Here is a 106241-nt window from a genome sequence, read left to right as displayed (position 1 = left end):
TGACTCCTGTTGACATTGTCTTCAAGTTTATATATTTAGCATTTTTCGGTGCTTATGTGTAAATGTCTGCACGATTTTATACTACAGAAGAGTAATTCAAATGAGATGTGTTTATAATAGTATGTTTTATTGCATTTTATGTTTGGAAGGTTAGAATTCTTAGTAGTAGTTTTCATCACAAATAGATTTTGCCCAGACTGGTATGTGTCGATAAAGTGTCCCTAATGTCTCTTTTTCAACATATTTTATAGTGGCGATTTTGGAAAGGAGACTCATACGGCATGTACAAACACATAAGACAACATATCTGTTGAGACTCATACAAGATGTACAAACATATAAAAAAACAACATAAAACATTACAGACTAAAAGCAAGCCAAGCATGACATAATATGAAACACATTTTTAGTTCTTGTTCTGAGATCTTGCGATAGTTTTTATAAAGGCTCCTATTGATTTCTATTGTACAATTTGCGGTTATCTATATAGTTTGGAAAACACGGATCAAACCACATTTTTTTTATTCCGGAATGAACACAAACTGATCGAAACAGCTGAAAACTACAAAACTGTCTTTAAACGGTCAAAGCTCAATTCGAAATCAAGATTTTAAAGACTATTAGAACGCTCAGTTATTATATTCCTGACTTTGTAATGGGGTTGGCTTAAATATGTTTGCGAGAGCCCAACCCTCACTTGACCAGTAACAGCACAACACATAAAACAAACTGGTAAACAAAATCAATTGGAAAGAGGATGACTCATCAGGTGCTAAAGTTTTTCAATTGCTATTGGCAGTGATACATTTACTTGATGAGTAAAACGGGGAAATACAAAACTATATTATTATGTTTGACTTACCGTGTTTAAGCTGTCAAACGATGTTTGGGTAACGTAATATGTAGCTACGTAGCTTTAGAAGTTATTTTGTAATGTGCGTGACATATATTTACATTTTGTACAAAGTCAGTCATCTTGCCATTTATATAATATTACTTTCAAATTGTCATTATTCTGTAGATAACAATGATGTGATAATAAGAGTTTTTGAGGCCAGATATTTTCCGTTTTACAGAGAAATACCACATCAAGAGTATACAGTTTATTAGAAAAAAATGTACTGAATTAAGTCAAAATGTGTTTGTTGGTTTCCATTTTTTTGGTGATATGATTACCAATGAGACAACACTTCACAAGAGACCAATCGACACAGAAAATTATACAATTATAAGTCACCGTACGGCTGTCAACAATGAGCAAACCCATGCCACACAGTCAGCTATAAAAAAGGCACTGAAATTACAAATGTAAAATAATTCGACCGAAATAACTAATAGCATAATTTATGTACAAAATAATGAACAAAAAAAAAACAAATATGTGACACAGCAACAAACGACAACCACTGAATTACAAACTACTGACTTTGAACAGGCACATACAAAAAGTGGGGGGGGGTTAAACATGGTAGCAGTGACAAAACCTTCTCCTAACCTGAGACAGAGGTGTATTACACAATAACATATGTTAACAGGAGTGTCGTTTGTATTGCTAATATTCTTTGTCTATATGCCTTTTCGTTTTCTTTGTTGACATATTTCATTGTTTTAGCAGTGATTAAGACTGTAACAGAATGTTGACTGCTGTACCCCTATTTTTGACATTTTCACCTATTATGTCTTTTTTTATGTCCACACATTGTTGTTCATGGAATTGAATTGTATGCTACTGTCATACAAGTAAAGTGGCATACAAGAAATTTAGCTAGCTATAAACCCAGGTTGAATACACAATTTTCTACACAAGAAAATGCCTGTACCAAGTCAGGAATATGACAGTTGTTATCCATTCGTCTGTTGTGTTTAAGATTTTTATTTATCCATTTTTAGGAACTTTCCGTTTAGAATTTTCCCCAGTTTCGATATTTTTGTTATTTTACTTTTGACTCCTGAAATGCATCTATCTTCACAAAACAGGTGTTCCATAACCGTCTTCATCATGTGTTTTACCACAAATAACATGCACTGTGGATTTACACTGAGATTATCTTTTATCATAAATGATTTTGGTAAACCATGATGGACTTAAAATTGAAAAACAACTAAATCAATTTGTCCACGTGGATGAGATTATTTGCTTAAAATAGGGTTAACAGCAACTTCAAAACCTGATCAAACAATTATGTATTAATGTCAGAGACGCCTATCGTAGAAATTTGTCTATGATAAATAATACGTTTATTTCTGTATATCTAGTTTTAATTACTTTTGCTATTCACAAATTTTGTTGTTTTCGTCAGATATTTATTTGTTATTTTTTTTTAAAGATTAATTACCACTATCCCCATCCTATGTTAATGTTAAAGATGGTAGGAGCCTTTAAACAATTTAAAAACGTACTGTTTACTTGAACTTTCAAGGAATAACAAAAAACAAATGATAAATAAGTTTTTCTGCATTTAATTTTTATCAAACAAAGAATCTTTGAATTATTCATAATCCCTGAAATCATATAAAGGGAATTTTTAGAATAATAATTGAAATGATCAGTGATTATGTAGAATCACTGGTCATTTTCAGGAATTATATATAATCACTGGTCATTTTCAGGGGTTATATATAATCACTGGTCATTTTCAGGGATTATATATAATCACTAATGATTTTAAAGATTCTACATAATCTCTAAAAATCAGGGATTCTACATATTCCCTAAAAATCAGAAATTCTACATAATCCCTGATTATACAAATTCTCTGTAACACACATACTCTTCAAAGGGCAGGAAATGTCAATAAAAAAGAAATACTCCTGTTTTTTTCAACAACATCAATATTTTTCTCTATTTGACTTTCCTGAGTTGAATCATCTTCTGCTACTTAGTTTGACTCACACTGTAAGTAGTTAAGATCAAATTAAATCAAAATTTAAACATTTTCTGATCTGATTTTCTAGTTTATTATAATTTCATAGTCGAATGCAGTAGATTTCTTATACTAATGACCATAAAAAAAGTAATAAATATAGATCCTACCACACCATCTGCTAAATAACGATAAATATTTGTATAGTCAACGGGATAAAGTTGTAGAATCTGTTTCTCTAAGAATGGAAAACGCCCAATTGATACGACGCAAAATATCACGCGAAATAACACGCGACGAATGCATACAACATGCGGTTTTTAACTAGTAATAACGAGTTACTTATCCTACGGACTTGTATGACATTATTAAGCTTTGAAGTTACGACTGTTCTTGTGGTTTCACTCTTATATTTTTTCCTTATATGTTTGTCAACAAAGTCAATAAATGAAGTCATCACTGAATAATATCTTGTTATTATTGGGTAATAACCTATATACATTGTGTTTTAAACATCACCTTTTACTTAACAATTTAGACAACAAACAGGTTAAACAATTATAACCAATTTATAACCTTCTAAAAAAGATGTAGAACATGGCGAACGTACAAGTAGATTGTACTGGTCATGATATATAAACTCAAATAACTCGTAGTATCGTAGTATTGAGGTTCATTCAAATACAAAAGGTAAGTGTTCATAAATTGTTCAAAGTCAATTTCAAATTTCTTGTTTAATAGATGTAAAAACAATATTGCAAATAGAAAACAAAAACGCTCAAAAATCTAAATATAAATAAGATTATAACTGTCAATCAGTTTCAAATCCGGTAAAACATCATTGGCTACACGTCGTGTTACTGATGAAGGTAAATCAAGACGCATAAAAAAAGTGTTTATCTTCATTTTTCAAGTTGTCAAAGACACTCTCCTAAAATAAGGGATAATAATAATTAGTCGTTTTAACATAGTTTCTACGACTGTCAATGTGTCAGAATATATACATTCGGTGTAATTCTTGGTTTCAAAATCGTCCCATCAAGTACTGGGAGTATTTGTGTTTGTATTTCAAATACATAGTAACACAAAATTTAAAATGTACTGATACTAGTAATTTTGGGCCGTTTATAGCTTGCTGTTCGGTGTGAACCAAGGCTCCATGTTGAAGGCCGTACCTTGACCTATAATTGTTTACTTTTATAAATTGTTATTTGGGTTGAGAGTTGTCTCATTGGCACTCATACCACATCTTCCTATATCTATGAAACAAATAAAACTCAAAGTGTACATCACTGAACTAGTATATTTGTTTAGGGGCTAGCTGAAGGACGCCTCCGGGTGCGTGAATTTCTCGCTGCATTGAAGACCTGTTGGTGACCTTCTGCTCTGTTCTATGGTCGGGTTGTTGTCTCTTTGACACATTCCCCATTTCCACTCTCAATTTTATTCCTGATACAATATAAAGATTAATATATTTAGTTGGTTCAACGTTTTATTAAATTTTACCAATAAAGGTCAAATGAATCAACGAGCTGTCTCATCGTGGTCTTCTTTGATGTGTAGGCTTCCACCATAAACAAAAATCATTCAACTGTATCAAATATATTAGTATAATTGCTTTTATCAACTTTTTTTTATTCTCTTTTGGATAGTTGTCTCATTGCAATCTTACCAAATATCCCTTTTTATACTAATAATCGGGCAATTTGAAAGTTCTTAAAACAACAATGGCAAAAAAAAAATTTCAAAAACATATAGAGATTACTAGTATTATGCAGTCTTTTACAATACCCATGTGTCTACACTATGATAGGTTCTAAAAGACACAAAGTCGATGATACTTGTTAAACAGTCACAACTTTCCTGTTAGGTTGTTGTCTCTGTTAGTCACCACTTCGGTGTTGACATGATCATCAATTATATGGTCAATTTTTTAAATTCAATGTTTGCAAAAGTACGAATTATTCTAGATACTAAGTATTTTGTTATTCCGGGCATAGATAACCTTTTCCGTATTTGTACAGCTTTTTTTGAATTTTGGGTCATCAATGCTCTTCAACTTTGTTCTTGTTTGGCTTTTTTTACAATTTTGATCTGAGCGCCACTGGTGAGTCTTATGTAGACGAAACGCACGTATGGTTTAATAAATTATAAGTCTGGTACCTTTAATAACTATTAGCATGTGTGTATTGCCATAAAAGCACGAGGTTTGGCTGACCACAAAACCAGGTTCAACCCACACTTTTTTCTTGAAATGTCCTGTATTAAGTCAGGAAAGTGGCAGTTGTTATCTTATAGTTTGTTTCTGTGTGTGTTGTATTGTCGTTTTTTTTTTTTTGGTTGGACTTCAGTGTTTCTGCTGTTTAGTTGTTTTAATTTCCTCTTATAGTTGATGTGTTTACCTGAGTTTTAGTTTATAACCCGGATATGTTTTCTCTCATTCGATTGATAACTTTCGATCAGCGGTATACTATTGTTGTCTTTATTCTACAGATCTTTCATCAATAATCCCCGAAATTTACAGATATGACAAAGGTGTATGTGTGTACTATGATGTTCGCAAAATTATGTTTTTTATATGTTAATATTTGCATTTAATAATGTTAAATATTCATCAATTTCTTGTCAATTTCAGATGTTGAAGTTGTTTATTTTTGCATTGCTAGTTGGAGTAGCAATGGCTAACTACTGGGGTGGTAAGTTTACATATATTTTTCTTCCATGACCTTAGATACTAGGATGGTAAGTTCATACATCTTTTTCTGCTAATAGGCTACATAATGTTGTGACTCTCTTTACACTCACTTTTTCTACCATGAATCAATATACTAGGGTGGTAAAAAGTAAAATCACAAAATTAATGAAATCCGGGAAAATTCAAAAACAGAAAAACCCTAATCAAATGGAAAATAAAAAGCGCAAACATATAACGGACTTAGTACACGCATTTTCTTAAGTAGAAAATGGTGGATTGGACCTGGTTTCATAGCTAGCTAAATCTCTCACTTGTATGACAGCCGCATCAAATTCAATTATATTGGCATCGATGCCTAAATAAGATAAACAGTCATAATTGGTAAAGTTTTCTTACACGAGGCGACATAATGTTGGGGTTAGTGCACAATTACCTTTTCTACCATAAGGCCACCTACTGGAGTGGGATATTTACATGTTTTTTTTCTTACATGAGGTAGCATACTGGGGTTGTAATTCTAACTTCTTTTTCTGCATGTGTCTACATACTGCAGTGGTAGGTTAACAAATTGTTTTCTTCCATGAGGTTACGTGTACATATCTCTTCCTCCATGTGGTTGCAAATGGTGTGATCATTTTTTTCACAATATTTTTCTCATTAGACAAGATACTAAGGTTTTAAATTTTAGATTTGTTTTTTTTTTTCCAAGTGTTTACAACCAGCTGGGTTCATATGCTTCTTCAGTGTGGCAAAATACTATTTATGTTTATTTAGTTTCATATCTTTTTTCACACACATTAAAAAATACTTGGTGGTAAGTTTCCCACATATTAACATTCTTGCTGGTAAGTTGTCACATCTTTTCTTCCATATGGTTACAAGAAGCTGGAAAAGGCATGTTTTCACATCGATTCCGTCCTTTTGCATACAAGTATTTAGTAAAAATGAACCTGTATTTCTTACAGTTCTTTATACATTGGTCGGTGTAAGTTTTTTTTTTCTTTTTCGTTTGTTTTCTTTATTCACCAACCATTATGCTGTGTGTGTGAGGAAGGGTTTGCATGGGTTAATTAATTTTCTTTTAAAAGTATTAAATCCATCTTGGTATCTACAGCCTCTCTTCTTTTTGACAGCTTTCGGAGGATATAAAAATAACAAGTACCGTGCTAAATCCACAATTATCTTGCTTTATAATATTTGAAGTCATGCGACGGACGTACATGTAAGAGTAGGATATAAAATAATATACATAAGAAACGGTTAAGAAACAACCAACATCGCACTACTTGCTATAAAAGGATAATATTTTAAGATATCTATATTACAGGAGGTGGTGATCATGACGATGGAGGATGGGGAGGAGGTGGAGGAGGATGGGGCGGTGGCGGACGCTGGGGTGGAGGTGGTGGACGTTGGGGAGGAGGTGGCGGTCGTTGGGGTGGCGGACGTTGGGGAGGTGGCGGAGGACACTGGGGTGGTGGCAGAATAGGTAAAAACGTAATACAAATTCATGTAAAGATGCAATTATACTGCTCATGAGACAATTAAACTCAACACTATTTGAAGCATATATAAATATCTACATCGACAACATCTCATGAAATTTTCTCATGCAAAACTAGAAATAACAAATACTTACATACTAATATATTGACAATAGAACAGAACAGTAGTGAATAACAAATTAACATTTAAACAATTGCTGAATGAAAATATTCGATAGTCTCAAATCAAAAGGTAGAAAATCGATCGTAAATTTCAAGACGGATCAAGCATAAAATGTTTTAAAACAGGTATACTAACCGAAAGAGAAACTTGTAAAAAAAGTGTATCATTAGGTACTAAGTAAATCCGGTGGATCGAGTATACATGTATCTGGTTTTACACCAATTTCCCAGTCACATGCAACTACATGTTTTCTTGTATGCATCGCGTTTGTAAATATGTAATGATTAAATATGAACAAAACTGTTTTGGTTTCAACGGAATGTGTATGACGGGAAACGATGTGATATAGTTGTTAATTTGTGTGTCATTTAGTCTCTTGTGAAGAGCTGCCTCATTGGCAATCACCTCCAATCTTCTTGTTTATATAAATAAATAGAAAACGTGATGATATATGTCTTTCTATTTTTGATCGTTTCAGGATACTAAGCAGTGTGGAATCAGAATGTCTTTCTAACATCCATTCATGTCATAATATAATTGAATAAATTTGAAGCATTGTGTCAATATTTGTTTTTACTTTGCAATCAAATGAAGAAACTAATCTTTTTTTTGTTTTGTTAAACTAATCCTACCTCAAATACATTTCTATAAATATGATTGGGTAAAAACAACCGCGTGGATACCGTGTACGTTTCATGTTAAGTAAGTAAACAGGGCTTATTTCAGTACACTGTTAGTAGAAGTGTGACATCATTTTATCAAAACAACATAGTGTTGAGGAAAAATATAAAAAGGTTTTGACAGACGAAGAAATTGACGATAAACGATTAAAACAAATTCTTAAAACAAATTTAAAGCTAACGAGTTGTTACTGTTGGCATAGGTGTCAGTTTTCCTAAACACCCAATATGGAATATACACGTTCTCCACGCGGTTGCTTTTAACTAATCATATTCATAGAAATGTATAGGAGGTAAGATAAATTAAAATATTATTTCTCACCAGTAAATCTTGTGTGGACAAAATGCACTTCTGGCGTATTAAATTTTAAACCTGTTGCCTTTTGTTAGCTAATATTCGTGTGTTTCTTTGTCAATTGTGTTCTTCTATTTATTTGTATTGTAGTCCTGTAATGTTGTGTTGTAATTTTAATGTTAAATTTCACATGGCCATAAAAGAGGGAGGTCTGGCATGCCACAAAACCAGGTTCAACCCACCATTTTTTTCTTTAAAAAATGTCCTGTACCAAGTCAGGAATATGGTCATTGTTATATTATAGTTCGTTTCTGTGTGTGTTACATTTTTACGTTGTGTTTCTTTTGTGTCGTTTGTTTCCTCTTATATTTGAGTTTGAATTCACATTATTATAAGACGTGTCACGGTACTTTTCTATCCCAAATTCATGTATTTAGTTTTGATGTTATATTTGTTATTCGCATCGGATTTTGTCTAATGCTTAGTTCGTTTCTGTGTGTGTTACATTTTAATGTTGTGTCGTCATTTTCTTGCATTTAATGCGTTTCACTCGGTTTTGGTTTATGACCCGGATTTGTTTTTGTCTATCGATTTATGAGTTTTGAACATCGGTATACTACTGTTGCCTTTATTCATTCAGCATACATATTACGATATCAATGTGTAGAAACCCGATAGTCTCATCGATTATTATTGAATAGACAGAATGTTATTTTATCGATTGTTATTTATGGATTTCATTTATAAATGGATAAATCTGATGACAGAATAGAGTTATATTGGTTGTAAAAAAAACAGCGAATTCAAATACTGTGAATAAATTTATACCTATTTTTCTGGATTGAGGTAAACTACATTTGAGGATATTTAATTTCGAGGTTTCGCTATTAGTTGTAAGCAATCCTACAAACAATATGTTGAATATTTATATTTGGGATTCACCTTTATCTATGAAATCCACACAAAATATTATCCCACGAATAATAATGAATCCACAGTTTGAACAGTTTTTAATTATCTGGAGATAGAATTTTATGTTGTGTTATTTACAACTGATTGTTTTCCACACAAAGTACTTAATCTGGATACTTTTTTTGTTTGAAAATTTAATGTATTCACAGATATACCGTTATAGTTGTTGTTAAACAAATAGTTGATAGAGGTTGTCAGTCAAAGTAATCACCGACAGACACCCTGCTTTATCACGATTGTCTTTTAACATATTCACATATAAACCCTTTTTCCTGGAGGCAGTAATCATCTACCATCCCATCATGTCTCATTTTCAGCACGCCACAATTAGCATCTTCCCCAGGGTAGTGCATATCATAATTGTTAGGATTAATCCCATGGAACTTCATGTATGTTGCTGATCCAATGCTTTGTTCGTCTACCCAGCGCCAACTAGCCTCACTACCTATATCTGTAGCGCCGACAAAATATTGGCCAGTGTATGGATTGGGAGCTTTAATGTATAAAAAAGATGGATGTTTACTTCGATAAAAGAAAAAAATCGAAGACACATATAGAAGTCAACATTAGTCTTTGTTTTAACAAAATATATTAAACATTAACCTCAGTTGTGTATGCAAGTTGTTCATTAATTAAAAAATTTGGGAAAATATAATGTCCTCACAATATTTTCTAAAATACTAAAACGCATGCAGTTATAGTTTAAGGTTGCTATAATATCAACATAAGAACATCAATTAATGTATCTTCGTAAGGTTGTACTCTTGAATTAACATAATGCAAATTTGGACTAAGAATTTTTAATCGGTATGTAGTTGAGAGTAATAACACAATCACAAAAATAATAAACTCAGAGGAAAATTCAAAACGGTAAGTCCATACTCAAATGAGAAAATCAACAGCTCAAACAACTGTCATATGCCTGATTTGGTACACGTATTTTCTTATGTAGAATTAGTGGATTAAACATGAAATTATAGCTATCTTAACATCTCACTTGTACGACAGTCGCATACAATTGCATTATATTGACATCGTTGTGTAAACAATACAAACAGATATAAATTAAAGGTATTATATAAAGGCTATCGTAGTATTCCGCTGTTCGAAAGTCCTAAATCGATTGAGGGAAACAAGTATAAATGTCGTCCAGATGCTACTGCTAGTTTTGTCGTAAAATATCACGAGTTCCAACAAATGAGAGGAACTTTGTAACTGTTTATTCCTTTATATAAAGATTAGTGTACATGTCATATTTGTCAGTAAACTGCAAATGTTGTAATCGCACGGCCTACAACAGTTTTTTGATAAAGTCTTTATTAATTTTTTTATTATCTAGTTCTATACTTACAAAAATTCTGTAATGCTTCCACAGTAGTGTTATGTTTGTATTCTGAATTTAATACAATTAATCGTCCTCCCAAGAGCTCACATTCCTGCTTGGCATCACCCCATGTTTTAGTGTTTTCTTCAAATATTTTAAAACATACCTCTTTGTAATAAATAAACCCTGGCACATCACAAACTGAAACAAGATTATCTATTCTTTTCTTACTGGGCAATTATACTAAAAAAAAATTGTTTTTTTAATTTGACTTTATAATTTAAAGGTGTGGTAGATAATAATATGAAGACTTTTAAAAATCAATCAAAATCATGATTCGATTACATTAAGTACTTAAGTATAGATAATTGAATCAATTTTAAATATTAACCTGTGTTCCATAACAAAACAAGGACAAGTCTGATTAATTTAAATCAGGCAAATGACGAATTACAGATAACGATTCATTCACATGTAGAAATGAGGTTGATCATATTGAATGTGATTTGCGCGAGGTTATAACTGTAGTAGAGTTATGACCAAGACTGACATCTGTTTAGGGTTTTATCAACTTTGTTGTTCCCGGAATCTTGTCATCATTATCTTATTATACAAAATCCTTTCTTTTTTAGTCTAATGTACCAAGTCTCACACTTAAAATTGTTTTCTATCAATAAAGACCGTGCATAAAAATAAAAAGATGCTGTATTATAACCAACTAGACAAGTATCCAATGAAAACGAAAGAGCAAGGATGTTAACAAATGCATGTTACCATATGGTCTTCACTGATGTACTATAGCTGTTCTCGGGATAATTATATCATCATCGGCACCAATATTATTGCTCCGGATGCGCATTTTGAAAATTATTGTAGCACAGAAGCTGCACCAAAATATCCAAATTTTAAGTTCAAGTAAATGCTTCACTGCTACTCAACTTACAAAAACCCAGCCCTGACAATACTTATCGCAGACATGTGATTCGTTTATACCCCCACCAATCCAACCGACAACAACGGCATAGTTTCACAAACAAAATTACACTTTGTACAGTTGAATTCCGAGCCAACCAATAACTTGCATTGTTAATTCTGTTGTTTTTCTCTCCTTGCTTCCATCCTATTTTAGAATACTTGATTGTACTCCATTCCTCGTGTATCATGTATATACATTATTGTATATACTAAGAACTTGCCTAAATATGTATGACAAAGATTCATACAGAAAATATATTCTTTCCATGCATTTATCCCCATTACAGCATTGCAATTCTGATTTTTATAGCTTCTCCTTAAATAACCATTTTTACTTTTTAACCCTATGAATATTGCATGAACACATTTGTGTATGTATTTTTATTATATGACATACCGTGAACTGGACGTTTTAACCATACTTTATTTTGGTTGCTGCTGCTCATTGTGAAATAATAAGTGTCGGTTGTTGGAAAGTCACTGGCATAACAACAGCATTCGGATTCGATTATCATATTGCATTGTTCAGTAAAATAGCAGAATTCAAAACAACTGTTTGTATCGCCTTTAGTGGTTCCGAACATGAACTGTTGAGGTGAATTTGGCTCAAGACTTAGTAAATGGTCCCATTGTACCACGTAATACAACCACTCGAGACCATTAGCTGGAACATTTAAAACAAAATACGTTCATGAGAAGAGTTGTATGAATATCTTTAACATGTTTCGGAAAATACCAATATTTTTTTAACAACTTCATAGCTTGTTGCATAAGCTTTCTTGTACTCTTATCGTCTGCTTTTTAAGGTGTTACATTGTAACTCCGATACAGGGAAATAAATCTGTAAAATCAACTAAACGTTTTATTGACATTGTATTCATAAGGAAATATTAAGCTTCTCAATTATCAAAACTAGTGTTTGTCAAACTGCTATGTAGCCAATGGAATTTTTCCGAGAAAGTGTGTAGTTCAATGTTTTTGAAAGTTCAATATTTTTGTCAAACGGTCAAAGTAAATATTTTGTCAAAATTTTATGAAAGTTAAACGAATCAAATTTATTATAGCCAAGGTGGTACTTAAGCTTCCGTTATGGTCGTTATGTGTGACGTCATAAATCTAAATTTTGCATGATTTTTTTTAAATATGATTGACCACCAATATACAAATAAATAGAAACAACACTACAGATACGTAAAATAACCTTTGAAGCACGTAGTCGTAATACCCAATGAAAACAGTAGAATGCTACATTATATATGTAGTATAGAAGATGATGGCGTCAACTATTTTTCATTGATCTCATCACGTAAAATCAAAGAAACTGTCTGTTAGTTTTAAGTTATCGTTTGGCAACTTTGCAGAGAAACTGTTTTGTAAACTCTCTGTTTTTCTCACCATAAAGTCCCAACGGTTTCGGTAACAGGTAGTCATAAACTTAAAATGAAAACTGTTTATATGAATAGCCTTACGGAACTCTTTATTTAATGCCTGATGTATAGATAATTTATATTAGTAAATTGTGTTTATTATAATTTTTTACCATATAGTTTCTTTTCCAGTCGTACAAAAAGATGCAATACAATCCGAATTTTTATAAAAGAATAAATAGTTTGTTTTATGTTGTATTATAATTTGTGTACACGTCTCTCGGGTACCTATAGTTATGGACATTTTGATTCATGAGAATATGTATTTATTAGAATTTTGAGTTCTTTGTGGTAGGAATGAGGATTCTTTCAATTCCAATTCTTTCTAAAACATGATAATACAAAAAGGATAGCTGGAATAACAAAAATACCGAAAAGTACAACAGAGCACGTCAACCACCTACATTCGACTCCTCCAAACAAAAATGATATCTGAACAAATCCAATCAACAACGAACATCACTAAAAAATCTGAACAAATTCCAATAAAATGAAAAAAATCTTTCATTGATCCATTAAAATAAATACTTGCCTGCGTTTGACAAAAATACAATCCACAATAATATTAACAATCTCATGTTTGAAGGAGACAAGAAAGACTTGAGTCGCCAATGGTTATCTCTGTATTGTTTCTTCTTCTCAAAAGGGTTATAAACTAACATGTGCAATGTTGTGTATTCATTTTTAATATATTCACAGTTGTGAAGTCACATCAACACAATACAAGCTGCTTATAATAATATTGCGATTGAAACTGGCTCTAGATTTGGCCCTAGTCGTTTTCTGTAAACTCATGTTGGTCTAACCACCATGAGATTGAAAGATTGAACATTATGCATTGATACAATATTGACCTTGAGTAATGTGTGGTTTTCTTTACCCAATTTAAACAAGAGTATTCAAAAGCATTATTTCAAAATATTATTACTAAATATCAATAAAAATTGATTTTTAAATTGATCTTTTTTAAATTCTATAATTACATCTATCATAACATTTCAATGTCATACATACAAACGTGTTAACAAACACATATTGTTTTCTCATATCTTGAATGACCGATTTGATTTTGTTTGAACAACGTCTTTCAATATTAATTCAAGAGATTCTGATTTTGTAATAGCTTAACTGACATTGTTTATTTTGGACTTATGAGTTTGAATGTCCCTTTCAAATTGGTATATGTTCTTCAATTTGATTTGGCTTAAAACTGTTTTAATTCGAGCACAACTGACGGGTCTGATGTAAACGTAACGTGTGTTATCCTCTTATGCGTACCAAACTATAATCCTGGTATCTTTGATGATTTTGTTTTATCTCCAACTCTAACCTCTACTTTTTTCCATTGCGCTAACCACAACCCAAGCTCTGATGTCAAAAACTGAGTACGCATGCACCGCAACATATTGAAATCAAGGGTTAACCAAAAACAGTATATATCTTGGATTGCTGAAAATAGTTGGTGAAACTCGGAATATCAATATGAGGACATTTTTATTATTGAGCTCAACTGCTTACTTTTGAAATGTATTTTAGGCAACAGGGGAGTTGTCGCAATGGTATCCGTAAATATGGTAAAGCTAAAAATAATACAGGACACAATAATACAATAATACAATGCGTTCAATGGTATGACCTACAAACCCACTCACAACCTATGGTTGAGAAATGACACAGTACAATAATACAATGCGTTCAATGGTATGACCTACAAACCCACTCACAACCTATGGTTGAGAAATGACACAGTACAATAATACAATGCGTTCAATGGTATGACCTACAAACCCACTCACAACCTATGGTTGAGAAATGACACAGTACAATAATACAATGCGTTCAATGGTATGACCTACAAACCCACTCACAACCTATGGTTGAGAAATGACACAGTACAATAATACAATGCGTTCAATGGTATGACCTACAAACCCACTCACAACCTATGGTTGAGAAATGACACAGTACAATAATACAATGCGTTCAATGGTATGACCTACAAACCCACTCACAACCTATGGTTAAGAAATGACACAGTATTACCTACAAAAGACAATGATATGATAGAACCGGAAATGGAGGACATTTTGAACTACTCTGACAATTATTAGTACACGAGGGAATTAAACTTTGAGTAAGTACAGGAACTCACCGATGTCCATAGCAGCATTGAGCTCAACGTGTTGCATTCATTAATACATTCTCTTTACAACTGCACCTAGTAAGGTATCTACTGCAAAAATCTCCATGATTGGGTAAACTCTGGTCAGGGTACATCATTTGATTTGAGTGTTCTCCATTACTTAGATAGTATATTTTGCTTTAAACACCATTCTACTAGCGAAAAACACGATCGACTTTGCGAAAAAAAATGTCATACTATTTTACAATCTCCCACTTCGAACATATACTCCTTTTGTGTAAGCTTCTAAAAAGTGCCAGAAGTAACATAACTTATATATTTAATGTATACATATGTATTCTCGTTTGAATTGTTTTACATGGTCATTTCGGGACCTTTTATAGCTGACTATGTGGTATGGGCTTTGCTCATTGTTGAAGGCAGTACGGTGAAATATTGTAGTTGTTAATTTCTGTGTCATTTTGGTGTCTTGTGGAGAGTTGTCTATTGGCAATCATACCACATTTTCTTTTATATATATACCTATATATACTGGTTTACGTTTTTTTCAGTTGTATTTCTATTTTTTATTTTCTTGTGTATTGTCTATTGCAATTCTGTGAGAATCAATGTACTGATTATGCCTTTAATGGGTCCTCTAATGGAAATAAAAAAAATATTTATCTATCAGCTATCTAGAGTGCATTTATGATGGGCATAGCAAAAATGAGTTATCTCCCGTTCACTAAGAAATAAGTCATTTACACTAAAACATTAAATATACTATTATATATCTTTTTTGTTGTTGGTATATAAAAATACCTGGCCACGTCCACTCTGTTTGTTAGATGTATTTCTATGGAACGCCATGACTGTCTTCTGATGTTGATTTTTAATATGTTCGGTGCTTTATGCATTATATTCAGTAGTATTTATATTATGTTCAGTAGTTTTCATATTATGTTCAGTAGTTTTGACATTATGTTCAGTGCTTTGGTTATTATGTTCAGTAGTTTCGTTATTATATGTAGTGGTAGTTAAATTTATCTTCGGTACTTCTGACGTTATATTCAGTGCATTTTTCATTATGTTCAGTACTTTCGACATTATGTTCAGTAGATTCAATATTATTTGCAGTACATTATGTATTACCTTCAGTGGGACCCGGTTTCTTTGTATTCGGTGGATTATTCATTATGTTCAGTAAAAGATTCAGTATTATTCTCTGTTCAATGAACTATATGTTCAGTGGTTGTATTATTATGATGATGCAGTTAAAGTCGTGAAATCAATAACGGAAATTGTCGGAAAAAAAGAGCGCAAATATTTTCGACAGACTTATCCTTTTGGAAACCTTTACAGGATGGAATAAAAATAGAAGAAATGGAAGCAGTATTAAATCGGTTTGGTTTACGTTCACAATGTTGCCAATTTTCACAAGGAAAACAATACTCCTGACTTAATTTGTAAGATGTCATGATTGATTGATTGATTGTTGTTTTCTGAACTACAGTGGCAAATATTTCACGCATAGTTATGACAGAGATCGAGAAGAGTTTCTAAACAAGAAATACGAAGTTGCGTGTGTTGTAGCTGATACACCATGACCATAGTCGACAACATGACAAACAGCAAAAACAAAAAATAAAAAAAACATATTCTATAGCTTTTGTATTCCTAGTAGGTAACCCTTTTGTTGGTTTGTTGTGGCATATTAATCTCAGGCACCGACTTTTAACAGACCAGCAACAATCTCCTTGTAGATATTCGCATAGCATTCTGCATCTTACATCTCTAATAGGCGCTTTGATATAAAATATTTATTTGAAATAACCCAAGAAATATGAGGTTGTGGAAGAATTTTACAGAATAGAAAATAATGTCCGTCCCCAAAAAAGAAGGTGGACAAAAAAATAGAGAATAGAGAATAACATGGTGTATCAACTACAACGCATGCAACTTCTTATTTCTTGTTTAAAAAATTCTTCTCTCTGTCATAAATATGCGTGAAATATTTGCCACTGTACATTAAGAAAAGTAACAATCATTCAATCAGGACATCTAAAAGATTAAGTCAGGTATTTTTTTCCTTGTGGAAATTGTCAACGTGTGAAAGTAAACCAAATGTATTTAATTACTGCTTCCATTTCTTCTACTTTCATTCCATCCCGTAAAGGTTTCCACAAAGAAAACGTTCGTCGAAAATATATATATCATTATAATACAACCACTGAACATATAGTTCATTGAACAGAGAATAATACTGAATCTTTACTGAACATAATAAATAATCCACCGAATATAAAGAAACCGGGTCCCACTGAAGATAATACATAATGTACTGCAAATAATATTGATTCTACTGAACATAATGTCGAAAGTACTGAACATAATGAAAAATGCACTGAATATAACGTCAGAAGTACCGAAGATAATTTAACTACCACTGCATATAATAATGAAACTACTGAACATAATAACCAAAGCACTGAACATAATGCAAAAACTACTGAACATAATATGAAAACTACTGGACATAATATAAATACTACTGAACATAATATGAAAACTACTGGACATAATATACATACTACTGAACATAATGCACAAAGCACCGAACATATTAAAAATCAACATCAGAAGACAGTCATGGCGTTCCATATATTTCTATTTGTATCCATCTGATGCGTTAAGCCATTTCCAACTGATTTTCATAGTTCGTTAAAATGTTGTACTGTTACACCACTGTCCCAGGTTAGGGCGAGGTTTGTGATCTAGCTAATATGTTTAAGCCCGCCGCATTCTAATATTTTGTTCCTGTCTCAAGTCAGGTGCCTGTAATGCAGTGCATGTCGTTTGTTGATGTGTTACATATTTGTTTTTCGTTCATTTTTTTAAACATAAATCAGGCTGTTAGTTTTCTCGTTTGGATTGTTTTGCATTTGTCATATCGAGGTCTTTTATAGCTGACTATGCGGTATGGGCTTTGGTCATTGTTGACGGCTGTTAATTTCTGTGTCATTTGGTCTCTTGTGGAGAGTTGTCTCATTGGCAATCATACCACACCTTCTTTTTTTATATTTGCAATGGTCTGGCACTTAAGTATAAGGTAAGTCACATTATATCATTCATGCCCTGTCCAGATCAATAGATGACCAGGTTTGTTATAGATCCATTGCAACACCACGTAATTCATATCCTGCCAATTGCAATAGATAATTAGGTTTGCTAGAAACGAAAATTCTTGAGTAGTTGTTAACGTTTTTTAATCATTTAAATTAAAGGATAATAACAACACGAAGTCTATTCACAAGTGAAAATACGATAAAAAAAAAATCAATGATGTTCGTGATATAAAACGGAACTTTATGCCTCTAAACTAGCAAAAAATGTCATTCAATGGAGAAGATTTAAGTTTTAAACTCCGAGGATTTCTACATGATGAAATAATCATTTATTTCAGACAATACATGTAATATACCAAACAGTTATTCTGACAAAACTATATTAAATCGAACAAGACAAGTGGATAGAGTGCACTGCCGTCAAGTTCGACTTAGCTAATGGGGTATACGTATTGTTTTTAGAGCACACTTTGCCATCTGCTATGGTTATTTCCAATTTATACAATGCATTATACATATGATAGGCAAGTCACCTTAAGTATAAATCAGATTTGATGATAACACAGAAATGACTTTACAGACAATATGAATATAAATCATACTTCTCCATAATCAAATTTAAATAACCAATAATGTCATTATCTAATAAAAGTACAATTTCGCCAAAGTTAAGTTAATAAAATATTTTCAGACTTCCATTTGTGTAAAGAAAATTAGACTTGATGCATTTGTATATGCCAAGATGAAAAGATGCACTATGCGCTGAAGATAGGAAAAATCGATAAACTCTCAAATAGCTGTACAAGTTCACATCACGATACCAGTAAAGCATTTTAAAGGAAATGTCTTTTTCCACATGTTTCAATACTTTATTGACTATTTCGATTCACATTGCTTGCATGTTTGTTTCTCTTCCTTTGAATCATTTTATTTTATCTTTGTTTATTTAGAACTGTTTTCGTATGTTGTGTTTGTGTTTTTTCCAAACATTAACCGCTTATAAGAGACAATGTAACAAGAAGGGAACAGCAAAGTTGTTTTTTGACGTGTAAGGGATACAAACAACATAAAAAAATTTATTGATCATTTTAGCAATATTTACCTCTTGTTAGCTAAACGATTTCAAATTTTATGAGTCTGTCCGGGTCCAGCTGAAGCCCAACTCTGGGTGCATGACTATCTATCTGTATCGGAGACCCAAGTTGCAACGGTGGCCTCGGGCTGTCTCTGCTCTTTGTTCTGGTTATTGCCTCTTTGATTCATTCCCTGTTTCCATCCAAATAATAAAAGTAAAAATAAATGAATATACGGTCTAAACTTTATTAATCTTCACATTGTTCTTTATAAGGACCGAGTAATAATCAAAGAACAAAGGTCGACAAAGATTTCATATCAGCAGGTATTTTGTGCATTCTTTCAGTATAGTAGCTAAATATTATTGAATAGAATGTACGTATTAATATTCTTTTTGTTGTTCTGGTTGTACTAGTGTGCTTAATATCTATTAGATCGGCGTTTTGTATAGATTTTACCAAACACATAGTTTTACCCCGCTACATTGTTATGTTATTGAAATATAATTAAAAGTATGGTTATTGTTTCGTTAAGTTGCTATCTCATTGGCGTTCATGTGATCTATAAAATAGAAAATATATCAACATTTGTATATCAAACGTATCCTTAGTTAAAAATTACATGGTACTCATTTCACCTTGACATATCAAAATTCTTCCCACAAGTAGTTTTTAGAAATGCTTAAATCATGAATATATTACCGCAAACAATGAACAATGTAACATTTTGCAGATTATAAATAAAAGTAATAATGCGTGTCAAGAAATGAAAACGATTCAGTTTATGAAACTTTCTGAATTTTGATATCGATATAATAGCCTGATTCGGCAGCAATATTGTTCTACTTCGACAAGACATCATTTGTAAAACAGAGGAAATAAATTTTGAAATAACGTTGGTGTTCAAATGGAAATTTTGTTTATGATTAATTCAGACGCATGCATATTTATTTGTCAAAACCTGTCAGCGTGAGAGTAAGATGGAAAAGTGCTATTTGATTACTGTAATTGAATAAACTTTTAGTAATCGTTTTTTTTTCAATTCAGATGACAAATTATAAAATGATATACATAACCACAATTACACGACTGAAAAAAATCTACATATATGTTGGTGCCACCTTTCTGAGAATGTTTAGTTACGACTCTTTTATCTCTAAAAATTCTTAGTTTTTTCAAAGGACTAAACATGAAAGTTTATTACGGTACAAAAAGGGCATTTTCATGATGAGTGAACTACTCTTGGGACAGTTGTATTGACTTCCGCTTTCATATTGCCCATATCTGCGAATCTGGTATTACATGTACCAATGATTCTGCCAGTGCAGCATTAAACTATTATTATATAGTACATTAGTCAGTCTATATATCTATATCACGATAATTCCTTCTTCATAAGAGCCAATTTTTACAGAATAGATTCTTCCGTGACAATGTATAATGTAAGTTAGACAAATTATAGTTAATAGAGTGTTATGACTATGATAATTTCTGATAGTTTGTAGTCTCATTATATAAGTAATTTCAATTCCGAATTTGTCTACACCTACTGAACGGAAGCTATAAACAGACAATATTATTTCTTATTTATTATCTTATTATCATCACAAGACATGAAAACATACTGTAAATCAAAGAAAATTGCTTTTTTTATGTTGAAACCATTTATTGCTGAACCAGATTCTTTCATGTTACAAAGAATAGACCAGTAAAAATAGGAGTCAGAGAATTAGGACAAAAATCTGTTATTGTCTTCTTTTTATCGAAATTGGTAATCATTCTTCCGGTATCCGATATATTTTCTCTTATCATACTTTAAGGTCTACCGAGTCATTTAACATAACACATTTTCTTTAATTTGTTAAGTTGGAATACCAAAGCTGTACACAAATGAAGATTGTAGTCAAACAAACTACAGTTTCATTATAAGAAATATTGTCGTGACTTTTTATTGTGATTCATGCAAATTACACTATGCTTACTATTGTTAGAACACCTGATAAGCCGTTCTTTACATAAAAAAAACCATAACTGTTGTTATTTAGATAGATATTAGTACGGATGTGGTATGAGTGCCAATGAGACAACTCTCCGTCCAAGTCACTATTTCTAAAAATTAAACCATCATATGCCTTCAACACGGAGCCTTGGCTCACGACGAACAGGAAGCTATAAAAGGCCACACCAATCACGTTTGTAATACCATTCAAACAGGACAACAGTTTAATCTATATAAAAAACGAGAAGCAAGACTCACTTTTGAAACACATTATTTGTCTCTTACATTACGACTGTCTGATTTCTTCCGTTTTCTGTCTACTTAAAATGCAGTAGTTGTTCATTTTTATACCTTATAAGTAAAGTTTTATTTACTCTTCAATCTATTTAAGAATAATTACTATATTCCACGTAATACGTAGCATTAATCATATCTGTGAAAAAAATGTAATATTTAACACGCATAGTTACATTCTATAGCTGTATCTAGTCTTATACTCCACGTTATAGGTTACATTTTTTAACTATGTTTTATTTTATTTGGTGCATGTATCGTTCTGTTCTACATAATATTTAAAATTTAACGATCTTTGTTCTACGTAATACATACCATATATCACCTTTTATTTACGCCTTATGTAACATTTTCTAATATTATATATACATTTATTTCTATATTCTGCGTAATATGTAACATTTATCGCCATTCTCTAAGTAATAAGTTACATTTATCGCTCTACTATGTGTAATATGTATCATTTATCGCTTTACTCCACGTAATAAGTTACATGTATCGCTTTACTCTGTGTAATATGTAACATTTATCGCTATACTCTGTAATATGTAACATTTATCGCTATACTCTGTGTAATATGTAACATATATCGCTTTACTCTGTGTAATATGTATCATTTATCGCTTTACTCTATGTAATATGTATCACTTATCGCTTTACTCTGTGTAATATGTAACATTTATCGCCATACTCTACGTAATATGTATCACTTATCGCTATACTCTGTGGTATACGTTACATGTATAACTCTGTGTTCAACGTGATGTAAAGCATTTAGCAATGTGTGTTCAACGTAATAATTATATGTTCCATTTATGTTTTGTGATCTACGTAATCTGTAACAAGTATCGCTATATTCTACAAACTATTTATCTTACATCGCTATTTTCCATCTTTTATTATATAACATAATACATCCCTCAGGTATTAAAACAAAAATAACTCTTTATAAATGTGGCGCGTCAGATTATTATATTTTAAATATTTAATGCAGAATTTGCACGCTTCTAAGATTGAACATTCTTCATCTATTTATTACAACTAAAAAAATCATAATCATATCACAATCTATATTAGTATCTGTTGATTCAATTTGTGGTTATTATACATATCTATGTATTACCAGAAACACACAAGCTTATTGGTGGAACCTCTAGTTACTATCATACATAGTTCACATTACAGTTAGTAAATAAGTAAGTAAAAAACAAAATAAAGTTGGCATATAAATTACACATATAATATCAAATAAAACATGAGCTCTGGTTAGCTCTTTAACCGACTATCATATAAAATTATGCAGCTTCATGCAACATACTGAAATTAAATGAGACTTGTATTGGAAAAAACTTAAATAGCAGAACTTATAATCGACAAATAAAGCATACTTATATTCCTCATTACAATACCAAGAGACACAGGGCTATAACCCTAGCTGGTCCACGTTCTAAGTTAAAATGACAATGTAGAACTTGAAGGTCATGTCATAAAGTAGTAACATGGAGAAAAAAACCATTGTGATGCAATACATATCCAATATACTATCATGTTAAGAAATGAATTATAATTGTGTGCTCTTTTATGTTCCCATCAACTAATGTGTTTCATGGGATTACACGAAATGTGGAATGTAAAGTTTTTACTCATCGATACTTTATATTTGTACTTTGCTTTGTATACTGCTGTTTGTCTCTTTGTCTTTTTATTTTTTAGCCATGGCCTTGTCAGTATAATTTCGACTTGTGAGTTTGTATGTCCTGTTTGTATCTGTGGACCCTCTTTTAAATGTCCTTCATAGTAAATAAAGGCAACGGTATTATACCCTGTTCAAAAGTGAAAAATCGATTGAGAGAAAACAAATCCGGGTTACAAACTAAAACCGAGGGAACCACATCAACTATAATAGGAAACAAATTAACAACAGGAACACTGAAGTACAACAAAAACAAACGCCAACATACATTACAAACGAACTATTTGATAACAACTGTCATATTCCTGGATTGGTACAGGACATTTTAAGAAAAGAATGGTGGGTTAAACCTGGTTTTATGATAAGCCAAACCTACCGCTTATATTGCAATGTTAATCAAACATACAATCTATACTATTCAATATAAAATTTTATCAAATGAGGAGACCTCATTTTGTTTGTCGCTTCTCTTCTTTCCACAATAAATTATCACCATGCCTTTGTGTCCTATAGGTACCATGCATAGTCGCATTTGTCATCCTCGCTTATGATTATTCTGTTTGGGTTATTTTAGGAGGAGAACGAAAAAAAAAAAGCGTCCGGATAATGTTCCCGTCATCGGACGGACTTTACAGTCATCAACAAGACTTCCGTTTAAGGCTGTTTAAAATTGCACATAATTTAGGTAATAAGGTACTTGGGGGGAAAGGTATTTTTTTCGCTTTTTTTCTGTATACTATGAACATATATTATATACTATAAATAAAGTGAACATTGTTTTTGCTATTTACTATCAATTCCAAGTTTACTGTCAACGGCGGTCATATATTGTTATAGAGATTATCAGAGTATATGTCTGTTCACAGTACACCGTGAGAACAGTTTACATCACGTCATCCACGCTCTGAATGTCCGCGATTTACTACGTGACAGAAATATAACTCAAACACACGCAAGAAAACTCGTCACTGACAATGAAACGCTCAAACAAATGATATAATAGTCGATACAACATGTAACCGGCAGAACTGCGTTACTTGTTTAGCGAATATTTAATCTTGAACTACATACAATATTTAATCTTGAACTACATAAAATCATTTTAACAATACCAGTCCAAACAATTATCATGACAATGACGGTACTGAAAGGCTATTTTATAATTATTTGGACTATACACGAGAAAACATAACACTTTATCTAACCGAAACCACATCAGAAACATCAAAAACAAATACATGAATGTTGGAAGTTTATATTACTGAAACACTTCGTATAGCAATGCAAATTCACACACGGTTAAACAGTCATATTCGGGAAAAGTCACGTTTTTTACTTAGAAGACAGACGACATAGATATCAAACCACAATCTGTGACGCAGAAAAATTACAATAGTTAGTTTAGACATAGACACATCGTTTAGACCAACCAATTCGTGATGGTGTCCATAAAATTTACGGAGTGTCATTTTAAGCTTTCCTCCTCGTAACTCTGTTGGAGCAGTTTTTGCACAAGGAGCACACTCCTGTGTATGAACTCCGTATAGTGTAAACATGCACGAGCATAACGTATCAATTAAAACATGTAAGCACCATATGACGGAGCAGAGGGTATATGTTACTGCCGAGAAATGGGAAAGTGATAATTGGGGAACTGATATCATCCCGTTTGTCATAAAATTGAGAATGGAAATGGGGAATGTGCCAAAGAGACAACAACCCGACCATAGAGCAGACAACAGCAGAAGGTCACCAACAGGTCTTCAATGCAACGCACCCGGAGGCGTCCTTCAGCTGGCCCCTAAACAAATATATACTGGTTCAGTGATAATGAACACCATACTAAACTCCAAATTGTACACAAGAAACTAAAAGTTATAGACTTGATCAGACTTTAGTGTGAAGTTCTTCTGTGTCAATATTGAGGAAAAGATCCAGGTATGAAGCAATCCTTCTAGTGCCAATAGTATATTTAATTTCAAGTTCACTGGGATATATGCGATTCAAGTTCTGACTAGAATATGGACCATTCAGTGATAGGAAAACATCCTCAATATATCTGAAAGTAAAATAAAACTGAAATAAAAATGTAATGATAAAAAAAAACTAAAACTAGTGCCAGCTCTGTCACAAGCAAAAAAACATAACTCTTAACAATAAGAGCATACAAGTTACAAGCATGGGGACATATTCTAATGTATCCACACAGCACGAGCAACAAATCCTGCAATCAATATAAAAAATGTATAATACACTTTTCGAAAAACCTCATTTTAATGTGACGTTACCATTTCATTATAGCGGTCAAATGGGCTGTAAAGCAATTCATTGGGTCATAATCTCATGCTAACTGACGAATTAAATCTAAACGAATGATAAGTAAATCTAATATTTAGTACTATTGACATTCCTTATAGCATAAATGAAAGCATAATTGTATCACTTAATTCAGAATGAAATATGCAAATACCAACACAAAATTAAACTGTTACATCATAATTTTTAAGTGCTAGTCTGGGGCACGGTGATCTATATCTAAAGAATAATTAACGATTTTAAGCCTTGCTTGTTGACATGGATTTCGCCATGTGAGAACACAATTAATGATTTAATAAAGTTTTATTCACGGCATGATATGAATTTAATAAATTAGTGCTAATTTGAATAAGATCGTCTACTTTGATTATATCTGAAAAGAAACATACAGATTTGTATTGTTAATCTATATTAGGGCTTGATGGCGACTTGCGGCTTATTCATTTATATTGTTGAGAATAATGTGAGAAGGTTTAGAAGGGTTTTGTAAGTACTCAGTATTTCATAAACGAGAATGCTACTTATAGATCTAGAGCGTCCCTTTGGTAGAACAGCATTAGATATATCTTAAGTGTTCTCTATGCACACATGACAAAATAATGTTTCTGTTTTTGTACATGTATGGTAGTTGATCTCAATATTTTTTCTATTTTTATTAACCCTTACACTGACATAGGACAGACACTTGATCGTGGTTCATCATCCTATGGTTCTGACCTGGGATGGGCACTTGATCGTAGTTCATCATCATATGGTCCTCCCTTACCGAAAAAAGCCCTGCGGCAAACATTTGCCGCAAGTTTGCAACAAACATTGCTGCAACCTTGCAGCAAACATTTGCTGCAAACATGCAGAAACCATTTTACCATGCAAATGAAGTTTGCGGCAAGCTTCGTGCAAACATAATTATGCAAATTAGATTTGCCGCAAGCTTGCGGCAATTGTTTGCTGCAAGCTTGCAGCAATGGTTTGTTGCAAACTTGCGGCAAACTTGCAGGAACTACACATATACTTATGTCATGTGTGAAGACACATTCAATTTATCTCTTCCAAATTACACAGCAACATTTTTTAAAAGTCAATTCCTGTCTTTATTAAAACAGTCATTGAAAGAAATGAACAAGGTAAAATCTCAATGTGTATTGAGACTTAAATAAAGCTAGGTAATAATTGCATTACAGTATTTAACTTAATCTTAATAAACATAATCATGATGGTGCAGTACATCAGTTACAAATTCAAACTTATACTACATGTATATATAGTTGCTTACTTAATTATGTATGATGATAACATTTATTATTTCATTAAAACATGAAGTTCTATAAATCATTTGTACTTACAAAATTACATACTGATTATTCCATATTATTGAACCAAAATGCCTCATTGATCTCTTATATGTGAAATGCATTTCCAAACACAACCAACATGACCTAGCCACAATTTATTTGTTAGCATCCAGGAAGTGCCAACTAGGAATGCCCAGTCAATATTGTGTAATTCCTGCAATGTTCTGGCAAACATATATATAGAATGGTCAAAGTTTTCTGCAAACTTACGGCAAACATATAGAATGGTCAAAGTTTTCTGCAAACTTACGGCAAACATAGAGAATGGTCAAAGTTTTCTTATTTTAAACTTTCTGGCAATCTTATGACAAACATTGATGTTTCTGCAAACTTGCCGCAAGCTTGCAGCAATGTTTGCCAGAAGTTTGCAGCTAGCAAACATCTGCAAACACTATTTTTGTGTTCCTGCAAACTTTTTGTTTGCCACAAGCTTGCAGCAAGTCTGCTGCAAGTTTGCGGCAAACAATTCAGTTTCATTAGGGATCTGACATAGGACAGACACTTCATCGTGGTTCATCATCATATGGTCCTGACATAGGACAGACACTTGATCGGGGTTCATCACCATATGGTTCTAACCTGGGATGGACACTTAATCGTAGTTCATCATCATATGGTCCTGACATAGGACAGACACTTGATCGTGGTTCATCATCATATGGTTCTGACCTGGGAGAGACACTTGATCGTGGTTTATCATCATATGGTCCTGGCATAGGACAGACACTTGATTGTGGTTCATCATCATATGGTTCTGACCTGGGATGGACTGCACGAGGTATAGGGGGAGGGTTGAGATCTCACAAACATGTTTAACCCCGCCGCATTTTTGCGCCTGTCTCAAGTCAGGAGCCTCTGGCCTTTGTTAGTCTTGTATTATTTTAACTTTTAGTTTCTTGTGTACAATTTGGACTTTAGTCTGGCGTTCATTATCACTGAACTAGTATATATTTGTTTAGGGGCCAGCTGAAGGACGCCTCCGGTTGCGGGAATTTCTCGTTGCATTGAAGACCTATTGGTGACCTTCTGCTGTTGTCTGCTCTATGGTCGGACTGTTGTCTCTTTGGCACATTCCCCATTTCCATTCTCAATTTTACTTAATCGTTGTTCATCATCATATGGATCTGACCTGGGACGGACACTTAATCGTAGTTCATCATCATATGGTTCTGACCTGAGACGGACACTCAATCGTAGTTCATCATCATATGGTTCTGACCTGGGACGGACACTTAATCGTTGTTCATCATCATATGGTTCTGACCTGGGACGGACACTTAATCGTAGTTCATCATCATATGGTTCTGACCTGGGACGGACACTCAATCGTAGTTCATCATCATATGGTTCTGACCTGGGACGGACACTTAATCGTTGTTCATCATCATATGGATCTGACCTGGGACGGACACTTAATCGTAGTTCATCATCATATGGTTCTGACCTGGGACGGACACTTAATCGTTGTTCATCATCATATGGTTCTGACCTGGGACGGACACTTAATCGTTGTTCATCATCATATGGTTCTGACCTGGGACGGACACTTAATCGTTGTTCATCATCATATGGTTCTGACCTGGGACGGACACTTAATCGTTGTTCATCATCATATGGTTCTGACCTGGGACGGACACTTAATCGTTGTTCATCATCATATGGTTCTGACCTGGGACGGACACTTAATCGTTGTTCATCATCATATGGTTCTGACCTGGGACGGACACTTAATCGTTGTTCATCATCATATGGTTCTGACCTGGGACGGACACTTAATCGTAGTTCATCATCATATGGTTCTGACCTGGGACGGACACTCAATCGTAGTTCATCATCATATGGTTCTGACCTGGGACGGACACTTAATCGTTGTTCATCATCATATGGTTCTGACCTGGGACGGACACTTAATCGTAGTTCATCATCATATGGTTCTGACCTGGGACGGACACTTAATCGTAGTTCATCATCATATGGTTCTGACCTGGGACGGACACTTAATCGTTGTTCATCATCATATGGTTCTGACCTGGGACGGACACTTAATCGTTGTTCATCATCATATGGTTCTGACCTGGGACGGACACTTAATCGTAGTTCATCATCATATGGTTCTGACCTGGGACGGACACTTAATCGTTGTTCATCATCATATGGTTCTGACCTGGGACGGACACTTAATCGTTGTTCATCATCATATGGTTCTGACCTGGGACGGACACTTAATCGTTGTTCATCATCATATGGTTCTGACCTGGGACGGACACTTAATCGTTGTTCATCATCATATGGTTCTGACCTGGGACGGACACTTAATCGTTTTTCATCATCATATGGTTCTGACCTGGGACGGACACTTAATCGTTGTTCATCATCATATGGTTCTGACCTGGGACGGACACTTAATCGTAGTTCAACTTTGTCAACCTACGCTTCTATCAATCATATCTTCTTTATGTCCGTTCAGGACAGAATTATTGAATACAAATACAATATACTGAAAAAACAACACTTTCGTGCGAGTCAAACTGAAAGAAAAATACCATTTATAAAAACAAGAAGATGTGGTAAGATTGCCTATGAGAAAACTGTTCACCAGACAGAATTAATATAACATAGATGTACCTTAGTTAACGACCGTTTGGTATTCGAGGGAGGGGGGCAGGAGGATATTGAAAATAAAGAACTCAGCCTTGATAATCACAAAAATAAATGGTTTGTTCTGTGGAAGATTGAAAATAATAACTGACTTGCATTGTATTGAAAATAAATAACTCAGTAGGTCTAATCAAAAGTATGTGATGGCACCAGATTCTTCATAAATTCATCTTTTTTTCCCCAAAAAATCGGGAAACACTTCCAAAATCTTTTAGTAATAAAAATATAAATATTATTTAGATATACTTGAAATGTCAAATTGGTTTCATTTAACTTGAGGTATATTGTCTCAGGAACACTAACCTCACTATTATACAGCGACGTAACTATATTGAGGCAGATGCCTCATGTAGGAAATTTCAAAACCAAACGCTTGTTTCCATATCAAATTGTGTTCACGGCGAGTTCCTTGCAAGAAGCAAGTTCTGTTCTCCCTCAGACGTAGCCCCTTATTTTTCGGGATCAATGTTTTTTATTTATTTGTCTTTTGTTCATTGATTGCCCTTATGTATTCTGTAAGGGTTGCATTCCTTTTGTATAAATTTAGTAATTTTGTTATTAAATTGATCATGAGTTTAAAAAAAACAGCAGCCACAGACTTAACTATGTGAATTACATTTTTGCTTTATCATGCATAGTGGTCTTTGATGTTGTCTCTAGAAACTTAAGTCTTACACTGAATCTATACATTTTGCTTTGAGACCAAAATATTGTTTAACAATTATTAAAACAGAACTTACATTTTCTGATTAAGAAAGGGTCTGGGGAACACTTAGAAAGCATGATTTTGCATCATTTGTTCTATAGCTTCTTGGGCCTTCAGCGGCTCCAAAACCCTTCAAAACATGTTTCCAAATACTTTTAAAAGAGGATAGTTACAACCAAAATACTGTGTATGTATGCAATACATGTATATCCAGTTTGGGATATAGAAGATTTATTTCTGCAGAGGATGATGATTAATTCTGATTAAATGGTTCATAATGACTTGACTATACATGTATTATTTATAATAAACAAATAATTTAGAAATTGTATGTTTTCGAATATTATAAATATAGTTGTGAAAAATAATAATCAGTCCCTTGCTTTAATGAAAATGAAAAATCTTGCTTCAATAGTGAAGAAAATAAATAATCTGTCCTCTTAGTTTACAAAAAAAAAAAATAACCGATCCAAAACAAATCCTCCCCCCCCTTTCAGAATATCAAATGGTCGTCCCCTAAGTCTATATGAACATAAGACAAATGTGATGTTGATGGATGGCTTCTTAACTTCCAGCGGCAAATAGATATGCATATTCAGGATGAGAACTTTTTAATTATTAAAATTATCCTGCTTAGTACTAGACCGACACGCTGAACCGGATTTTAACGTGCTAGTTCACATGTAACAGTCCGCAAGTAGACATGTCACTTAAACCGGACACATTATTCTGCCTCTGAGCTGACCAGACTTTTCAATTACTCCTTAATGCCGCGTGCTTAGCAGAGAAGCAGCAGATATTAATTTTAATGTCTTTTGTTTAACACGGCTGGGGTTCGAACCCACGACCACCCGCACTCGAGGCGAACACGCTACCATGAAAACACTGAGATGGTTTAGTTATAATGGTATATGTATTACAGACGGTTAGAGGTTATTGGAAGACACGTCAAGGTTAATGAAATCACGCTGTTTACAATCATAATTATACTAATTGCAAAACTTTAGAAAGCATTTACAAATTCAGGACGAAATGTTTGTGTATTATTTCATGCCCAATAAAATCGACTTATTTCCTTTGATGAATTTAGTTACTATCTATCCATTAAATATCATAATTGATGCAAGCTGTAGTGTTGTACAATAACTTTTATTTCTTTGTTTTCTTCTTTTTTTTTTTTGTCTTGCATAAACGTTTCAAATATATATATATATATATACGAAAAGATGTAAGTCTACTACTTATTTCGGATGAATACATGTAGCCATTTCTAATCTAAAGAATGAAGTAAGACTCAAATGTTCCGCATTGTTTCTCTCCTTTAAAGTGTGTATATGTGGGTTTTGAGAAGTTTATTTCTTACTATTTATATCGTTGCTGTATAAAATAGCGTCGCTAACATGGTTTAATTTAAGTAGATTACCTTCTTTTGCCTAGCTATCAATAACTGGAAGCAGTATTTGCTACGTCAGGAATATTTCAGTTGTTGTCTCATTTGTCAGAATTTAGTGGTTTTTTTTTTATTATTGGAGAATTTATTTTTGATCCAGGTTTTTATCATAATTATGCTAAATTATCATGAAATATTTCAAATTCGGAGCTTGATTGATTAAAAAAGCTATTACTTTCAAAAGGATTTGCGTGACACGACCGCTGTTTACTTTCTTATTACATTGAAAATACCTTCTGTGACAATACTATAACCCCTTTGTTATATATTCCAGTAGATCATGTTGACAGACCACTGAAAGCGCCAAGATGTTGGAGTCTGTATCACAAGGTGTACTGTAAGTTATTACAAGATGTAATTTTAGTTCTGTTACTCTGAAACCAAATCCTTAAACTTTTAAAACTGACCAAAGTGTTTCAATTATTTGCAGTGTTAATTGTTCATGTCGTTAATAACCTGTTTATAATTAAAATTCACAATACCTTCAAATTCTGTTTCAGTAGTTATTATCTGCAGTTACTAACATCAGAAATGAATGTAAAGAGCCTTCTTTAATTCGTACTTAAGTGACACTGTATTACACAAAAAATGAACTAGATAAAAGACACAATGCCATGTTTCGTTATCCAGGCCCTAAATAAAAAAAAGGTTTGACACAGCAATGAGCATATGATGTATGTTTAGGCTTCTGTTACTTTACAAACTAGTGTGAGATATTAATTACCAAATAACTTTTAATCAACAAATTTCATAACCATTCGTCAGAGTAAATCATTTTTGATATACTATATGTTTTCTTGTTTTTGATATAATATATGTATTTCTGAACCGAATTGGAAACAAAAATGTATATTTAAAAGCGACATAACGTGCTTTCCCTGCCAGAGGTGTCGACGTAAGAAAGTGGCGTAATGTCATGCCTCATTAGGATATCTCACATCAGACATAATTTGTAACAACTTCCTGGTATTAGATTAACATCCACTTTACGCTACTGTATAAATATTTTTCATCTTCATTTTGCTAACTATTTTAAATGAATTTATCAGCAGGTAGTAGAAAGTTTTTACACTGAGATTGATGACGATGAAGTTTATGTATCCCCTATGTTAAACTTTACTTATCTACTCAGCATCTCATATCTAAAGAAATAGAAATAAATTGTACAGTGATTTAGAACGTAATCTTTAAGACTATTGCAAACAAAGAATGCAAGGATAAAGCGAACGAAAACATAAAACTAAATGTTTCACAAAAGTTTAATGCAAAACCGTTTTCTGTAGAGAATATAAAATTAATACCGGCTTAAAGTAATGCTTTTTCCTACGGCAACGTAAAAGTAATACCAACTCTTTTGCAAACCTATAAGTAATAATGTTTCTTCATAAGTATCAAAGATAAAAAAAAAAAAAAGGCAAAAAGTAAAATAACAAAAATACCGAGGAAAATTCAAAACGGAAAGGTCCTAATCAAATGGAAAAATCCAAAGCTCATACACATTAAAGGAATGGATAACAACTGTCATATTGCTGACTAAGATTGGGGTACAACTGCCATATTCTTGACTAAGATTGGGGTACAACTGTCATATTCCTGACTAAGATTGGGGTACAACTGCCATATTCTTGACTAAGATTGGAGTACAACTGTTATATTCCTGACTAAGATTGGGTACAACTGTCATATTCCTGACTAAGATTGGGGTACAACTGTCATATTCTTGACTAAGATTGGGGTACAACTGTCATATTCTTGACTAAGATTGGGGTACAACTGTCATATTCCTGACTAAGATTGGGGTACAACTGCCATATTCCTGACTAAGATTGGGTACAACTGTCATATTCCTGACTAAGATTGGGTACAACTGTCATATTCCTGACTAAGATTGGGTACAACTGTCATTATTGCTGACTAAGATTGGGGTACAACTGTCATATTCCTGACTAAGATTGGGTACAACTGTCATATTCCTGACTAAGATTGGGGTACAACTGTCATATTCCTGACTAAGATTGGGGTACAACTGTCATATTGCTGACTAAGATTGGGGTACAACTGCCATATTCTTGACTAAGATTGGGTACAACTGTCATTATTGCTGACTAAGATTGAGTACAACTGCCATATTCCTGACTAAGATTGGGGTACAACTGTCATATTCCTGACTAAGATTGGGGTACAACTGTCATATTCCTGACTAAGATTGGGTACAACTGTCATTATTGCTGACTAAGATTGGGGTACAACTGTCATATTCCTGACTAAGATTGGGTACAACTGTCATATTCCTGACTAAGATTGGGGTACAACTGTCATATTCCTGACTAAGATTGGGGTACAACTGCCATATTCCTGACTAAGATTGAGTACAACTGCCATATTCCTGACTAAGATTGGGGTACAACTGTCATATTCCTGACTAAGATTGGGGTACAACTGTCATATTCCTGACAAAGATTGGGTACAACTGTCATTATTGCTGACTAAGATTGGGGTACAACTGTCATATTCCTGACTAAGATTGGGTACAACTGTCATATTCCTGACTAAGATTGGGGTACAACTGTCATATTCTTGACTAAGATTGGGGTACAACTGTCATATTCCTGACTAAGATTGGGGTACAACTGCCATATTCCTGACTAAGATTGGGTACAACTGTCATATTCCTGACTAAGATTGGGTACAACTGTCATATTCTTGACTAAGATTGGGGTACAACTGTCATATTCTTTATTCCTGACTAAGATTGGGTACAACTGTCATATTCCTGACTAAGATTGGGGTACAACTGTCATATTCTTGACTAAGATTGGGGTACAACTGTCATATTCCTGACTAAGATTGGGGTACAACTGCCATATTCCTGACTAAGATTGGGTACAACTGTCATATTCCTGACTAAGATTGGGTACAACTGTCATATTCTTGACTAAGATTGGGGTACAACTGTCATATTCTTGACTAAGATTGGGGTACAACTGTCATATTCCTGACTAAGATTGGGTACAACTGTCATATTCCTGACTAAGATTGGGTACAACTGTCATATTCTTGACTAAGATTGGGGTACAACTGTCATATTCTTGACTAAGATTGGGGTACAACTGTCATATTCCTGACTAAGATTGGGTACAACTGTCATATTCTTGACTAAGATTGGGGTACAACTGCGATATTCTTGACTAAGATTGGGGTATAACTGTCATATTGCTGACTAAGATTGGGGTACAACTGTCATATTCCTGACTAAGATTGGGTACAACTGTCATATTCCTGACTAAGATTTGGTACAACTGTCATATTCCTGACTAAGATTGGGGTACAACTGTCATATTCCTGACTAAGATTGGGTACAACTGTCATATTCCTGACTAAGATTGGGGTACAACTGTCATATTCCTGACTAAGATTGGGGTACAACTGCCATATTCCTGACTAAGATTGAGTACAACTGCCATATTCCTGACTAAGATTGGGTACAACTGTCATATTCTTGACTAAGATTGGGGTACAACTGTCATATTGCTGACTAAGATTGGGGTACAACTGTCATATTGCTGACTAAGATTGGGGTACAACTGTCATTATTGCTGACTAAGATTGGGGTACAACTGTCATATTCCTGACTAAGATTGGGTACAACTGTCATATTCTTGACTAAGATTGGGTACAACTGCCATATTCCTGACTAAGATTGGGTACAACTGCCATATTCTTGACTAAGATTGGGTACAACTGTCATATTCTTGACTAAGATTGGGGTACAACTGTCATATTCCTGACTAAGATTGGGTACAACTGCCATATTCTTGACTAAGATTGGGGTACAACTGTCATATTCCTGACTAAGATTGGGTACAACTGTCATATTCCTGACTAAGATTTGGGTACAACTGCCATATTCCTGACTAAGATTGGGTACAACTGTCATATTCCTGACTAAGATTGGGGTACAACTGCCATATTCTTGACTAAGATTGGGTACAACTGTCATATTCCTGACTAAGATTGGGGTACAACTGCCATATTCCTGACTAAGATTGGGTACAACTGTCATATTCCTGACTAAGATTGGGGTACAACTGCCATATTCTTGACTAAGATTGGGTACAACTGTCATATTCCTGACTAAGATTGGGGTACAACTGCCATATTCCTGACTAAGATTGGGTACAACTGCCATATTCTTGACTAAGATTGGGTACAACTGCCATATTCTTGACTAAGATTGGGATACAACTGCCATATTCCTGACTAAGATTGGGGTACAACTGCCATATTCTTGACTAAGATTGGGGTACAACTGTCATATTCTTGACTAAGATTGGGGTACAACTGTCATTATTGCTGACTAAGATTGGGGTACAACTGTCATATTCTTGACTAAGATTGGGGTACAACTGTCATTATTGCTGACTAAGATTGGGGTACAACTGTCATATTCTTGACTAAGATTGGGGTACAACTGTCATTATTGCTGACTAAGATTGGGGTACAACTGTCATATTCTTGACTAAGATTGGGGTACAACTGTCATATTCCTGACTAAGATTGGGGTACAACTGCCATATTCTTGACTAAGATTGGGTACAACTGTCATATTGCTGACTAAGATTGGGGTACAACTGTCATATTCCTGACTAAGATTGGGGTACAACTGTCATATTCCTGACAAAGATTGAGGTAATATCGAATCTTACAAAGAGCATCAACATTTATCTGATATCTTTTGTTAAAACAGGAATTAAATTAATTTTTACAATGATTGAAAATATAACAGAAGCAATGAAATATTGTTCCCTCAGATGATCAAACACACGTATAAATTTATTGTCGCAAAAAAAGATATTCTAACGAATATCTGAAAAGAACGCGTTGTGATTCGAATCGTCACAGATATCTAAAAATCATGGTTTATAGGATAAATAGTCAAGATACAATATATAAAAGAATGACATCTGCACGTCAATGTAAATTCAGAAATTGAAATCCAAAGTAATAAGTGTGTTTGATTTTGATTTATGAATTAAAAAAAAAATATGTAAGGTATTTATTCTTCAGTGCTGTAGTTAGGATCAGGATCAATAAGAGTCTAACGTCTGAATTTGATGGAGGTTCATCCCCTAAAGTTCACGAGGAACACTCTGAGTTAAGTCTGGATTCGTCTGAGATACTTGGAGCATAAAGACAAAAACTTTGAGGCAAATATTATATATATGTATGTGGATGAAAAGTCAAAAGCGTAAATTGATTGTTTGAACTGGAAATTCATTAACTGATTACTTATAAATCATAAAGGTCAAAATTCTATACCTTTTGGACTTCCCAGTCAAATGCAGTTTCAATTTTCACCAACAATAGACCGTAGTTCAATGCGTATAATCCAAGTTTACCTCAATGAATATTGTAGGTGGAGGAAAATACATTATAGCACCAAAAACAAACCGGTCACATACCGGTTTTGTTGGGGTTCGTGTTGCTGTCTTTAGTTTCCTATGATGAGTTTTGGATATTTCCTTTACTTATTATGGCGTTGTCAGTTTATTTTCAATTTATAAATTAGAATGTCTCTTTAGTATCTTTCGTCTCTCTTATAAAGATGTGATTATCAAAAATAGTTTATGGATTGTTATAATCAGAAAAGGCACATGAATTATATTTTAGCCAATATAAATAATAAAAGTAGAACGTAAAAAAACACACATTTTGAAATCTCTCTTTAAAATGCAAAAGCTAATTGATACATGGATATAGTATGTGGAACAAGAATACATGTCATATGGAGACGGACAAAATAGGTCAATGAAGCTTCGATCCTTTACTGATTTCTTTTTAACTAGTACCTAACTAAAAACGTAAATTAACTTGATTTATAGTAGACCAGCTATAATTACAAAAATACAAAAAAGGGGGAGGGATATTGCATGAAAGGGATATTGCATGGAAGGGATATTGCATGACAAATGACTATATATTAGAAAATGAAGAACAAAATATCATAAAATGTCTAGATTCGTCAAGGACACTCAGAACATAAAGTCTGGATTTGTTGAATCATGATACTACAAAATGAGATCATAGAAAACTGATTTTTTTCACATATTTCAAATATAAATAGATGAACCGTCGACAACATAACTGTTACCTTAATTTGCTCATTCGTGAAAATCTAAAGCATAAATTCTGCCATGCGTGATTACAGTGACTACTTGACCACTCCTTTGAGAGTAATGAAAAGGAATTGTTACCCTGATGAAAAAGTAGCGAATGCAGGGCTTTGTTATCGTTTTAAAACATAATGTTCTGTACGATTAAGATATAAAATACTTAACTGGTCCATTGATATAAATATTCCAAGCATCAAAAGACATTCATTTAAAATTATAAATTTGGCAACCTACCACTCATCTCAACTTTAAAAATAGAGCCATGAATTTGGAGGAAACATCAATAATTAACAGATAGTCAAGTAACGAATTTGTTAACAAAAAGTGTATTGTCATGGATAACATAAAACACTGTTACTAATATCAATTAAAGGTTGTTGCCATCTTGGGAACTATAAATTCTCTTTATCTAATCTTTCGCCTTGTAAATATAATAGTTTTATGTTTATATTCGTCCATATAAATCTTAATTATGCATTAAGATTATTAAGTTGCACTGGGCTATTTACATCGTTTTGTAAAGGTTCGTGGTAGAAAGACATCATGGACAACGTAAGGAAATGTCATCAACAGTTCAGTTCAAGTTGAACCAAATCCCACAATGACACAGACATAATAAAAAAAAAGAATACAACTTTTCAAAGTGATTTAAGATTGCAAGTGGTACGGATCCATGCTGGTCTTTACTTGTAAAAGAGAAATGGTTTGACAGCATTTAGAGATGTAAGTGAATTAAAAAGACATGTTAAGTTAAAATGACAGTGGACACAAGATAAATAAATAGCAGTTCAGAAAAAATAAAAGAAAACTTACTAGCTGTAGAACAATTTATTGATATAGATGAATTGGAATGATCTCACCAACAGCGTATTAAAACTTGGAATTATTTCGTAAAATGTCATTACAAGTGTTTATATTCGAGTGTTTTTTTCTCTTGAGATCTTATTTCCGTCTCACTTAACCTTTCGTCAATGTTAATTTAAGGACATCTATTATCAGGCAAATTGACGAATTCCTATCAAAAAAGTTAGAAAAAAAAAAGCAATTGCATTTATTATTTAACATGATAGAGGTTAAATCGATGGCATTTATTGTTACCCAAACAACGAATAAATGTATTATACATGTGTAGGTGACGGTGAATTCTTTTTAAATCTTGGTATTAGCTGAACCGTTTTTGTTTTGTTTTCTTTTCGCCTATTTATATAAGCTTGAAAGAGGGGCGAAAGATACCAGAAGAACAGCTAAACTCATAAATCGAAAATAAACTGACAACCATGGCTAAAAATAAAAACAGACAAACAGACAAATAATAGTATACAAGAAACAACATAGAGAACCAAAGACTGAGCAACACGAAACCCACCAAAAACTAGTTTGTACCAGGAATAGACAAAACGCCGATTTCATCAACTGTTTTGGGATGCAAGTTCTACAGCTTAACACCAAACATGACCACTCAAAAACGTCATATATCTCTGGCCTTTGATAAATTGGAAGGTTTGTACTTCTGAAATATTTATCCGTTCCCCAATTACCAGAACTCAAGAAGAAATGATGCAGTTAGTATATTTCTACTAAAAAGAGAAGTGAAAAATACCCAACAGGTAATTAAACGCTAAAGCGGAAGACAAACTGCTAACACTTTGTCAAATCACGAAAACACGAAAACATGAAAAGACAAATTACAGTCTACAAAGCACAAGATAGAAAATGAAAGGCTGAGTTACATGAACATCCAAAATACACGGAAGGTTATCTCGGGTACTCCGGTGGATAAAACTGTTCTTGCATGACCTCATATTACTCTCACTGTTTCGTGGAACCCGTTTTGATGCATATGTAAGTATAAATTTTTATGATAAGTGCCATCTAATTTTGTCCCAATAAAGAAAAAATGTGGGAATTGTGGTTAGGAAGAATGGAACACCATATCAGTTTATTCATCTGTAAAACAAATATTCCATAATGATCAACCCACTCGCATTATGAAGCAAATAAATAATATATCAGAGAATTTTCATAAACTTATTTCGTTTATATTGTTTTAAATCATGTTTCATAGCAAATAGCTTTATAGTTACTGCTGTTCGCGCAATCTAATCTAATCTAACATTGTAATGTTATAACTTAATGAAAAACAGTATAATCAAAACTAATCTGAATGCATAATTCTTATGTTATAAGTTCAGCCTAATATTCTTACTTACATCTACGTCAAATGGTAAATGACAGACCAGCGAGAACATAAAATGATTAAAAAAAAAGTATCTAATACTCAGTACACTGGTAACGTATAACGTAATGGGCTACACGGTATCGGCACTATATTCAAAGCACAATGACAATCAATTCTCTAAAACATTCCAAATATTATTCAATAGCAAAAGATCGCTGCATCAAACATATATATGTTTGATAACATGCAATAATTGACTATTGTAAAGCTATTTTGTTATAGAATAAAGCAAACATCAAGAGAATAATAAAAATCTGTTTCATGTCATATATAATTGTATTAGAACTCCGGAGATTGCTTTTAAACCAGATAAATATAACGAATTTCCTTGACAAATATTGTGGTGTGTTTTCTTTTAGACATTATTATAATTTGTGGACTTCTGCTTTGGTGTACCATGACCATGATCCCGGTTGTTTGATTTTACTGTCTGTATAACGTCTCGTGTAAGTCTTGACAAGACTGCAGTCGGACAGCTGATTTCGGTCTCAATATTTCTAAAACCAACACTGCGAAAATATTTGGATTACGAAGCATACCAACTCAAATCAAAAGATGTACGTTATATATGACAAATGTACCTGTATATATGTTCATTAGCGTTCTAAATTAGAATGAAGTATATTATAACATGTAACTATAATGCGGGATTTTCACAAAATATATGGCCTTAAATTCCCTGTAAGTGTTTAATATTCCATAGCTGTTGCAACACCTACTGGGAATATGAGACTATATCCCCTGCTAAACACGAATAACAAATATATCATTCTGGGGTGTCCTGAGTTCAACATCAATTACCATCATAATTTCCATTTTTGATCACAGTTTATTTGGGATCATATCGCAAGTCACGGTAAAAAAAAGGCAACAATAGTATACATTCTTGTGACAGACTGTTCGTAATTTTATTAGGCTGTAATTTATGTACTGTGTTGCATTATTTAACGTAGTCGTATTTATTCTGTGGTCGATATGTCTAAATGTACTATTGTATTGTTTATTTATGTATTTCTCTACCTGAATGTTCTTGCGTTTGTTTGTACTGTGTTCCTTTCATATGATGTCACTTTAGCGGTATATTTAACATTGCAATAAAAGAGCGAGGTTTGGCTAGCCACAAAACCAGTTTAACTCAACTATTTTTCTTAAAATGAGATGCAGGAAAATGGCAGTTGTTATCTAATAGTTTGTTTTTATGTATGTTGCATTGTCGTTTGTTTTTGTATACATAAAGACAAATACAGGAGTATATAAAAAAGTAAAATCACAAACATACTGAACTCAGAGGAAAATCTTATCGGAAAGTCTATAATCACATGGCAAAATCAAAAGACAAAACACATAAAAAACGAATGGACAAGAGCTGTCATATTCCTGATTTGGTTCAGGCATTTTCAAATTTTCAAATGTAGAAAACGGTGGATTAAACCTGGGTTTAAAGCGCTAACCCTCTCACTTTGATGACAGTCTCATCAAATTCCGTTATATTTACAATGGAATATTATGAAGATAATTAATTAAGATAATTAACAACGTCAGTACTAACAATATATAATCCAAGACAATCGTGTATTATTTGTGGATTTGATACAGAATATTTATCAACAAAGTCTTGGTACCTTCCGATGAAATGTGTCAAAGAGACAACAACCCGACCAAATAACAGAAAACACAGTCACAATTGCACAAGGTGAAATGAATCGAATAATCACTCATTTAAATCATAAGCTTATCATTCTATTTTATACTTGACCACAGCATGTTATGAAACAAATACACAATTGTTTGATGCTGGATGACCTTTATACTTTATTCAAGGATTTTTTAAAAAGTGTGTAATTCGTTTACTAGAAAGTTTTTAGCAATTTTACTTAGGTGATTTGAAAATGTCAGGAGTTATACTGAAATACCAAAATCAGTTTTCTTCCAAACCAAAAAAATAAAACGTTTCTAAAATTTCACATGAGTAATATGTCAATACTAGAACAATCCCAATTATTTCTATTCTGGAATTGTGGTCATAAATGTTGACGAACTTATCCCGAGCGTAATAAATGATATATTATATTTGTTTTAAGGAACAAGCATTTAAGCATTGTATAAAACGATGATCAAATCAAAGCAGCAATATTGTATTAACTGTCACATAAATGAAATCATAGTTTCAATCAAAGATTTAATATTGCATTAACTACTATCAGACTGAACACAGGGTTTTATATCACAGTATCAATCAAAGAATTGCTATTGTATTCAGTTAAAATTATAGCATAATAATTCATGCAACAACATTCGTCTCACAAGTAGTCAGAAATTCAATGATTCATTTTCTATAAATTGTCATTTCAAATGTTTCATCAATGGCAAAGATTCCTAATGAGCCTTGTACAGATAAAAGCAATATTCATTAATTTTCTCGATTAAATATTTATGTAACACGTTTAGAAATCGTTCGTTAACATTGGGAGATTTTCTGTAAATACAGTTATTGCGTCCACTTTTGTCAACCATTAGTATGACTTTTTTACTGATAAAAGATCCCAATACAGTTAAGTTATCAAAAATTTCAAAAAACAAGAATTAAACATCAGAGTGCATTGTTTACATCTTATATTCTAGTTCGCAAGTAAAATGTTTATATAATCAGGTGTGTGGTTATTCCCGTGACTTGTTATATAATCAGATGTATGGTCAATCATGAAGACCGGTTATATGATCAGGTATGTAATAAGTATTCTTTATGGTTTAACAGTCTGTTTTGCGGTTATTCCTGGTTATATGATCAGGGATGTGGTTATTCCTTATTATATGGTCAAGTGTGTTTTCAGTCCTGTCTACTGGTTATATAGTAAGTATTTGGTCAATTTTATTTACTGGTAGGTATATGGTCAGAAAAAAAGTAAAATAACAAAAATACCAAACTCGAAAGGAAATTTAAAACGGAAAGTCCTTTATAAATGCCAAAACCAAAAGCTCAAACACATCTAATGCATGGCAGGAGTTTTAATTTTCGCTGATTACTGTTTACAGTCATTTGTGCAGTTATGTCTGTTAACTATTTATATCTACAGGTTTGTTTTTATTCCTGTTTAGCGTTTTTATAATCTAGGTGTGGTTATTCCTGTTTTACTGCGTTACTGCTTTGAAGATCAGGTGTGATTTTAGTCCTGTATATTTTTTATGCCTGGTGTCTTATTGTTATTGTTTACTGGCTATCGAGTAAGGTATGCGTTTATTCCTGTTTTACTGCTTTTATGATCGGGTTTGTAATTATTTCTGTATAATTAATAAGTGGCCGGGTGTATTATTGGTACTGTTGACTGCTTATCTAGTCAGGTATGCATTTATTCCTGTTATTCCTGTTAATGTTTATATGTTAATATGTTTTCCTTTTCAAGTTTAATGGTTTTATGGTCTGGTGTAGTTATTTCTATTTAACGGTTACATTTCAAATATGTAGTAGTTTTCTGTTTTCTGGCCATATGGTCAATTGTTTGGTTGTGTCTTTTACTAACTGTGTTTTTTTTTTTTTTTTTTTTTTTTTTTGCTGTCATACCGATATTTGTTTGGTTATTCCTTCTTATTGATGATATGGACAGGTGTGTGGATATTCTCGTTTACTTGTTGTTCGATCAGGTTATTCGTTTTTTCTGCTTACTGGTCATAAGGCAAGTGCGACGTTATTTGTGTTAATAGTGTTAAGGTCATTTGTTCGGATGTTCCTGTAAATGGTTGTAGCGGTGGGTGTTTGGTTATTTCTGTTTACATGTTATATGGTCGAGTATGGCGTTATTCCTGTAAATGGATATATGGTCGGGTGTGTAAATATATTCCTGCAGTTACTTTCTATTTCTTTTTAACTGGTTACAATTTCAATCCCGACTTTACTTTCAATAACTGCTTATATTGTCAAATTTGACGTTACTTTTGTTTACTGGTAATATGGTCAAGTGTGACATTATTCCTTTTTACTGGTTAAATGGTAGAGTAAGACACTACTCAGTTAAATGGTCAAATGAGACATTACTGAACAGGGCTTAAGGATTATGTACCCTTGAGTTGATTCAATGCTAAACATATGGAAATTTTATAGAAAATCCACAGCCTTTGTTTTGGTGACTGAAAGATATAGGATTATTACATGCAGTGCTAGTATGGATTTCCTGAAAACAAGTTTATTAATGTAGTTTTCGGTTAAAACAAATTTAAATATGGACCAAATCAAGTACACCTTTTAGGGTGCGCTCGACTTTAGTGACTCAGCACGAAGTGTGTTGGAATTTACAGGTTTGCTGAGAACTTTTTGTAAACAATAAACGCTAGCACATCATAGAAAAGCAAGTAAATAATCTATGTTTCAAATTTTATAACAAAAATCTCTGTATTAAAAGCTGTGGATTTTTTTTTTAAATCTTGGTTTATTTGCCACAAAGTCATCTTTTTCTATCAAATGCAATGAAACAGTAAATAATAATGCTTTGCATCAAGTTTCCCCTTGGTATATGTACAAAATGGCCTATCTCTATTATTCATTATATCTGTAGTGTTGATATTATTGAAGTTTATGAAAGACAAAGCGTTTTATGAAATAATGAGTACGTTTAATATGGTTAGAAACATGGTCTTTCGTTTTTTTTTTTTTAGAGTACATTTAAGTGTTATGATTTTCCTGATGTACTGGTTTGAAAAGTAGTGACGTGTGACTTTATTCCTGGCCATGGTTTACTGGTTAGGAAGTCAAGTGTGACATTATTCGTGTTTTTTTGGGTTATGCATTCAAGTGCGACGTTATTCCTGTTAACTGGTTATAAAGTCAAGTGTGATGTTATTCCATTTTTATTGGTTATGCATTCAAGTGTGACGTTTTTCCTGTTAGCTGGTTATAAAGTCAAGTGTGACGTTATACCATTTGTATTAGTAATGCAGGAAAATTTGACGTTATTCAGGTTATACTGGTTATACAGTTAAGTGTGTCATTATTCCAGTTTTATTGGATATGCAGGGAAGTGTGACGTTATCCATATTATACTGGTTAGAAAGCCAAGTGTGTCATTATTCCAGTTTTATTGGCTATGTAGGGAAGTGTGAAAAGTAAAATCACAAAAATACTGAACTCCGAGGAAAATAAAAGTCCCTAATTGAATGGTAAAATCAAATGACAAAACACATCAAACGAATAGACAACAACTGTCATATTCCTGACTTGGTACAGGCATTTTCAAATGTAGAGAATGGTGGATTGAACCTGGTTTTTATAGCGCTAAACCTCTCATTTGTATGACAGTCGAATGAAATTTCGTTATATTTACAATGGTATTCCAATTTACTGGTTAAAAAGTCAAATGTAACGTTATTCCTGTTTTCTGGTTTTCTATTCAAGTGTGGCGTTTTACATTTTACCTGGTTATCAAGTCAAATAAGGCGTTATTCCTGTTTACTGGTCATATTGTTGTATACTTGTATTATGGTCACTATGACAGTTGAAAAATTAAGGAAAAAGTAGTCAATGCATGATATAGATATTCCTTAAAGACCAACTTAGTCATGAGGGCGTCTGTAAAATGTTTAAAAAGATGAATTAATGTTATTATTAACATCAAAACACTTTGTTTTGTGGGAACAAATTACATAATTTTCAAAAAACAGGTTTGAAAGCTCTACCTCATTGGCTACTTGTTTGATTTCGACTTTGACTTTTATACTGTTACAAATCATTACTGAAGTGACTTTTCAAATACTTTATATATCTGTAAATAAGTTGTTTAATAATATATGTGTATTTAAATAAGTCGACCTGTATAAAGAGCAAGATTACAACAATGCAGGGGATTATAGTTTAATTGCTCTGTAATCTCCTATGGCTAATTAATTTCAAATCAGATTTGCGTTTATTTTACTTAAATCACTAAGTAAATATTTGAATAACGATACATTCCCTGGTTTAAAGGAAACACACCATCACATCTTGACAAAAAATCCATTAGGCATTTTCTTTTATACGTTTTTAAAATCGGTCCTAACTTGTATTAATCAGTGTGTTTAACTTTACAAGCAAAATCATCAATTATGTAAATGCATATACGACAGGAGTTAAATGATAAAAAATCTCTTTACCCAAGAGATGAGATATACAATGTACGCTATTTAATAAATCACGTTCAATGCTAATATAGAAAAGGAATCCCTACGATATAATACAGTGGTATGTCCCAAATCAAATACTATTTTTCCTATAGTCGCATATTTGATAACTGCTCTGTACTTTGAGGACATTATAACCGTTTATTGGCTGTTTGTGTGGGTAATTAATTATGTTACCATTATTTTCATTGGATTAATTAATTGCAATTTTATATAGAGTGTTAGTTCTAAAATGACGGGAAAGACATGTGGTTCAAATTGAGAGTAAATAATGGATTTGTAGATAATTTTACTGGTAAATTAATCTGTTTATGGATATTAATCTGTTCAGCTTTAGGTAAGTGCATCTTTCATTTACTGGTATATTTTTTTGTTTTGTTTAATTAATCGTTTGTTTTGTGGTAATTCATTATTTATTCATTTGTTTATTTTATGTGATACATATTTCATTTTATTCATAATCATGATACAAATCTGTTTTAAAACAAACGCAAAAAGTAGAAAACATATCTAGTTTAGTTGGATACGAAAGATGTTGTTTTACACTCATCTTGGATAATATCATAGATTGGGAAAATATGTATGATGTACAAGTTGTGTAATTTAAAGTTTTTGAAAGATTGTTATACACAAGTATTACCAATTTGAGTTTACACTATTTTCTTCCGGTTTACCTAGATGTTCTTGCAAATCCACGAATGCAATATAATTATTAACTCATATAGTTGTAGCATATTCAAGATAACAAATGTGACCCTAAATGAACGTTTTTTTTCAACATAACCGGCACATTGTATATTGTTAAAAACTATACACATTTTGATATACAGAGGATTCGACCATTTCAAGGGATATTCAATGATAAAATTGAAAGTAAATTAAATAACATATATTTCCCACAAAGGAAACATATTGAAGTTCGGAACATTGATAAATTATGAAGTTCGGATCTTTCATGAATTAATGATGATACTGAACTTGATAACTTGTTTAAAGTATTTTAGCAGATATTAACGATCAAAAGTGTTTTATGGGGTAGTAATACCGGCTAGATGTATAACATGTTGTGTAAATATTTCATTAGTTCATTAATTACATATAGAAATAAGTCAACTGGAACATCCAAAAGAACACATAAGTACTAAACGCCTTTGTATAATAATTTACGAAACTTAAGTACTGAAACAGTCGGACCACATTCAAATAATAGCATGTATTTGATATTTTTTTTTTATAATTGGCATTCTAGACTTTATTCTTTGAAAACATTATCAAACTATCAGATTGTGTTGGATACATAAGTTTTCTTTTAATCACTATAAACGTTTTAATTTTATCAGTGGCTTCAATGTTTTGATCTAAATTATAGTTCATTACGTAAACCTGTATCACTATAGGATTCATGGCAAGAATAATATGTAAAATGTCGTAGTTAAGTCCGATTGCATTTAAGTAACATTTGCATTGATCTGGTATATTTTTGCTTAAACAACAAACTTCTATGTAATACTCCGAGATACCTTATATTAGAGGGTTACTATTATCAGTCTTTCATTAATCCACTTCAGATGAAAAAATACGTCCGGGGTTTTATTGAATGCTTATTCGTGACAATTATTCTATCGTTCTTTTTATGATATATACAACTATACGTGTCGCAGATGGTATAATCTTATCATAATTAATTATAATGGTATTCGCTGTTTAGTATTACATCTTATATGACACAAAAGTTATAGAAAATACCTAGAAAGAAAGGATTAAAATTTAAAAGACAATACATGTGAACGCTATAAGTACAAAAGTACGTGACAAGGGTGCTTACCAACGAACACATCCAAAGACGATAGGGGCCAGCTGAAGTACGCCTCCGGGTCCGCGAGTTTATCGCTACATTGAAGACCCATTGTAGTCGTCGGTTGTTGTCTGTTCTATGGTCGGGTTGTTGTCTCTTGACACGTTCCAAATTTCCTTTCTCATTTTTACGAATAGCGAAAATTAACAAAAACTAAGGACAACAAAAAATTGTGGAAAATTTGAATTATAATAGGGCTTTCATAAGGGTAAGTCTATCATACTTTTCATGTGACACCCGTCGCCTTGTCACTTGCATGTGACGATCAGTATGAAGTAGACTGACAGTCGAACAATTCACCTGGTTCATTGTAAAAATCATTTCATATTTCCATTTAAGTAAAGTCATTCAACTTAATTTCATTACTAATATTGATAAAGAGTTCTCAGTCGTAACCCTAGCTATTAAACGAAAGAACATAACTTCTACTAATAAACAATACATCACTATCAGACGATTTAAACTTCATAATGGAGACCATAATACTGCCCTGAGAACTCTCTGTCTACCAGTTAGTTTCAGTTCTCCTGTTTAAGAATTGGTGTATATTTTACAATTACGATATTGTTCGCTTAATGAAGACAATACATAATTGATTATTTTCAAGATCCAATATCCTTATAACGAAGCATCTTGCTTTATTGACGATACCCATTATGAAATAGTATGTAAATATTAACTGATCATGACATACGGAAAATTCTGAAAATGAAGATCAGCAACCATAATAATTCAAATTCTGTATCCGATATTTAAGAGCCTTTTTTCATCTTTTTGTGAAATCGATATTTTTATTTTATTTTGAGTCATAACAACTGTTCTGTTGCTTTGTTGTTAGTTTTTTTTTCTGTGTTATAATTGGTATTTAGCGAACATTAGAGAATGTTATACCTATTAGAAGGTTTGGAATCTCACTAACTATGTCAAGATTGACAGACAGCAGATATCACAAAATCATGTAGTTTACATCATCACACTATGATGCTTCCAAATGATATAGATACAACATCAGTGTCTTAATAATATTTTGTAAATAGTTGTAACAAATATATTTTAAGATCATCTTTGATTTAACGATAACAGCTATAACAGACACTCCATCAAACAGAAAATAAGGAGAAACAAAGAAAATAACTCTAATAAACTTTACTTGTTAAACTCAATATAACTGAAACAAATATCAATATCGGGATATGCATTTTTTTTAAAATTATATGATAATAGTAATTCAAAATTAGTTTTCATTTTTGTGAGTTTGTTCAATGAATCTTAAAATTGAGCAGTGAAAATATAACTATTGAAGTATTTACATTATAGATGGCACTTCATTTAATGCTTGTGATTTCTCTAGTCCCAAAGGGTTGAATTGGGGCTGATGGTATCTTTAAATTAGTTCAGCAATTGTAAATGAGAATGATCATAGTCTAAAAAATCAACAGTTGTGAAAGGTCTTTTTTACTGTAGAATAAACTAAACATTTGATAAATCTCTCAGCTAAAATATATATCTGTTGTTTTTGTTATTAGACTGACTATCTCAGTTCTATTATTCAAACGATCGTAAACTGATTGTGAATGATTTTTAAGTAGAATTGCACACACAGTCATTTGACAATCTTATTTTTAAAAACACTCTTCAAGAGGAAGATATGTCTTAATCAATAATTTGAATACCAATATTCTGGCCTGATATTGTTTAAGATACTATTTATTGCATAAAACATAATATGTTGTTGTTGAATAAGGGACAATGTCCACAGCCTCCCCCCCCCCAAAAAAAAAGAAGGACGAAGAGTTTTGACTTTGTTTAAAAATAAAAGTGCAACAACACCAACATAACTGGAACACGAAGACATGTTGTACAGTAGATAATCGTGGTATGACTTATCTATTGTATCTACATGTAGAATATATTTTATTGTTTTCTTTCTCCTATGAAATGACGTAACAGTACACTAATTAAAGTCAGTCATGTCATGTTTCATTAAGACATTTAACAACATATTTGTACCTGAAATTCAGATATGTGTAATACGTAAAACTCATCTAATGAAGACAATAACAATCAAAACCAAGGAGTAAACAAAGACTCAAAAAACCAAAGGACATTTACATCAACAGTTATAAATAATAAATAAGAAACAACACGAACTCCACTAAAACCGGGAGCGAAATCAGGTGCTACGGAAGGGTAAGCATTTCCTGCACCTTATACGGAACCCGTCGTGTAATTTCGTCGTGGCCAATCCGATTATGATGGCGACCGTAAAATTTCTTGAGTGATGACCTTAATTTGATTGATTCATAGCCCTGTCTTAGCAACTTTGAGAAAGCAGTATTCCGCGTTCAACAAAATCAACGTACTTTGAGCTAGCTTTAGAGTAACGTATCAATAAAGACACATCTACTACATATGCTGGTGCCGCTGGGATGTTGCTACACAGAAATTGAAAGTTGTCAATAGGAAAATTAATCAATATTATCAGGATACCAGAAATAATTCAAAATATACAATCAGTGAAGTTTTATTCTCATTACTCATATCACATAATTCTTTAACGAGATAAATATTTAATGATAAGAGATGAGACAAACATTAATAATTTTTTGGATTATCTTAACATCGAAAAAAGAAAAGGTGTTACTCGTAAAAACTGTGTGATCATGAGAAAAGAGGAAAACTGGCATAACACAGCTGCAGTGTAACTCAAAAGGCAAGTCTAAGGCTGAATGATTCCGAAATGTTTTTGTTAAAACTAATTATTTGAAGGTTGAAGTTTTATAAGTGGCCTTCGGCTGTTATCTGCTTTTTGGTCGGGTTGTTGCATTGTCTCTTTGACATATTCCATATCCATATCACAAGGGATAACCGTTGTAGGTGATTTCGTCGGATTTTGATAACAATTAAGCTTTTTGAACTGACTATAATGAATTGAAACTTTTTTATATATCAAATATAAAAGCACTGTATAGGTTCCATCGTTCTTTTTATGATATATACGACTATAAGTCGCAGATGGTTTATTCGTATCAAAAATAATTATAGTTGTATTTGCTGTTTAGTCCTTTATCTTATACGACACAAACGTTGTAAAAAATACTAAATCTTCTAGATAGAAGGGATTAAAACTTGAAAGACAATACGGTAACGATATAAGTAAGAAGTATATTATACGTGACAACAAAAACATTCAAAGACGAACAACGATCATCAAAAATTGATTCAAAAGCTAAAGACATCAAAATGTATGAGAACTTTGGTATATAGTAGGGGTTTCATGAGCGTAAGTCGGAATTTCATGTCGCACCCGTTGTCTTGGCCTGCCTGTTACGATCAGTATACAACCAGACTGACAGTTACTTTTAGTAAACAATCTATTTTTTTTAATCATATCAGATAAGTTTATTTTAGATTTTCAGTTTAGCCACGTCAACTAACTTAATTTCATGACTTATATTGATAAACTGTACTAAGATTTATACCTAGCTATTAAACTTAAGTACAGAACTTCTATTGATTAACAATACATCACTATCAGACGATTTAAACTTCCTAATGGAGACCAGAATCCTGCCCTAAGAACTTTCTGTCTACCAGTTAGTAAGTCGGAATGTCAGAATTACTCGGTATAAATAAGGACTCCGTCAACCTAGTAAACAGTCAGAAATAGGTCAACATATTGATAGAGTGAGTCTAACTTGGGACATAGATAGATAGACATATCAACCAGATATTCGAATGTCTATCCAAGTTGGGACACTATCAGAATTTCATTTCACCCTGTGTCATTCCAACTTTAAAGACTCTGTGAATATTTCGTGTCAACAAATATTTATAACCTTTGTTAAATTAAGGTGAGAAGATAACATTTTGGTTACATATTCTAATATAGATTATTGTTGGAGTATAACGTTTAGCTGTTTATGAATAATGTTCACACCAGCCCTCTCAGGTATTATATTGAAGAATTGGTGCAGTTTTCAAATCAAATACGATATTTTTCGCTCAATAATGGAGACAAGATTCATTATCCTTATAACCATGCATCTTGTTTTATTGACGATACCCTATATTCAAACAATATGAAATAGTATGTAAATATTAACTGATCATGACATACGGATAATTCTGAAAATTAAGATCAGCAAGCATCCCAGTTCTGTATCCGATATTTAAACGAGCCTTTTTAAACGACCGCAAAAATTGAAAATTTCTTGGTCGTATATTGGTATCACGTTGGCGTCAGCGTCGTCGTCGTCGTCGTCCGAATACTTTTGGTTTTCGCACTATAACTTTAGTTTAAGTAAATAGAAATCTATGAAATTTACAAAAGGTTTATTACCACAAAAAGAAGGTTGGGATTGATTTTGGAAGTGTTGGTCCCAACAGTTTAGGTATTAGGGGTCAAAAAGGGCCCAAATAAGCATTTTCTTGGTTTTCGCACTATAACTTTAGTTTAAGTAAATAGAAATCTATGAAATTTTGACACAAGGTTTATGCTCACAAAAGGAAGTTGGGATTGATTTTGGGAGTTTTGGTTCCAACTGTTTAGGAATTAGGGGCCATAAAAGGGCCCAAATAAGCATTATTCTTGGTTTTCGCTCAATAACTTTAGTATAAGTAAATAGAAATCACAAGGTTTATGAACACAAAAGGAAGGTTGGGATTGATTTTGGGAGTTGAGATCCCAACCGTTTAGGAATTAGGGGCCAAAAAGGGGCCCAAATAAGCATTTTTCTTGGTTTTCGCACCATAACTTTAGTATAAGTAAATAGAAATCTATGAAATTTAAACACAAGGTTTATGACCATAAAAGGAAAGTTGGGATTGATTTTGGGAGTTTTAGTCCCAACAGTTTAGGGATAAGGGACCCAAAGGGTCCAAAATTAAACTTTGTTTGATTTCATCAAAAATTGAATAATTGGGGTTCTTTGATATGCAAAATCTAACTGTGTATGTAGATTCTTAATTTTTGGTCCCGTTTTCAAATTGGTCTACATTAAAGTCCAAAAGGTCCAAAATTAAACTAAGTTTGATTTTAACAAAAATTGAATTCTTGGGCTTCTTTGATATGCTGAATCTAAACATGTACTTAGATTTTTGATTATGGGCCCAGTTTTCAAGTTGGTTCAAATCAGGATCCAAAATTATTATATTAAGTATTGTGCAATCGCAAGAAATTTTCAATTGCACAGTATTCAGCAATAGCAAGAAATCTTCAATTGCACAATATTGTGCAATAGCAAGAAATTTTCAATAGCACAGTATTGCGCAATAGCAAGAAATCTTCAATTGCACAGTATTGTGCAAAAGCAAGTATTTTCAATGGCACAGTATTGCGCAATAGCAAGAAGTATCTAATTGCACAATATTGCGCAATAGCAAGAAATTTTCAATTGGAGTTATCTTTCTTTGTCCAGAATAGTAGTTGAATCCACTTAAATCATTGTTTTATACAATATACAATGTATATTCACTTTTACTACCAACTGATAAATTAAAACAATCTTTACCATTCTGTGATAACAAGCACTTTTTGTACATTTTAATGTTATGATGTATTTAAATGAGTAATTGTTGTTGCAAACTCCATTAGTAATTTGAATTATGATCAGTTTTGGAATAAGGGAAAGGGAGATGTGAAAAAAAAATTGAAAGGGGGGGGGGGGGGTTCAATTTTTCTCATTTCAGATTTCATAAATAAAAAGAAAATTTCTTCTAACCTTTTTTTGAGAGGATTAATATTCAACAGCATAGTGAATTGCTCAAAGGCAAAAACAAATTTTGAGTTTATTAGACCACATTCATTCTGTGTCAGAAACCTATGCTGTGTCAACTATTTAATCACAATCCAAATTTAGAGCTGAATCCAGCTTGAATGTTGTGTCCATACTTGCCCCAACCGTTCAGGGTTCAACTTCTGCGGTCGTATAAAGCTGCACCCTGCGGAGCATCTGGTTTTATGTGAAATCGACATTTGTTATTCTATATTGAGTCCTGACAACTGTTCTGTTGCTTTGTTGTTAGTTTTTTCTGTGTTTTAATTGGTATTAAGCAAACTTTAGAGAATGTTATACCTATTAGAAGGTTTGGAATCTCACTAAACATGTTAAGATTGACAGGCAGCAGATATCACAAAATCATGTAGTTTTCATCATCACTCCATGATGCTTCCAAATGATATAAATAGAACATCGGTGGCTTAATAATGTTTTAAATTGTTGTAACATATATACATGATATATGTAAAGATCATCTTTGATTAAATGATAACAGCTATTAAAAAAAAACCACCCCAGTAAACAGATGATAAGGGAAAACAAAGAAACTTATCTTATAAACTTTACTTGTTATACTTATAACCGAAACAACTATTTTTTTTTTCAATATCGGGATATGCATTTTTTTTTAAATTATCTGATACTAGTTTTCAAAATTAGTTTTCCTTTTGTAAGTTTGTTCAATGAATCTTATAATTGAGCAGTGAAAATATAACTATTGAAGTATATCTAGTATAAATCGCACTTCATTTAATGCTTGTGAATTCTCTAGTCCCAAAGGGTTGAATTGGGACTGATGGTATCTTTTAATCATTTTAGCAATTGTAAATGAGAATAATTATAATTTAAAAAAATCATCAGTTGTGAAAGGTCTTTTTTACCATAGAATAAACTAAAAAAAAACCAAAAAAAAACCATATAAATTAATGTTCATTTGTTAAATCTCTTAGCTAAAATATATCTGAGTTGTATTGTCTTGTTATGAACATAAGAATATCCCAGTACCTTTATCCAAACAGTCGTAAACTGATTGCACACATGGTCATTTGAGGCGCCGTTGGTAAATTACAATCTCAGTTTTAGTATTCTTGAAGAGGAAGATATGTTTAAATCAATAATTTGTTTTCCAATATTCTGCTAATGTTAAAAGATATTATTTCTTGCTTAAAACATATTGTGTTGTTGATGAATAAGGAACAATGTCCCTATCCCTCCAAAAAATATTAAAGACCGTTAACTTTGTTTAAAAGAAGAAATGCAACAATACCAACATAACTGGAACACGAAGACATGTTGTATAGTATATCATCGCTATGACTTATCTATTGTATCTACATGTAGAATATATATTTATTGTTTTCTTTCTCCTATGAATTGACGTAACAGTACACTATGCCAAGTCAGTCATGTCATGTTTCATTAAGACATTTAACAACATATTTGTTCCTGAAATTCAGATCTGTGTAATAAGTTAAACTCTTCAAATGAAGATTATCAGGATCTCAGAAATAATTCAAAATATACAATCTGTGAAGTTTTTATTCTCATTACTCATATTACATAATTCTTTAACAAGATAAATATTTAATGATAAGAGACAAATATTAATAATTTTTGGATTATCTTAACATCGAAAAAAGAAAAACCGTTACTCGTAAAAACTTTGTGATCATGAGAAAAGAGGAAAACTGGCGGAACACAGCTGCAGTGTTACTTAAAAGGCAAGTCTGAGACTGAATGATCCCGAAATGATTTTAAAATTAATTACTTGATTTGAAGGTTGGAGAAACATTCGTGGCTTTTGGCTATTATCTGCTTTTTGATGAGATTGTTGTCTGTTTGACATAGTCCATTCTCCCTTTTCAGTCTTTTGTCGGAGGAAGGGTTTACCGTTATAGGTTTTTTGAAATAGTGATTTTCATAACAATTAAACTTTTTGAAATGACTATTCCGAGTTGAAATTTGTTCCGACCTCAAATATAAAAGCACTGTATAGGTTCTGTTCACCCTGAAATAAAAAGCACCTGTTGTATAATTGTACTAATTCGTGTAAATGGTGCCATATTATTTTGATTTGGAATTCATAATTATACAGTCGAGTAATAAATTAAGATGAAACAAAAACATTACAGAGAAAACAGATTCCAATTATATAGGAGTTTTTTATATCAATTATTATTTTCTCTGCAATCATTGGCAAGAAAAGTGTATGTTTTTCAAATAAAAAAGCGAGACTTTTCAGTTTCGTCAAAGGATACGATACAAACATTACAAATAGGTTTTCAAATTTATGAACACGTTCTGATATTATAGTGGGGATTGAAATATAATTAAATAGAATTGAGAAATGAAACGGGGAATGTGTAAAAGAGACAACAAACTGATTCAAGGCCACGAAAGTGTCTTCACCACGACGAGGAAATCCCACCCCCGCAAGTGGGCTTCAACTGACACCTAAAGAATGATGTTTACTATTTCAGCGAAAATGGACATCACACTAAACTCAGAAACATAAAATTGAATCAAATTTTTAAAAGAGACATACAATACATACAAATGCTAGAGGTTTCTGACTTGAGGCAGGTGCAAAAAAACTACTTATTTTTTTTAAAGATACCGAAAACTGGCCAAAACTCAAGCTTCTAAATCACTTATGAAACGGCATACGAAAAAACTACGGATTTCAATATGACGGAGCACATTGGTTATAAGCTATTTGTAATGTGTCATATTGTTTTTACATTATTTTTTCGTGTATGGTTTCACTTTGTTTGCAATGGCTTTGCCAAAGCTCGCTCAGTTTGATCATGGAAGTAAAATATAATACTTCCATGGTTTGATATTACAGCATTATGCTACTCAAACAATTATATAAATGAGATTTTATGTACAGAAACGCTCTGACTTACTTTTACGATTAACAAATGAATATTAGTTGAACAAAAAATAATTAATCAATGCTATCTATAATACGGATATAAAACACGAATCAAGTTGTAACTTAATGACCACAAAATACAAATTCTGATTAAATTGGTACAACACAAATGACACATGTTTTAACACTGAGGAGATCAAAGAGATTATTGGCTTATGCACCCACTGTGAATTAAATGAATGAATCGTTTTATGTTTTATTTATGAATACGTATACGGTAAATGAAATTGTTATCTCTTACAACGGAATAATGAAATCTACACCAGAACCGAGGAAGGGCAAAATGGTGTTTGATTTTTCTGTATAATGTATACTTAAAATGTTTTCATATTTTAATGAAAGTATCCTTCAAAAGGAACTCTTGAATAAATACCTGACACGCAAATTAATGTCTGCTTCTATTGTTGATAGAGGGCAGAAACTGAAATAACACAAATGAGAAACATGTCCATTTCTTCTATAGACGTTTAATCATCGTGTACTTCTACATGTAACGCTAACTTATTTTCAATTCTATCACGTATCTTTTAAAAATGATTTTCAATTTAAATATGTACAGGCATTTCATATAAACAAATTATCGAATAGACGTTTGTAATACTTTAAAAAAAAACAACGTCAAAATAGTTGAGAATTTTCCCTTTTAATGCGATGAGAATCCTAAATATGTTGTTATTTCATGTATATTTTTGCAATCGACTTTTCTTAACATTTTTTATTAGTGAAAATAAATCAAAAACATAAAAAAACACATAACAGTTCCGTCCAGGACAAATATTTATAATTTCTGTATTTCTGCTGATTTTCTGCTGTTTTTTTGAAATTGAAAGATTGAAGTTCTGAAAAGAAAAAGAAGCATATGATAGCAGTCTTAAACTGTTTCTATCTTCATAAAAACGGTAATAAAACTGAGAATGGAAATGGGAAATATGTTAAAGACACAAAATCCCAACCAAAGAGCAGAAAACAGCCGAAGGCCACCGATGGTTCTTCAATGCAGCAAGAAACTACTGCATCCGGAAACGGGCCTCAGCTTGCCCCTAAATATAAAAATATGATGTGTACCAGTTAAATAAAAATGGACGTCACACTTAACTTCAAAACATATAAATTAACTAAAAAAAAATAGCATACAAGACTAACAAAGACCACAGGCCTCTGTCATGGGACAGGCGCAACAGTGCGGCGGGGTTAAGCATGTTTTGTGAGATCTCAGTTCTCCCCCTATACCTCTATCCAATGTATAATTAAGAAACACACAGCAATACGCACAGTAAAGTCAGTTTGGAGGGTTTTCGATGGTCAAGTGGTCTAAGTAGTACATATATTGTATCATTAACCTGTCATCACTGAGGTTGTGAGTTCGAACCCCCTCACAAAAACATGGTAGGTGCGTTCGACTCAAATCTTATTTGGCAAGGATTTCCTACCAAAAGTCGACGCATTTATTTAGGCTTCCGCCACCAATTAAAAAAATATGATATCCCGATGAAGTGATAGTGCTAATAGTTATCAAAGGTACCAGGAGGATTATAATTTAGTACGCCAGACGCGTGTTTCGTCTACATAAGACTCATCAGTGACGCTCATATCAAAATAGGTATACAGCCAAACAAGTACAAAGTTGAAGAGCTAAATGTGGCGTTAAACATCAACAATTAATCAATAATTGAATCTTTGATGGATTGACATGTGCCATGATTGAAAAAAAAATAGATTCATTGCAATTGAAGTCAATAATTGGGCAATGATTTTTCAATATCATGTGTGTCTGCTTGTTTGCTCGTTTGTAATTAATGACTCGTGATATTTATACTAAGTTACTCTCAAGTTTGGATGTACTTTTATCTAATCATGTAATTAAAGTTTCTGTTGAAAGCATTATAATATATGACTTGAAATTAATTGCATATTTGCTTCTAATGAAACATTTATACTTAATTACGAGAAAAATAAATGGAATGTCAAACGCCGTATGAATATAATCAGAAAACTTTGATAGTGTACACAGTTGCTGCTGACAAGTCCTGTTGTTAAAGTTGCACTCAATTAACATCTATTATATAGTACCAGCTTATCACTACTCTTCCTTGCGAAAGTTGTCATGCTTCCCAGTGAGCAGTGATGGGGTTGTATCTGTAATTACGATTGTGTCACTAAATGGTACTACAACTTGTTAAATATAGTTTTATCTCTGTCTCTAGTAATTGGTCTACAGCAACGTGTTGTGCTATAACTCTACTATAACGGGTCAGGAGGAGGGTTGTGCGTCCGCAAACAAGTTTAACACTAAATTATAAAAAGAACTGTAATGAATCGGATAATTACTTTTTCAAAACTATTCTTTTATTTTGTTCTTGCATGTAAAAGAAGGTTTTATCGCTCTCAAACATATTTAACCCCGCCACATTCCTATGTACGCTTACAAAATCAGAAGCCTATAACTTTTTGGATTGATATCTGCTTAATTTTTTTTCGTTAGCAGTTTCAACATAAATTAGGCCGTTGAATTATTTTTGATTTTGATTTCTTTTTATTTTTTGTCATAAGCACTTCTGATCAAACTTCCATATTTCGGTCACCATGTTAATTACCTCAGACATAAAGTCTAAGCTGGGCGTCCTATAAATGCATGTTGCACTACTTGTGATTTAACATAATGCAGGATATTCAAATTCCAACACCGTAAAACTAACAAGAAAAAAATTACGATTCTGTCATTTAAAAATATCTACATTTCACCTTCTGCCACTAGTTTAATAACTTTATCTGATAAATCTTTAAGATTTTCAGCATGCTACAAATAAATTAAAAATTAGATGCGTCAGAATTGATACACTTACACCTATTTATCAAATTATCTTGTTATTTCAAATAAATGGCTTTGTTAACGGCTTTTAATGAAAACTGTTTCATAAACAATTTATTTTTAATCTAACATAGATAATATATTATGTTTCACTTAATATAAAATGAAGAGCATCAGGTACACATGTGTATATTTGTAAATTGTACAGGTTGAATTGATATAAAGAGACTGTTTACAGGTAGTTGTTAGGTGCTCGCTACAATAAATAGCCATTAAGAAACTTCAAACAGACTGTAAAATAACCTAAACCATATCTTATAGGCCTAATTTTTGCTAAGGCGGAAGATCATTTCTAATATCTCACAAAGTTTAGTGTAAGATATTGTGAAATTCAAGCGTGTATCAACATTGTCTATTGCGCCTCCTCTTGCTTTTTAAACTGCTTTCGCCTTCCATGAAAACCTGCATTGATGATATACAGTGCCAGCGTTTGTTGGCTTTGTGGAATCAATTTGTAAACCTTATATTTAAATAAATAGATTTATTCTATATAAGAATAAAAAGATGTTGTTTGATTGTCAATGATCCAACTCTCCACATAAGACTGAATGATAACAGGCGCGTAGCAACCCGTACGCAAAAACGCAGTTGCGTACACATCGAAAATCTCACAAAAAAAAAAATATGGTAAATCAAGTAAGAATTTAACTAAAGTAACGAAGTTAATAAAAAAAAATAAACAAATATGTTAATGATCACTTTGTAGCTATATTCCGTTCCGAAAACTAGTCTTCCCTTTTCATTTACGAAATCAGCATCGTGATTCTGTTGCTGATACAAACAATTTAAAATGGCTTAGTCCTCCGGGTGTCAAAACACAATTGTCACGTCTTCTATGCCTCCTTACCCTGACATCTTTTCTGAAGATTCCAAAATAACTGATGAAATAAATATGACATTCTTAAGAGACCATGGACATCAATTCATTCTTATGAAACGGAACATGTATCTACCTTTCGTCGATCATTTGATAACAGAGTTGAATACAAGACTTCTGACAGCAGAGCCACGTTATGTCGCACAAAAGTTAATCCCAAAAAACATTGACCAACTTACTTTAGCTGTTGGGGACATTATCTTTAATGGAATGCAGATGATGCCCATGTTACAGAAGACGAATTTCAAGATCGAAATTCGGAGATGGTTAACAAAATGGACTGGATATTTTGATAACATTCCTAATAAGCTGCAGGAAACATTAAATGTTATAAACCAAGGACACCCGGGAATCTTTCAGATACTTATTGTATTTGCATGTATGCCGGTCTCGACGGCAACGCGGGCAGAACGGTTCTTTAGTACCATGAGAAGAGTGAAGACCTAGTTGAGAAATACAATGAAAACGAATCGTTTATCTGTACTCGGTCTTTTGAACATATACTAAGAAAAGAATTTAAAACATACACGATTTTGGACATCTTTAGTAGAAAAAAGAAAGGAAATGGGCATTGATTTTTCAGAATTAACTTTGAGAGAAAAAAAAAAGCTGAAAAACACTGCTTGTTCACTCATAAAATAAAACATAAAAATATGTGTCTGATTCGAATTTTTATCTATGTATTATCTCAATAAGAAAAATGCCATTTAAGTTGCACAGTGTTGGCTTAGAAATTAGTTTGTTTCTAATGTAAAGTGGGTTCAGCATGATTAGGTAACAAATAAAATATACCTAATCAAGCCATTTTAACCCACTACACATAAGAAAAGATAAAACAAATTGTTAAGCCCAACAGTACGGGTTTCTTTGTTTTTCTCTGATTATTTATTTCCAAAGTTGACTTGTTTCTCCTGAAAGTAAGATTTCTGTGAGGTCATTTTAAGTCCTCGGAAATTGCGAGAATGCAGGATTTTGCGCCGTTTACCCCAGAGCTTTAGCGGCCCCAGACCCCCGGCCGTATGACTACCTTCTCCGGCATTGCGTACACATCAAAATTGCCTAGCTACGCCCCTGGATAAAGAAATTTACAACTATAGGTCACCGTAAGCCTTCAATAATTTGCAAAACCAATACTGCATAGTCAGATATAAAAGGTCCCGAAATAACAAGAAAGCACTTCAAACAAGAAAAATAACGCAGTTATTCATATACAAAATAAACGAAAAACAAATATGATATCCAGCAACACATGACAAGCCCTGAATTCTCAAGCATCATCATATCGTATGTTCTAGTATCAACACTATACACCTTATCGCTATTTGTCCGCCATTACTGGATATCACACAGGTTCCCGTAAATTTTTGACGTCACAAAACAAAATATCTGACGCCACAATGGAAAAGTGATTGTTGTATGCATCAAAAGTTCAAGCGGCCGAGTCAGCCGGGATTAGCGTTAAGGTGTATTGTATTCTGATGCATCACTCTATGGTATAATTTCAATGGTGTTCTGAAGTATCATTAGATCATAATGCTATTATATCATGGCTATTGTACTCTGAAGCATCATTGTATCGTATGCTATGGTATTATATAGCTATGTTAAATTCTGAAGCATTTTTCTATTGTATGCTATTGTATCAATAATAATGTATTCTGAAACACCATTGTATCATATACTAGTATGGTATCATGTCTATTGTATTTTGAAGCATCAGTATATCATATGCTATGGTATCATTACTATTGTGTATACTGAAACATCATCGTATCGCATGTTGTATTATTATACTATGGTACTTTGAAGCATTCTTATATCGTATGTTATGGTATCCTTACTATTGTATACTGAAACATCATTTTATCGCAAGTCATGGTATCATTGCTATGGTATTGTATGGTATCATTGTATCGCATGCTACGATGACATTTCTACTGTATTCTGAATCACCATCATATCGTTTGATTTGGTATCATTACAATGGTATTCTGAATCAAAATGATATCGTATGTTATTGTGGTATTTCTGTAACATTTTAAAGCATCATTTTATCGTATACTTTGGTATTCTGTAGCATCAAGTAATATGTATCATATGCTATAGTATCATTCTTATTGTAAGCTGAATCATTCATGTATCGTTTTTGTGATTGTGATCAGTGTCATAGCAAGTAGGTATTCCTATATGAGAAACTTCTAACTATAAATGTAATGATAAAGAAGCGATTTGATATAAGGATTTTTAACTCTTGTATGGGAAATATTCTTATTCTAAATGTGTTGATTCGAGGGGGGGGGCTTAAGACACATTTTTCCTACATGGGAAATAATACTTATAGATTGTGTGATTAAGGAGGGGGCTATTATAAGGATCGTCTAATTCCTACATGGGAAATTTAGTATAATTTTAGTTAAAGTGCAATGGTATATATTAATCGATATCTTTTTCAGACGTTTTTACTGTTATTTGGTTGTTTAATGTTTTCTGAATTTCAGAACATCTCATCAGATTAACCATTAGAACTAAATGTTTTTGTAATTATTCTTTATTAATCGCTATAATTCTTCATTTTTATACTTTACGACGCGAAATGTTAAAAGGACAGGCGTGTCTGTACAACTACCTGTGTTTGTTTCTAATTAAGAACTACATTAAAGCAATCAACATAAACGTTCGTTACAGTCAAATATACAAAGGTTACATGCTTGTACAACTGAACGTTCATTGTCCCGCTGAGATCAGTTATGCCGACAAAAATACATAGATTTGGGGTATCATGCACTTTTCTGAGTTAAAAAAAGAAGGCCAGTAAAATACACATTTAACCTTGGTTACTTTAAATTGCGTTAAGGATCCGGTAATTATGAAATACCGTTACTATACCGTGCTGGTACCAATAGATGTACATGTAATAGTCCTAGACTATATACTAAATATATTTATTGAACATATTATTTCAAAGTATAGGCGTAACCAGGTGGTTTCTAATTTCAATGTGTATGTAAGAGGGGGTAATGCTTTGAACTGTATAGTTTTCTACTAACTCAAAATCAAGTTTCTCATATATCAAATGTATCCCTCCGAGAAAAAGCTCCAACTATTTACAAAACACTACAAATAATTTACGACTTGTGAACTTGATTATTGCATGGTTTAAAAGTTAATAGACATTATTCTATTTCCTTGAAAAGTAAGATAGCTGGTTAGAGAACATGTAAAATTACTACTTTTAAACTATTAGCAAGTTAAAACAATTATATTTCAATTTACAAATAACATTTACGTACATTGGAGCTGAAAAAAGGTAATATAGTGTCTTCTAAACTCATTACATTAGAATGGCAACATTTTGTAAAAATGATCTAATGAATGAAAGAGGGTTTAAATTAGCCAGCACTGAATGTAACTGTAATTCCTCTGACAAAAATACAATTTTATATTTTACCTTGATGTGATAAAAACAAAGTGATCAACAAATACGAATATGTTATTGTTTTCTAATTCAACATATCGGAATAATTACATTAGATGTATGTTTCATTATGATACTTTATTCTGATTGGCTAACTGCACATCACGTGTAATTCTGTAAGCAATTGCATTGCTCAATAAAACTTTTCATTCATGATATAACACGTGGTCCCACAATAAAGTGCACAGGTGAATTAAATAAAACAATAATAAAATTCGTGTTTTCATGATCATTGCTATAAAAATGTAATTATAAGCATTGAATGCTTCTTTTTGTAACTTCATAGGGTTGTAAAAGCGTTGACCGTGCGCACATTTTTAGTACTTCGGTCAACGCTTTTACACCCCAATGAAGTTACAAAAAGAAGCATTCAATTCTTAAAGTATTACCAAAGTTTAACAATTATAGTCTTTTTAATATGTATAAAATTTATATATATTATTACTAAATGTTTGATCAAATTAAATCGGTCCTAATACTTCTAGTACTGATGACATCATAAAGTTAATACATATTTTCGACCATTGGCTAGAATAATTATTGAACTTGATTCCGGTTTCAAATAGTTTACGCCTTCTTATTTTTTACTATTAAATGCTACATTTATTTTAAAATTTCATTGGTTTATAAAAGTATTATCCATACGCACGTTATAAGAATGGAGCACTTCCTCGACGTTTCATACAAAATGTTTTTTGTTTTAAAACACTTTTACACCCCGATAAGTCTGTTTTTTTTTTAAAGAATTCTGTTCTTACATAAACTGCAACCACGTTCTCTCCGTGAGTGATATTAAAACAATGCATAGAAAAACAAACGAAATGCACGGCCAATTTAACTCGTAATTTCATATATTGTTGTAGCATAAAAAGAAAGCATTAGAAATGGCTACCTTTTTGTAATTTCAAATTGCTATAAAAGCACCCGCTCTTTAGTATGAAGCACTTAAATATCTTTCAATTACTGAAACCTGCATTACGGAATAATTTTAGACTGTTTACATTGAAACAAAGATAGAACGAGTGTTTAAGTATAAGTAGTGTATTTTGCTGAATTCGTCATAGTTTTACAAACAGTTGAACATGATTTATTACCAAGCTGTACTTGAAAACACATGTATTTCAAATATTTCAACATTCAAATGCATTAAATACGACTTATCAGAGTTTCACTGCAGGGTATTTAAAGACTTTAAATGACTATTCGTTAGGGCCTTGTGGAGTTGGTATTATCATGATAGTAATATTTAGATATTACTTCCATGGTATTATAAAGTCGATATAGACTATTCTGAAGGGTCGAGCAGGGTCGTCTTGAATTATTTATAAGCAACGAATGACTTTCCATATAAGGATTTTAAAGGATCTTTATGACTTATAAGCTTCATGTCTAACTTAATAGCAATATCAGTCTAGTATCCTGATAACGTAATACATGTATAATGAAAGATAATAGCACTTCAACAAAGAGAAACCGTAAGAATTTAAAAAAAAAAATGGTTAAACTCAAAATCAAAGAGAAGACTTGCTGTTTATGTTTTTACTTAATTCGTTTTTTAAATGTTAGCGATTAAGGTAACAAGAATCTATGTAGCCCTTCCATTGTTCTTCAATGTACTCGAAAATAAATATTAATAGAATTAATATTAAAGGAACAAAGTACGAAAGATATAATCATACTAAGTATAATTACAGGATTATATATACTTCGTCAAAAGAATTTGAAAATTCATGAATATATGGCTGTACTTTCGTGTCCTTTTTTAAAATAAATCGGTCCGAATTAAATTATATTTTTAGCATAAAGATAACACTATCAACAACATGTTACCCGACTATCAAAAAAAAGTGTGTGATAACATTTTGTTAGGGAATTCGATGTTTACTATACCACTGTTTGTTCCAACGCATTTTATGACGATACCACTTTATCAAAATAAATAAAAAATTTTGCAGTGTTTTAAGAAATAATTTTATTTTAAAATCACGTACCATTTGTGAACTATTAAATGTATTACAAGGACGAATTTTCTGTATAAAGTTAATAATTGTGTGAACTTTTGAAGCTCAAACTTTTTATAGCTTTAAATACGCCAATGAAAGGTCCGAAAACTATACCAATACAGAACGATAAATTTTTGAAATTGTAGCAAAACTTTTGGTCGACAAATTTTAATTCGTTATTGCATAAATATCAACTTGAAATATCTGTCATTTTCTCCCTACCCAGTTTACCCCTATTACTTATATTATAATGTGGACTGGACATTGTTATTGAATCTTATGCAATTTGATTGGATTAAATTCTTTTTTATTACCTTCAAACTGTTCATGTTTTCGTACGAGTATATTGATTAAATCAGACCGTGCGTGCATGTGTACAGTAAATTAAATGACCTACATACTGGACACTGGACCAGTCCATATTACGTTTTATCAATGAAACTTAAGGTATGAAAGGTAACAATTGCCACTTTTTTATATTTTCACATAATTTTCCGAATTCACATTAGTTAAATTTTTTTCGAAAGCCTATTGCGGAGAAAAAAGGAAAAGTGTACTGTTTTACGTTCTATTCCATTAAAAACGCCATTTTTCGAAGATAAATGCAGAAAAACATTTTACGCACGGCTACGGCAGGTAAAATTGTTGTTTATCCTAACAAAAAAATACATTTTTCAATCTCATTCGAATATTATAATAATAATAAATCCCAAATTTATGTAGTCATTAGATAAAGTCCTTATATGTACGATCTGCCTATTTTTGGACATCAAAAGACAATGCGATCGTTTTAAGGTCAATTTCGTCTATCTCACACAATCTTGTTAGGCACTATAAAAAATCATGATTATATAGCTGTACTTTCGTGTCCTTATTTTTTTAATCGGTCCGATTTGAAATGTATTTCCAGCATAAAGATAACAATATCATCAATATGTTCTACACGACTATTAAACTTAATGTTAAAACCAATAGGGATTGGAATGGTATTCTATTTTAATACATTCCATATCCGGTTAATAAGGAAATGAAAGTGGAAATTAAACGTGTTTTCCCTTGTTTGAAAATATAGGAGATATCATCATATAATGATTTTCTTCAATAAAATGATTGAGGTATCCCTTGAATAAATATGTTTTTGTCAAATCAATATAGAATTACATTTCTCTGAACAATTTTAAGTGTTCTAAATGTTAACTGTTCATTTACAGGATTAAAATGGAAATAGAACATTTGTTGATGATAAATAAATATTATAAATAATGGCAAATCAATTTAGAGATAAAAACAACCTGTCATTTCACTTACTATGATCAAGTATAGAACGGGCTGATAAGAAGCAACCAGTTTGCATAATGTTTAGGATAACACTTACGGTTTATCAATTTTCGTTTATTTATTCCAAGCTAAACTATGTTAACAGGTTTAAATGTTGTAACATGCAAAATATTCACTATGATACCAAATAATAGAAGGAAAAAAACCCTAACAAAGATAACTTTCTTTAGGTGTCAGCATGACGTTGTGAAAGCGTGTGTATCAGCTAAAGATAACTCGCGAAAAAAGTTCTGGACTGTGGACAGAAATATCAATTTTCTTTTTAGTTCTCGTCAAAGTTTATGATTTTTGTTCTACTTTATGTAAAAACAAAACATTATCGTAAGAAAGTTTTATGAATGGTTCCTTCGTTCCAAGGATGATGTTCTATACTCGTAATAAACTTTTATGAATGGCTTCTACGTTCCAAGGTTGATATTCTAAATAAAAAAAAGAAACTTTTATCAATGGTTTCTTCGTTCCAAGGATGTTTTACATATTTCATTGCAACAACCCAATGTACTTCTGTGTATTTGACACTTCAAGTGAAATCATGTGTGATAATTAGAGTAACATGCTTTGACGTTGAATCAATGCCGTAAAAAGGAATGACGACTCAATGTTCGATTGACGTACGTAATTGTATTAAGTAATTTCATCCACTGGAAACAATTGAATTAAGCGGGATAACAGATGATTACTTTTTGTTTCTATATATAAGGAAGGTCATTGCATACACTTGAACTGGTCTTGTCATTTTAAAAGAGCTTATAAATAAGGAGATGTGGTATGATTACCAATGAGGCAAATATTCATACATCAATTGTAAACTGTAGATCACTGTGTAGAAACAGGTGAGAGATTTTAATATATGTATATACTTTATACACCACATATATTTAAAACAAATCTCGTCTCGAACCTGTGTGTACAGCCTTCAACAATGAGCTAAACTTACACCATATGGTAAATTATAAAAGATCCAGATTATACAAGTACAAAAGGTGAAGCGATATGAAAAAAAAATGTATTCATGTGATTCAATCTTATAACTTTAAATGAAAAATAATTCTGACAGATATTAACCATTCACACCCACTAGACTCTTAGCTGGAGACTGACACATAAAGAATGAGGCAGGTTAAAACTATGGATGAGCGTTTAATCCTTCTTCTCCTTGGACAGTAGTGAAGCAGTACAGTATAGTTTCACTCATTTTCGTTGTATAATCTTACTATGCAGTGTAACATATAAAACTTGTTTTCATGAACCATATACTAATTAAAATGATCGCCAGATTTAAATCATCTGTGTATCACGTAATGTAAGATACAATAATTTGTTATCTTCACAAAATGGTCTAGTTATGGCTTCAGAATAGCAAGATATCTTTCCTGGCTTTTGTAGGACTGGTCTAACTTGGCCAACAGAATAAAAGATAACCTCTTTGCTTTTGTAGGACTGGTCTAGTTTGGCCAACAGAATAAAATATATCACTCATGGCTTTTGCAGCATTAGTCTCTGTTGATCATTCATGGTTCTTGTGTGGTTGGTCTATCAATTAGGATAACATCCTAATATATATTACGCCTGAGTTTTATAGGATTGTTCAATTTCGACCTAAATAAATACACATCACTTCTGGGTTATGAAAGACTTATCTAGTTAGGCATACATTTTAATAGATATAACTCATGGCTTTTGAAGCATTGATCTATGTTGAACAACATAATGATTGATAACACTCAAAGCTATTGTAGGATTAGTCTACTTTGGCCAACATAATAATAAAAGTCATTCATGGCTTTTGAATGATTGGTCTTGTTTGGAATATAATTGGACAATAATATATATCACTTCTGGTTTTTGTAAGATTGGTCTAGTTATGCCTACATTATAACATATATCTCACAAGTTTTTAAAATGTTGGTCTAGATTGGATAACAGAATATCACAAAACCCTCTTGGATTTTTTGAAGAGTTGGTCTCGTTTGGTCGACATCAAAACTAATACTATCACTCTTGCATTCGTGGGGTAGGACTTAATAGGCCTACAGAATAAAAACATATCTCTTCTGGCTTTTGTAGGATTTATTGAGTTTGGAGTATACAATAAAGGCAACAGTAGTATACCGCTGTTCAAAACTCATAAATCCATGGACAAAAAACAAAATCGGGGTAACAAACTAAAACCGAGGGAAACGCATTAAATATAAGAGGAGAACAACGACATAACACCGAAACGTAACACACACAGAAACGGACCAAGCATCAGACAAAACACCACGAGAATAACAAATATAACATGAAAACCAAATACATGAATTTGGGATAGACAAGTACCGTGCCACGTCTTATCTCAATTTCTCAAAAATAAGAGAAAACACAAACGACTCAACGTTAAAATGCAACACACACAGAAACGAACAATAATATAACAATGGCCATCTTCCTGACTTGGTACAGGACACTTTTAAAGGGGAATAAAAGTGGTGGGTTGAACCTGGTTTTGTGGCATGCCAAACCTCGCACTTTAATGGCAAAGTTAAATATAACATTGAAATGACAACATAATATTACAGGACTACAATACAATAAATTAATAGAACATATCAGACAAAGAAAAACATGACTAATAGATAACAAAAAGCATCAGGTTTAAAATTCAATACGCCAAAAACGCGCCTTGTCCACACAAGACTCACAAGTGACGCCCAGATATAAAAGATCGAAAGTGAAAAAAGTACAAAGTTGTACAACACTGAAGATCAACAGTTGAAAAGGTTTCGCCAAATACGGCATTGTTTTTATGCCCGGGATAAGAACATTCTTATTATATAGAACAATTCATGCTATTGCAAACAGTAAATTTTATCAAATGAATATGAAAGAGATATACATAAAGAAACTGAAGTATTAACTAATAACAGAAAACTAAACCCGAATACATAACGCCCAGATATAAAAGATCGAAAGTGAAAAAGGTACAAAGTTGTACAGCACTGAAGATAAAAAGTTGAAAAGGTATTGCCAAATACGGCATTGTTTTTATGCCCGGGATAAGAACATCCTTATTATATAGAACAATTCATGCTATTGCAAACAGTAAATTTTAACAAATGAATATGAAAGAGATATACATAATGAAACTGAAGTATTAACTAATTACAGAAAACTAAACCCGAATACATAATGCTATTAAAGTTTAACACAGAATAGACACACCCGAATCAGTCCAGGCGTCAACGTAATTAAAAAAATGTGACGTCACATACGATGGCGAAAAGGCACAAACGTTATGCCACATTTGAATTTATGAAATTTAGAAACAGCATGACGTCACATATGAAAAACTATCAAAGTGATATAGAATTAGGATTGATTTAAGATTATATTAGAACTAAATACTGATAATTCATTTAAACAAAATGCATATTGCAATACTTATTAATAACAATTAACTGTAATATATATATGTCCAGTTTGTTATGAATCCAACTTCAAACGTAAATAATCGTACAAAATTTAATATAATTAATAAAGGCGGTGATTAATTTTTCTATCCGTAACACCTAAATATAATAAAAAGACGTCAACACATTTGACAAAATCCGATGAGAATTACAAATATAACATTAAACATGTAAACTAAATACATGAATTTGGGATCAACAAGTACAGAAACACGTCTTATAGTAATGCGAATTCACATTCAGCAAAACAGTCACAATCGGGAATAAGTCACGTTTGGTAATTAAAAGATTAGACGACATAATGACAAACCACAATCTACCATGTGATAAAAATGTCCTTAGCTAGTTTGGTTAAAGAGACATCATATGGATCCACCAATTCGTGATGGTGTCCATAAAATTTACGGAGTGTCAATTTTAATCTGTCCTCCTCATAACTTTGTTGGAGCAGTTTCTGCGTAAGGAGCACACTCCTGTATATGAAGTCCGTATAGTGTGAACAAGCACGTGAATAACGTATCAATTGTGATATGTAAACACCATACGAAGGGGCAGAGGGTATGTTACTGCTGAGAAATGGGAAATTGATAATTGGGAAGTTGAAATCGTCCCGTTTATCATAGATTTTCGTGTGAAGTCGTCCATCTACGTCAATATTGAGGAAAAGATCAAGGTATGAAGCAGTCCTTCTAGTATCAGTAGTATCCTTAATTTCAAGTTCACTGGGATATATGAGATGTAAGTATTGGCTGAAGTATGGGTTGTTCAATGATAAAACATCATCAATATATCGGAAAGTAAAATTAAAGAATTTCGCAAGGTGCTTTTTCTTTTTGTCTTTTGGAAGGTTCTGAATAAATTCTGCTTCATACGAATACAAAAACAAATCAGCCAGCAGGGGTGCACAATTAGTACCCATTGGAATACCGACTGTCTGTTGAAATATAAATCCTCCAAACTCAACAAATATATTGTCGATCAAAAAGTCCAGCATTTTAATAATATCATCTTCAGTATATTTTCTGGAAGATTCAGTGTGATTCTTAACAAAATATGAATTATTGTATCCCAAAACAAGAAATTTGTATCTACGATTCCCATTTTTATAGAAAAAGCTCTGTTTTATGAGATGGTGAAGTCGATCTTTCAACTGAGCATGGGGAATAGTAGTATATAGCGTAGAAAAATCAAAAGTTTTTATGTTGCTGCAAAATTGCAAAGATTGTGATCGAAGGTTAAGCAGTAGATCTTTCGAATTTTTGAGAATCCACATCTGGTTAACACCACTGGTAGAATATATCTCCTCACAATATTTTTGAAGCCCATCTTTAACTGTAGAAAGAATAGTGGTCAATACTTTAGAAAGATGTTTAGTCGAACATTTTGAAGACCCAGCTATGTATCGTTCTTTATATGGAGTTTTGTGTAATTTAGGTATCCAGTATAATGAGGGCAAGTTTTCTTCGTTTTCTTTGATGTTGATACCAAAAGAAAGAAGGACAGATTTATGATTTTGTAAAATTTCATCCTTGGTAAATGATGTTAAAGAATATGTAGGATTACCAGTAGTTTTATCAAATCCAAGCTCTGTAGTGAGACATTGCAAATAATGTTTTTTACATATGAAGACAATATTATTGGAGGCTTTATCTGCCGGAACAACGACATATTTGTCATGCAAAGAGGATAAAGCATCCACAACCTCCGGATTCTTGAAAGGGTTAGAAACTCTAGTACTCATATTACATCTTAGTTTTTGTATGCGCCTCTGAATGCATGATCGAATAGCTTTGATCCATTCAGACAGAGTGTCCAGGTCGGGTTCGTCTGGTTCGCGCTTTATCCATTTTCTTGCATAGTCCTCAACTGCATCCATCAGTAACTTGAAATTCTTTTTCCAGTTGATGGGCTGGGGGATTCTATACTTTGGTCCCTTGGCTAGCAACTCTCTTAGTTGTTCATTGGTAACAATACCAAGGTCACCAGTAATAATATGACCAGCTGGACTATAATTGTATTGAGAAGATGTACATGAGCAATCCGGAGGCTTGGATTTTGTATCTTTGAGGTTAAAAGCCTCTAAAACTCTCTTGTGGTTGAAAATCTTTGATGCAATAGACTTGGTGTAAGTATAAGAAATAATAGGTGTAGCTTTATTTTTGAAGTAATCAGGTATAGTTTTTTGTACAGATTTTTGATGGAAAATATTGCCAATATTTACAGCATCTAAACCTTTATTGGCGAATTCTACCTTAAAAAAGTAACGTTTTTCTTCACTATTGGATGTAGTCAATACGGGTTTGAATAGTCTATGGTTAGCAATGTCCATGATAATTGCAACTAATCTATACAAAACAGAACGAGAATCAGTAACGGAAGTATTTTTGGCATCTTGAAATAGTAAAGAAAGTTTTGACAATGGAATGGAGTATAATTTAGTTCTAATATGATGAATTCCTAAAGGTTTTTTAACAGACGTTAATAGACTATCAATTGTCACGGTGTGTACAGCAGGTGGTATATATTTTCTGTGACCATGACTTCTATTTCGTCTAGCAGAAGTATTAAATAATTTTAATGTATTGACAGTACTACACCTGGGACTAGATAAAATACCTACACCATCAATTTTGTCATTGCATCCATAGGGAATGGCTGTTCCCAACTCTCTAATCCAAAAGTCTTCTCTTTGTAAACGATATGGTGTACTCAATATGGGGTCATTTGTTGGATGATATATTTTCTCTATAATCCGGACTTTCATTGAAACAATAGAATGGTCAGGCTGATTAAAATGTTTATAGAGAAATTTGTTGTTATTAGGATCATTAACATTAGACCGATGATCATTCATCCTAAAATTGAGTCTTTGTCGAGTTTCCCCGACGTAGATCAATCCACAAAGAGTACATTCAATACCGTAAACAATATTGGAGGCAGTGCAATTCAAATCCTCATGGCTATGTGTATTGTAATTTTTGGTGGTTAAATTACTTTGAAAGTGGGTATCAGTTATAAGAATATCACAGGTTTTACAATTTTTACGGTTACATTTGGAAATAGAGCAATATTGATGGTTGTCATTGAAATCTAAAATATCTGAAAGTTGAACAGTACACGGCCGAATATATTCAAACTTGTCTGAATTTTTATAGTACAATGAGGATTCAGAAGACTGCACATGTGTCATTTTCATAACATCATTTAAGATGATCCTGGGGACACCTGATAAAATCGGTGTTGTTGTGTCCTTGACAACAGCCGATTGACACCTTTTTATCCTGGGCGTCGTGTCATCCAGTATAATATTATTTGTTCTACTAGTTTTCATGCTGTTAGGCTACCGGACTGGTAGAATCCTCGGGGACAGATTGTCCACCAGCAGAGATTCCGGTCCGGTGGTGATAAATAAAGGCAACAGTAGTATACCGCTGTTCAAAACTCATAAATCCATGGACAAAAAACAAAATCGGGGTAACAAACTAAAACCGAGGGAAACGCATTAAATATAAGAGGAGAACAACGACATAACACCGAAACGTAACACACACAGAAACGGACCAAGCATCAGACAAAACACCACGAGAATAACAAATATAACATGAAAACCAAATACATGAATTTGGGATAGACAAGTACCGTGCCACGTCTTATCTCAATTTCTCAAAAATAAGAGAAAACACAAACGACTCAACGTTAAAATGCAACACACACAGAAACGAACAATAATATAACAATGGCCATCTTCCTGACTTGGTACAGGACACTTTTAAAGGGGAATAAAAGTGGTGGGTTGAACCTGGTTTTGTGGCATGCCAAACCTCGTACTTTAATGGCAAAGTTAAATATAACATTGAAATGACAACATAATATTACAGGACTACAATACAATAAATTAATAGAACATATCAGACAAAGAAAAACATGACTAATAGATAACAAAAAGCATCAGGTTTAAAATTCAATACGCCAAAAACGCGCCTTGTCCACACAAGACTCACAAGTGACGCCCAGATATAAAAGATCGAAAGTGAAAAAAGTACAAAGTTGTACAACACTGAAGATCAACAGTTGAAAAGGTTTCGCCAAATACGGCATTGTTTTTATGCCCGGGATAAGAACATTCTTATTATATAGAACAATTCATGCTATTGCAAACAGTAAATTTTATCAAATGAATATGAAAGAGATATACATAAAGAAACTGAAGTATTAACTAATAACAGAAAACTAAACCCGAATACATAACGCCCAGATATAAAAGATCGAAAGTGAAAAAGGTACAAAGTTGTACAGCACTGAAGATAAAAAGTTGAAAAGGTATTGCCAAATACGGCATTGTTTTTATGCCCGGGATAAGAACATCCTTATTATATAGAACAATTCATGCTATTGCAAACAGTAAATTTTAACAAATGAATATGAAAGAGATATACATAATGAAACTGAAGTATTAACTAATTACAGAAAACTAAACCCGAATACATAATGCTATTAAAGTTTAACACAGAATAGACACACCCGAATCAGTCCAGGCGTCAACGTAATTAAAAAAATGTGACGTCACATACGATGGCGAAAAGGCACAAACGTTATGCCACATTTGAATTTATGAAATTTAGAAACAGCATGACGTCACATATGAAAAACTATCAAAGTGATATAGAATTAGGATTGATTTAAGATTATATTAGAACTAAATACTGATAATTCATTTAAACAAAATGCATATTGCAATACTTATTAATAACAATTAACTGTAATATATATATGTCCAGTTTGTTATGAATCCAACTTCAAACGTAAATAATCGTACAAAATTTAATATAATTAATAAAGGCGGTGATTAATTTTTCTATCCGTAACACCTAAATATAATAAAAAGACGTCAACACATTTGACAAAATCCGATGAGAATTACAAATATAACATTAAACATGTAAACTAAATACATGAATTTGGGATCAACAAGTACAGAAACACGTCTTATAGTAATGCGAATTCACATTCAGCAAAACAGTCACAATCGGGAATAAGTCACGTTTGGTAATTAAAAGATTAGACGACATAATGACAAACCACAATCTACCATGTGATAAAAATGTCCTTAGCTAGTTTGGTTAAAGAGACATCATATGGATCCACCAATTCGTGATGGTGTCCATAAAATTTACGGAGTGTCAATTTTAATCTGTCCTCCTCATAACTTTGTTGGAGCAGTTTCTGCGTAAGGAGCACACTCCTGTATATGAAGTCCGTATAGTGTGAACAAGCACGTGAATAACGTATCAATTGTGATATGTAAACACCATACGAAGGGGCAGAGGGTATGTTACTGCTGAGAAATGGGAAATTGATAATTGGGAAGTTGAAATCGTCCCGTTTATCATAGATTTTCGTGTGAAGTCGTCCATCTACGTCAATATTGAGGAAAAGATCAAGGTATGAAGCAGTCCTTCTAGTATCAGTAGTATCCTTAATTTCAAGTTCACTGGGATATATGAGATGTAAGTATTGGCTGAAGTATGGGTTGTTCAATGATAAAACATCATCAATATATCGGAAAGTAAAATTAAAGAATTTCGCAAGGTGCTTTTTCTTTTTGTCTTTTAGAAGGTTCTGAATAAATTCTGCTTCATACGAATACAAAAACAAATCAGCCAGCAGGGGTGCACAATTAGTACCCATTGGAATACCGACTGTCTGTTGAAATATAAATCCTCCAAACTCAACAAATATATTGTCGATCAAAAAGTCCAGCATTTTAATAATATCATCTTCAGTATATTTTCTGGAAGATTCAGTGTGATTCTTAACAAAATATGAATTATTGTATCCCAAAACAAGAAATTTGTATCTACGATTCCCATTTTTATAGAAAAAGCTCTGTTTTATGAGATGGTGAAGTCGATCTTTCAACTGAGCATGGGGAATAGTAGTATATAGCGTAGAAAAATCAAAAGTTTTTATGTTGCTGCAAAATTGCAAAGATTGTGATCGAAGGTTAAGCAGTAGATCTTTCGAATTTTTGAGAATCCACATCTGGTTAACACCACTGGTAGAATATATCTCCTCACAATATTTTTGAAGCCCATCTTTAACTGTAGAAAGAATAGTGGTCAATACTTTAGAAAGATGTTTAGTCGAACATTTTGAAGACCCAGCTATGTATCGTTCTTTATATGGAGTTTTGTGTAATTTAGGTATCCAGTATAATGAGGGCAAGTTTTCTTCGTTTTCTTTGATGTTGATACCAAAAGAAAGAAGGACAGATTTATGATTTTGTAAAATTTCATCCTTGGTAAATGATGTTAAAGAATATGTAGGATTACCAGTAGTTTTATCAATTCCAAGCTCTGTAGTGAGACATTGCAAATAATGTTTTTTACATATGAAGACAATATTATTGGAGGCTTTATCTGCCGGAACAACGACATATTTGTCATGCAAAGAGGATAAAGCATCCACAACCTCCGGATTCTTGAAAGGGTTAGAAACTCTAGTACTCATATTACATCTTAGTTTTTGTATGCGCCTCTGAATGCATGATCGAATAGCTTTGATCCATTCAGACAGAGTGTCCAGGTCGGGTTCGTCTGGTTCGCGCTTTATCCATTTTCTTGCATAGTCCTCAACTGCATCCATCAGTAACTTGAAATTCTTTTTCCAGTTGATGGGCTGGGGGATTCTATACTTTGGTCCCTTGGCTAGCAACTCTCTTAGTTGTTCATTGGTAACAATACCAAGGTCACCAGTAATAATATGACCAGCTGGACTATAATTGTATTGAGAAGATGTACATGAGCAATCCGGAGGCTTGGATTTTGTATCTTTGAGGTTAAAAGCCTCTAAAACTCTCTTGTGGTTGAAAATCTTTGATGCAATAGACTTGGTGTAAGTATAAGAAATAATAGGTGTAGCTTTATTTTTGAAGTAATCAGGTATAGTTTTTTGTACAGATTTTTGATGGAAAATATTGCCAATATTTACAGCATCTAAACCTTTATTGGCGAATTCTACCTTAAAAAAGTAACGTTTTTCTTCACTATTGGATGTAGTCAATACGGGTTTGAATAGTCTATGGTTAGCAATGTCCATGATAATTGCAACTAATCTATACAAAACAGAACGAGAATCAGTAACGGAAGTATTTTTGGCATCTTGAAATAGTAAAGAAAGTTTTGACAATGGAATGGAGTATAATTTAGTTCTAATATGATGAATTCCTAAAGGTTTTTTAACAGACGTTAATAGACTATATAATAGTTAATAGACTCAATAATAGATTGAACCCTTGATTGTGTTGGTTTGTACTAGCTTGCCTTACATAATAATATATAATAACTCCTGGTGTTTCAGAGTTGTTTAGTTTTAATCATATCAATCAGTGCTGTCAATTCATCCAAAGTACGAAAAAGACTTTTCGTTATTTTGTCATCAATTGACTAAGCTCTGTGTTAATATTGTTACATACTGTGAAACATTCATCTGCACTTTTTTCAGGAAATTTGTAACTGTTTCATTATAAAAAATAATAAGATTTATTATCCAAAAGTACGATTTATTACAACACAACCATTTGAAGAATTACAGTGTCAATATTACCACCTACTGTTAGCTACTTCGTAAACTCCAATGTAAATTGTAATTCGATGTGTAACAAACGAAAAACATGAATATATGATTTTTTTCCATGTACGATTGTATTATTGATAACCATTTAATTTTGAAATCGATATAAATAAACTTCATTAGTCATCTTAGTAAGACAAAATAGATTATTGCAATTTTTCATTTGTGAACTTTACAATTCTGTGTAGGGAGATTCTTGAATTTATAACAATATCTAAAGTTATGCAGATCCTAATTAAAATATGTATGGTGTTTTGTTCTTCAAAGGATTTCCTCCAAGTTATCACGTGAACGATCGACACTGCTGAAGGTCATTTGCCAAATTGAAATATATCCATATGAAAATTTTGTGTATTCCCTTGATAAAGAGGTATAATTCACAAGACATTAACTTGTTGGTATCAAAATATTTAACTCAAACGCCATTTTACACATAGTTTTTGCAAAACAAGAAAAAGCCATATCTTCATTAACAATTATATTTTACCTTTTTGCTATCTTTGTATAAGCTATCGATTAACAGAAAATCTTTTATTGCATGTTAGTCTTTGGCTTCTATCTAAATAAATGAATAAATTGATTGATTAGTGTTAAATGACACTTTCAGCAATATTGTCCTATTTTGTAGCAATCTGTTTTTATTGGTGGAAGGAACCGACTACCTTCATGCAGTAGGAAACTAACAATCCTAGTCAAATATTGAGTCAAAAATAAAATCATAAAAATACTGAACTCCAAAGAAAATTCAAAAGGGAAAGTCCTTAATCAAATGGCAAAATCAAAAGCTCAAACACAATTATCGTCAAACAACTGTCATATTCCTGACTTGGTACAGACATTTTCTTATCTGGAAAATGATGGATTGAATATAGTTTTATTGCTAGATTAACCTCTGACTTGTATGACAGTCGCTTCAAATTCCATTATATTGATAACGATGCGTGAACAAAACAAACAGACACAATAGGTAAAAATGTCAACAATAAGGTTACAGTTGTCAACATTGTGTTATCATCTTAATTACTATAAAAACAAACAAATGTAACAAAGAATTAGCACTAAAATGTATATATCAAATTTTACATCCTCATTTGGCTTTTTCATTATACGATTTAATTTATCTATGTAAAATCCACCCATAAAGGATTGAAAGATTTTAAGTACTGGCGTAGAATCGCGCGTTTGAAAACAACTGTGTCACGTGCCCGATTCGAACTAACCACACCATTGATGACAGCCTAGTGATGCTGTAGTTTGACGTTTAACATACCGTTCGTTACCGAGGCCTCTGTTAATAAATGTCAAATGATAAAGATGTGTGGTGTAGTTGCTGTTTATTGCAGTTTTGCAGTTATGCATACAATACAATAAGGTTGCTAAAAGCCAAAATATGAATACTAATATCCACAAACTCATGTGCTATAAATATTATTGACTGTCATTTAATGTTTATTCATTATTTTTCATTTGAATACATTACTGTACACATCTAAATTTGCGCATTCAGATAGCAGTTAGAGCGTTTGATCTAAAAAAAAAATCACTTTATGTCTGAAAATTATTAGAAATAAATATTATGTATCATTTTTGTGAATTACGTCCCACCATTTTTCTCTGAATTCTGGATTTATTTGAGTCATGGTTGGGTTTTTTCCACCGTAAAATATAAATTTGTAAAATATTCATTGGCAGTAAATATGTTCCTATTTACGAATAATGAAATGAATTCTTGTTTAATGTAACTATTGGCAGAAGATAGAAATATTATCAGTTTTTCACAGCTTGAAAAGATTCTGTATGACAATTATAGGTAAGTTTACTGCACTAACCATAAAATTGTCTCCACTAAGTGTTAACAGTCCCTCAATAATTAGTAAACCAGATTAACAATCAAGTTTAATTTGCATTTAATAAATGTTAATACAAATGGGTTTCCTATAGACGATAATAGATCATATTGATAATAGAACATAACTTTCGACAGTCTTAAACTAGCGATTCCGTATCAATTAGTTTTAGTATAATTTTACAAAGGAATGTATTAATTAAAAAGCCATTTTAGTTAGGAATGTAATATTTTTTATTGTATATGAATAGAATAGAAATAGTATCTGCAAACATTTTGAGCTCTTAATATAAAGAAGAGTTTAATCAAATGATCAAAGAGAGCAGTAAGAGAAGTTATTTGTTATTATTATCTGTGAACTGTCTTTATATTAATTTCGTTTTGATTATTACCACGTGTTTTCCTGTCCATATTTTTGTCATATGCCAGCATCTTTTGCCAGCTTCTTTCATGTAATAGCTTAGCTTTACTTATGACATTCACACGTGTGCACTTTGTGGTCGTTTTTTCATTAGGGTGAAAATATCTTGAGGATTAATTACATATGCAGGCAAAAGAAAAAAAATGAGTTCCGATGAACTGTTGACTGTAGCGAAATATAAAAAAGAAGATCAGGTACGATAGATAACTATCAACATAGATCAAATAACATAGATACAATTTTAACTGCAGGTTTCTGTGCATGGACTATAACAATGCACAAAACCCATACCGCACAATCAGCAATAAAAGAGTCCCAACATGAAACATAAAATACCATTCAATGTAGAATGGTATTTCTAGATTGAATGGTTTATGATTTAAAAAAGTAAACAAATATGATAGATTTGTCTTGTTGCGTTAGATTTAGATGTTAGGATATTGTCCTGTAGAACACATGTTATGCTGCTTTGGATTGCCCCTTGTTCATAAATGTTTAACGGTGACCATGTTCGTTGTTTCACACATATTTTGTTTGGATATTGTCCACCTTTTAGTTTTCTAGTTGTTATTTGTCTGGGGTCATTTTCGTATATTTTCAAGGTACATCTGTCTTGTTGTTTTATATTTTTCTTGTTCGGATATTGTTAATATGTTCGAACACCTTCTATTTGTTTGTGTTGATCGAATATCATCTTTTTCATTCCTTGCCTTACAGCGCATTCGTGGTGTGGTATCTTCGAGGGTATCTTTTAACTATTACTAAATCGCAACTGAACTATTTTTTAAATCTTTAATCAAGAATTTCAACAAATTGCCGTTCCGTAATCAAAACTGACAATAAGTTCTTTTTACAAGAAATTTACTTGTAGAGATGGAATTACGTTTGCTTGTATGAATGTTGACAAACGCGTACATTATATGTTTTTTTTCAATGGAAAATGTGTCAATAATCGACAATTTCCTTTAACAAAAATGACAGTTTTGTTGTCAAAAACTCATTTAACCACAAAAACTCCATTGAAAAGAGCATTTTACTATTCGAGATAAATGGATTAAAAATTGAAAGTGTGCAAACTATTAAAGAACCGGTAGTAATTAAATTGTTACTACATTTTGTCAAGGATTAACATAAATTAGTTTTTGTAATCAAATGAAATTGTACAAAAATATAAGTACTTCTGGCTTAAAATTCGTATATCAATTTTGCTTTGACGTATAACGAGAGCCATGCAATAGCTGACATGCGCATAGACGTAGATAGAATGATAAATACTGACTTGTAGCTGACTTAAGTTGATACTTGTGATATTGTAATATTTAACCTAGATAAGGAACATGGCATTGGAGCTGACTATGGTTGGTTCTTAGCTTTAGTAAGATGTAACTAAGATAAGCGTTGGATACTTTAAAAAATAACCATTCGTCATTCGTGCTTGTGAAACTTGGAGTGAGTAATAAACAAAGGCAACATTAAGTAGCTTATCGATTTTTTTTCTCTGATTTATCAAATACTTACGATTAAGAAATACGATTGCAAACTAAATTCAAAGATTATAATTTTTTTTTCACCAAAAGTGCTTATGTCAACATGTATTGACTACAACTATGAAAACGAGACAATTAAACAATTTAATGTGTCAATCAATGGCCACAGCCACACTGTTTTGAATTTCATTCTATTATTGATTTCTGATAATATTGTGTGTTTAATCGATGGATTGTGTAGCATTATTAATGTGTTACCGATATTTCCTCTGATTTCTGATAATATTGTGTGTTAATCGATGGATTTGATAGTGTAACTGATGTGTTAATGATAATTCCTCTGATTTCTTGTAGTATATTGTGTTTTAACGATGGCTTTGGTAGTATTATTAATGTGTAACCGATATTTTCTCTGACTTCTGATGATATTGTTTGTTTAATCGTTGGCTTTGGTAGTATTATTGATGTGTTACCGATAATTCCTCTGACTTCTGATGATATTGTTTGTTTAATCGATGGCTTTGGTAGTATTATTGAAGTGTTACCGATTATTCCCCTGATTTCTTATAGTATTGTTTGTTTGATCGATGGCTTATGTATTACTATTTATGTGTTAACGATATTTTCTCGTATTAGAGCTTTCTTACAAATTGACGAAAGGACGCTTGACGAATCATACGTTAGACTCGTTTTAGGGATCCTTAATTTTGGCATATCTAAATTAGTCATCGAACTTTGGACCATTACGATTACCCTACATTCAACTTATTAAATTATATTTTCTTGAGATATATAGATTTTCGGAACGTACGATAGGTTAAAATATTGTACCACCAGGTGGAAGGAGATAACTCTACAAAGTACCCTAAATATAGGATAGTCAGAAAAAAAACAAATGCTCTAAATACTAGAAAAAAAGTGCGCCAACCCCCTTCGTCACTCTTCGAAATTACAATGTTGCATTGTTTAACCTAAGAAATAATCAAAGCAAATACACTGTCCTCTTCCCTTACAGAAACATAAGAGAAAATAAAAAAAAACAAAACAAATACCTCCTTGATTCAAAATTTACAACGCCCAAAATAATAAAATGAAGAAAAAAAGATGACTTCATACTATGCCATATGCTGGTGCTCGTTTAATAACTTGTGAATCATCGCCTCTCCCTGGGTAATATTCATTACCCCCCGCCCCCTTAATGTGTCTATATGATACACCCGAGTTAGTTGATTACAAACAAAACATTCTGAATCCAGATTTTCCCTGTACCTTATAGTGTTAAAATTTGGGGAAAAAAAAACAACAATTGATTGATAGCGTCGAAAAACTAAGAAAAGAAAAAAAAAAACATAACCCCCTTTTGAAGTTCAATGGTTGTTCCCATAATTAGTTTTTTTTTTTATTCCTTTTTCCCATTTTATGCTTGTTTAACAGTGTGAACTTTGTAAGTTAAACGTTCATATAAAACTGAATTTTCAATTAAAGTTATAGTTTCGACGTTACGCGCGATGTTCGTACATACAAGTGTAACACGACGTCGCGACTTTTTCAGTAAACAAGCTTTTCTTTTAAAAAAGTTAAACTTTACTAACGTTTATGTTAATGACAAATGATTAATGCGTGTTTGTTTATTTGTTTGTGATCAATAAATTCAATTTTATTGGTGTGTACATGGAAAAATAACTAAATAATTCTTCTAATTCCTTCACTGTTTATTTGCGTTACAGTATATCAAAAACGATATGAAGAATCTGGAGCTTGGTTGATAAATATATCTCAATTTGTTGGAACGTATTGCTTTATATCGCATATATATATTTTCAATCTCTATTTCACCTTTGAGACAATGACATTCCTAAGGATATGTACTAGAAACTATAAGTTTTTGTTAATCTTGATGTTTTTTAATGTCTGTATTGATCATAAATCATATTTTGTCATAGCAACATTTATTGCATAATCTACCTTGAAGTTTCATTTTTTCTAGCACGAGAGTCCAAACCGACGGCTTCGGGACGAGTAGGTTTAAATCGTGAATTAACTCTTAACTGGACTAACTGCTGTGAAAGCATGATAACGACTATTTCGTGTAGTAACGTGTTGTTAGGTTTTTGTCTAATCAATTAAAACGACAATTTTATTTGGATCTATTCAAATATTCTTCGAAGTACGGTCCATGAATGATTTTTTTTTCTGTAAAAGTAACGCCCCGCAAAATCGTCATATTCAATATTTCTTAAAGTTTCAGGGCAAGAAAATGCGCAAATTGAATAGTAATTTGTATTTTCGTCATCATTCGTTATGTGTTTAATTGATGGCTTTGGTAGTATTATTGAGTGTTACCGATATTTTCTCTGAGTGCTGATGGTATTGTTTGTTTAATCGATTGATCTGGTATTTTTTATTTTACCCGATATTTCCTCGGACTTCTCATTGAACAATATCTTTAATCGACTATAAAGGTAATATCATTGACTGGAATCCGATATTTCTTCTGACTTGTAAGGAAATCGTGTGTTTAGTCGACAACTTATTAAGTATTCTGTATTATTGACTAGTTTAACTATGATGTTTTCCCGATATTTCCTCTGACTTTTCAGTGTAATATGATTAAGCTAGTAATATTGACTAGAACATTTAGTCAGTATCCCCCTTAGAAGTCTTTTTTCTTAATTCCTTAAGATAGACACACATCTGCACATGAAAATAATTCTTTCTTATTTGTTCAATTTTGTCACATAATCATCTTACGAAAACATGTCTGCATTATTGAATGAATATTTTGTAATCTTTAAAATCCGGGTGATTAAACAATGTTTTATACGCTGAGAGACCATGCAAATCTGTGAAATAAACATGAATACAATCAAGCATGTGCAGTTTATATGGTTTCATGATATTGATCGTCACATATTCTTATTTAACTAAGACAAATGTAAGTACCAACATTTTTGCCGACATCTAATTGGGTACAAGCGAGATAGGAAATAATTAATTTTAGATTCAATTAAATTATAATGGCTGCGTTTGCAGAGCCTTGTTTTCTCGACTTATTAATTTCTGAAATTCAACATCTACTTAGTTCAATCAACAACTACAACTTTTCTGCTGATTCATTCCAGCTAATTAAACAGTTTAGTCAATAAATAAATGTTTAAGACAGGTGGTAAACGTTTTAGGTGTCATTCGCATGTAAAAAATCACTTATCAAATAAAAAATCATTCGATTTGAACTAACAAGAATGTACATTTCAGTATCAGATACCCCATCATTAATCTAGTTCTTGTTAGAAGAATTAAGATGATTTTGACAGTTGCGGCGTTAACATACCAATCTCTGGTTTCATTGAGACAATTTTCCTGCAAAATATCTACTTTTGTTTGGATTTGAAATAAAACATTTAATATGAAAATAGTTATCAAAGGTACTAGGCTTATGATTTAATACGCCAGACGTGTTATAAAGCCAAACAAGTACAAAATTGAAGAGCATTGAGGACCCAAATTCCAAAAAGTTGTGCCAAATACGGCTAAGGTAAACCTTGCCTAAGGAAATTTATAAAAATAACCATATAATTGATACGCATGTCAACACCGAAGTGCTGACTATAACTTTATATAAACTGTCATATAAAAAAGAAGGAGTAGTTGATTGCTAACGAGACAACTCTTCAGAAGAGACCATATGACACAGAAACTAACAACAATAGGCCACCGTAAGGCATTCAACAATGAGCAAAGCCCATACCAAATAGTCAGTAATAAAATAAGCTGATAATATTGCACTCTATTTTTTCGTTGCATTCTGTTGGAAATATTACACTCAAATACATTTAAATCGAAATATGGCAACATTGATGACATTCGCACATTTAATCAACACAATGATAGATAATGGTTGATGCATAATGATAGCTTTCCATGCCTTTCAGAAAATATTGTTAAAAGATAAGGCATGGTAAATGCATACTATCGAATTGCATTTAGTTGCAGTAGATATTAGATCATCGTGAATCAGATACTACGACCAAATACAACATATAAATCCGTTATCTTAATGTGTTTGCAGAATTGTTGAACGAAAATATATGTTACTGGTAAAAATATATGCAATTTTTCGAAATTTATTTAAATGCAGACGCCGAAAAAAATTAATGCTAGAAGACACTCAAGACTATATTTCGATAATCCAAAAGCATAAACGTCAACGAGCCATGAAATCAAAACTGTAAAACAAAAGTAACAAAAGTAGAAGGAAATTAACAATCCTGGATGTATTCACAAACTGTTTTGTTAAAATTCAGAAAAAAACAAAATAACCTACTACGTGCGATATAATTTAGTAATATCTTTGTGTTTAAAATAGTAAACATTAGATGACAATAAAATAGTTTATGTTTGATATATCAATTAAGTCCACAGTTGGTATCACAAGCAGTAATTTCCTTAGTTCATAAAAATCTACGCCAACTTGAATTGTGAATGACTCTCTTTAATTTTATTGTTAAAGCCCCTGATATTTCTAATATACATCAAACAAACAGGAAATACCAAAATTAGAATCCCAACACGTTATAATTTGGTTATAACAATATTAATACTTTAAATCATATCAATTGCTTTTTTTGCCAGGTAGATATCAATAACTTGAGGCTTTTGATTATACTATTATTAAATTTATAAGAGTGAAACTATTAAAGATTTCGTGATAATTAGACTATACTAGAACACACCCGTATATCGCGGGTCCGTGACTGAATTAAAGTATATAACTATGCGCAAGCCTTATTTTAGTATTAGTATTGTCATCTGATAAAGTCATGCTGATTATAAGATACACAGTTTTCTCTGCTTTCAAATATTTCTGTTTGAACCCGTCAAACTGAAACTTATGAATTATTGATAATATTAATTATTTGGAAAACAAAAGGTCCTGGAATGGAGTATTTTTTAATCAACAGCATTGTCCTATATTAGTTATAAATATTGAATTCTTTGATTCGCTGTTTTACGTCATGCCCGCTAACAAATTGAAAACTGTACCTATACGCCTTATTTTAGTCCAGATTTTTAGTATTCGTATTGTTATCTTAGAAAGTCTAACTGATTAAATTACTACATTAGGTAACAATTTGACAATTAAGTAGTGTCAACCCTGTGATTATGACCCGTGTAATACTATATAGCATATTAATCCTGAATACACCGTTTGGTGGTGCGCCTGTCAGATACGGAACGTACAGATAAGGTAATCGGTAACAGGTGAATATACTATTGGTATCGGTATCGGACTCGACCCGGAACTTCTTAATTATTGGCAATATTAATTACGTGGAAAACAAAAGGGCCTGGAGTGGTGTAATTTTTAATCTACACCTTTGTACTATATTAGTTATATATAAAGTTGAATTCTTTGATTCGTCGTTTTTACGTGATGACGGCTGACAAATTGGACCTCGTAATTTTAGTATTATAGATGTTTCTCATTCATAGCAGGTCGTTTATTTAGTCATAGTGTGTCTCGTTTTCATACGTTCACGACGTACCTACGATAGACATTTAAACTGTGGGGTCACCAAAGGTTTCTTAACGCCTTTAATTATAAAATAATTCGAAAAATTAATCAGGAATAACCTTTATGTTTTGATTTATATAATTGATATAAATCAAAACATCGTGTTATTTCTGATTAATTTTTCGCATTACTTTATTAAGGTGTTGAGAACCTTTGGTGACCCCATAGTTTAAGTGTCTTTAAAAAGTACATAGTGAGCAGTGGTCGTTACATACAAACGTTCACCTAAATTGTCCCAGTCAATGAATGAATTTAATGTGTCAATCAATGGCCACAGCCACACTGTTTTGAATTTCATTCTACTACCAAAGCCATCGATTAAACACACTATATTATCAGAAGTCAGAGAGGTAATATCGATAACACATCAACAATACAACCAACGCCATCGATTAAACACACAATATTATCAGAAGTCAGAGGTAATATCAATTGCACAGCATTAATACTAATAAAACCATCGATTAAACAAACAATACCATCAGAAGTCAGAGAAAATATCGGAGTCAAGTTAAATAATACTATCAAAGCCGTCGCTTAAATACAATATTATCAGAATTCAGAAGAAATATCTGTTACACATTAACGAGACTACCAAAACCATCGATTAAACTCACAATACCATCAGAAGTCAGAGAAAATATCGAATTCAGGTAACAGAACTCTACAAAAGACATCGATTTAACACACAATACCATCAGAAATAAGAGAAATATTGGTTTTGAGTAACAAATTCTTCAATAGACATCGATTGACACACAGTACGATGATAAGTGAAAAAAAATGTTGGATACAAACCAAAGAAAAAAACTTGAAATCATGAAGTAATTAAATGTAATATATCAATATGATAAAAGTGAATAAATAAGAAACAAGCTTTAATTAAGATTAGTTAGCAAATTAAATTGTTAATTCTAGCACATAAGCTATAAACTATTCTGATAAAATACATTTAATGTTTAGTTGAACTTTTCTTTTATTGCTAAATGTATGTTCTGGTAAACACGTTGTTTATATATTTGCACGAAAATACTTGTTTACTGTCAATAAAACAGTGCCAATTGATTAGTAAATATCTTGTTTAAATCAGTGTTACACGTTGCTCTAAATTAAATGTCTTTAGCTTCTTAAACAACACAGTGGTTCGCCATTAGTGCATCCAAAAATTAGATTCTGCATTTTAACTCATTTTATTTTGCGATCATTTTTGAATTTGAAGATAATTCTCATTTTGAATTTTAGAATATATCGTTTCCTTTCTGAATTATAAAACTGTCGATCCCTTTTTGATTTTTTAGACATGCCTTTCCCTTTTTTAATTTTTAGATACATCCTTTGGTGTCCTTGTTGCATGGTGAATTAATGTCATTACAGGATAAATAGATTTCATTGCATGTAAATGGAAGTTCTTGTGTGGTAGATCGTTCATGGCTGTCCTTATGCAGATAAATTGATATTCAAGCATGGTAAATGGATGTCCCTGTATGGTATAACGGTGTCCTTGCATGGTATTGGGTGCTTTTGGTTGTCTAGCAAATGTTACATTGATGTCATTCCATGTTTAAAAATGTCTTTGTATGGTATATAGACGCCCTTATTTGAAAGATGGATTAGCATAATTTTCGTATATATATGCTTTTTTTTTTGTTCACATGTGCCTTTCAATGGAGATTTGTGTTTTGGGAAGAGATCATAAATGGCTTATCCTCGGACCAATATAACACATAATTTCTAACCCGCCCTTAATATTTTCGAATACTGAACAATTCCATGTTTACCACCTACACCAAGCATGGTTTAAAACAAGTTTTTCTTGTCATTTTCACATTCCTGAAAAACCTAATTAAGGGATCAATGTATCTACCTCAATTAACACTTCATCAACACGTCTTCTATCGATAAAACAGACATATATCGATAACAGTATATCAATTATCGTCAAAATATTGACATATATGTGAACACACAATCAATTTTGCATTGGCGTTGCATAATATCGAGCACCTAATAAACGTTCTCAAATAGGTCGAAATAATAGGTTTCAGAATTAAAGTTTAATTATAAGGTTCGTGAATTGTCTGTTGTACCACGCACAACTTCGGACGACATATAGCTATAACATTAAAATGTCGTGTTTAACTTTATCTTTAACGTTAGTCGTATTTGGCAAAACTTTTTGGAATTTTTGGTCATCCTTGCTTTACAACTTTGTACTTGTTTTGCTTTCTAGATATTGAGATCTGAGCGTCACTGATGAGTCTTATGTAGACGAAACACGCATCTGGCGTATAAAATTATAAGCCTGGTAACTTTCAACGTTGTTCTGTAGCTTATGAAACAACATAAGTTTGTAATCAATGTTGCATTGCTTTTCGCTCGATTGTAATTTACTCTACCCCGTAGTGGCTTTTACTCGCCAGTCATTTTAACTTCCTCTTGTAGTGGCTTTATTTGATAATCAGTTTACCTCCTTCTTTTAGTGGTTTTATTTATAAAGTTTGTTAAATTCTTGGTCTTTTTCTCGAAAGTAAATGTATCTCCCTCTTTTTGATTTTCGAAATCATTTTACCTCCCTGTTGTTGTGGCTTCGTCTCGACAGTAATTGCAATCGCCGCTTGTGGAGCTTTAATACAACAGTCATTTCTCGAAATTTCAGTTTAATTCCCATTTACTGTTGGTTAACTCTGCAATCATTTTAATACCATCTCGTGGAGGCTTGTTATCGACAGTCACTTCTCGACAGTCATTACACCTTCCTCTCGTATTTTTATAGTCATTTTACCTCCTTCATGTAAAGATTATATCTCGATAGTCAGTTTACCTCACTTTTGAGATAGTTTTTACTGTACAGTCATATCATTTAACTTGTGTAACGACTTTCATTCGTCAATCAAATTATTAACTCCCTCTCGTTGTGGCCTCTTCTCGATGGTCATTTACATAATAGAGGGACGAAAGATACCAGAGGGACAGTCAAACTCCTTAATCGAAAATAAACTGACAACGCCATGGCTAAAAATGAAAAGGACAAACAGACAAACAATAGTACACACGACACAACATAGAAAACTAAAGAATAAACAACACGAACCCACCAAAAGCTAGGGGTGATTTCAGGTGATCCAAAGGGTAAGCAGATCCTGCTCCACATGTGGCACCCGTCGTGTTGCTTATGAGATAACAAATCCGGTAAATAGTCTAATTCGGTAGGTCACATTTATGAAAGGGAAGGGGATTGTAGTTACGACGTAGGGAACATATCCAATATCATATGTGAAACGGTTATTCCATAACGGTCAACCAACTCGTGATGGAGTCCGTAAAATTTATGAAGAGATGATTTCAACTTCACCATTTGGAACTCTTGATTTAATAGCTTCCTTGTGAGCAACAACCCTCTATCAAGAAAATCATGATAGGAAATGCAAGCACGGGAATATCGTATCAATTGGGAGATATATACACCGTATCCAGGTGTTGCTGGAATGTGACTTATTCTCAAGAATGAGTCTCACTTCTTGTGGTGACTTTATCTCGATAGTCATGTCACGTTCCCCTGAGGTTGTAATATCTCGACAGTCAATTTAACCCCTCTTGTGTAATGTTTTATATCGACAGTCAAATTAACAACTTTCACATGGCAGTTATTTTACCTTGAAAGACATTTATCCCCTATTTTCGGAAACTCCTATTCTGCTTGGGATATATACTTTGATATTTACCTCAAATTACCTGTAAACAGAGTCGATCCATGGATTTGTTAAGGTAAAGTCTGTCGGTTGTGGTATATGATATCAGTTCTCAAATTAAAATGAAGTGTAATTCTTAACAAAGAATTTAGTTTCGAAACCATTAGTTGATTAGATGTTTCAAACGCTTTGTCAATAGCATTTTTACACTAAATTATACCAAAGTATTACTTGCAAAGATTTATCAATGTTTCTGCTCTTGTTAATCAACTTGTTATATTGTTATAGCTGGTAATATCAAAGCATATCTCACAATTAAAATTGTTTACATCTTTCAGATGGGAAAAGTATAAATCTAATTGATATTCAAACACATTTTGTCTCTCTCAATGTGCTAGAAACTATTTCAAAGGTGCAAAGTGTTTAATGTAATATTTTAACTCCGATAATTCGCATGGAAAATATATATATATGTATAAGCTCTACCTGTAACTAGCACATTTCTACGGACTAATACAACCGATGAATCGAGTAAGGAGAAGCGGCACACTGTCTTACCAATACATCGTGTTGGGATCTGCCACGCTCTCTTTAATGTTCTCCTGTTTCGGATAGGTTCACGCTCATTACACTGATATCTCATATTTGAAAGTATTTACTATCTTCATCAATATCACGTGTTCGCAGTGTTTTTAGCTTTCTTGGTCGATGTATTGTTTTGATAAATTATTTCCCTCGCCCTCTTCATCGGAAACTTGCTTATTCGTTGAAGATTGAATTTCGTGGTTCTCCTGTATCCACGAAATTCACGAAAATTGGTATCCAACGAATATAAATGATTCCACAGTATATCTCGTATTTGAAAGTACTATATTCTCTCTTCACTGATGTCTCATGTTAGGAGAATACCAACCTGTCTTAACATAAAAGACTCCTATCGAAAGACAATAACAAAATAATTCACCACACGACATTGAACAAATTACGAACGTTTTAGTAAATACATGTACGAACTTTCAAACTCGATACTACCTAGATCTTGACATTTTGAATAGACACATGTTTATTGTTGAACACTGTATCTTTAATATACTGAGGTTAATTGTGGTTTTGGGTTCTTGTACCATTGAAGATACTTCACATCTTTTTTATTATCTTTTTAATATATTGTGGCTACTGAACTGGAATAAATACAAAAAATACATAGCAATATTTGATACTGATTACACGAATACACCAACCAAATCCAACAGTGATTATATATGGGTTTTTCTCCAGATATGACATCATGCAATAGGAATTGATGGCGGATGCATCATTTTTGTTTAGTTTTCAATATTTATAGGTTTTAATAAATTTGAAATAAAATTTAAGGTATTTATAACACAGACCGAATGCCATCATGCAATATATAGAACGCCAAAAATAAATGACCTTAGACCTGAAAGTAATCAAATTAAATATTTTGCAGGTCGTAACACAGACTACGGTTACAGAAGAAGACACCAAACACCCAGGTTTAAGTCAGCCTCAGGGAACATAAGTTTTTACGTCGGCGCCACTGCTAATTTATCATGTGTGATTGAAAACCTAGGTGCCAGACACGTAAGTCAGACTTCAATCACTAATGATGGATCACATGATATTAACATATGACAAGTATTTAATCGATGATATCATTAACTAAGTTGAATAATATTGAAAACTAAATAGTCTTAAAAGTTGTACTTACTTTGACTAAGGCAAATAAAGACAACAGGAGTATGCCGTAGTTCAAAAGTCATAAATCGATTGGGAGAAAACAAATCGGGGTTACAAACCAAATCCAAGGGAAACACATCTATTCCTTTGAGAATACTCTTTTACGTTTCAATGTTTAATCATCAGTTTTGAGCACAGGGACTCGGTTAGCAGATTAAAATTTTGTAAATCAATGTTTTTAATTTATTTTTTATTATTTCCTGTCTATTTGCATTACTATATTAAAACGTATTTAACGTTGCCATCACTATTTCTTTGTTTTCTGGCAATGTGTAGTTTACTATCCATATCCATATACTGAAACAACTTAGTATGGATATGGATAGTAAACTGCACATTGCCTAGTTTTTTCAGTATATGGATATGGATAGTAAACTGCACATTGCCAGAAAACAAAGAAATAGTGATGGCAACGTTAAATACGTTAATATAGTAATGCAAATAGACAGGAAATAATAAAAAATAAATCAAAAACATTGATTTACAAAATTTTAATCTGCTAACCGAGTCCCTGTGGTTTTGAGTACTTAGATTTAATAACCATATACTTATATAATGTCATTATTATTGGTCTCACAAAGCCAAAAATATGCGTCAACGTTTGACTGTTTAATAACGAAGAACGTAATTATGCATAGTTTCAAATATCCATGCTAGAATTCTGACATCGGATCATCTGTACTTCTGATGTAGTTTTGTAGTTTGACCGGATTTCCTCAATAATTAAAATGTGTTTGGTGATGACATGTAATCGATGTTCATTACTAAAAACACCGAGTGTGACTGCAATGTAAATTTACACTATAGAAATTGACACGAAACGGGGCGACATCCAGACGGCTACAATAATGAAACTATCATATACTAGCTGGTAATTTTTTTATGAATCCTGAGAAATTGTCATTTGCCATTAAGTTTATTTTGTTTTCCCGCCATTTCTTTTACTAAATGAGGTGGACATTAACCTTATTAGTATCAACCGGTATTAGCGTCAGATAATCCTCTTTCATATTTTGGAATTAAAAAAAAACAATTAAAGCGTACTTGTTAATAAAATAAACGGTACCAATTTTTCTTGCACCAGATGCGCATTTCGACAATACATGTCTCTTCAGTGATGCTCGTGGCCAAAATATTTGCAATCCAAAGCATAAATAAAAGATGAAGAGCTATAATCCAAAAGATCCAAAAAGTATAGCCAAATCCGTGAAAGGAATCAGAGCTTTGCATGAGGGAGATACATTCCTTAATTTATAATAATTTCTAATATTTTGTAACAGCAAATTTTAATAACACAATAAATCCGTATTTTCATGCCAGTACCGAAGTACTGGCTACTGGGCTGTTAACGTAGATGTCCTTTGGTGTTAATGGAAATGTATGTATCATCGCCAATCCTATTCATTTCCTTTCAGGCTAATATTCTAACACTTGACAAAACATTATCTACCTTTCGCGGTTCTCCATTTTTTTTTAATCTTAGACCATTATTCCATCAGGATTGAAAATACAACCTAATTTTCTATCTTTTTCGAGTCATCATTGAATTTTGTGACCAAAAATAAGAACATAAGACATTTGCGTTGTTCATATGACTTGAGAGTCTTTTAAATATAACTTATAAAGGATCACCTTTCTAGGATCAGAAAAAATCAAAATCATACCTGCAATTTTTAACATCTTTGTGTTTGGTCTTTGGGAGTTGTGATACCACATCTCCTGATTTGTAGTAAAGAAAGTAATAATAAATCAAAAAAATTAAGAAGACCGGTAACTGTTTGTCATATCTGTTGATTGACTGTTGCTATCATGTTACATACCATATGTGACTATATATATAATTATACTCAGGAGAGAAAGTTTGATAGCATGCATATGCGATTTATACGGAACTGAACGTCTATATTCCACATCAATAGAAATCAAAGCAATATTGATGCCAACACTAAAATTTTAATACAAATGCTCGATAACCAATTCCCGTCTTTTAAATGACACAATGTCTATACCATGTGCCACGATTAAAGTTGTCGGGACAAGATGTACCTGAATGAAATACAGATGACGATTTGACACAAACAGAAAATCCTATCTAAGAACAATTAAACAGATTATTGATAAAGCTAAGCGTATGTGAGTTTCTTGATTTGGAGTTACTAGATCAATCTAGTTGGTTTGGTACTTAAAACCTCTTTGATGTCGTTATTTTAAAATAGAAAGAACATCCAATATAAAAAACATCAGCTCAACAAAAGTATTTATAAGTTTGAATAGACATGAATCGTCGCTAAAACAAACTGCTTTATGTTTGGTGCCCATTATTGTGCATTTAGTTTGCTTTCGTCTGTTTAGAACATTTAATATTTCAGGTTATTTGGCGTAAACTTCCCGAGGAAAGTCCTATAACTGTTGGTGAAACGTTGTTCCCACAAGATGATCGTTTCTCCGTAAACCATAATTCAGAACGGAACAACTGGGATTTGAGCATTCAGGATTTGACATTCGGAGATACGGGGACATATGAATGTCAGGTCCCTTCAAAAGATAAAACTATAAGACAACATATATTTCTTAGAGTTAAAGGTAAGTTTGAACTCCGGGTTTGTTTGAATGTCCTTGTCTTGAAATATTTCATAAGTAACGTTAAGGAGCCTCTGGCCTTTGTTAGTCTTGTGTTATTTTAACTTTTAGTTTCTTGTGTACAATTTGAAGTTTAGTATGGGGTTCATTATCACTGAACCAGTATATATTTGTTTAGGGGCCAGCTGAAGGACGCCTCCGGGTTCGAGAATTTCTCGTTGCATTGAAGACCTGTTGGTGATCTTCTGCTGTTGTCTGCTCTATGGTCGGGTTGTTGTCACTTTGGCACATTCCCCATTTCCATTCTCAACTTTACTTTATATTAAAAGAATTTAACTATATTGGTAACGTCAAAAATGCTTTAATGTTATCTTTATAATGATTTGCTGACAAAATACTGTCAATGAGAGTGTCAAGATAACGTGAGGTCACGCTTGAAACGCTTGCCATGCCGACAAGTGGCAATGTGTCAGAGTTTTTCTTTATTATTAACATTCCTTTTGCATATGAGGTTTTACTGATTTATCCGCTGAACATCAACACGGGGATGGTGTATCCGACAAGCAGTAAGGCGGGGATTTTGTGTTAACCAAGCAATATCAAAGGGAGTATTTATCTGCCGACCAATAACACGTGCATTCTATAACCGCCGATTAATGACACAGGGAGTATCTATCCACAGAATAAGAAAGAGGATTATGTAGCCGCCGATCAATATCATAGATTTTATATATCTACAGAGCAAAGCCAATATCACATGGATGATATATCTGCCGAGAAATAAAAAGGGATGATATATCCGACGACCAATAACACAGGGAACTGCCGACAAAAAACAGGGTCATTATATATCTACCAACAATAACAGGGGCATTATTTATTGGCCGACCAATAACAGGGGCATTATATATCTGCCGACCAATAACAGGGGCAATATATATCTGCCGACCAATAACAGGGGCATTATATATCTGCCGACTAATAACAGGGGCGTTATATATCCTTCTAAAAATAACACGGTTATTATTATTGTATGGTCTGAGCAATTACACGGAGATTAACATGACTGTATTTCTGGTGTAAGTCTTAATTTGTGCAGCAATTGTCATATTTTTCGAGTGTATTTTTCTGCAACGAGCCCAAATTGTCATATATGAAATTGAAATACATTTTTTATGAAATAACTGAATCTTTGAGTTAAATAAAAATAATAACAGGGGCATTATATATTCATCGAAAACTAACATGGATATTATTCGTTTATGGTATGAGCAATTACACGGAGATTAACGTGAAGTTATTTCTGGTGTAAGTCTTTTTGTGCAGCATTTGTCATATTTTTCGAGTGTATTTTTCTGCAACGAGCCCAATGGTCATATATTGAAATTGAAATACATTTCTTATGAAATAACTGAATCTTTGAGTTAAATAAAAACCAATAACAGGGGCATTATATATTCATCGAAAATAACATAGATATTATTCGTTCATGGTATGAACAATTACACGGAGATTAACATGACTGTATTTCTGGTGTAAGTCTTAATTTGTGCAGCATTTGTCATATTTTTTAATGTTTTTTTCTACAATGAGCCCAGTTGTCATATATGAAAATAGTCACAAGTTTATAATATGACCAATATGTCTTCCCGTTGACTATGATACATTTTTGTACTATAAACTGAATTAAATGTCACTGGCAAAACAGTATAAAATTACTCGCTGTAACAGAAGTATAAAGTTACTCACGCCTCACGTTCAAATAAATAGGTTGTGTTGACCTTGGGTTGTTGTGTCGATCTCGGATTATTGAATCAGTGGTGTTAACCTAGCTATATTAATACATTTTTTGTTTAATGTGGCGTTTCATTTCACAAATTCACAAACGACACAATATCACAATAGTAGGAGGAATAATGACAAGGCAAAGCTGATCACGTAACTGAATTCTAAACGAATGAATTTCATTAACATTTCATTAAAACACAATAAAGCGTGCTGTACTTGATAGGTTAGGAGAAGTTTATCAAATATTTTATGGGTTCATTTTAATCTCCGTGCTATAAAACACATCTTCTCAAGATGAAACTATTTTTTTTATTTAAAAGCAATTGCTTCTGTGATTTGCGAGATAAATCTTTCTTGATATACTGTTTTTTTTTCCATTGACAAAGTTGGCATGGCATTCACATTTGAGTTATTATTTAATGAATGGTACAAAGGGACGGAATTAATCGGTTACAATAGTGGAACACAATTATTTCATCATTCATATGATTTTCTGATTTTAGACTCTTCCTATGATGTAAGATTAAAAGAACCGTTTAAAACTAATCGTTCTTCCCTTAGAAATGAAATTGTTTGGTTTTAAAACAACATACACGGACAAAAACTTTATATTGCGCGCCTGTTCACGGGGAACCTTATTTGCGACAGTTTTTTGGTAAAGAACATTTCAACACGAACGACTGTAGTCAAGTTCGATTGTATGCCTTTTTTGTGTCGCTTTGTTGATATATTTGTTTGTTTTTATAGTAATTAAGATAATAACACAATGTTGACTGCTTTTTTTACCTATTATGTCTGTTTGTTCTTCACACATCGTTGTCCATATAATGGAATTGTATGCGAGTGTCATATAAGTGAAAGGTTTAGCTAGCTATAAAACCTGGTTAAATCCAACATTTTATACATAAGAACATACCTATACTAAGTCAGGGATATGCCAGTTGTTATTTGTTCGTGTGATGTGTTTAAGCTTTTAAATTTGCCATTTGATTAGGGATTTTCTGTGTTGAATTATCCTCAGAATTGGGTATTTTTGTTATTTTACTTGTTGCTACAGTAATTTGCCGTTTTCTTACAATGCTTTGTTCGTTTCAGCTCGCCCAAAAGAAGACAAGACAGAACCTCCTCCAGGTATATGTTGTAAAATCTCTTTCTGTTCTACGTCTAACACATTAAATTTTACTTACACTGACAGTTCCCCTAGTCCTTCCAAAAAAGAAGTCATTAAACAATATTCCATAGCACTGATCAATTGTTCTATATACCACATAGGTATGATATTAATAATGAATCATAAACTATCGACCTAATAACAAGAAAAGAAAATACCAAAAAAACTATTGACCTCGATGATAAGGAAAACCCACACAGTATGTTGAGATATGAAAGACCTCTGAAACCATTCAATATCAAACCAAAATAATTTCAGCAGATGACAACAAACTACTTGTAAGCAACTGGACTACATGATCCTAGCTAGTGATTGAAGACTGTTGTGATAAATTAACACAAACATGCATTTATATATTATATTTTCTGTTTAGACTAATAAATTCAATATGATTAAGTTGAAACACTATAAACCCTAAACATAAAATAGATTCAATCTGCTTACTTTTTTCAGTCATATCGATATCAGGTCCAGCCCTGACGCATGTAGGTGATACATTGGTAATAAAATGTAGCGCCACCTACATTGGAGTGGCTAGCATTGATTGGTTCTTTGATGGATACCTTTTACAATCAAGTATTGAAGAAGGGATTTCAATTAAGGACAGATTTTCAAGTGTTTCAAAGACAATACATAGTACACTGCAGATAAAGAAGGCCACCATGTCCAGTTCCGGTACATATACTTGTAGATCTGCAGATCAATATGTAAAGGAATACAGAATTACGGTTCTCAGCGATGGTGAGTTGTGTTCACAAATAACATTACATTTCTGTAGCACGTACTCGGATTATGTAAAAAGGTGTTTTAGGCTAAGTAATGATATTTCTAAGAATATCTTGCTAAAGATGTTTTTAAAGGTTATTTTTAATTTGTCTTTATCATTTGTAGCGAACTTTTGTTTAACTTTTGATTTTTTTTATTTCCAACAATTACAACATATATGTTCCGGACCATATGAGTATTTGGACCATAAACGTACGGTCTTGACCATATGGGTATATACTCATATGGTCCGGGTAATTAGCAAGTTTACAGGTAACACCTAACTCTTATAAGGTATAACCCTAATTGTAGTTGTCACGTCATTAAAAAGACGATATGAAAGGTCTTTTCATTATATTATATTAAAAATAAGCAGTTTCGTGCATTTAATTTTACTCACTAATCACTACAGTCAACACAGTTTATACATATAGTCATTACCGACTTCTTGTTACGAGTGCGTGCCAATATGTCGACTTAGGTAGATATTTCCATAATTTCTTAATGCTGTTATGGAATTTCCCGATACCTCGGTATCACTGCACGCAGGTGATAAGAAGGCTAGCTTTCTGCTCGAATGCAAATGGTGTAATTGCAAAGGATCGTGCACAATCAAGACGTGCAAATGCAGTAAAAGTTATGTTACCATGTGGAAGTAAATGCCATCCTAAGCGTAAATTTAAAAATACAATTCGCGATGAAAACTAACTGTGTCAACTATATTTGATTTTTATATAGCCTTTGAATTATAAAATTAATAAATTTGCATGTCAACATCATTGTTGTTTTTTTTAGATAAAGTTTATTAATATTTGAAAAAATATCTATATGGTCCAAATACTCATATGGTCCGACCCGTTAACAACCAATCCAGTATATATACTCATGTAGTCCGACCATACGCTTACGGTCGGACTATATGAGTATACGTATATGGTCATGACCATACGCGTATGGTTCAAATACTCATATAGTCCGGAACAGATACATGACATACAAACAATATAATACATATAAGATATTGATATATACAATGTCATTATTATAAATATATCTTAATTGGAAATATTTTACATTTTCTAATGGAAAGATAAAGATTTGGTTTTTTTTAATTATAAAAATTAACAAATAAGGCAGAACTTTTATTCATTAGTTCTGGAAAGCACTTTTTACGATAACATCTGGATTAACAGGTATTAAAACACATGCATCCAAGTGTCATTTCAAGATGATACTTAGAACTAGATTTAGTTTACATTTTAACAGTGATAATTTAATATTTGAGACATAGATGGAGGCTTACTAGACAAATATTAGAAACCGTAATCGTAACAACTTCTCAAATAAAACAGGTTTCAGCATCGAACCTCTTTCTTGTAAAAAAAAATCAGTAAAACTATTAAATGTACAGTACAGTGATATATAAATGACTCCATCATTGATGCATAATAAACAGTCGCATGGAATTTGAAATGTAAATGCATTGTATAACATTTCCAGAACATGAGACAATTTATTAGAAAACAAACATCAGTGTTGGTAGATATGTATGATATATTAATGTTTGGAAAAAAAAATACATTTATCTTTTTTTATATATTTCAGTGAAAACAAATAATAAGAAAAGAGGTATGTAAACTTATTATAAGTTTGGCATTACACGTTCAATTTGATTTTATAATATTCCGAGGGTGTACATTTTATTAATAAATGTTTACTGCTGTGTTTGTCTTGAACTAATCTTTGAATTATATTAACATCGACAGTGTACTTATACATTTATGTGTCTTCTACAAACTATATACAACAGGGGCGAAAGATACTAGAGGGACATTCCAACTCAACGATCGCAAATAAACTGACAACGCCATGACAAAAAAAAAAGAAAAAAAACATAGACAAACAATGGTACACAAGACATAAATATAGAAAACTAAAGACTTACTAACTTAAAACCAACAAAAAACTTGGGGTGATCTCCGGTGCTCCGGAAGATTAAACAGATCCTTTTCCACTTGTGGCACCCATCGTGTTGATATTGAATTGCCGATTAATAATTATTTTAATTATACAGCAACTACGGTTTCAACTCCATCAGGCAAAGTTGCCCTGGTTGAATTTGGCTATATTTTTCAGGTTATTTTTTTTGGTTCATAGCTCTACAATGTTTTTGGTCTTTATACATCATTGACTTTCAAATATTCGGCTTTGAGCGTTCTTGATGAATGTTTATGAAAAAAGCGCTTCGAACGCATGACATTTATAAAGAGTTGCTTCAATTTTTCATATATAGATTGTGTTTGTTTCACATTATGAGGTTTGTAAATATTTACCATATGCAGAAGTATTGGGAACATATTTAAACATTGGAGCTGCGTATGTGAAAAGGGAAAGAAGGAATCAGATGAACACATAATTCCTATAAAACCAAAAGCAAATGGGGGCAATTTTGATTAATTTAACTATACAATGAATATTTACAGTTTTATGTAGACGAAACGTTCGTCTGGCGTACTAAATTATAATCTTGGTACCTTTGATAACTATTTACATGAACCTACAAAAGGAAGGAGATTTCATTTTCATTTGTGACTATATCTTAAATCTATGCTTGTTATTTAATATAATGTATGTTTTCTTTTCTCTCTTTTTCAGTTATTTCAGATTCTTTAGGGAGGGAATCGTCAACATCCGGTCATAAAAGTAATACCTCGTCACGTGTTTCTATCAACTTCCCAATCATATACTTTATTCTGATCACATGGTTTATGCAGATTAAAGACAGTTTCATTTGACCTTCACCTTTTATGATCCTAGTGTCACATGATAACACTATTTGGCGTCTGGTCTGAAGCCTTCAAGCAGCATTCATTAATTCTGTACATTACATGTTCAAAGACAGAACTTGGGTATTGAGTAGTAAAGTCAGCAGTACACTTGTCTCATCAATATCCACAACAACAACAAACACAAAAAAAACACACCACTTTATATGATAGAATTTCTCTGTTGATGCTTATGTGATAAACGTAGAGCTTAGTAACAAATTAGTTTGCAATTTATATCTTAAGCGAAATAAAAATCTGGCTTTTGAAGAAAGTATTTTTAAACATAATGGGTTCTTGCTAATTAATCAGGTATTGGGATGATTCAACTACATGTTGACTTTACTGGTCTTGTGTACTTTTATTTCTTAGATCAGAAAATGTTTTTAAAAAATGACACTAAATTATTATAATGTTGCTTTACGAAATAACTTATGTCGTAACGTTCTTTGTTATTATTTATCAGTAGATTTATGCATTGTTCATTCAAAGTTGTTAATGTAACGGCGACGATATGATCGACTTCAAAGTCATCTAGCTTTTATTAAACCGAAAGGCTTCCCCAAACTTATGTCTACTTGGAAGAAGTGCATAAAATACTTTATTTGTAGAATATTGATGACTATTTCTTCAAGATGTTACAATAAAAGACTAAAACAAAAGCTTTGCTCTATGTTTTGTTAATTTATTTCTTTTTTTTTCTATTTTTCTGCGTGGTAAATTTCCGTTTTTCCTTTCTTGTTTTTTTAGACTGTCCAAAATGTTACTGAAAACAATTAGAAAGTATTAAAAGTACTTTTCTATTTTACAAAAAGTTATTTGTGTTATACTACAGATGAAAACAGAGCTTGCGAAGACCAAATAATAACTACAGCGTACCTGCAATGTGGTTATGGTAAAACAAAAGTGCATGCTTAACATAGAAACGGGCTTTACAGTCTAGTTATGATTGAAATATATTAAAAACATTGTGGAACCTGGTTAAAATATCTGGTAAGGGATAGAAAGTAGTAAACACATTATGAATACCCGCAAAACTGTCTGGTTAATGATACTAGTAGATAAATGTAATGATATCTGATTAGGGATAATAATTTGCAAACAGTATAGATACCGGCTTAAAAATCTGGAAAACAGTATACTTTTTTTTTAATCCAGTTTATATATAATACAGTGTATGGGACATAAAAACACAAAAAATAAAACACTAAGAAATCATCCATCTAGGAACATACAAGGGAAAATTAATGTTTTCAAATGAAGTTAGGTGTTGTTATATTGTTGATTATATTGTTTTGTTTTTTACTCAATTAAGTTGATTGTAACTCTACATCATTTCATTATTTTATTGTATATTGTTTCCCATTGTGAAAAGTAAATGCTATCTGATTTGGTCCTTTAAATCGCAAATTTACAATTATTATCAATATAGCAATTAGCATCTTACAGGTGTTTAAAAGATCTTGATATTATTTCAATATATTTGAATTCTTTTGGCTTAGGCTGAGTATTAAAAATTTACATGATTTTCAGTAGAATTGAAAAGTTGTACTTTTTTTGTAATTTCAGGGGCCAAATCATGGATCATATCTTTGCCTACAAATAAAAGAAAAAAGTTTTAATTTATTTCTATGACTTTTCAATGATGGGAACACAACCGTTTTTCTCCAAATTCCTTTGAATTATTTGAACTTTTAATTTTAGAACAAGGTCAAAATAATAAATAGTACAGAAACACTACAATACACACGCCAGATAAAACTTTCAAACCGGCTGTACCTGTTCTATAAACCAGGAACCTGAGATTCAGTGGTTGCAGTTTGTTGGTGTCGTTTATAAGTGTTTCTCGTTTCTCGTTTTTCCTGTCATTTGTACGGCCTTTTAAAGCTTTTTATTTTTGATCCTCAATGTTCTTCAACATTCTACTAGTTTGGCTTTATAGCTATTTTGATTGGAGCGTCACTGGTAAGTCTTATGTAGAAGAAGGACGAAAGATACCAAAGTAGACGAAACGATCGTCTGGCGTATTAAACTATAATCCTGGTATTTACAAATTGTGACTTGGACGGAGAGTTGTCTCATTGGCACTAATACCATCTTATAGCTATGAAAACATACAATTAAAAACCGACACATGATCGTGATGATACATTCCATGGCTTTCGGGGCTATTGAATACAAATTAAAAAATATGTAACGTATACATCAGATGGTATTAGTGCCATCAAGATGTATACGTCAAGGAGACAGCAACTTTATGACACCAAAGACAAAATGACATTTAGAGGTCAAATAACAACTTTCAACAACAGACAAACATACAATTATATGATATGTCAAGCTCTACATCGGTCTGAGTAAGGAAAAGGTGTGATTTCATGTGATAAAATGTTTACCATCAAAACTCTAATTAATTACAATACATTATCTAAGATAAGTACATGGATTTTTGATGATGTTAAACCACTTTTTGGAAGTCAGGCTTTTAATTTATTTTTATTTTGTTTTAATTTTCTATCAGTATAGAAAATAAAAAGTTCAGAAAAAAAAACATGACTCATGTTGAACTAAATGCAATACATTGGATAATATATATGTGTGGATGAAAAGGAATAATTTTGTACCACATATAAGTTTATGTCCGAAGACAACTATATTTTCTTAATGAACAAAAAGGTAAGCCATACTACACAGAGGAACAAGTGATCAGTATGCTGGAGTTTATTGTTGACAACATTTTTGTTGAATTTGGAGGTAGTCCTTTTCATCAAATTGCCAGCATTCTTATCGGAACGAACTATGCGCTTCTCCTTGTCGAGCTTTTCTTATTTTCATATAAATCGGAGTTCCTTCAGACACTTTCAACCACAAGAAAATCAAAGAGGCCAGGTTATTTAATTTCCCTGTCAGATATATTGAGGATTTTCTGTCCATTAACAATCCGGACTTTTCTAATTGGGTTCTATTAATATATACCCCAGAACTAGAAATTAAAGAAAACACAGACACGGCTTCCTCCGTCTCATAGTCATCTCAGTACTAGAATCTACAACATATGAGACGATTTTAATTTTGATTCCACACCTTAGTAGCAATATACGAACTTCACCTGTATATGGGATATACATTTCCCAACTAATTCGGTATTCAAGAGCTTGCAGCTCCGACTCAGACTTTGTAAAACATCAACAGTGTCTGAATAGAAAGTTGTTGAATCAGGGGTATGTCAAAGAACTTTTCGTTCTTTTTTTTTCAAAAAGTTCATTGGCAGGTACCGATACCTTGTTGATAAATATTCCGTATCAACTTTACAAAAACCGTAATACACGATGGTCTTGAAGTATAGATTATGGGTACTGACGTTGTTTATTGTCTTAACAACGTGTTATATTATTCTTTTATTTGTCTTTATGAATATTGCTTTTATTGTTTAGTATTGTTTTGGTAATATCCATAAAACGTGACTCGGTACTTAGTCATTCCTCACTGTGTTTTTGTTCTAATAATTTTTGTATTCTTGTCTTTCATTTTTGCTAATGTGCTTTTTCTACATGCATTTTTGTGAGTTTTTTTTTTTTTTAATACATATGACGTGGCTCTGTACTTATACATCCCGTCATTGCGTTATTATTCTATGATATTTTTCTGTATTCTTGTCTTTATTGTTTGATAATGTGCTTTGTCTATAAGCCTTTTGGTGTGTTTTTTTTTTTATATATACATATGACGTGGCTCTGTACTTATACATCCGGTTATTATGTTATTGTTCTGTTGTAAATTTTTGTAAACCTGTCTTTCATTTATGCTAATATGCTTTGTCTATATGCCTTTGTGCGTTTCTTTGTTACATATTTATGTTTTTATAGTAAA

At 32.3% G+C, this 106241-nt stretch overlaps 1 protein-coding gene and 1 long non-coding RNA gene across 2 annotated transcripts; one reads left to right on the top strand and one right to left on the bottom strand.

The window, feature by feature from the left end:
* Positions 1 to 12048: 12048 nt before the first annotated feature.
* On the bottom strand, positions 12049 to 32378 carry LOC143073453 (uncharacterized). Its single transcript, XR_012977504.1, has 3 exons — positions 32171 to 32378; positions 19250 to 19413; positions 12049 to 12137 (listed from the first exon to the last, which is right to left on the bottom strand). It is a non-coding gene; the product is annotated as an uncharacterized LOC143073453 (long non-coding RNA).
* A 13920-nt stretch (positions 32379 to 46298) lies between these two features.
* LOC143073452 (zwei Ig domain protein zig-8-like) lies at positions 46299 to 103039 on the top strand. The gene is made up of 7 exons (XM_076249012.1): positions 46299 to 46581; positions 92953 to 93086; positions 95612 to 95825; positions 98706 to 98741; positions 99235 to 99522; positions 101152 to 101175; positions 102202 to 103039. Exons 1-7 carry the CDS (start codon positions 46491 to 46493, stop codon positions 102339 to 102341), a joined length of 927 nt encoding a protein of 308 aa, XP_076105127.1. The 5' UTR covers positions 46299 to 46490; the 3' UTR covers positions 102342 to 103039.
* Positions 103040 to 106241: the final 3202 nt, after the last annotated feature.

Source organism: Mytilus galloprovincialis, chromosome 4 (assembly GCF_965363235.1).
Source record: "Mytilus galloprovincialis chromosome 4, xbMytGall1.hap1.1, whole genome shotgun sequence".
In the NCBI taxonomy this organism is placed as follows: Eukaryota; Metazoa; Mollusca; class Bivalvia; order Mytilida; family Mytilidae; genus Mytilus; species Mytilus galloprovincialis.
This window is presented reverse-complemented; position numbering and strand designations above follow the sequence as displayed.

Excerpts from the sequence above, each read along its gene's own strand:
- LOC143073452 (XM_076249012.1), top strand. The coding sequence starts at position 46,491 with ATGTGGTTCAAATTGAGAGTAAATAATGGATTTGTAGATAATTTTACT. Across the intron at positions 93,087-95,611 it reads AAAACCTAGGTGCCAGACAC|GTTATTTGGCGTAAACTTCC; the intron begins GTAAGTCAGACT and ends TTAATATTTCAG. Across the intron at positions 99,523-101,151 it reads AATTACGGTTCTCAGCGATG|TGAAAACAAATAATAAGAAA; the intron begins GTGAGTTGTGTT and ends TATATATTTCAG.